We start from the raw sequence: 118977 nt of genomic DNA on the forward strand, positions 1-118977 counted from the left end.
ATTTTTACCACCAACTTTAATATGAAAACAACACCAAACTTAGTGAATAAGGGTTTTACACTAACGTATTCCACAAGTTTTGGTGATTATTCATTCACATGAGGACATCCATGGAAACAGGCATAAATAGGCCAAGAAATACAAGAAAATCATGGGAAGAGAAAGAGGCCCACTTACCAGACAATCTGGGCCTCAACATAGCCCAAAAAGCCCAACAAAGAACCCAAGAAGTGGAGGCCCAAAACCCAGTCCAACTTCATCTCGGACTGCAGGAGCAGGCCAGAGTAAAATGGACGTCCAGGATGCATCCGGACTCCAATTTGGGCCCACGACCTGTCCACGGAAAGCTAACGAAAAGATCTATGTGCTCACCAAATATGGGCTCATTTGGCCCAAGAATTGGCACGGGCGTGCCAGGGGCGCGCCCCTGCTGACACGTTTCGGGCCCGTTTTTCTGTGGCGGTACCATTAATGCATGAGCAGGTCGGTTCCAGGGTGCGCTGCCTGATCTAGTGAACCTAGACACCAGAATCAGGTCGGTTTGGAGCATTCAAAAGGGAATATTCCATGGACATTCCTCCAACCTCCTCCTATAAATAGAGGGGCTCTCCTCCCCACTCATACACACCAGCAAGGAGCAAGAGCACCTCACTAAGAGTGAGAGCCCCACTCAAAGGGCTTAGGCCCTAGTGGCCTAGCCCTAGTAGCTAGTAGAGTGAGAGAGGAAGATGTGAGGAAGAGAGCGAGGAAGAGCCGGACTTGTTGGCATCTCCCCGAGCTTGTACCCGGGAGCCGGTTTGTCGGTGCTTCCCCGAGCTTGTACCTCTACGAGCAAGTACTTGGCTCCTTCACGGGATCTTGGCTAAGTAAGTGTTCGGGTTTCTTTTGGTTATACAAGTCTTTTGATTAGTTAAGCTATATTCTTGGTTGTTTATGGGATCTCCATTCGATCGAATGCTCTAGTTATCATTTGTGGCTAGAGTAGTAATCGATAGTGTAGACATGGTGTCTAGACTATCGGTTACCTGAGATTGCGCCCAACCTCATGGATAGTTGTGGTAGCCTCGGAGGTGACATTTCTGACCAGGCCTTTGTATTCCACCACGTTCGGGTTGGTGTTTTCGTAGAGCTTTTGGTGGCCTTCTCCCGGTTACCCCTTCCTAGTCTTTTTGAGAACCAAAAAGGAACCGCTGCTCCGAAGTAAGCAAGTAGGAGTAAAGTTTACCTATCCTTAGACCCAACAGCCATAAGAATCCATCTCTACCCTTTCCAACTCTACTCCTTGTGTTGTCCTTGGTCAAACTAGCTAGAAGAAAGTACCTCCGTTCCCTGTGGAAAATACGATACCCTAAATACTTCCGGGTGAAAGCTACAACGGTAATTCCATACGCTTACAGATTCTTCCGTATTTGTTAAGAAATACCAACAAGCTTTCTGGCACCATTGCCGAGGAACGGTTGCTATTCTCTTCGAACCTAGTTTGTCCTCGTATCTGTATCCCTTAAAAAGACAAAAACATTTTTTTCTTTTACCTTTCCTATAATGAAGCCAACTTCAATTCAAAATCCTTTTGCTTCAAAAGGGGGAGTTCTCTGAGCCACCATCTTTTTCAAAAGCAAAACGTTCATCCGGCTATGAACTCCACCCTAGATTCAAAGCCATGGTTCGGGCATTACCCTTCTCAGGGCACGATGATGAAAACCCTTGCCAACACCTGCTAGATTTTGAGAAAATGTGTTCATGCCTAAGCATCCCGGGCATGACACAAGAATTTCTTAAGTGGAAGTTGTTTCTCTTCTCTCTCATGGGGGAGGTGAAACAATGGTACACAGATGCCGTAGGAAGTATGAATGGGGGCTGGGAAGAACTTAAAGGCAAGTTTTGTCTGGCATTCTTTCCTGTGTCCCGTATCAACTCTCTACCAAGGGCAATCATTGATTTCAAGCAGAATGAGAAGGGGGCAATAGGTGTAGCCTGGGCTAAGTTTTCAATGTTATTACATGCCAGCCTAGACTTGTCGCTACCCAAGAATGTGCCTTTGCATCTCTTTTGTACGGGTCTTGACATAGCTGACCTATGCCTAGACATGACTGCCGGGGGTAGATTTACACATAAACCTATGATGGAACAAGTAGAATTCCTTCAAAACCTAAAAACATACACACTTCTTCCGTCATAAGAACCATACCCCTCTAGGCAAAAGTTATGTCGAGTGTGGGGGAGTCCTCATTAGTCGACACTAAACATGTACCATCCTTAGGTTTGACTTATGATCCCCCACCCGAACCACGAACACCGAAGGAAGGAATGCTTCATCCTTCAGAGTTCCCAAAGCAAGCTTAGGTGAAATAGAACGAATATCATCACCCTCGCTTGAACCCAAGTCGTGTCCGTCTGGCCATTCAAACGTTGTTCTCGATAGCCATCGAGATTCAACGTTAATCCTACATGAAAGATTTTGTGCCATGGACATACCCAAAGCACCAAACTCTAGAGACTAAGAATTTCATCGATAAGCATGAAAGTTTCTCTTTTGAAACTCCTTACTTTTCATGCTAACTTTTGGAGTCTCCAGAGTTCGTTGTGCTTAGTACCGTCTGCTTCCACGAGGATCGCAACCACCTCTTGATTTTTTTTACAAACTCTTTAAGAGGATGGTTGTCGATGCCTATGTTTCTCATAAATATTTCAAATCTCGTGGTAGCACTATGGTACTAACCTTGTAGCTTGAACATTGATGCTAAAATGTTGGTGGTAAAGTTGGGAACTATACCATCACTGATAGTTGCAAGATGAGTTCCCAAGGTCAAGCTTAAGACCGTAACTTAAGCACTGCCGGGAGATACCCCGGATTATCATAAAAAACTTTGTCGTTTTAAATAAATGCAAGGTCATGTTGTCAAGTCCATATGCACCTTCAGGTATTCTTGTCACTAACCTTTCCAGGTCAAGAACAAGAAGAACAAAGGGTGTACTATACTCGAGAACATGGAGCTACATCAACTATACAACTTGATGATCTTTGGTGATGGGACACACTCAAAGGGAGACCCCCGACATTGCACACTTGACTTTTACACAAAAGTCCAAGTGTGGGGGGAGGGTGGTGAAGAACCTCATGACAAGTTCCATTTATGGCAAAGATCATCCAAAAAAAGGGATGATGTTAGCTCTACCTTGCTCAAAAAAAAGAAAAAAAAAAGAAAAGAAAAAGAAAGCAGAAAATAAAAACAACAAAAGAAAAAAGAAAAAAAAAGAGAGAGAGAAGGAGGATTCTCCTGCTTTAGACCTTTGCCATGACTAAAGCCCAAGGTCAATACACACTAGTTGTGTGTGCGGCCTAGCCTGGGTGATGACCTGAGATGGACCATATACATCGCCACAGCAACTTCAAGGCTTCTATCTACAGATGCTGCTGGTAGGTAAACTAAGGTATGCAAAGGTGAATGAAATGTTCACCAACTTCTTTACTCATATTTGTCTCCATAAGAATCAACCTACTCACACAAAAGTCCATGCTACTTTTGTTTATGTTGTATACCATGGTTTTGATTATACATCCATAGGCCTTTTAAATTGAGCATGGTGCTTAGGTTAAAATGGCCTGCTTTAATCAAATTTAGACATGGAGTTTAATTTTGATTAATGAACTTTGAGTAATTACTTTCATAAACAATGGTAGTAACTTAACATGAAGATAAATCAAGGCTAGATTTACACTACAAACTTTACAATGGCCTTGCTTGAGTATACAAGTCTGGGGAACAAATAAATAATAATGAAAAAAACAATTGTCATACAAAAAAATTCTTTAATAATAATAATAAATTTGGGTTCCCTGGTATTCAAGCCGGCAGAGCCATTCCTTATTTTTGTTCCTTTTTCTTTATCAAAATAAAATAGGTACAAGAACAAGTGTGGTGGAGATCTCTCAAGCAGAACAACCACACACTAGAGATCTCCCCAACACAGAGCACAACACCAGGTCATCATGCAAGAAGGAAAAGACAAATGACTTTCATTAAGCTCCTTCATCTTCAACGGTGGTTTGTGCAACTCTACCCTCACATCTCCAAAAAAAAAGTTTTGATGTTTAAAAGGGCAAAACTTTTGATGCTCCAACTCTGTTCTACCAATTGAAAAAAACAACATGCATACTTTTTATTCCTTGCAACATCCTATAACCTATGAGCAACTATCCATAAGGATTCCATTTTGTTCTAAGTAATTTGGAATATGAAATATAGTGGATAAAATGAAACTTATTCTCTCTTGCACTAGACTTGGGATTTATTTTCAAAATTCAAAATTGCACATAGCATGCTCCTCAATGATAAACAAAGTCCACCAAGCCAACCACTTTGCCTCTTGAATTTACACATAGCCACTTACACTTGTGTTGATTCTTGTTTAAACTTTGAAATCTATGTTGAGAGAAGTTTCATGCTCCCAAGATTGGAATTCACACTTAAACAAAAATACTCTAGAAAGGTTGTGGTTTTCTCTCTGCAAAAAGAAAGTGCTAGAAAGAGTATGGGCAAAATAAAAGATGACATGCCAAAGAAGCATGAGCCTAAAAGAAAGCATGCCAAAGAGCATGTTGCAAAATCCAAAAAAATGAGAGAAAACAAGGGGTGCAAAGACACCCGCTTGAGTGAAAAAAATGGGTGCAAAGACACCCGCCAGTGAGAATAAGCCCATACTCCCCGAAGAACTATCAAAAATAAGAGAGAAAACCATGACCCGAAGGAGTCTAAAAAGAAAATATTCTTTCCAATCTAAGGGTATGGCACTTCCCTCCAAGATCTCCACAGTTTCGACTTGACTCACAAGGTAAGTGCGCATCATCACCATCCATACCTGCAATAATCATATACAAACTTTAGAGGTAGGATGAGCAAGAAGCAAAAAGAATATCAAAGAAATGCCTTGGTGAGGAATATGAAAATATAAATGAGCAATTTTGAGAAGATCATTAGAGGAGCAATGCTACACTTTTATGAAAAATACAAAAACCCAAGTCTTAGAGCATGAGTATAATAGGTTGATTTGAATCCCAAATATTTCATCTTTCAAATACTTAAGATAATTTAGGAAACACTTTGAAATACTCACAAGTGCAGGAAAAAGCTTGGAATGATTTGTATGCAGGTTGAATATCTTGGAGATACAACCACCTTAGTCCTTCATACGTTTCCTCGAGGACAAGCAAAGGGCTAAGTGTGGGGGAGCTTGTTGACGATCCTTATTGCATATTTTTACCACCAACTTTAATATGAAAACAACACCAAACTTAGTGAATAGGGGTTTTACACTAAAGTATTCCACAAGTTTTGGTGATTGTTCATTCACAGCAGGACATACATGGAAACAGGCATAAATGGGCAAAGAAATAAAAGAAAATCATGGGAAGAGAAAGAGGCCCACTTACCAGACAATCTAGGCATCAACATAGCCCAAAAAGCCCAACAAAGAACCCAAGAAGTGGAGGCCCAAAACCCATTCCAACTTCATCTCGGACTATAGGAGCAGGCCCGAGTAAAATGGACGCCCAGCATCCGGACTCTGATTTGGGCCCACGACCTGTCCACATGTCACACCCAATTTTAAGGATAAAATTGAATGCACAAAACTCGTGTGTGCCTAGGAAATAATCACACACACAAGCTGACAAATTATATATAGTATCATCACGGTGTCTCATACATCAGAGTTATAATAAAACTTAGTCTTATACATCACAGCGGAAAATAAAAAGATAAATAAACTCTTGTGGGCTTCATCACAGGGAAGGTCAACTGGTTGACCACAAGCCTAAAAATCCTCCGGGAATTCCTCATACCCGTTGTCATCTGTTACCCATCTGGGATTTTTATCCAAATCAAGAAAATAAACAAGCGTAAGTACATCCAGTACTCAACAAGTTAACATGGGGTTATAAAGCTCAAAGAGGTTGACTCTGGTTTACTACAGTTAGCATTTTTAGTAAGTCAACTTTTATTCTCAGGTATTATTAAATTATGCTTAAGCTCCCTTTTAAACCCATATGAACAATTATCAGAGGCAAGTGTATCATATATCCATCATATACCATCATAAATGATCATCAACAAGTATCCAATTATTCTGTGAGTTTTCCGGGCCGCTCATAACCGTGAGCGCGGCTGTTATAACAGTTTGTAACCCTCTGCAGAGGTGGTGCACATTCACCGCGAGTCGTGATTCCCATATGCCCGGGTTAATTACTCCCATGTCACTGCCAAGGTGAGCGGGCAGGGTACACTATGAAGCCATTTCATAGGTTTCCCTAACAAGTTAGGGCCGCTAGGTTTCCTCGGCAGGCAGATGTAGGAACCCCCTTTCCTATGGCACATATCCATCGCGGCTATACACATAGGAACAGAGGCAGTCCTATATCCAATGTGGCAAGCCCCATTTGTGCCATAAAGGTAACCTCTAACAAGCTAGAAAAGGTCCTATTATTGAGCTAAAGTCAGAGCCATATGACTCTCTCGGTTGCACTGTCAGTCCCAGCTTTTGCCGACAGATAAGTCCTTATGGAGGGCAGAGAGCAACATGATCAAAAGTCATTTGCACCGTCGCCCTATGGAACAGTTGTTATATATCATGTTATACTTTTGGTTCCATAGAATCATTCATCATCATGTATATCAAGTTCAGTTAGAGCACTAGCAACCTACCCATATGCATTTAACCCATAGGAGACAAGGAATAGGATAATCAATCACTAGGATGTCCTTACGGGTATCAAAATTAGACACGTGCAAATGAGTAATTGATTAAAGTGAAATAGGACATCAAGGAAGGCCCATGCTATACTTGCCTTGGTTCACAAACTCTTGTTGGTCCTGCTGGTCATCAAAGTAATCTTGGTCACCGACGTTCTCCTCACCGTCTGAACGCGACCAACACGGCAACATACAACATTCCAAAAGCATTCATGCAAAGCAAACATTCCTATCATTAGAACAGTACACCAACAGTATAGAAACAAGGTAAAATGTTTGTGAAAATAATCTACGTCTCGCTACGATCACGTCAACGCGAAGTTCACGAAAAACGGAGCTAAAATGCGAAAGTTATGATTTAAACAGGATTTCCTATAGCAATATATTTAATTAAATCTAATCATGAAATTAAAAAATTCCAAACTTGACTAACAGTAGTTCCAACATGTAGCTTATGAAATTACGAAGCTAACGCGATTTGAATGGATCAATTCGGAGCTAAAACGACAATTTTATAAGCGAAACAGTTCAAATGGCATTTCTGTAAATACTGAAAACGTATTTTTGACTTAAACCGTGAAGTTTACGCTTTTCAAACGAGATTGCGCATTCGGGGAACTACGCCTTAGACTGCGGGTTAGGACTTAGAAAAGTCCAGGGTCTCTTTTGTAAAACAGCCACGCGAAGGGGTATCGGCTGATCTCGGCCGTTGGATTAGAAACGAGCGGTTCAGATTAGACTTGGGGAGGGAGAGAGAAGAATTCCGGCCGGCCACAGTGACGCCGGCGGTGAGGCGCCATTGCCGGTGGCGTGGAGGTCTCGGTCACACGTGGTTAGGGGCTAGGGTTCACCAAACGGAAATTTGAGCGCACCAGGGGATGCGGGGGAGGAAGGGGGTCTCGGCCATGCCGATACGGTGGCCGGGAGTAGCGGGTATCGCGGTGGCCGCCATGGCTGGCGACCACGGCTCGCGGAGCTCATGGCCAGGGCTCGAGAAGCCAAGAAAAGAGAAAGTAGGGGGTACCGGGAGATAGAGGGAAGCCAGGGGGTTCTCACCGCGGGGAGGGAGGAGGACGGGGAAGCTCAGCGGCGGCGGTCCGTGCGAAGGAGAAGACGGCGAATTCCGGCGACCTTCGGCTGCGGCGGTTGTGGCTTCCTCGGTGCTTGGCGAGCGCGAAAACGAGAGCGGGGAGCAGCAGGGTGTGCGGGGGAAGGCTCGGCTGCTATTTGTAGCGGCCGGGGCACGAGGGGGGGGCGCTCCCACGATGTCGTTCGTGGGCGGCGGTTGCGGCCAGGCCGGGCACGAGCGGTTCCGAGCCACGCGGGGAAGAAGGCGGCGCCGACAAGCGGGGCCCGGGCATCAGCGGCAGAGCATGGGGGAGGCGCGGCGGTTGTGAGAGGAGGGAGACGGCACTGACGGGTGGGGCCGGGGCGTCAGCGCCTGAAGAAGAAAGGAAGGAGGCGCGGCGGCAGTTGCCTGGCCCAAGCGGGCCGGTGGGGCTTGTTGGGCCAAGCGAGGCGCGCGGCTAGGCTGGCGGCTGGCGTGGAGGAAAAGTCCAGTGGGCCGAAGGAGCTGGGCCAACAGGCCAAAATGAGAGAGAGGAGGGAGTGAGAAGGATTTTCCTTTTTCTTTTTATAAATAAATTTTCCAATCTCATTTTCAAGGTAAATTTGAATTCAATTCAAACTTTAGTCAAAGCTAATCATTACAAAAACAAATGCGCAGCAGCATGAATGCATCAACATGTTTCTATTCCTTATATTTGATTTTAATTTCCCAAAAATTATTAATTTCCTATATTTGAATGCACACAATATAACATAAATAAATCAAATTTACTATTTTAAAAGATTGCAAATTTTAGGGTGTTACAATTCTACCCCCTTAAGATGAATCTCGTCCTCGAGATTCGGAAGACGTCGGCTAGGAGATAGAGATACTTTGTCTATATATTCTTCTTTACTTCATCGCGTAGTTCCATCGTCTTGATAAGGATCCCACTTTCCAACGAAAATTCCTTACTTTATTGGTTAGAAGGAAATTCTTCCACCAATCTTCAAAACATGAATGATTCCGGATAAGTTGCTCGAACTTGGAATACAATTCTTAGTCCTTGGTGTCACCCGAACCTTCTTAGCACAACTCTCATTGCTAAGGGCATCGGTCATGACTTTTGCTTCTCCAAGTGATAGCACTTTTCCAAGTCATAATCAATTTTCATTCCAACGATGATATCACCAATTCAAAACCAACTTAGTGAAGATGTCCTATAGATTCTTGTTCCAAACTAACTTAAAAGCTTCTCTAGTAGCTCTACCAAAATCTTAATGATCTTGGATAAACCTTCGTTGAACCTTTAACCAAACCTCATTGAGACTCTGAGTTTCTCTCACATCTTTGGGTACCACCACACTTCCGCTGCGTAAACAAGAACGTAGGACACTTTGGCTTGCAAATTCTTCAACTTGGCTACCCCCCTTAAGAAAAGATAGACTAGGAGACACCAAAGTATAGCTTACATCTACTTCTTTTAGATGAGCTAACTTGTATCAAGATGTTCTGACATCCCAACGATACTCTTGTGTAAGGGCAAGAAACCTTCCACAACTTCCTTGTATAACACTTTTCTAAATTCTACAGTTAACTTGGTCGAAAATAATACACAACAGAAACTACTCCAGATTCTAAACAGTATAGATGCATCGCCTTGTGATTTTCGTATCTCCATAACCAAAATAGCTACCAAGGTGATTCTTTCACTCAGAGAAAAATATTGAAGTCTACTTTTGTCTAGAATTTTCTTATGATTTTTGGTCATCCAAGAATAGAGATATACGTCGAAGAGTGTAGGCTGCTCCAAAAGACAAGATAAAGGAAATAAAAGAATATCATAACCCAACTATTTATTGCACTAATCCTTATACCTTAGGCCTATAAACTAAATGAAATTGTGGGAACACCCAACAAGATCATTGCAATCATTATAAAGATTTGAAACAATCATAAGCATAATGACAACTCAATAAACAATAAAGATGCACAATTCAATCATTGACTCAACTTGCGTTACTATTATTTTTATTGTATTAGGGGTAACAATCTTAAGACTTATCTTCAGATTACACAAGAAGGTGATGAGGAATAGTTCTAAGAGCATATCAAACCAAGGAGTAAAGATGAGAATAAAGTCTTCAAAAATAAGCAGCAAGGTAGAGATGAACAGCAAAGGTAGAGATATAGTAGAGAAGAAAATATCAAGATCTATAGAACAAGGATTCTATAGCAATTTCAAATCCTTAAGATGGTCAATTTCTAACTAGGCTTGCATCCTACAGTCAACACTGCTCTGATACCAATTTGTCACACCCAATTTTAAGGATAAAATTGAATGCACAAAACTCGTGTGTGCCCAGGAAACAATCACACACATAAGCTGACAAATTACATATAGTATCATCACGGTGTCTCATACATCAGAGTTATAATAAAACTTAGTCTTATACATCACAGCGGAAAATAAAAAGATAAATAAACTCTCGTGGGCTTCATCATAGGGAAGGTCAACTGGTTGACCACAAGCCTAAAAATCCTCCGGGAATTCCTCATACCCGTTGTCATCTGTTACCCATCCGGGATTTTTATCCAAATCAAGAAAGTAAACAAGCGTAAGTACATCCCGTACTCAACAAGTTAACATGGGGTTATGAAGCTCAAAGAGGTTGACTCTGGTTTACTGCAGTTAGCATTTTTAGTAAGTCAACTTTTATTCTTAGGTATTATTAAATTATGCTTAAGCTCCCTTTTAAACCCATATGAACAATTATCAGAGGCAAGTGTATCATATATCCATCATATACCATCATAAATGATTATCAACAAGTATCCAATTATTCTGTGAGTTTTCCGGGCCGCTCGTAACCGTGAGCGCGGCTGTTATAATAGTTTGTAACCCTCTGCAGAGGTGGTGCACATTCACCGTGAGTCATGATTCCCATATGCCCGGGTTAATTACTCCCATGTCACTGCCAAGGTGAGCGGGCAGGGTACACTATAAAGCCATTTCATAGGTTTCCCTAACAAGTTAGGGCCGCTAGGTTTCCTCGGCAGGCAGATGTAGGAACCCCCCTTTCCCATGGCACATATCCATCGTGGCTATACACATAGGAAAAGAGGCAGTCCTATATCCAATGTGGCAAGCCTCATTTGCGCCATAAAGGTAACCTCTAACAAGCTAGAAAAGGTCCTATTACTGAGCTAAAGTCAGAGCCATATGACTCTCCCGGTTGCACTGTCAGTCCCAGCTTTTGCCGACAGATAAGTCCTTATGGAGGGCAGAGAGCAACATGATCAAAAGTCATTTGCACCGTCGCCCTATGGAACAGTTGTTATATATCATGTTATACTTTTGGTTCCATAGAATCATTCATCATCATGTATATCAAGTTCAGTTAGAGCACTAGCAACCTACCCATATGCATTTAACCCATAGGAGACAAGGAATAGGATAATCAATCACTAGGATGTCCTTACGGGTATCAAAATTAGACACGTGCAAATGAGTAATTGATTAAAGTGAAATAGGACATCAAGGAAGGCCCATGCTATACTTGCCTTGGTTCACAAACTCTTGCTGGTCCTGCTGGTCGTCAAAGTAATCTTGGTCACCGATGTTCTCCTCACCGTCTGAACGCGACCAACACGGCAACATACAACATTCCAAAAGCATTCATGCAAAGCAAACATTCCTATCATTAGAACAGTACACCAACAGTATATAAACAAGGTAAAATGTTTGTGAAAATAATCTACGTCTCGCTACGATCACATCAACGCGAAGTTCACGAAAAACGGAGCTAAAATGCGAAAGTTATGATTTAAACGGGATTTCCTATAGCAATATATTTAATTAAATCTAATCATGAAATTAAAAAGTTCCAAACTTGACTAACAGTAGTTCCAACATGTAGCTTATGAAATTACGAAGCTAACGCGATTTGAATGGATCAATTCGGAGCTAAAATGACAATTTTATAAGCGAAACAGTTCAAATGGCATTTCTGTAAATACTGAAAACGTATTTTTGACTTAAACCGTGAAGTTTACGCTTTCTAAACGAGATTGCGCATTCGGGGAACTACGCCTTGGACTGCGGGTTAGGACTTAGAAAAGTCCAGGGTCTCTTTTGTAAAATAGCCACGCGAAGGGGTATCGGCTGATCTCGGCCGTTGGATTAGAAACGAGCAGTTCAGATTAGACTTGGGGAGGGAGAGAGAAGAATTCCGGCCGGCCACAGTGACGCCGGTGGTGAGGCGCCATTGCCGGTGGCGTGGAGGTCTCGGTCGCACGTGGTTAGGGGCTAGGGTTCACCAAACAAAAATCCGAGCGCACCGGGGGATGCGGGGGAGGAAGGGGGTCTCGGCCATGCCGATACAGCGGCCGGGAGTAGCGGGTATCGCGGTGGCCGCCATGGCCGGCGACCACGGCTCGCGGAGCTCACGGCCAGGGCTCGAGAAGCCAAGAAAAGAGAAAGTAGGGGTACCGGGAGATAGAGGGAAGCCAGGGGGTTCTCACCGCGGGGAGGGAGGAGGACGGGGGAAGCTCAGCGGCGGCGGTCCGTGCGAAGGAGAAGACGGCGGATTCCGGCGACCTTCGGCTATGGCGGTTGCGGCTTCCTCGGTGCTTGGCGAGCGTGAAAACGAGAGCGGGGAGCAGCAGGGTGCGCGGGGGAAGGCTCGGCTGCTATTTGTAGCGGCCAGGGCGCGAGGGGGAGTGCTCCCATGATGTCGTTCATGGGCGGCGGTTGCGGCCAGGCCGGGCACGAGCGGTTCCGAGCCGCGCGGGGAAGAAGGCGGCGCCGACAAGCGGGGCCCGGGCGTCAGCGGCAGAGCACAGGGGAGGCACAGCGGTTGTGAGAGGAGGGGGACGGCACTGACGGGTGGGGCCGGGGCGTCAGCGCCTAAAGAAGAAAGGAAGGAGGCACGACGGTAGTTGCCTGGCCCAAGCTGGGCTGGCGGGGCTTGCTGGGCCGAGCGAGGCGCGCGGCTGGGCTGGCAGCTGGCATGGAGGAAAAGTCCAGCGGGCCGAAGGAGCTGGGCCAACAGGCCGAAATGAGAGAGAGGAGGGAGTGAGAAGGATTTTCCTTTTTCTTTTTATAAATAAATTTTCCAATCTCATTTTCAAGGTAAATTTGAATTCAATTCAAACTTTAGTCAAAGCTAATCATTACAAAAACAAATGCGCAGCAGCATGAATGCATCAACATGTTTCTATTCACCGTGAGTCATGATTCCCATATGCCCGGGTTAATTACTCCCATGTCACTGCCAAGGTGAGCGGGCAGGGTACACTATGAAGCCATTTCATAGGTTTCCCTAACAAGTTAGGGCCGCTAGGTTTCCTCGGCAGGCAGATGTAGGAACCCCCTTTCCTATGGCACATATCCATCGCGGCTATACACATAGGAACAGAGGCAGTCCTATATCCAATGTGGCAAGCCCCATTTGTGCCATAAAGGTAACCTCTAACAAGCTAGAAAAGGTCCTATTATTGAGCTAAAGTCAGAGCCATATGACTCTCTCGGTTGCACTGTCAGTCCCAGCTTTTGCCGACAGATAAGTCCTTATGGAGGGCAGAGAGCAACATGATCAAAAGTCATTTGCACCGTCGCCCTATGGAACAGTTGTTATATATCATGTTATACTTTTGGTTCCATAGAATCATTCATCATCATGTATATCAAGTTCAGTTAGAGCACTAGCAACCTACCCATATGCATTTAACCCATAGGAGACAAGGAATAGGATAATCAATCACTAGGATGTCCTTACGGGTATCAAAATTAGACACGTGCAAATGAGTAATTGATTAAAGTGAAATAGGACATCAAGGAAGGCCCATGCTATACTTGCCTTGGTTCACAAACTCTTGTTGGTCCTGCTGGTCATCAAAGTAATCTTGGTCACCGACGTTCTCCTCACCGTCTGAACGCGACCAACACGGCAACATACAACATTCCAAAAGCATTCATGCAAAGCAAACATTCCTATCATTAGAACAGTACACCAACAGTATAGAAACAAGGTAAAATGTTTGTGAAAATAATCTACGTCTCGCTACGATCACGTCAACGCGAAGTTCACGAAAAACGGAGCTAAAATGCGAAAGTTATGATTTAAACAGGATTTCCTATAGCAATATATTTAATTAAATCTAATCATGAAATTAAAAAATTCCAAACTTGACTAACAGTAGTTCCAACATGTAGCTTATGAAATTACGAAGCTAACGCGATTTGAATGGATCAATTCGGAGCTAAAACGACAATTTTATAAGCGAAACAGTTCAAATGGCATTTCTGTAAATACTGAAAACGTATTTTTGACTTAAACCGTGAAGTTTACGCTTTTCAAACGAGATTGCGCATTCGGGGAACTACGCCTTAGACTGCGGGTTAGGACTTAGAAAAGTCCAGGGTCTCTTTTGTAAAACAGCCACGCGAAGGGGTATCGGCTGATCTCGGCCGTTGGATTAGAAACGAGCGGTTCAGATTAGACTTGGGGAGGGAGAGAGAAGAATTCCGGCCGGCCACAGTGACGCCGGCGGTGAGGCGCCATTGCCGGTGGCGTGGAGGTCTCGGTCACACGTGGTTAGGGGCTAGGGTTCACCAAACGGAAATTTGAGCGCACCAGGGGATGCGGGGGAGGAAGGGGGTCTCGGCCATGCCGATACGGTGGCCGGGAGTAGCGGGTATCGCGGTGGCCGCCATGGCTGGCGACCACGGCTCGCGGAGCTCATGGCCAGGGCTCGAGAAGCCAAGAAAAGAGAAAGTAGGGGTACCGGGAGATAGAGGGAAGCCAGGGGGTTCTCACCGCGGGGAGGGAGGAGGACGGGGAAGCTCAGCGGCGGCGGTCCGTGCGAAGGAGAAGACGGCGAATTCCGGCGACCTTCGGCTGCGGCGGTTGTGGCTTCCTCGGTGCTTGGCGAGCGCGAAAACGAGAGCGGGGAGCAGCAGGGTGTGCGGGGGAAGGCTCGGCTGCTATTTGTAGCGGCCGGGGCACGAGGGGGGGGCGCTCCCACGATGTCGTTCGTGGGCGGCGGTTGCGGCCAGGCCGGGCGCGAGCGGTTCCGAGCCACGCGGGGAAGAAGGCGGCGCCGACAAGCGGGGCCCGGGCATCAGCGGCAGAGCATGGGGGAGGCGCGGCGGTTGTGAGAGGAGGGAGACGGCACTGACGGGTGGGGCCGGGGCGTCAGCGCCTGAAGAAGAAAGGAAGGAGGCGCGGCGGCAGTTGCCTGGCCCAAGCGGGCCGGTGGGGCTTGTTGGGCCAAGCGAGGCGCGTGGCTAGGCTGGCGGCTGGCGTGGAGGAAAAGTCCAGTGGGCCGAAGGAGCTGGGCCAACAGGCCAAAATGAGAGAGAGGAGGGAGTGAGAAGGATTTTCCTTTTTCTTTTTATAAATAAATTTTCCAATCTCATTTTCAAGGTAAATTTGAATTCAATTCAAACTTTAGTCAAAGCTAATCATTACAAAAACAAATGCGCAGCAGCATGAATGCATCAACATGTTTCTATTCCTTATATTTGATTTTAATTTCCCAAAAATTATTAATTTCCTATATTTGAATGCACACAATATAACATAAATAAATCAAATTTACTATTTTAAAAGATTGCAAATTTTAGGGTGTTACAATTCTACCCCCTTAAGATGAATCTCGTCCTCGAGATTCGGAAGACGTCGGCTAGGAGATAGAGATACTTTGTCTATATATTCTTCTTTACTTCATCGCGTAGTTCCATCGTCTTGATAAGGATCCCACTTTCCAACGAAAATTCCTTACTTTATTGGTTAGAAGGAAATTCTTCCACCAATCTTCAAAACATGAATGATTCCGGATAAGTTGCTCGAACTTGGAATACAATTCTTAGTCCTTGGTGTCACCCGAACCTTCTTAGCACAACTCTCATTGCTAAGGGCATCGGTCATGACTTTTGCTTCTCCAAGTGATAGCACTTTTCCAAGTCATAATCAATTTTCATTCCAACGATGATATCACCAATTCAAAACCAACTTAGTGAAGATGTCCTATAGATTCTTGTTCCAAACTAACTTAAAAGCTTCTCTAGTAGCTCTACCAAAATCTTAATGATCTTGGATAAACCTTCGTTGAACCTTTAACCAAACCTCATTGAGACTCTGAGTTTCTCTCACATCTTTGGGTACCACCACACTTCCGCTGCGTAAACAAGAACGTAGGACACTTTGGCTTGCAAATTCTTCAACTTGGCTACCCCCCTTAAGAAAAGATAGACTAGGAGACACCAAAGTATAGCTTACATCTACTTCTTTTAGATGAGCTAACTTGTATCAAGATGTTCTGACATCCCAACGATACTCTTGTGTAAGGGCAAGAAACCTTCCACAACTTCCTTGTATAACACTTTTCTAAATTCTACAGTTAACTTGGTCGAAAATAATACACAACAGAAACTACTCCAGATTCTAAACAGTATAGATGCATCGCCTTGTGATTTTCGTATCTCCATAACCAAAATAGCTACCAAGGTGATTCTTTCACTCAGAGAAAAATATTGAAGTCTACTTTTGTCTAGAATTTTCTTATGATTTTTGGTCATCCAAGAATAGAGATATACGTCGAAGAGTGTAGGCTGCTCCAAAAGACAAGATAAAGGAAATAAAAGAATATCATAACCCAACTATTTATTGCACTAATCCTTATACCTTAGGCCTATAAACTAAATGAAATTGTGGGAACACCCAACAAGATCATTGCAATCATTATAAAGATTTGAAACAATCATAAGCATAATGACAACTCAATAAACAATAAAGATGCACAATTCAATCATTGACTCAACTTGCGTTACTATTATTTTTATTGTATTAGGGGTAACAATCTTAAGACTTATCTTCAGATTACACAAGAAGGTGATGAGGAATAGTTCTAAGAGCATATCAAACCAAGGAGTAAAGATGAGAATAAAGTCTTCAAAAATAAGCAGCAAGGTAGAGATGAACAGCAAAGGTAGAGATATAGTAGAGAAGAAAATATCAAGATCTATAGAACAAGGATTCTATAGCAATTTCAAATCCTTAAGATGGTCAATTTCTAACTAGGCTTGCATCCTACAGTCAACACTGCTCTGATACCAATTTGTCACACCCAATTTTAAGGATAAAATTGAATGCACAAAACTCGTGTGTGCCCAGGAAACAATCACACACATAAGCTGACAAATTACATATAGTATCATCACGGTGTCTCATACATCAGAGTTATAATAAAACTTAGTCTTATACATCACAGCGGAAAATAAAAAGATAAATAAACTCTCGTGGGCTTCATCATAGGGAAGGTCAACTGGTTGACCACAAGCCTAAAAATCCTCCGGGAATTCCTCATACCCGTTGTCATCTGTTACCCATCCGGGATTTTTATCCAAATCAAGAAAGTAAACAAGCGTAAGTACATCCCGTACTCAACAAGTTAACATGGGGTTATGAAGCTCAAAGAGGTTGACTCTGGTTTACTGCAGTTAGCATTTTTAGTAAGTCAACTTTTATTCTTAGGTATTATTAAATTATGCTTAAGCTCCCTTTTAAACCCATATGAACAATTATCAGAGGCAAGTGTATCATATATCCATCATATACCATCATAAATGATTATCAACAAGTATCCAATTATTCTGTGAGTTTTCCGGGCCGCTCGTAACCGTGAGCGCGGCTGTTATAATAGTTTGTAACCCTCTGCAGAGGTGGTGCACATTCACCGTGAGTCATGATTCCCATATGCCCGGGTTAATTACTCCCATGTCACTGCCAAGGTGAGCGGGCAGGGTACACTATAAAGCCATTTCATAGGTTTCCCTAACAAGTTAGGGCCGCTAGGTTTCCTCGGCAGGCAGATGTAGGAACCCCCCTTTCCCATGGCACATATCCATCGTGGCTATACACATAGGAAAAGAGGCAGTCCTATATCCAATGTGGCAAGCCTCATTTGCGCCATAAAGGTAACCTCTAACAAGCTAGAAAAGGTCCTATTACTGAGCTAAAGTCAGAGCCATATGACTCTCCCGGTTGCACTGTCAGTCCCAGCTTTTGCCGACAGATAAGTCCTTATGGAGGGCAGAGAGCAACATGATCAAAAGTCATTTGCACCGTCGCCCTATGGAACAGTTGTTATATATCATGTTATACTTTTGGTTCCATAGAATCATTCATCATCATGTATATCAAGTTCAGTTAGAGCACTAGCAACCTACCCATATGCATTTAACCCATAGGAGACAAGGAATAGGATAATCAATCACTAGGATGTCCTTACGGGTATCAAAATTAGACACGTGCAAATGAGTAATTGATTAAAGTGAAATAGGACATCAAGGAAGGCCCATGCTATACTTGCCTTGGTTCACAAACTCTTGCTGGTCCTGCTGGTCGTCAAAGTAATCTTGGTCACCGATGTTCTCCTCACCGTCTGAACGCGACCAACACGGCAACATACAACATTCCAAAAGCATTCATGCAAAGCAAACATTCCTATCATTAGAACAGTACACCAACAGTATATAAACAAGGTAAAATGTTTGTGAAAATAATCTACGTCTCGCTACGATCACATCAACGCGAAGTTCACGAAAAACGGAGCTAAAATGCGAAAGTTATGATTTAAACGGGATTTCCTATAGCAATATATTTAATTAAATCTAATCATGAAATTAAAAAGTTCCAAACTTGACTAACAGTAGTTCCAACATGTAGCTTATGAAATTACGAAGCTAACGCGATTTGAATGGATCAATTCGGAGCTAAAATGACAATTTTATAAGCGAAACAGTTCAAATGGCATTTCTGTAAATACTGAAAACGTATTTTTGACTTAAACCGTGAAGTTTACGCTTTCCAAACGAGATTGCGCATTCGGGGAACTACGCCTTGGACTGCGGGTTAGGACTTAGAAAAGTCCAGGGTCTCTTTTGTAAAATAGCCACGCGAAGGGGTATCGGCTGATCTCGGCCGTTGGATTAGAAACGAGCAGTTCAGATTAGACTTGGGGAGGGAGAGAGAAGAATTCCGGCCGGCCACAGTGACGCCGGTGGTGAGGCGCCATTGCCGGTGGCGTGGAGGTCTCGGTCGCACGTGGTTAGGGGCTAGGGTTCACCAAACAAAAATCCGAGCGCACCGGGGGATGCGGGGGAGGAAGGGGGTCTCGGCCATGCCGATACAGCGGCCGGGAGTAGCGGGTATCGCGGTGGCCGCCATGGCCGGCGACCACGGCTCGCGGAGCTCACGGCCAGGGCTCGAGAAGCCAAGAAAAGAGAAAGTAGGGGTACCGGGAGATAGAGGGAAGCCAGGGGGTTCTCACCGCGGGGAGGGAGGAGGACGGGGGAAGCTCAGCGGCGGCGGTCCGTGCGAAGGAGAAGACGGCGGATTCCGGCGACCTTCGGCTATGGCGGTTGCGGCTTCCTCGGTGCTTGGCGAGCGTGAAAACGAGAGCGGGGAGCAGCAGGGTGCGCGGGGGAAGGCTCGGCTGCTATTTGTAGCGGCCAGGGCGCGAGGGGGAGTGCTCCCATGATGTCGTTCATGGGCGGCGGTTGCGGCCAGGCCGGGCACGAGCGGTTCCGAGCCGCGCGGGGAAGAAGGCGGCGCCGACAAGCGGGGCCCGGGCGTCAGCGGCAGAGCACAGGGGAGGCACAGCGGTTGTGAGAGGAGGGGGACGGCACTGACGGGTGGGGCCGGGGCGTCAGCGCCTAAAGAAGAAAGGAAGGAGGCACGACGGTAGTTGCCTGGCCCAAGCTGGGCTGGCGGGGCTTGCTGGGCCGAGCGAGGCGCGCGGCTGGGCTGGCGGCTGGCATGGAGGAAAAGTCCAGCGGGCCGAAGGAGCTGGGCCAACAGGCCGAAATGAGAGAGAGGAGGGAGTGAGAAGGATTTTCCTTTTTCTTTTTATAAATAAATTTTCCAATCTCATTTTCAAGGTAAATTTGAATTCAATTCAAACTTTAGTCAAAGCTAATCATTACAAAAACAAATGCGCAGCAGCATGAATGCATCAACATGTTTCTATTCCTTATATTTGATTTTAATTTCCCAAAAATTATTAATTTCCTATATTTGAATGCACACAATATAACATAAATAAATCAAATTTACTATTTTAAAAGATTGCAAATTTTAGGGTGTTACACCACAGAAAGCTAACGAAAAGATCTACGTGCTTACCAAATATGGGCTCATTTGGCCCAAGAATTGGCACGGGCGCGCCAGGGGGCGTGCCCCTGCTGACACATTTCGGGCCTGTTTTTCTATGGCAGTACCATTAATGCATGAGCAGGTCGGTTCCAGGGTGCGCTGCCTGATCTAGTGAACCTTGACGCCAGAATTAGGTCAGTTTGGAGCATTCAAAAGGGAATATTCCATGGACATTCCTCCAACCTCCTCCTATAAATAGAGGGGCTCTCCTCCCCCTCATACACACCAGCAAGGAGCAAGAGCACCTCACTAAGAGTGAGAGCCCCACTCAAAGGGCTTAGGCCCTAGTGGCCTAGCCCTAGTAGCTAGTACAGTGAGAGAGGAAGATGTGAGGAAGAGAGCGAGGAAGAGCCGGACTTGTCGGCGTCTCCCCGAGCTTGTACCCGGGAGCCGGTTTGTCGGTGCTTCCCCGAGCTTGTACCACTACGAGCAAGTACTTGGCTCCTTCATGGGATCTTGGCTAAGTAAGTGTTCGGGTTTCTTTTGGTTATACAAGTCTTTTGATTAGTTAAGCTATATTCTTGCTTGTTTATGGGATCTCCGTTTGACCGAATGCTCTAGTTATCATATGTGGCTAGTAATCGATAGTGTAGACGTGGTGTCTAGACCATCGGTTACCTGAGGTTCGCCCAACCCCACGGATAGTTGTGGTAGCCCCGGAGGTGACAGCTCTGACTAGGCCTTTGTACTCCACCACATTCGGGTTTGTGTTTTCGTAGAGCTTTTGGCGGCCTTCTCCCGGTTACCCCTTCCCAGTCTTTTCAAGAACCAGAAAGGAACCGCTGCTCTGAAGTAAGCAAGTAGGAGTAAAGTTTACCTATCCTTAGACCCAACAGCCATAAGAATCCATCTCTACCCTTTCCAACTTACTCCTTGTGTTGTCCTTGGTTGAACTAGCTAGAAGAAAGTACCTCCATTCCTTGTGGAAAATACGATACCCTGAATACTTCCGGGTGAAAGCTACAACGGTAATTCCGTACGCTTGCGGATTCTTCCGTATTTGTTAAGAAATACCAACACCGATATGGTTGCGCCTTCACTCGTAGCGTGTGTACGTGCATCTATTTAGTTGCGAATGGGTTTAGGGTTGGTGTGAAGCCGCTTGGCCGTTGGACCAGCTTCACCTCTATCTTAGGTTTAGGAGCAGCTAATCTGTTTGATTGCTGGCAGAGCTAGCAGATTTATTCAAGTTCGTTGGCGCCCATCGGCCTTTTAGACCAGGTGCCCTCAGATTTGGGTAGGTTTGTGTAGGCTTACGGAAGCCACCGGCCTTTTAGACCAGCTTCAGTAGGAATGCGAGCTCTCTCGGTGGTTAATCTAGAACACGCACATATTCTACCATTCGTTCGTATCGACTAAACTCAATCGGCTAATGAACTGTTGCTTTACATGCCTATCTGAATAGCTATTTCAGTTTACTCTTTACATATTACCTGTGCTCTCATGCTAAGGCGTCGACTCCCTAGTTGAATGCTTTCATCCTCGGCTCCTGGAGCCATACATTGGAACTGTCTGGTTACAAGACCGACACGTTCCGCCTTGTGTTACTGACTCGTTTGTCTCCTTGTCAATTATAGGGTCAAATTGACTGGCACGCCAGCAACCTGATCCACCCAAGGCGACCTGAGGTCTAGGGATCTACCAGCCTTGGTGCTCCCCGTGGATCCCGGCGAGGCCTCTGTAGATGTGTTGCATGGTTTTCATGCCGACACGTCTTTTTGGCACACCTGGTGGGACCATAATCGTCGACATGGATAATGATGAGATCTTCAACGTCACCAAGGATGAATTGCCTAAAGAGATGAAAGCTGACGTGGAGAAGGTGATTCGTGAGTACGAGCTAAAGCTATTGCTGTCAAACGGGCGTACTCATGACAAGAAAATCTACTAGAAGACCAAGTTCCCAAGAACTCTTATGGAAGGACAACGAGATCTAGATGCTGCAGATGCACAACGTCAGATGTCTAAAATGATTGGCAGAGCTATGTCGGAGACTCTTAACGATCATAATACGACTTTCATTAATTCGTTAACGAATGCAATGAAAGAAGTCATACATGGAAGGCCAGTCGATCAGAGAGGACCATCATATACTAATCAGCTTATGAGGAAGACAGCATCAGTCCACTCAGCACCTGATGATCAAGCTAGAAGTGTTGAGCAAGGAGGAGGCAGCAGTGTCCACCCCCAAGCTACACCACCTTCAGCGCAGCCCTCCACAGCGCAACAGCCGAACACCGGAGGAATTCTTTTAATGCCTCCATCGACTGCAAGACCTATAGGAACCTTAGTGCCATATTGGGGGTATGATCAGGAGCAAAATATTGTTAATGGTTCACCCAATTTTGGATACCAGGATGGCCAAGGAATTCCAAACAGGACCGATGCATTATATGAAGCTCAGGTGAATCAGTTTTTAGGGCAAATCTCTGATATGATGCAGTGTCAATTCGGCCTTAAGCTGAAGAATGTGGGAACGTACTACAAGAAGCCATATCCAGAATCATTTGATCAAGTATCGCTTCCACATCGTTATAAGATTCCAGATTTCACCAAGTTCACTGGGACAGATTCGATCTCAACTAGAGAGCATATTAGCCGATACACTGTTCAGTTGGGAGATGCTGCTTCAGTTCCAGAATTGAAAGTGCAGTTGTCCCCTTTGTCTCTATCTGGATCTGCATTCTCATGGTTTTCATCACTACCATATGGTTCCATCAGGAGTTGGGAGGAATTGGAAGGAAAGTTTCATCAATACTTTTATTCCAGCTTCATAGAAAAGAACATTGGTGATCTGGTGGACCTGTGACAAAGGAACAATGAGTTAGGGGTACAATACCTTCAAAGGTTCAGAGAAGTTAGAAATCAATGCTATACCCTGGCTTTGACTGAAGATGAGCTGATTTGCATTACAATTCGTTTCTTACAACCGACACTCAAGGAAAAGGTCACTGGGATAGAGTTCCAGAACCTAGGAATGTTGGCTAATTGGATAGCCAGTATTGAATCCCAGAGCAGATATTCAACCCCATGCAGTAGTAGATTTCAGAAGAGTGAGAATGTTGCAATCTATGATGAATATAGCTCATCTAACGAAGAAGAAGAAATAGCTGCAGTTGAATGGACTTGGAAACATGCAGAGTTCCTGCTGTGGTTGAAGGCTAATGGTGATGATGTCAACAATAAATATGCCTTCGATATCACCAAGGCTGACATGATCTTTGATTTACTGCTTGAAAAAGGTCATATCAAATTAACAGCAGGTCATAAGATACCTTCGGCCGAAGAGCTTAAAAGAAGGAGGTACTGCAAGTATCATGATACTAGTACCCATCATACTAATGAGTGCAAGGTTTTTTGAGGTTGCATTCAGAGAGCCATCGAGCAGGGAAAGATCGGTCTAGACAAGAACAAGAAGAAGATGGATATTAAAGACCATCCTTTTCCTCAGAATATGATTTCAGCTATGTTGTTAGCACGAAAAGTCAAGGTGCACACTTCAGAGAAGGCTAAGAAGTCTGAGGCAGTGGATCCAGAATCACAGATGACTGCTGAAGAGTACTAGGAAGTCCAGAGAAGGCGGTATCGGCAAAATAGCTGATTTGATGAAGCTGAAACTTCAAGAGCTGGCGCTATGCGAAGGCGACCGACTTCTCAAATTTTATTGAACAAATGGTAGCGTCAGAAGGAGAAAGATTATCAAAGATGGCTGAAAGATGACAAACTCCAGCAAGATGAAGGGAGAAACAAGAGAAAGCAAGATGAATCACATTGGGGCTATCCTTTCTTCAGATATTGCTAGAATGAAGGATTGAAATTGCCTACCCAGAATGATTGTCCCGAATGTAGTGTTGGCATTTCTTAGCATCGCTACTAAGAATAGGCTTAGGACCCATCCCTAGCAACGGCGCCAGAAATGCCTTGCTAGCATTCTCTAGCAAAGATACTAAGGAACGCCAGCCGATAGGTCTATACAATTACCGACAATGTCCACAAGTGCATGGAACTATCGTTGTAGCATTTCACCCAGAAGTATTCAGGGTATCATTATTTATATTCTGCTAAAGAAGGCGGTGATAACAAACGGTCTGACATGTATATGAACAAAGCAATTATGTATGCATAATATCCAGATGATCATAATAGGGGTAAGCATATAATGATTCAAGATAGTGGACACACATAGGTACACCTACACCTAGTCTAGTCAAGTGCTCCCAACTCTCAAGAATAAAAATAAAAGAATGTCCTAATGAGTAGTAGAGGGTTCTAATATAGTTAGTATGCTATGAGCTAAGTTAACATACATGATCACAAGGTAGTGCTAAGTATGTGTGTATTGGATCGGGAGACTACCGAGTACTAGTCTGCCAGCAACCCCGAATAGCATATTTACAAACTCCTACACCCTAGTCGAACGTGGGGGAATACAAGGGATGGACAGGGCTGTCACCACCTGCCCACCTACCCCTTGACCGTGGACTAGGAATGCAAACACCTGCCACTATATACCCGAGCACCACGCCCGCATATATACTGACCACCCTAGTCCCCCTAGGTCCTCGACCCTATGGATCGACAGGTAAGAGACTAGGGTGTACCCGAAAGCATGATGAACCACCTCCCCACACACAAGTAGCTCTACTCATGACACATATGTGAGTGTAGCACCTAGGTTAGCTTAGCATATGAATGATATGTAAACTATAGACTAATCTACACATCACAAATATACTAAGCAAACCATTCATAACCATATATGAAATATTCATAACGCATGGACTATAGACTAGTTCACATGTCATGAACATATCAACATGACTATACTCTAGTTCATAGCAACAATTATATGAATATAAGTGCAAGGCTAGAAGGTAGAACATGATGAACATAAGAGAGAAGAAATCCATCTTATTCTCACCAAATCCTTCCAAGGAGCCAAGTCGTCCTTGATAGCTTCTCTACTCTCTTCTACTTTCCTAATCTAACCTAAGCTAAAGAAGAGAGAGGTAGAGGGAGAGAGGGAGCTCCTTGAGCTAGAGGGAGGAAGAGTGAAGAGTGGAGTGAGGTGTGAAATGTGTTGAGTGTGTAGTGTGTGAGGGGGTGTGCCTCTCCTTTTATAGCAGCAGTGGCCGGCCTCCTGGTGTCTAGATTCAACGAATGCACCCCCGCACCTCTCCTGTTTGGGTGACTACATAGCAAAATCTGCTTGATGCCTGGCTCCTAGGCGATTAGGCCTCGGCCAGCCTAGAGGTGGCATTTCGAGATAAGAGGCCATTTCACTATTAATCTGATGATAATTACTATGACACATCATAAACATTAGTATATCTTTTTACATATTTAGTAAACTTTTAAAAATTTTAATTTACTAAAATGAGATGTGCAATTTTTTGGAATGAGACACCACTTCCTACGCGTCCATCCAGCTTCCGTACACGAACTCGTGTCTAGGCCGCACGAATAAGGCCAAGAGCTCTAGTACCTCGTGGAACAGCAGGAGCGACACGACAAACCGTGTCTCCTGGTTTCGCCTCCTCTTGGGCTAGATGTCAGAGACGATGCCCGGCCACCATCCGTCACTGTGGTACGCCTCGACAAGATCGTACAGCTCCAACTCGTGCCCCGGCGGCGACAGCGGTGGTCTTGGCCGTACATCGGAGGCTGCCACGACCTCCCGCAGCGGGGGGCCACCACGGCGAACGAGGAGTTCACCTCGACCTCATCCCCCACGACGTAGCGGCGGCTGCGTGGCCAGCTGGCGGAGCCTGTGCTGGCATCCTTCCCCTCCTCCTCCGTAGGCGATCGAATCATGCTTGCAGCTTCCTATATGGTGCAATACCACAAAAAAGGGTTCCATGGGCTACCAGCTGGCCAGGGAGATCGCGAGTCACCAGAACTATTCTAGCCGCACGCTGGCTACCCACGATAGCTAGCTGCCCGCAGCAACCCACAGAAGCAGGCCACCTTCTTAGTTTATCCATGTGTATTTGACCTCCACCATCAAATTTCTTCTCCAAGATGCATGGACTCTCTCCTCTCCCTCTCTCACTAGTTTTGAATCCTCAAGAAATCCATGTGATATGCAGTTTTGCTTGGTTTTTGCTCGGAAACGCTGGTTTCCTCCCTCATACCGCCCTTGGAGTCTCAAAACTTTTCTCACTTGCATTAGAATCAGAGTCATCACTTGCAACGAAGGTTCTCACTGATATTATCACTCAAATCATCACCATTATCTAATGTATTGTTGCCATCAACATCCTCCACCTCAGGATCATAACCAGATGGAGTATCAACCTTCTCGACTTTTTTAGGGTTCATCTAGTCGGTCGATCAAAAGCCAACTTTTGGCATCAGGATTGGTGAGGCCTGTCCTAGAGGCCTTGTTGGTGTATTCTTCCTTAGTTTTGTCAAGCTCAACCTTATGGTATGTAGTCCCTTTAGTATGTACTTCTATGAGAACCGAGGATACCCAGTTCTCGCAAGTTACTATGTACTTGATACTACACGTTGTGGGATGTGTACTTGATACGGCACATTGTGGGATCACAGAATTTAGGGTTTAGGGTTCATCTAGTCGTTCGATCAAAATAGATCAAAGAAGCTCGTGTCACGCTGCCGGCGCGCTTGCGATGAGAGTGAAGCGATCGAGGCGGTGACACTACCGGCAATTCCATAGGTCGCGCCCGTGCGGATGACGTCCTTGAGAGGGAGAATTTAGGGGAAGTGAAGTGGTCGAGGCGGCGACTGAACAACAAATGCTTTCTTCTCAATCTCTTTGAACATAGACATCATGCTGGACTCAAGATGGCAATGGGTACCCACGATCCGAAACCCGATGGGTTTTTACTCCATTAGGGCATGGGCATGGGTCACTATTTAGACCCATGGGTTTGTTAATGGGACAAAACTCATACCCATCGGGTTTGCGGGTACGGGTACGTTCCTGGTGTACCCGTACCCGCAAACCCATGGGCAAATTTTACCCGGCTCCTAATTGTATCTTCGCTATTTTGACCCAAGTATTATCATTCAGCCCAAGCCCAATAACAACACACATATATAAATAGGTTTGGAGCCCTAGAAGACCACCTATTTTTCCCATTCTTTTCTGGTGGTCGCCGTCGCACAACCCGACCGCCCCATCCCCATTCACATGCGCTCGCAAGCGGTGAGTCAGAGTCTCGTACTCGCGTGTGGCGTGCCGTGTCTCCCCTTTCTCTGTCCCCCATTCCAACTCCCAAGCTCCACGCGCAATGAACGGCGCGCCGTGTCTGCGTCTCCCCTTCCCGTCCCAACAAGAAAAGCTTGTAGTCGGCCATGGCGGTAACCACCAGCGGCGCCAACAATGATGGCCGGTGATACTTTTTCCTCATCCTCTGCATCGGCCAAGAAACCTCCTATTTCTCCGACTTCAACCATTGCTGCCGATGGAAACACCTAATTAGTGTGCTGATCTATTGTATTGTAAGCTAAAGTACGTGGTATAGTAAGCTGGTACTTGTGTACCTTTCAAATTCCACCTAATCGGTGTTAGTTTGCTACATAATAGTGTGTTATTGTTGGTTGTTTCCTGCTTTAATCAAGTGTCTTAGTGTTGGCTGCTACATGTTGAAGCCTTTAGTTTCTTGGGTATGGGCAACTCGCGGGTACCCATTACCCACTCAGGCATGGGTATGGGCGTATATTTGTACCCATCTGCGGGTATGGGAGTTTGTTGACGGTCATTATCGACACATATTTACCGTCAATAATTATCCAAAAAAGGAAAGAAATGAATATTTCTGCACACATATACATTACTACTGACGTAATTCCACTTGTACTCGAGAAATTATCATTTTGCAGAAATACATACAGAATACGGGGTGGAGACATCAGAAATACGCTTTTCTGCAAAGCGTATACAAGCCAAGGAGAGGCATTGGGCCAAATTGGAGTCAAACCAGGCCAAGCCCACACCCAAACTGACTTCAGGGCCCACAGGGCAGCCCTAGCTACCAACCGGACCCACCTCACGCGTGTCGGTCACATCAATGCTGAAGACTGGCGGTGTGGGGCGGGCTCCGAATATTCCCTGCGGGATGCTGCTCCACCAGCCCTATATAAGAGAGGGGAGACCCCCCTCAACACACACACACACACCATCCACACAACACCTCTCCACTCCTCACTCACTCTCTCCCTCTCCACCACTCTTCACTTAGCTTAGGAATATAATAGAAATAGAGTAGAGTAGAGAGAAGGAGAGGAAGTAGAGGAGAGCTATCAAGGAGGGCTTGGCTCCTTGGAGGAATAGGTGGGATTTGGTGAGAATCAAAGTTCATCCTTTTCTCCATTTTGTCATGTCTTCATTCTATCAATATAGTTGTTGCTATGAACTAGAGTATAGTCATTTTGATATGTTCTTGATATATGAACTAGAATATAGTTGGTATGTCATGCTCATATCATATTTGACTAATCAACATCATGTTAGCAAATTCATGATATATGAACTAGCAATAGTCTATCTATCATGTTTATGTTCATCATGATACAAAACATAAACTCTACATACTATGTTCATGACTAGAAGTAGTTATGTTTTGGGATGATGGTTCATCATACTTTCGGGTATGCCCAAGTCCTTTACCTGTCGATCCATAGGGTCAGGGACCCAGGGGGATTTGGGTGGTCTCTATATATGTTAGCGAGGTGCTTAGGTATATAGGGGCGGGTGAATGCATTTCATGGCCTAGGTAGTGAGGTAGGCGGCAGGTGGTGACAGCCATGTTCGTCCTTTGCACTCCTCCATGTTCGGTCATGGTGTAGGAGTTCGTAAATGCCTCTGAGGTTGCTGGCAGACCAGTACTCCGTGGTCTCCTGATCCATCCTGACGTGTAACTAAGTCTTACTCATGAACATGTATGACTAACTTGATTCATAGCATACAAGTATATTCGGACTCTACTACTCACTTCTTAGGAACATTCTTTTATTCTTTATTTTCCTTTTATCATTGAGGAGGAGGTAAAAGTGTGTGTGTCCACTATCTACAACTACAACTGTTTATCCCTGTTATGAGTACTTGGATATTCATGCACGAATGGCTGTCTAGTTCATATTCATGCTATAGCTCTTATCACCATGCCTTCCTTTGGGAAAAATATAAATAACGATACCCTAAATACTTCCGGGTGAAATGCTACAACGATAGTTCTGTGCGCTTGCGGATGATATCTGTAACCGTTAAGATCTATTGGTTAGCATTCCTTGGTATTGTTGCTAGGATCCACAAGATTCTAGTGGCAATGCTAGGGAATGCCAACATGGCATTTCTGGCGCCATTGCTGGGGATAGGTTCTATGTCTATTTCTAGTGACGACGTTAAGAAATGCCAACAACTACCGAGACCCCAAGGCCTCAGGCGCAGATGGGAGGATTCTTCTCATCCAAGCCGTCCAACGGGTCCCGCTAATAGTGACCGATCCTATCACAGTAAGGCGGAAACAGTGATGGGAGACGTGGCCACGCCCTCGATAAGACCACGGTCATGTCGCCCATGACGCCACTTTTTCACCACGACACCACCACGTCCCACAGTAACGGGGTTAACCGGCACTATGCTGCCTAACCTGTCCACTGTGCGAACCACCCCCTCCATCAACACAAATCACGGTGCACCACTCCGCTAGTACGAACGTCACCGAGACACCGGGTCAAAGCATGGCTCGGCATGCCTCAACAGTAGACGGAGAGGCACCGACACGACATCCGCTCCACGCCACTACAGCGAGGACACTTTTCACCCCGAGAAGCAAGGAAGACAATGCCCGAGCCTTATTTTTCGTTTTCTTCTTTCTTCTTTCCACAGCACGTCTTATTTAACCCGACCCCTCCCCTTATGCCTATAAAAGGGGAGGGAGGGCACACTATCATGGCATCATACAACAAGGCTAACACTCATGCCCAAATCAAATACACATACACACAACACCACGCACGAGACTTGGGAACACTCCCTCTCTCAACTCTTGTATCCCCTACTACAAGCACTCCGGTGCAGGGCAACACGATCGTCATGAACTGGATGTAAGGACGTTTTGCTCGAACTAGTATAAACCCCGTGTCCGCTCTGCACACCATCGAGCCCCTAGGCGCGCAGATCTCACTCACTCGTCGCTCTGTCTACCCCCGGTTCTCTAGACACCGATAGATGGATACCCAAAAACTTCATCAAGGTGATTCAAACGACTTCTTTGCCCCCCTCTCTGAACAAAGTGGAGCATTTGCATTGTAATCAATATTGATCGAAAGAACTTCTCTCCATAGCATTTTCGTGGTTTCAACAGCTTTATCCACTTGTGCTTAATAGAAAGCACATAGATGTTGGGCTGCTCACTGTCAAGCCTCATTTTCCAAGCTACCACCTCCTCGTACAGATGAGGACTTTTATCCGCAAATCCGCGCAAAAAACCATCCTTCTTTGAGAAATCTGCCTCGTTATCGTCCTCACCAAACTGGAAAGGCAAGGTACTGAAACAAACAGGTTTCCCGTCACCATCCTCAAAGTAGTATTCGTTGACATCCTCAATTTGTGGCTCCACTCCATCATCATCATCGAGTCAATCATTATAGGCCACACTTGATTGAAGCAAGGACAAAAAAAGAAATCTAACAGGAGTAAGTTCACAATTAAGCCTCATTTTATCAAAAGTTGTTACAACAAAGTTTAACACTGATAATTTGCTTTCACAGAGACCAAACAATATGACATTTTGCACAAAAAAAGCAAGAATAAATAGATACTCTTTTATTTAGCACAGAAGTCCAGAACTAACAATAAGGCAAAATGCAGTGGACAATAACTAATGAACTAAGGAAACATGAGCTTACTAATTGAAATAATATACTGAAAACATAAATATGACATGTGGTTCACTACAGGAAACTGGAATTGCCTTGGCGGCCCAGAATTTTCTTGGGGCCAAAATCAAACCGTCAAGGAAAGTGCAGTTTCCTTAGCGGTGCTACTCCACACTCAAGGAAACATATATTCCTTAGAGGTTGAAGTGAACCGCCAAGGAATATAGGTGTTTCCTTGGCGGTTTCTAATAACCTCCAAGGAAATGAGTCATTTTCCTTGAGTGTTATTCTTAACTGCCAAGGAAAAGACCAATTTTCTTGGGTGTTATTATAAACCGTCAAGTAAATTATCATTTCCTTGGCGGTTATTAAATTTTCTTGAAGGCTGGCACCCAAGGAAACACTTATAAGTATTTTGGTGACTCCGATAGAAAAATAATAATAATAATATCTTAAAGATATCTAATTTGGTATGAGATCATAATATGGTTGTACTATCTTGACATAAAATTTTTAGATCATACTAACAAAGTTGCACTATACATTATTCACAAATGGAGAAATCTCTCACATAGTTCACATACTTACATAACTATGTGAGAGACGTATCCATTTATGAACAATGTATAGTTCCACTTTGATTAAATCATTTGATTTTTTATCCAACGATTATACACCAAAGCCATGTTGTAATACAGGTTTGTAAGATTTTATAACAAAGTTTAGATTATTATTATAGTTGTCTTATGGTGATTTGGAGATAGAACTATGAATTATCCCTAGCAAAAAATAATATTTTTTCGTCTAACTCCAAGATATGTGCTTCAATGAAATGTGTGGTCCAAATTATATTTTTATGAATTTTTGGTCTAACTAGAGCTACCGGTAGTTCAATTTGGAATTACTTTTAACAAGCACGTAGAAATTCATTTAAACTATAGAAAATAGTAAATCTATTCAAAAATTTCTAAAAATCGTACACAGCAACATATATATATATAGGTTGTTTCTTGTAAAAAAATTAGAATGTAAAAGTCATGCTTATGTTGATTCACATGGTGCCGTATCTATTTACTACTCGATTAATAGAAAAAATTAAGGAAAAGGACCAAAGAGATGTGATTTTTTCCCCAAATCATAGTACGCATGGTCATGAACCCACTAGCACATTAACTCTATGATCACATTTACACACATCCTACCTTTTTAAGAGTGCATATAAAATATTAATTAGTAGTTCCAAATTTACCTTTACAACCGCACACATAAGCACCTTGCTCTTCTGAGCATAATAACTATATGATTGAGCTGGCTCTTTGCGAGATTGAGGCCATCACATTTGGCTCGCTGTTGATGGACACATCGCCTTCTACCAAAAAATGACACCGTTAAATCTTTGGAACAATAAATCTAAAACATATAATCCTTCGTGTCAAGTAGAACACTCGGTCTGGATATATCGTTTTGTCACAAGGAATGTAATTAACTTAGAAAAACACACATGATTATTATAATTTGGATACCTAAAATAATGAAAATTCGGTTGAGTGTTTTTTTAATCCAATTCAGTTGACTTTTTACTTCTATATATGAAAAAAAAAGATGTCCAATATATTGTAAAAAAACAAAACCCATAAACTCCACGTCCTATGTGTACTACTGTACTCTCAAATTGCTTTCGAGGCCATGAGACATAATAATATATATCTATATCTAATAATAAAGAGGCAAAATTTCCTCCCCTTTTTTTTGGTATGGCCTCTCTCTTACTACTTCTACGCGTTTTCGGTGTAGACTACAGATCCTGCTTTTTTAGTGGAGACTCAAAACAGAGTTCATGTCTACTGCGTTTACTGTGAGAGTCCATGTATCAAATGACACGAAGACAATTTTTAATTCGGGTAGCCAGAAACGAATAGGATACAATATACACACGAAAGACAAATTACAGCTCAAATCCACCGGCCCATTCTATACCCTTCTCTTTTTTGTACCATTATTTTGGTCTGGCCCTCCCTCCCTGACTACATGTGCCGATGGTGATTTGACAATGAATTTGAGACAAACGGATCGATTTCACAACGAAGTCGGAGTCTAGATACAATACAACACATGGAGGAGGAGGAGGAGGAGGCGGGCGGCGGCGGGGTCGCGCGAAGAGTGACGATCGGGAGGGAGGCTCGATCTGGAGTATCGTGAGGGAAGTAGATGGACAGTTCAGTGAGATGGATTTTTTTTTTTTTTTTGCTAGCTAAAGCCCAATTAATTTGGCTCAACATTGAGAGACAACAAAAATCAGCTGTAGACCTAAAGCCTAGACGTATGGGGTCCATATATGAAGAGCACTTGATGGATTAAATACTAACGTAAAATCTCCTCATAAAAAAATAGAAGTATCGAAAACCTAACGAAGGAGGATTGCATAGACTACCTAATTAAGAACTGTTCCAAAAAAGACTAACTAATTAAAAACTAAATATTAGAACAAATATGACGTAAGTTATATGTTTTATTGCAACGGGCAAGATAGAGGAGGCATCAACCAAACTGAAATTATAAGGACCTGTTGCTGGGAGGCTAACGGTGGAGCAATCAATTGATCTACACGTGATCCAACAACTCCTTGCTAGGATGATCTCCACCAAGTGCAGCCATCACTAGAGCCATATCCACATGGGCGTCGTGCCACCCTATCGCGTTGTTGTGCAGTGCTAGCCACGCGTTCTCGTGGCTAGCGCACCACCGTCTTAGATCGCTTGGTCGTGCCTGGTGACACTAGGCGTGCATGCAGTCATGGACACCGTTGCCCAAGCACAGCTTCACCATGTAGCCACGCTCGTGCCAGCGACAATGCGATAAATCATGCTTCCGTTGCAATGCACCGGCATCATTGCTAGTAGTAGTAGTAGTAGTAATAATAATAATAATAATAATAATAATAATAATAATAATAATAATAATAATAATAATAATAATAATAATAATAATAATAATAATAATAATAATAATAATAATAATAATAAATAATAATAATAGTAGTAATAATAGTAGTAGTAACAATAATAGTAACAGTACTAATAACAAAGAGATTTGGGCTTTGGCTAGATCTGGCCTAGCCCATTTGCATCAGATAGCGCTCAGGGTAGTTCTGGGCCACAATATATCCCTTCCTTCCCTTTCCATTATCTTCTAATCTTCTCTTCTTCCTTGTCCAAGCCGCCGCCGCATCCTCGCTATCCAGATCTAGAGGGCTGTTTCGAGAGGGAGAAATCAGGGCTCGATCGCGGGCGATGGAGGCCGGTGACCATGGCCTCAAGAGTGGGGAGCTGGGCACGTCGGAGGGGGTTGACATCCTGAAGAACCCCACGGCGGAGGAGCCCCAGCCAGCCGGGACCGGGAAGAAGGGGAAGGAGGCGAGCGCGCCGGAGGGCGGTGACCTTGGACTCAAGCTGAAGGAAGCGAGCACGTTGGGCGGTGAGATCCTGAAGAAGAGGAAGGAGGCGATGGCGGCGTTGGATCTCTTGTTTCCGACGGCGAAGAAGGCGCAGCCGGCCGGGGTCGGGAAGAAGAGGAAGAAGGTGGTCAAGAAGGAGGTGCCGCAGGATGTCATCGACTCAATTATAGCAAAGCCGTTTAATATTGTCCAGGAGCTCTCCGACAAAGACCTTGCCGACAAACCCCAGGAATTCCGCGAAGCCTATAACAGAGTAAGGTTACTCAATGACAAGGTCCGCAGCTACGAGCAGGCCCTCATCCAGCAGCACAGAGTCATGGGCTACGCGGAGGATGAAATTGAGGTCACCGATGACGAGGACGAGGGGACGGGAGAAAAGGTGGTGAGCGAACAAGGTCACCGGTGACTAGGAGGAGACGGTGGAGAACAAGACAGGAGGCAAAGGGGTTTGATAACAAGAAGTAGCCTGTGGTTGTCCAAGATCCAGCTTGGTTGGAGTAGTATTGTGTCTGTGATCCAGCTACCCTAAGTTGTAGTAGCGTTTGTGTTCTCCAGCTACCCTAAGTTGTAGTAGCGTTTGTGTTCTCCAGATACCCTAAGTTGGAGTAGTACCATGTCTGCGTGATCCTATGAAGTGCTCATTATTATGTTGTCAATCCTTTTGTATCAACTTGTGATTCCTATATCAATGTTAGTTATTATCACATCTTGCTGCTGGTGATTCTATGCTATCAATTAAACTAACAGTGTTGCAATTGTATTCGATTTGATTGGTGCGTTTTATGCTACTGAAGCACCGCTTCACATGTTGCTGATTGGAACTGTAAGTCTTAGTTGAGGTTGCCGATCTAGATGATTTTGCATGTGCCTAACCATAATGAGTACATTTGACATAAACTGTTATTTTTCTGTATGTTTAGTTTCTCATGCTGCTGTCAACTGTAGTATATTGGAATCTGCCCATTCTCAGTTCAGTCCATGTTAATTGCAGTATATTTGAATCTGTTAATTCTCAATTCAGTCTATGTTAATCAATTTGGTTTTAAAGTCTAACATAGCGGCAGACGGGTGAGTTAGCCATTGTTTCATCACCAAACATGCATTTCTAGTGTTTTGTGCATAAATCTTTTATTAATTTTGCTGACTCTGCTATTAAGGATTAATCTGATATTACCTATGAATTTTGATGAAGTAATGAACAAGTTGAAATTTTATTGTCTTGTCTGACAGACCATCAGAATGTTTGGTTCCATTACTACATATTTTGCTGGAAATTTTTTTATATGTGCCTTGTTCTCTTGCAAAACCTTTTGTTTGCATGGTGACATCAGGAATTAAAATGCTGGTCTGCAGATACTGATGGAAAGAATGATGGACCTCTTCTCTATACTGAAATTTGCCAATCCAGTCTTACAGGATTTGCATTCATGTCTGTCTCCGCAGTAAGCCAGCAATAATTGCGCTGGTGTCCTGCTCCACCAGGCATATAGCAGTTCCACAGTTTAGCGCCACCGCCCACTGGCTTCATGGTTCTAGTTGCACTTTGTTCAACTGTTGCGACCAAGCTTCTGTATGAATTCCATCTCGCGGGGGTTCGATTGGAGCTTGTGGATTTGTAGCTTCAATTGTTCAGGTAATTAGGTTGGTTATACGTATATAGCTCTTCTACATGGTAATTATTCTCCCCAGCTCCCTTTGAGCCATTGCCTTTTGCTATTGATGCATTTCAGGAACAGCAGTTGAAGAGAACCGTAGATGCAGTTAAAGAGAGAAGAGAAGGGAACTGATAAAAAGAGGTCCTTATCTGTGAGCCCTTTCGGATGATTTCAGAATAAAGACGTGGGCTAATTTCCTCTTAGCTGTCTGGTGAATTTAGCAAGCTCCAAATCATCATTTAGTACTCAAAAGCAAAAACATAGATGACAGCAATTGCATGGAAGCTTTGTAAAACATGTAGATGTTGACCACAACAAAACGTCAAATTATTTAGGCTGCCACACCAATTTAATCTAACATACCTGCTACAGATTCTTGTATATGCTGAAACCTTGTTCCTGTCCTGAGTAGATCTTGTGCAGCCTGTAGAACTTTCACTTTTGAAAGAACTTCTACTAAAAGGAGGTGCTGTGTAGCAGGGGTACAGATATTCAATAAATCTGGGAGGGAAGCTTCTGATCAAAATGAGCTCCATCCCTGTACCAACGTGAAATTGCAATCAAATTCCTACATTTTGAAGCTACAAATAAATAGACAACAATAGAAAGAAAAGGCACACATAGATGTGCATCATGGTCATTAATCTCTACCCTGCAATCTCCTCATGGTCATTTAGTATCCAATGATTGTTTTATTAACTTATGCATTGTTGTCTCCAGGTTTAGTTCAAGTCTAATTTCTGCACAATAGTAGCATGGTTATTTGTGATGTTTAACTGAAAATTATCTTTTAATTTGCATGAAAATGTGCGAATTTTCTCAGTAGAGACCCCCATGTGAGCGAACTGCAAAGTGGTGCTTACACTAATATCAACACATGTATAGCAATCATGTTAAGTTGCAAGGATACATTTGTAGGACACATACATTTGGAGATTCTAACTACTATAAAAAAGGGCTTTACAACTATGAGAAGTGGTGATGCCAAGATGTACATACAATCAATGTGTTCCTCAACCTATGAACCTTCAGAGTTCAGATGCACACACTCGATCCAAACTTGCTTGATCATACCAGTTTAGTCAAAACTATTGACTCAGCAACGCCAATCAATGAGAGTTGAGGAAGAAAGGAAGTAGCACATGCAAGTTAACCAATTCTTACCACTGGATGGTTTGGGTTTGTCCCAAACTGCAGACACTGCCATTTAACACTCTAGGTGATATTGTTTGAAATCTATGGTGTTGATGAATGTGCAACTTAAAAAATGACGTTTCAGATCCTGGATTTTATATTCTGACTGTTAATTAAGGCTTTAAAGCATTCTCATTCATTTTACTTTGACGGATGAGATTTAGCACAGTTGCAGTCATGCATGTTCTGAGATTCATTCTTAGAGCAGCTCAAGTGCTGTTAAGCATATTGGAGCAGTCTGGTAGTGGTTTTAGGGCTGAAAACCAAACTTTAAAGTTTAAACTTAGTTCGAATACAATTTGGTAAAAGAATCATTTCTGGTAGCCTTGATTCATTTTGCTGAGAGAGAAGCGCAGATCTCCTGGGCCATTGTGTAAGGTCGCTGGACTCGCTATTTTGGCTTTTCTCCTGTCTTGATGCCATACCATGCAAATCTCCTGCTTGTTCGAAAAAAACAAAGAGAGTAAGAGGATGAGGATAATGGGAGACGAGGTTTTCTATTTTCCCCTGTGGGCCCCGCTAAACAACCAGCTTTGGAGGCATCAAGCCATCAACTGAACTCCATGTTACTACTTTTCTCTCCAAAATTGAATACACATTTGGGGTGCTCTTAGGGAAGTTGTTTATTCTTTCTTTTTGACACCAAGAAGGGTACTATTGAACTTCACACAAGAAGAAATGAAATATCAACATGAGCATATGGCCACTAATTCTGTTTTTTTTATTGTTTCTAACACCGTATATACCACTTACTATTCCTGTGTTGTCTGTGTTGACTTGATATGCTTACAGGTGAAATATTTTTGGATGTTGTTGGAAGTCCTTACTATGTCGCCCCTGAGGTTCTGAAGAAACACTATGGCTGTGAGGTGGATGTGTGGAGTGCGGGTGTAATAATTTATATCTTATTGAGCGGGGTTCCTCCATTTTGGGATGGTGAGGATACATCTACCCCTTTGCTGCACTTTTTGCCTTGCCTTGCTTCTGACAGTGCTGCAATGCTTTTGGACATTGGTCTGCCTTTTGCAGAATCTGAACAAGGGATATTTGAACAAGTTCTGAATGGTGATCTTGATTTTTCATCTGATCCCTGGCCCAGTATTTCAGAGAGTGCAAAGGATTTGGTCAGGAAGATGCTAAACTGTGATCCCAGAAAGAGATTGATTGCACATGAAGATCTATGTAAGTACATAGGATTTCTGAGGCACAAATACCACTACCACCTATAGAAAACATTCTGTTGATCATCTAACTGGGTGAAGCATCCCGCTTTACTATAGAACATTCTGTTGTCCATCTAGATTCATTGTCATAAGTCCTCTCAAATGACCCGTCTTCATTTTGGCAGGTCATCCCTGGGTTTGTGTAGATGGAGTGGCTCCTGACAAACCTCTGGATTCTGCTGTTTTAACCAGATTGAAACAGTTTTCTGCAATGAATAAACTAAAGAAGATGGCCCTTAGGGTGAGTACTGGAATGTGTTATTGCTTGGTTTTATAGAGAGCATATTTATTGTGTTAAGTATTGATGTTCTCGTGACTGGGTGTCTGTAGGTCATTGCTGAAAATTTGTCTGAAGATGAAATTGCAGGATATTCAGTAGCTAGCTACAAAATACCTTATTTTGTAGCCAGGCCAACCGACCGCACCCTGATGCCCCATCCGATCGAGCCAGCCAGCCCAAAGCGCGTTACTGCTTTCCTCTTCCGGCTGCATGCATGCGGGATCCAGGCTGCAGGTAATTGCCGTAATTAATGACGCTGGATATTTGGAATAATTATGACGGCTTCACACGGTGCCATGCATGCAAGCGTGTACAGATGTGTTACGTTACGAGAATACACATGCTGGTGTACTGTACGGCTAGTGCCATGCATGCAAGTATTACGAGAATACTAAAAGCAAATACAAACCTATCGTCTTAAAGTAAATGATTTACTAGAAAATATATGCCATTGATTGTGATTTACTATAATCTATGTCTTGCTATCCTTGTGAATTTGACAACTATGTTTACGAGAATCAACCTTGAATGTGAATTACGAGAACATGCACTAATAATATTTAAGACAGTTTCGGCAAAAAATATTTACGAAAATTTGAACTCTAAAAATAATATCTACCACAATTCCATATTATGAATTCTCTATTGACATAACTTGCATTGATATTTACGATAAAAATTGGTACTATGAATATAAGTACTCCATCCATCCCAAATTGTAAGACGTTTGACTTTTTTGACTCCAAATTTGACCACTCGTCTTATTCAAAAAATTTATGCAAACATAGTTAAATTTAAGTCATTCTTGAAGAACTTTTATTAATAAACCAAGCCACGACGAAAGAAGTGATATTTTGCATAAATTTTTGAATAAGACGAGTGGTCAAACTTGGTGTCAAAAAAGTCAAACGTCTTACAATTTGAGATGGATTGAGTATTTACGATAATTTTTTATTATGGTTGACGACAAAAACTAACAAGAATGATCGAAAGTTACATGTTTACGAGAATTCTGTTTACAACAATACTCACAATATTTACTAGAATTTTCACCAATAATATTTACAAGAATTCTACATTATGACCGCCGCGACCGATGATCTCGCCGCTTCACCGCGTTCCTCCCCGTCGCGCTCCCACCGCCGCCGCAGAAGCAGCAGCTCTCCGGCGTGGCCGCCGTGCTCAACGCCGGCGGACGCCTTCTACAGTTCTACTCCGGCGGCAGCGCGCCAAAGCAGCGCCGGCGCAACGCCAGGAAGAAGAATGGTGGTGGCGTTAGCCGCGGTCAGCAAGGACGGGGCCACCGGCGGCGGCGACGACTCCCTCGGCTCCTCCGGGAGGTTCGCACGGGCGCAGGGGAGCATGAACTGGTCGGCGACGTACGACGGCAGAACGAACGACGTGAAGAGCTCGGTGGTGGCCAGAGGCGACAGGTTGACCGCCGATGGATGGAATGGGTTACGAGGGCAGCGGACGGAGCGAGTTCTGCAGCGGTCGCGTACGGCGGCGGATAGAGCATGGGGTGCTGGCGAATCTCAGCGCTGCCATAGGAAGCAGGAGGCCGCTGCCCCATTCGCCGTGGAAAAGGACGTGGGGCCGTGGGGCGCTGCCGTCGAGATCCCGAGGTGGCCATGGAGGGCCGGCGCCCCAGAGGCGGTGAGCGTCGCCGCCGGGGAGCCGTGCGTGCGGGTCGAGCCGCGCCGACGCCGGACCACATCCACGCGAGGCGAGGGCGCACGGGGGAGGACGAGCCGCGGCTGCTACCGATGGAAGGAGGAGCCGCCGCCGCCGGTGCTTGGACTGGAGAGGACTCGACGCTGCCGCCACCGGGAGGAGGCGCTGTGCAGTGCACTTTTGTGGGAGGATCCATGGGAGGAGCCGCCGTGCGTGCACTTTTCTGAGATCCAGATCGAGACGCCTGGAGAGAGAAGAGAGAAACGAGAGTCACGGCGTGATTAACGAGCCAGTTAGATGTGCGAGGCAAACCACAGCCACGCGGAATTAGCGGGATTGAATCAATGCATGGATGCATGCATAGATAGCCCGAAGGGGACCACCAAAGCCATAGCCAGGCGCGTGACCATGGTGCGCTCGGGCTGTCTCCGTCTCCTGTTTTCTTCTAGCATGAGTCCACGTAGGCGGTTAAACGAGACAGATCAGGAGTCCTCACGATATGGAGAAGAACCAAAATAAACCAAGAAGAAATCAGAGAGTTCGAGACCCAAACGAGAAAAGACAGGATCAATATATACCAAATAGAACAAGATCGAGACAGGACCAAAATCGCCACCGCCTCCACTCCCCCGGGGCTCCACAATAGGCGGCTCCCCGCACCGCGCTGGCGCCCTAATGCTCTCGCCGTCCTCTTCCCGCTAGTCCGCGCCGCGGACGAGCGTCCCCTCCACCTGCTCGCTCTCCCGCCGCGAGAAGACGGCGCCCCGCTGCGGCCTCGGTTTCTGCTTGGCCGGCGGCGGCCTTGCGGGGTCCAACATGAGGCGGTCCGTGGCGTCGATGGTGGTGGCGCAGGTGGCGCCGGGGCCCCTGCTGCGGCGCCACGGCTCGGCGGCGCCCCCATGGCTGTCGTCGTCGTCGTCCTTCGCCTCGCCGCCGCCGGCGAGTTCCGGATGCAGGAGGTAGTTGCCGTGGCACCGAATCGCTCTTATTTCGTGTTAGTCATGGGAAAATTGGATGCATAGCATCGAAAGATCTCATCTTTTGCTATGTAACATTAAAAGATCACTCTTGGCTACATATAGCATCAAAAGATCACTTCTTTTGGAAATTTACCACTTTCCGTCAAATTAGCTAACGCCGGCTGCTCACCGTGAAGGACTGTTGTGCTATGGCCAGGCTATCCATCGTCGCTCGCTACTTTGGTTCAGCACATAGGGATGCCATGGCTGAGCTCCGACGACCCCAGCCAGGCCAGACGCGGTCCTCTCCAACTCTTCCTCCTAGCTCCTTCCTACTCGTTACCCTGCTGCGGAGCGGAGAGACTACCACTTCCACCTCCTCACTTCCGAACCCAATCCCATCCTCTCTTCCAATGACGGGACAGCAGCAGGCGGGCTCCCCATCTTCCAGCTCAGCCGGGCTCGCCAGCAGGCAGGACAGGACGATGACGACGAACAGGAAGAGGAGGTGACAGGCGGGGGCGGAGGAGGAGCAGGGTCTTTGTCGTCGTCCGCGCCATGCCAGCAGGATCGACTTCTGGTCCTCTAGCGGCAGCGTCATGGTCTATCCGGTGCTATCCTCGACGAGCCTCCTGTCAAACGACGCTAACGGTCGGGAGCCGTCGCCGCCGCCGCGATGCAACCACGCGTAGTCGTTGATGCAGCCAGACCTCGAGGAGCCACAGGCGGGCATCCCTGGGCGGCAGCATGGCAGCATCACGGTGATGGCCACATAACGCAGCCCTTCACGGTGAGCAGCCGGTGTTTGCTAACTTGATGGAAAATGGTAAATGTCCAAAAGAAGTGATCTTTTGATGCTACATAGCTAAGAATGTATCTTTTGATGGTACATAGCAAAAGATGAGATCTTTCAATGGTATGCACCCAATTTTCCCTTGAGTCATTCGTTGTTCGTTGTGGCCTTCGGAGGTCGTTAAAATGCCCCCTTCGGTCTTCGGACTATGTGAAGTGGGCGTTCTCTACGCGGTGCTTAGCTGTGTGCCTGTGTCGGGTCGGGAATGATGCTTGTGCTGTTCTAGGTGGATTTGCGTCTACCGCTGTGGTTTAGACTGTCTCGGGAGCTCTCTTCTTTCATTTGCAACTAATTAACCCCATGTCCTGGCCACTGTAAATAGAGTCTCTGCCAACTAATCACAGGATGTGCCGGTTTCTGTGTTAGGCAAGGGAACACGGTGTCACATCCTAGTGTCCCATGATATTGCTCTGTTCTGACCTATCTGTACGCTGCCAGCTAATAGTGGTACACTTAAGCTTGTCATTGTACCTTGCAATCTATTCACACTCTGAAATGTTCCCCTTTAGGCATTTTTCAGGGACTTAGGAATTTCATGTTACTTGGTGATTTCTAACTCTGGCAATCGTTTTGACTGACAGGCAGGAGCAGGACTATTCTCATAGCTCAGATGTGGCAGTTCGAGGAAGCAGTGGTTTCAAGCTTCAATTCTATCCCAAATTAAACGTGAGGAATATTACACAAGAATGGGTTCAAGAGACCTTGATGCTGTTCTATCTCAAAACTGCCAACAATGTCACAAATAACATCTATATGGGAAGCACTCTATTGGCTGGAAATGTACAAGATGGTCTCTCTGAAGATCGCAGGGGTTTGAACTACCCTTACTTGCAGAACCTGAGAGATCGTGTATCATCCAAATCAATGAATAGACATGGTGATGATTGAGAACTGGTCAGGCATAGGATGGTAAATCAGCCTGTGCAATCAGTGCCAGCTCCAATAAGTGTTGTTAATGATAGTCCCAAGTGTTTGAGCATGCCTAGAGCCTCTAAGGTGGAGATTCCTTGGCGTGACTATGCACCAGCAGAGGATCCTTTGCTTGATAAACCTAATACAGAGGTAATTTTGGAGCTTGATGATGAAGTTCATGATGGTGATGACAACAAGGAGAAGAAACTTGTGGTAAAAAAGGTGGTTTCACCTTTGCCAACTAAAGCAGCCTTCTCTGAGGAATCTTTAAAAGCACGGAAGGCACTTGCTAGCATCTACGACAAAGTTTTGGTAGTTGACAATATCGAGTCAGCTAGGAGCATTGTTAAACTGCTCACTACAAAGTACAAGAGCTTTATTCATGCATGTCACACAGAGGTAAAAAGGAACCCTGCTTGGTTGCTTGATTTATTTGCTCCTATGGAGTGGTCAGGTTGTCCATCCTTATTCATCTAGGCAAAACCATTTGTTTCACAAAGACACAAAATGTTCCATTTTTTGTAAGTATTAGGTTTAGCTGAGTGATATCTTTTTACTGTGAGTTGTCATCTGTCATGAATTACTTTAGTGTTTGTTCCAATTCCATAGTTGTTACAAGAAACTTCTGATGGTGATAGATTTTAAATCCTGGGGCTCTGTATGCTGAACCATGTGTTTGGTATATGTTCCTCATTAATGTATCAAAACCTGCCAAAGGCAATGCATGAGTTGAAGTCAGATATCATATGTAATGCTGAAGGTTGTAGTCTGTATCAGCTTCCTTAGTTTAGTGAGCTAATATGCTCATTGTCTACTTCTATGATGGCAAGCAATGCTCAAAAGTGAACTCCAGTGTAGTTATTTGAGTATAATGTTTCTGCAGGTAGCAGATATTGATGCCAAAGAAAAGACACCAGTTGGTCATGGAGAAGTAATATGCTTTAGCATCTATTCAGCAAATTCTGATGTACAGGCAGCTGATTTTGGACATGGCAAAACTTGCATTTGGGTTGATGTTCTAGATGGTGGAAGGGGTGTCCTGATGGAGTTTGCTCCTTTCTTTGAAGATCCATCCATCAAGAAGGTGCAATAATTTTTTTTTCTCTACGTATCATTATATTAAGAAGAATAAAGGAGTGGGTTTAGAAACCCATAGAGCCACACACACCCTTTTACATCTAATGGTGTCTCTCACTTTTCACACTTGACCCGAGACCACTGGAGAGGAACTCACACATTAGCTGGCTCTAGAGCAAGGAACTCCACAGGAGATAACTATTCGATAACATCATTTGGATAACATTGGTTGCAATGTTTGCATGTCAGGTGCATGATGAATTGATACTGGAAGGGCCTTCAGAATCTGCTGAGGTGGCCAAGGCTATAGTGGTGGAGTGTATGTCCAAACCTTTCTACGGAACCAACATTTTGAAAGTCGACCTGGCTGTTGATGCCAAGTGTGCAAAGAGCTGGTGTGCTGCCAAATAGTCTGAGCAGATGCTGTCATCCGAGGAATATCTATTTATATATTTATATATATGCACATGTATCATGTTGTCATGTGGGGCCGCTCCTACACAAGGAAACGTCGCGCCCGCGACGTACGCCGGGCCGCAGAACGCGCAGCAGCCGCGCCGTCGCCCGCGGGTCAGGTGGAACTGACTAGTGGCTAGATGGAAATAATAGGTCGGTTCCTTAGATTGAGGAGCAATTAGCTCTGAGTTTGTTAGCCTCAAGGCTTATATATTCTTGTACGCAGACTAGGAAGGAATTAAGCAATATATTATCATCTAATCTCTCTTTCTCTCTTCTCCAAACAAGCTAGGCGAAGAGGGGCAAAACCTCACCCTAAGTCATGGATCGCGACTACGATCTACGTAGTCAAGGTCCTCCTACCCTAGGGCTTGAGGCCCTTGACAACCTGGTATCACGATCCCGGCGTTCCTTGCCTGTTCGTTCCACTTCTCCGCCGCCGCCGCACTCTGCCTCCACGTCGTCCCCCACGCCCCGCTCGGCCACCATGGGCGACAATGCCGTCCTCAAGGCCACCTTGGATACCCTGGCCGCCGCCGTCAAGACGCTGTAGGCCTCGGTCGAGGCCAACTCCTAGGCGATCCAGCACTTGGCCGCCGACCCCAAGCCACCGCCGTCGTCCTCCTCCGCCAGCGGATCGGGCACCAGCGAGCATCATCAGGACTGGCCCCCGCGATTCCAAAAGATGGACTTTCCGCGGTATGACGGCAAGACCGATCCCCTGATCTTCATTAACAGATGTGAGTCATATTTCCATCAACAGCGCATCATCGAGGAGGAGAAGGTGTGGATGGCCTCCTACAACCTCAAGGACGGCGCACAGATGTGGTACATCCAAGTTCAACAAGACGAGGGGATCCCATCCTGGCGCCGCTTCAAGGATCTGCTTCACCTCCGCTACGGGCCACCGCTGCGCTTCAACCCTCTCTACGAGCTGGCCGAGTGCAAGCGCACCAGCACCGTGGTGGAATACCAGGATCGCTTTCAAGCGCTCCTCCCCCGGGCGGGACCGCTCGAACAAGCTCAACGCATGCAACTCTTCACCGGAGGACTTCAGCCGCCTCTCAGCCTCGATGTCGAGGTTCACAATCCGCAAACCCTCGCCGGGGCCATGAGCCTGGCGTGCAAGCTTGAACTCCAGGAGCAGTATGCGGCGGCTCCACCGCGAGCGACGCCCCGAGGTCTTCTTCCTCCGCTAGCGCCTCGCCTCGCGCTGCCGGCGCCGCCAGCGCCCAAAGCGGTCGCCCAGCCCACGGTCACGGTGGAGGGCCGGACGATCAAGCGTCTCACTCAGGCGGAGCAGGAGGAGCGGCGCTGCCTCGGCCTCTGCTACAACTGCGACGAGAAATTCACCCGGGGCCACAACCGCGTCTGCAAGCACCTCTTCCTCCTTGATGGCATGGTGGAAGATGACGACGCGGAGGCCTCCGAGACCGTCGGGGACGACACCACCGAGGAGACGCCCCACTACTCCCTGCATGCCATCGCCGGCGTGGCGTTCAGCGACATGATGCAGGTCCCGGTCACTCTGGGCAACACGACCCTCACCGCCCTCCTCGACTCGGGATCCAACCACAACTTCATCTTCGAGGCCGCCGCACACCGCTCCGGGCTGCCCCTCCAACGCCGACCCCGACTCACGGCTACGGTGGCCAACGACGAACGAGTCGCGTGCCTTGGCGTCATCCGCCAGGCCACGCTCTCCATCGGCTACGACATGTTCTTCGCCGACCTCTTCGTCATGCCGCTCGCGGGCTACGACGTGGTCCTTGGCACCTAGTGGCTCGCCACATTGGGCCCGATCGTGTGGGATTTCAGCGCGCGCACGCTGACCTTCAGGCGCCACGCACACGAGGTGTGCTGGCACGGCCTGGCAGGCCGGTAGCCCCCGGCATCAGCGCGACCACAGTGGGCTCTTTCACCGACGTCGTCGCCGAGCCCCACGGACTGCCCCCACCTCGAGGCCGCGACCACAGCATCACCCTGGTGCCGGGGGCACAACCCGTGGCCGTCCGGCCCTATCGCTATCCGGCGCTGCACAAGGATGAATTGGAGCGCCAATGTGCGGCCATGCTGGACCAAGGGCTCATTTGCCGGAGCTCTTCAACGTTCTCCTCCTCGGTCCTCCTCGTCATGAAGGCTGATAGGTCATGGCGCTTCTGCGTCGACTACCATGCCCTAAACGCCATCACCGTCAAGGACGCCTTCCCCATCCCGGTCGTCGACGAGCTGCTCGATGAGCTCCACGGCGCCAAATTCTTCACCAAGCTCGACCTGCATTCGGGCTAGGTCCGCATGAGGCCGGACGACATCGCCAAGACGGCGTTCCGCACCCACGATGGCCTCTACGAGTTCGTGGTGATGCTGTTCGGGCTGTGCAACGCCCTAGCCACGTTCCAGGCGCTCATGCACGACGTTCTGTGACCCTTCCTCCGACGGTTTGTGCTCGTATTTTTTGATGACATTCTCATCTACAACACTTCCTGGGCGGATCACCTCCGGCACCTCCGCGCGGTCCTCACCATGCTGCGCCAACACCGCCTCTTCGTCAAGTGCTCGAAGTGCGCTTTCGGCGTCGACTCCGTCTCCTACCTCGGCCATGTCAATTCCGAGGCAGGCGTCGCCATGGATCCCGCCAAGGTGCAGGCGGTCCTCGACTGGCCCCAACCCCGCTCGGCGCGCGCGGTGCGGGGGTTCTTGGGCCTCGCAGGGTACTACCGCAAATTCGTCCATGACTACGGCGTCATTGCGGCTCCCCTCACGGCGCTTCTGAAGAAGGAGGGGTTCACGTGGACCGACGAGGCCACCGCGGCGTTCACGGCCCTCAAAGCCGCGGTCACCTCGGCGCCGGTGTTGGCTCTCCCGGACTTCGGCCGACCATTCGTCGTCGAGTGCGACGCGTCGACACATGGCTTTGGGGCGGTCCTCCTCCAAGACAAGCACCCCATCGCCTACTTCAACCGCCCGGTCGCGCTGCGCCACCACTCACTCACCGCCTATGAACGGGAACTCATCGGCCTCGTCCACGCCATCCGCCACTGGCGCCCGTACCTGTGGGGCCATCGATTCACGATGCGAACAGACCACTACAGCTTGAAGTTTCTCCTCGACCAGTGCCTCTCACGATCCCCCAGCATCACTGCATGGGCAAGCTTTTGGGCTTCGACTTCGTCGTCGAGTACAAACCTGGCGTCCTGAACACCGTGGCCGACGCTCTCTCTCGCCGTGACACCGAGGACTGGGCCATCCTTGCCGTCTCCGGCCCGCGCTTTGACTTCATCGACCGCCTACGCCAGGCCCACGCCTCCGACCCCGCCCTCGTCGCCATCAAGGACGAGATCACCGTGGGCACCCGCGCTGCGCCGTGGACCGTCCTCGACGGCTTGGTCGTCTACGACGGCCGCCTCTACATCCCACCGACATCGCCGCTGCTCTAGGAAATCCTCGCCGCGGTGCACGAGGACGACCACGAAGGCGTACAACGCAATCTACATCGTCTTCGCCGGGATTTCCACTTCCCCGACATGCGCCGCATCATCCAGGACAGCATCCAGTCAATGAAACATGCCTCATTTCATTCTGGATCGCGACGCTTCTTGAACGAAGTCCAAATGATCTTTGGGCTTCACCTGAGCTACCTAGTGCTAAGTTTGACAAGTGTGCACCACACCAAAGCCATTAGTCTCACCTAGGTCAAGCTACCCATTCATGCCCCCCTTAATAGTACGGCCAAAGAAAAAACAAAGTCTTAAACTACTCTAAGTGTCTCTCCAACGCCAAACCGCACTTAGAACTAGTCCGTCCTTAATCTTGTCGCCAATCCTTTGAAAACCGAAACGATTTCCATCGATATGGGCATGAAAACCATAGTGCCCAAACAATCACCATTACCATGACCTAACTCAAACTTGTTTCTGCAAAACATATGTTAGTCATAGTAATTTATGTCGTCGTCAATCATCGAAGCCCAACTAGGGGCTTAGATGCTTTCAGCCGCGTTCCTCTTTCTACTCTTTACTTTAAGCATTTATTTTGAGCATTTCAATTCTTGTATTTACATTCCTAGAATTGCCATGCTAGTGTAGGATTGGAACCTATGGTGCAAAACTTTTGTGTGTGTAGAATCATAGACACACTTTTAGGCATAAGGGAGTGAACATGGGCTAAGTGTAGGGTTTAAATTTCCGCAAGAATTTTAGAGAAGCCCAATTCACCCCTTCTCTTAGGCATCTTGATCCTTTCATATTGCTCACACACATGTGCCTTGGACTAATAACCTGTGTACTCTCACATAAACAATATTAGTCCACCTAAATTGTCACTCAATTACCAAAACTAAACAAGAACCTACCACTGCTCAGGCGTGCTTTTGGTGGCGTGATGGGCCTCTCCCGATGGAGCGTGGCGGCATTGGCGTCCGCGTGATCAGGTGTGTGCCGCGGCAGAGGCGGCTAAACTACACATAAACAGGGCATCAAGAATTTCACTGCTCTCATTGAGCTTGATCTGTCAGACAGCAATATAACAGCACTCCTAGCAGAGCTGGTATGTTATGCTAAAAAAAGCAGAGCTGGTATGTTTTTTTTTCCTCATTTTTAGTCTTTTATTTCATGTATCTAGTATCTATTTCCGCACGCTGTTCTATAATATAGATGTTCTGGACAACTCTTCCTGCTCATGAGTTGTATTGTATATATGTTTCTCAATCTAGCTGGATCTTGTATTTATGGATGCTTGTTTCTGCAGGGATTACTTGAAGCTAACTAAGCTAACTTGCAAGTGTTGAAACTGGATGGAAATCCACTAAGAAGGTAAGAATGTAACCTCGAGCTGTGATTTGATGATACCTGTGTTAATAAAGGAACCCGGGATGTAGCAGCGTGGTTCCACCAAAAATTACAGAAACACACATGATAGCCATCATATGATTGTTGGTGCTATGGGATAAATCCTTGGAACAAAACAAAAAACCCGAAATAAAAGGGAAAGATATAGTTGACAGACACATTGATCAACGTTACAATATGCTTAGCCTCCTGTTGCTTTCTTGTGCAGCGTAAGACGAACTCTGTTGGAGCGAGGAACGAAAGCAATTCTCAAGTACCTCAAAGAAAAATTGCCTGCTGAATAATATTTATAGAAGAAATTATTGTTGGAGTCATGCATTAATTTTTTTTTTTTGGCCACTGTATCTTGTATTATTCCTTTTCAATTTTATGGACTGAATTTTGTGGAATAAGGAAATCTGGATCTTGTGTGAGACGGGAGTTTTGTGATCGTTTGTGTTTGCATCCTCCGTTCGATATACTGGATATTATCCACATGTTTTTATTGGAACAACAATATATGAACAATAAGATGCAACAGAAGTGCTTTTTTTTAAACCAAACGGAGGGGAGAGATTCCCCACCACAATATATTAACTATCATTCCACATAAGAGGAATGGGCAGTATCGTTACAAGAGAGGAGGTAATTGCGCCAGCCATTGAGACTGGTTACAAGATTGCCCTTTAGGCGCTTGCGCCATATTACAAAATCATCACAAACTCTCGAGATCACCGAGCGGCTGCTAGACCGCTCATTCCTAAAGATCTCCCCGTTCCTTGCATCCCAAAATCGCCATAGTACCGTCATAAGCACGAAGGGCAACATGTTTGCATCAAGGCCAGCACGCACATTATAGCTCCAGATTTCAGTATCCGAATAGGAGGCAGCAGCAGTCAGTCCGATTCTCTCCCAGAGATCTGCACTGGCCGTGCAGGTGAAGAACACATGATGGCGATCTTCGAGCAAAGCTGAACAGCGCTGACATTATTGTCCGTTATCCACAACATGCTTGGAGTGAAGATTAGCTCTTGTGCTCAACCTATCTTTTTAGTACAACCAGGGTGAAGACTCTTAGTTTGTTCCGTGTATATCAGGCGAGCCAAGAGAGTTGTCTAAAGAAGCGTAGGCATCCCGTGCTGTATAGGGTTTCCAGTTAGCTTCAGAACCCGCTTATCAGTATCATCGTTGAGAGTGAGTTCCTGTAAACAAGAGACAAGGCTGTCCAGCTGAGCGCTAGCAGCAATTGGTGAGCCTAGGATGTAAGCACAATTCAAACCCATTCTGGAAAACATTTTGCACGGACACGTTAGGCCTGGTAGTGTGGGAAAAGTGTGCATCATGGGAGGAGCAAAGAGGACCAGCATGAAGCCAGGGGTCGAACCAGAAGGAGGTGGAGGCGCTATAGTGGTAATGGAACAGTAGGTATTCAGCTCATCGTTAATGATCTTCCAGAGATAGCTATGGACCCAGAGGAAGCACTACTGCAACGGGCTCTTTGCCGAGTGCTTAGGGCACTCGGCAAAGCCCCTATTGCACTCGGCAAAGGCTTTGCCGAGTGCCGCACTCGGTAAAGAGCAGTCGGCAAAGGTTTCTTTGCCGAGTGCCATATATCGGGCACTCGGTAAAGCCTTTGCCGAGTGTCACGTCAGCACTCGGCAAAAAAAAAAATCCGACGTCAACTCTGACGGCCTCTTTGCCGAGTGCCACCTTAGCGGCACTCGGCAAAGAATTTTTTTTTTTTTGAAAATTCTTTGCCAAGTGCCATACTCTTGCACTTGGCAAAGAAATTTTTTCTTTTTTTAAAAAAAAAATCTTTGCCGAGTGCCATGGCTCTAGCACTCGGCAAAGCTAGAAAATTGGGTCTCTGCTTCCCAGCTTTGCCGAGTGCCATGGTCACGGCACTCGGCAAAGCCCTCTTTGCTGAGTGTGGCACTCGGCAAAGAGGATGAAAATGTTTTTTTTTTGTTTTTTGCTTTCCATCAGCACAAACAAAAAAATCACATATATATCAACACACAGCACAGGATATATCACATACATATCCATATTCCATCACATACACATCCATAACCCATCACATACACATCCATATTTTTTTTGTTCTTTGATGAAATTTAAGTTTTGTCGGCTCATATTTTTGGATGTTCAAACGCCGCCGTAGCATTAGCACGGGCATTGGTGATGAAGAAATTGCCTACGTTTGGACATAATGGTTCCGGAACAAAATATCATTGTAATGAAATAATAAGTTATTTGAACCTATTTATACCTGGTAAACTGATGGGGTTCTTAACGAAAAAAAAGAAACGAAAAAAAACTTATGTTGTGCACTTATGTTGGTTCTTTGGTTTCAAATTCAGGATGGGAACAATCTTGGGAGTGTTCTTTGTCTCCAGGCACTTGCAGTAACATGGATGAAATGATCGATTCATGGAAGAAGTTCAGGAAAGTTATGATTCGAAAATTTATTACTTCAATCCATCAGTCAATTCAAACATTTGAGGATGGTTATGAAATTTTATATATGACCATGTATATAATTTGGAAAACTGTATATAATCCGGAAAACTATAGAAAACTGTCGTTGTTTGATTGTTTTCATGTGCACCCTGAAATAAAGCCGTGGTGTTAGCATGGGCACTATATATATATATATATATATATATATATATATATATATATATATATTGTGATGGATATTGTCATGGATGATGCGAATGTATGTGATGGATTATGGACAATGGATTTATATGTGATGTATTATGGATGGTGGATGTGTATGTGATGGGTTATGGATGTGTATGTGATGGAATATGGATGTGTATGTGATATATCATGTGCTGTGTGTTGATATATACTCCCTCCATACCTCAATTAGTTGTCGTTTAGGACATGATTGTGCTTACCAAGGAGTAATTAATTAGAGGGTATTTTTCCCTGTCTATCCCTATTAAATACAGTTGTGGATGCAACCTATATGAGAAACAATCATGGTTCAGACTAGCTAGTGCAGTGAGGCTAACGCCCTGAGGACAAGGGCGCGGGTTCGATCCCTGGCAGCCACATCTTTTTTTGCTGTCACTGGCGATTTTGCATGGCACTGTTTCTGTGCAAGTGGCGTTTGTGCTGGGCCTCGCTGTGAGTGGCAATTTTGCATGGCGCTCGCTGGGTCGGGTGTGGGCGCGTTGCTGCTCATGCGCGCGCGCGTTTTGGCTCGTGCGCGCTCTCGTTTTTTGCGCGGTTTCGAATGTTTAGCAACGCACGCGTTTAGCCTTCCATACAGCTCGTTCTTTGGCGCTTTTTTTGTTGCATAGCACCGTGCGCGCTCTCGTTTTCTCTGGCCGTCTGTCCATCTACCCCTTCCTATTTAACCGGTGCTACATCCTATCCATCTCAACATCTTCTATTTCCATCTGTGCCGTGCTCCACTGTTTCCTTCTCCACTTCTTCTCTTTTCTCTGTACCGCAATGGCTAATCCATTCGATTTGAACGTTCGTTTAGAAGAAGATGATGACGACAATCTTCCATTCGATCTCAATGAGCCAATAATGGAGGATCACACCACATATGGTAATGTACTCAGTTTGTTTGTTCTTTTTTTTATATTCAAATCAACAATGTGTAGTTTTGTTTCTCATTTTCTTTCTTCTTTTTTTTGACAGGGTTTGATTTGAACTTGCCACTAGACGAGTTTGGTGCGGTTGATTTCAATTATGTACAAAACCTGCCCGGTAAGTTTTATGAATGAGTTTGTTTTTTTCCTATAGCTAGAACATGCCGTGGCTAATTATTACTATGAATGTGCTTGTTTTTTTTCCTTTTGCTAGAACAAGATGTTGAGGCTCCCGTTCAAGTAAACCGTCCAAAGCATGACATGCCTGAAGAAGTTAGAAAACAAGTGTACCAAGCATTGTTGGCTAGAAGCAAAAATGGGAAACTAGGCAAGAGAGATACAAGCATTGTTGCCGATCAGTTTGGTGTACACATTCGATCGGTTCAGCGCTTATGGAAGCGAGGTAAAACCCAACTTGCTCAAAACATTCCGGTCGTGGTTGCTAGTCAAAAGAAGGGTAGATGTGGCCGTAAGGCAATCCCTCTTGATTTGGAACAATTGCGCAACATTCCTCTAAAGCAAAGAATGACCATAGAAGATGTGTCTAGTAGACTTGGTATTACCAAATCTAGGATACAAAGGTATTTGAAAAAGGGTTTGCTTAGACGCCACTCTAGTAGCATCAAACCTTACCTCACTGATGCTAACAAAAAGACTAGGTTGAAGTGGTGCATTGACATGATTGAGCAAGGTTTGGTTGGTGATCCAAAGTTTAAGGATTTTTTTGACTTTGTGTTCATTGATGAGAAATGGTTCTACCTTTCTCAAAAATCCGAGAAATACTACTTGCTACCCGAGGAAGATGAACCACATCGCACTTGCAAGAACAAGAATTACATTCCTAGGATCATGTTTTTATGTGTTTGTGCTCGGCCAAGATTTAGAAATGGAGAGTGCATTTTTTATGGGAAAATCGGTTGCTTTCCACTTGTCACTTATGAAAATGCTATTAGAGGAAGTCATAACCGTCTTCGTGGTGAACAAGTTATCAAGCCAATAACTTCAATCACAAGGGATGTCATTAGAGATTTCATGCTAAATCAAGTGTTGCCGGCCATTAGAGCCAAATGGACAAGAGAAGATGTGCACAAGCCAATATTCATACAACAAGATAATGCACCTTCTCATTTAAAAGTGGATGATCCTGTTTTTTGTGAGGCTGCTAAGCAAGATGGGTTTGATATTCGGCTTATTTGTCAACCACCCAATTCTCCTGATTTCAACATTCTAGACTTGGGGTTTTTTCATGCTATACAAGCTATACAATATAAGAAGGATGCAAAAACAATTAAAGATCTTGTTCCAGCCGTGCAGCAGGTAAATTGTTCACTTTTTCACTTGTTACATTGCTTCTTTAACAACTAAATGGAGTACTCATTGATTCATTTTCACTTTTCATGTAGGCATTCGTAGAGTACTCACCACACAAAGCAAATAGGATCTTTGTGACACTACAAACCGTTTTGAAGGAAGCCATGAAGATAAAAGGATGTAACAAGTTCAAAATTCCTCACATTCAAAAACAAAGACTAGAGAGAGAAGATCGGCTCCCATTCCAAATAACTTGTGAAGCTTCCTTGCTAGCCGAAGCACTTGCTAGTCTTCCTACAGCAAATTAGAAGAATGTAGTACCAAATTAGTTTTTTCAATCTGAAGCAAGAATGTAGTAGTAGCAAATTAGATTTTGCAAGCCGAAGCAAGACATGTACCTTACTCTTCATGTTTGCATCTTCCTTCATCTTTGCATCTTTGAACTTCTTCATGTTGTAGATCTCGTCCACCTTCTGTTCAACGTGTTCAGGTACTAGTATTGTGTCTCCATCCATCTCAAGTTTGTCCACATCAGGGATGAACAGCTCGCAATCAAATTTGTCTATGCCATGTAGTATCCAAGTAGTGAGATCGTAGTCATCATGAACAAGACGGCAACGTGCACACCTGCAAGCTTCGCGGCGAGCTTGGAAGCAGGCTTCTCCGAAGACGCCGCCACCGTGGAACATGCCGCAGCGAGCGCACTGCACCTCGACGGCGTCCGGCGCGATGTCGAGGGAGTCCGGCACCACCTCGACGTCGAACGGGGCGATGTCGAGGGAGTCCGGCACCACCTCGACGTCAAACAGGGCGATCTCGAGGGAGTCCGGCACCATCTCGACGTCGTCCGGGTCGATAGTCCAGCGCCATCTCAGAGGCAATCGTCATCTCCGAGTCCGGTGCGACCTCTGCGTCCGGCGTCTCCTCCATGGCGCGAGTGACCTTCATGGCGCCGGACTCCTCCATGGTGCGAGCGACCACCATGGCGCGAGGCTCCTCCATGGCGCGACCGATCTCCTTGGCGCGAGCTTCCTCCATGGCACGAGCTTCCTCCGGGCGGCGAGGGACGCGAGCGCGCTGACGAGATAAAGGGAGGCGAGCGTGCTGTGGGCGAGCGTGTGTGGTCTGCCTTGACGCGAGAGCCGACGGGCGGCGACGCAGCGAACCGAGGCGACGCGCGATTAATTGCGAGTAGTTGGCGAGCGCAACGGGCGGCGATGGGAGGGGCATTCGCGTCCATAAGGCACTGCACGGGCGAGCGACGACAGGCTTTGTGAAAATGGGCTTAGTGCCCAGAACGACAGCTAATACGGGTATGGAGGGAGTATGTGATTTCTTTGTTTGTGCTGATGGAAAGCAAAAAACCAAAAAAAAACATTTTTCCCCTCTTTGCCGAGTGCCACACTCGGTAAAGAGGGCTTTGCCGAGTGCCGTGACCATGGCACTCGGCAAAGCTGGGAAGCAGAGGCCCAATTTCCCAGCTTTGCCGAGTGCCAGAGCCATGGCACTCGGCAAAGATTTTTTTTTAAAAAAAAGTAAAAATTTATTTGCCGAGTGCAATAGTATGGCACTCGGCAAAAAATTTTCAAAAAAAAAAATCTTTGCCGAGTGCCGCTGAGGTGGCACTCGACAAAGAGGCCGTCAGAGTTGACGTTGGATTTTTTTTGCCGAGTGCTAACGTGACACTCGGCAAAGGCTTTACCGAGTGCCCGATATGTGACACTCGGCAAAGAAACCTTTGCCGACGGGTTCTTTGCCGACTGCTCTTTGCCGAAAGCGGCACTCGGCAAAGCCTTTGCCGAGTGCAATAGGGGCTTAAGCACTCTATAAAGAGCCCGTCTGCAGTAGTGCATCAAGTTTCTCAACGTGGATGGCTTCGTGGAGGGTGGCCCAATCTCGCTCGTTACCTATGCCCTGGACCTGGATAAGCCATCCCCTAGCTGGATGGTAGACACGAAGCTGCTTCTAAAAGATCTCTGGAAGGATAAGACATTTATCTCCAAGGATGTGCCACAGATCCCGCCATTGTTCCCTATCCTAAGCACGCTAGAACATGACGTCGTCTACCTTGTCACTCCGGGTGATGTGGAACGAGTGGAAGGCTACCGGTTTAGGGGAGTGAAGTTCCTGCTTTCTGTTGACACGCGCAAAGCCAGGCTCATCTCTGCCACCCAGCAAAAACACCCAAGAGCATTGCTGAGATGGCGCTACCTCCTTGCCGCCAGTGTTTCCCTCTCCCAATGGGGCTCAAAGTATCACCAAGTACGTACATGCAACCTATCGTTATTTTGTGAGAACACCCTTGAAGTAGGTAGAGAGCTGTTTATTTATATTTTGACAAATATCTGTTTCTGCTAGGGAGCTGTGGAAGCAATTGGGATGGGGGCAAGCGGAAAAAGGATGAAATTTGAATGACCTCCGCAAGAAGTTGAAGCCTTTGGATGATCTATCTATCCCTTGATGTCATATGCAATTAGCATCATTACATGGTCTTTCTTAGCAGTATGGTTGAACGTGTTCTGTTTTTAATAACTATATGACCTGGTCAATATTATCGCTACCTATATTGGATATTAGTAGCTGTGTTGAATGGCTAGTGGTATGTAATATGTACCGGTTTGTTGTGTGGCACTTTGGATTCTTGTGCTTGTGGGGATTATCTATGAATCATGTACCAACACCGGTGGCCCTTTTTTATATCCTCCTGTTTCCTGTTTTTATTATTTTTATTACTGCTCATTCATCCTCCCGAAGTTTGATGCATATTCTGTTTTTTGTGTTATCCTTCCGTTCTATTTTGCCCATATATTGATTAAAGGTGATCCTGTATGTTTATTTATAATCTAATGGTAGATTGATTATGAATGTAAATAGTACTTCCTCAGTACCACAAAGAATGCCATTCTCATGTGAAGTCAAATATTTTCAACTTTGAGCAAATATATATAAGAAAATATTGATATAGTGCAGATTGGTATTATTGGCATAACAAACTTATTTGGAGATATATAAATGTAGCTAATATTTTCTATAAATCTTGTAAAATTTAAGAAAATTTTATCAATATGAACTTAAGAGCGACATTCTTTTTAGGACAGAGGGAGTAGCTTAGTACTTGAGTCAGGTGGTGAAAACTGGTTGTCACGGTCTCTATATATCTGGCCACACCATCCCTATGCTGTGGAAGTGTCAGCAGAGTTACAATTGTATGATCTGGAACTGGAATTCCGGAATCTTCGGGTTGTCTATTGACAACTCGGGTACCCTACCCTACATCCATAGTGGATGTCCATGCCTCTAGCCCTCTACACTTTTGAATGGTTGTATGCTGGTCGGGGCTGTCAGATGAAGCTCCAACAACAGCTGACGTTATCTGTGGCCTAGCCTCTTCGCCAGTGATTTCAGTGCGTAGCATTATTTGTGGCCTAACCTCTTCGCCAGTGATATCAGTGCGTACCCACAGTGAGTTCTTTGCAGAAATGAAATATAACGTTTTGCGTTTCCTTGTACAGTTGCAACGTATGATTCACTACTGAGCAGCGCACAAAGCAGATGGAAAAACCAATCTAAAGCAAGCTCTCTCACAAAAGTCGAAAGCAAGCCATATGTGTACACCGGGGCGTAATGTCTTTGAGGATCTGAGCAGTGGCAAGGACGTTGAGAAGAACACCGAAGGAAATCAATTGAACACCGAAGGAAATCAGCCAGTAGGAAATTATAAAACTCGGCTGAGTGTAAATGAGATTTGCTCATCCAAACACATCATGGAAAATTATTGGGCAATTCAAATTCACGGAATTGTTTTTATGACAACACCGTCATTCATAGATCGTCACCGACTACAGCAGCTTGCGGAACTTGGAGAAGGTTTCACCTCAGAATCATCTTTTGACAAAGTTTACTTGAAAATTTTGAGCAGACTTCATGTGAAACACAAACTTTTCGTGTCACCAAAATAGATATACACAATTTTCTGATCCATAGCACAAGTCATGCAGAAGCACCAACTCCTTAAGCACGCTCTTCGGCGATCAACAAACTCACAACAATTGCGTGGGACAAAACGGCAATGCCTGTCCTTTATTTTACAGGTGCACATCTGTCTGCCATAAGCCAATCTCATTACCTCATACATGCTAGATATCAAACTCACCCAAAAAATAATGCATTCCCAGTTAAGACATTTGTACAGAAACAATTTCTTTGGCCTGTGCCCACAAAAATGTAAACAAAAAGATGAGTAAGACGTGAAGGAAGAAGAGAACAAAGTGGATAGTTTCGTATTCAAGCCTGGTTGTATACAGAGTACGATCTAGGCAAGCTCCCACGCTGGATGACCTTGTCATCCTGGGGCTACTCCAGATGCTGATGTGCTGCTGGAATGCAAGACGATTCCTGCTGGTCCAGGAAGTTCTGAGTGTATGCTTTTCTTTTCTTTTTCTCGAACAGCGCAGGAGAACTGCGCGTCATTTCATTAAGGTAGAAGAGTGTATGCTTTTCTTGCTTTAGGAGCCTGGGGCTGGTAGCAGTTAAAGGTGCGCCATAAATCCATGCTCCAATCTCTCTAATCATCCGGATCCATCTCTTCGTCTTGCTCCGAAGATTTATTCGAGTCACTTCTGTCAGATTCCTGCATGTCTGAGCTAGAGCCATCTTCAGGCAACTCATCCTCATAGTCCTCATTTTGAGGTTCATTACCTGGCAGACACCGTTGCAAGGCTGCGTGCCATCCAATCAGGACACTCTTCCTCACCTCCAAATAGGAATCTGCCATTGCTGTCTTTCACCGGTTGAACAGCAGGTGACTTTGGTGTTCTGCAAGAACACTCTGGCAAAGGGTGGGCGAGAAAAGATACAGGTCTTGACAACATAGCTGATGACACAACGCCTTCCACACTTGCACTCCTGTTGAGGTGTTCACGTGCAGCAATTGTCCAATTCCGCGGTGGATGATACCGATGATCATTAACATCTTCAAACAGCACAGCAATAATCTTTCTGTTGATTGAAAAGGAAAGGAAATTATCATCATGCAAAACTACATAGCAAGTGGATAGCTGTCAAAAGGTTATTATACTTGACCCACAATATACTACTGGACAATCCAGTAACTTTGATGATCTTACAATTAGCATAGCTATTGTGTTTGTTCCAAGCTTAACAGTTATCCACTTGCACCCCGAAGGCTACTTTACTACCACTAATGTCAGTTACAATTTTTTCCTTTGCAATTTAGCAAATATAAAATGCATTTTAATGGCTGAAGATAAGAAAAACTGTTCTAAGCTGTACAAAAAAGTATGCAACCATAAAAATATAATAGCTCTGTACCTGTCAGGCCTGTAGGTTATACCGGAAGGTGTTTGGTATAACCGGTGCCCCATGACCAAACTTGAGTAGTCTGGCCAACCACTCCCGTCATTGTGAAACCCGGGGAAGAAGGCATCAGCTTCAACAGAAACAAAATAATCAAGTGCATCCCAGAGCAACCGGTGTGCTTGCCTCCTGAACTCAATCAGTGAAGCATCCGGTTCTGTGTCATTTTCACCAATCCAACCATACCAGCCTTCCTTCTCATGCGCATAGAATGGCCTTGCAGGAGGTGGAGGCAGCGGTCTTGGACGAGGCCCTGCTCTCTTCCATTCTTCAATGAGTTGTTTTTCACTTTTGGGAGGTGGAGGCTGTGGCAAATCTGGGGTTAGAGGATCTTCTGGCCCAACTAAATCAAACAGCTCCCTGTATAATGAAGTGCGAAGGTTAGCAAACATAGCTCGTAGAGGAATAAGCATTCTTTGTCCACCAAAAGTCTCGGAACCAGCCAAGAATATTATTGTAGTTGGTGGGTAACCTAATGCTTGAAGTAGAAGTCCAACCTGGAAACACAGGATTGTTTACATCACAGCATTAGCAATCAAAATGAATCAGTAAGCTGGTATGGTAAATCAGGCATAGTATTAAATTATATCATGCAGCTCAATGTGTGCCACGGGACCAAGGAATAGAAAGAAGAGACGAAGTCTTTCTAGTTAACTTTTCTTTCTTTAAACTTCTTTTCCTTGAGCTTGATTTTCATAATGATTGGATTAGCAAAGAATGATGCTTAAAAGCAAAACATGAAATTTATATTCCGAAGGTAAAGGTCCACATGGTAAAGGAAAATTGTCATCTAGTTTTCTTTTGTTTGGTTGCTTATATTTTGTCAGCCTCAGATTTCTTCTATGTGAATTCTCTTGGCGCAGAGCGTAACATAACACCAGCTTACCTGGTATTAATAAACATGAAAAAGTTGCATCCAGATTTAGTGAGCAAACATACAAGACTGTTATAATCAAGCTTACCTCTTCTGGCATGAGTGGACACAAACCAGCCATCTTCCTGGACACCGAATCAACTGTTAGCTGCTCCTTTACTGTTCCTCGTTTAATCATCTGATTCCTTCTATACTGAATAAGCTCTGTATGAATATCCTAGAGATGATAGAATTAACCAATCAAACGAAAGTCGTATTGGAACACAATAATTGTAAGCATACAAACCCGGAACAGTCCAGCGCAACCATGAAAAGCTAGAGTATCTCTAAGCAGTCCTGGGTGATAGGCCACATAAGGACGGCCAGATGCTCGCAACCTATACAAATCATTCTGGAGTTATGACTTATGAGAACAGAAAGCCACACTATAGGAAAAAATAATCAATAATGAGTAAAGAAACCCTTCAGCTCCTATAACTAGCATACCCTGAAAGGGTAAGATTTCAACTTTACATAGTTTAAAACAACATCCTCAATCCAGAAAAAGCAACCCAAAACTTTCCAGTACATACAAGGAAACATTACAAATAACATTACAAATGATTAAAGTGCTATCTTTCTTCTTAGTGTGTACAAGGGAAGTCAACTTGAATTATGGATTAAGGCTTTGTTCTGGCTTTTCTAGATACATAGCTTTCACGCTATGAATCTAGACATAATAAATATTTAGGTGCATAACAGAAACCATGTATCTAGAAAAGCTAGAACGACTTAAAATTTGAAATGGAGGGAGTACTAGTTTCTTTGCATAAATTGATGAAGCATACGGCATGGAGCATAATTGATAAATCTACAATTGATTAATGAACAAAAAAGAAAGGGTAAGTGGATCAATGGCAAAGGTGGGAAGCCTCACCTTCCTACTATTTGGCTCCCAAGAGCCTGAATTTGAGGGCGCAACCTTAGAGCATAGAAGGCTACTCTGCATCTAAGCTTCTGAAATTCCTCCAAGCTTGCAGGAAGAATTGACTGCAGAAAACCGTATGGAAAGGCTCTAACTTCACACTGACCAAAGAATGAAAAAACAAAACAGAGTAAGCATGGGCATGGAGGATACCTGAAGACAATTACCTCCATTAACAATTATCCCATGAACTTTTGATTTTATAAGTCTGCGTAATACTTCTTTGATGTAGTATTCTGGAGTAGCAGAATTCCTAGGAGATACTGTGGGAAATTTTATCTTTTTCCTAGCCTCTCTGAGATCTTTTGGCAAGCCATGCACAATAACCACATCACTGGAAAGTGCATGTATGAAATGATCTTCATCGTATAGATAAGAAAAGCTTTTGAACTTCGGACTGCAAAGTTGGAACAGAGGAAAGGCTATATTTTAGAGGTCGAGCAGAAAAAAAGGATAAGGAATAGACAACCACCATAATGAATTTCAGAATGAGGAAGGGCACAGCAACCTGATACCTTTTGCACGAGTTGTTGCTTGTATCTCAGGAATAACAAGAGTGGCATTTAATAGCCTGGCAACGGCAATAAGATCACAGATCTAATAAAGGAAACAATGTCATGATCCTATTACAATGATATAACAAGTACAAGGATCCTTTACACATTACACAAGAAAACTTACTGAAGACTGTATCTTCTCAAAGCCACCATATATCTTTGCATAAATAAAACCATTATGCTTACTGGGAGCTGCAGTAAGGTAACCAGACAGATTTATCAAGGTTTAGTTATATTATTATCGTAAAATGGTTTGATGCTGAGTATACAAATCATAGCATTTCAGGTAATCTAACACTTTACAAATGGGATAAGCATGTAGTAATTATATAGTGAAGTGTCGCAATAGATTTATCCACATTATTGTGCAGAAATCACATCAAGAAACATTCTAAGGTCAACAACCTAACACTAATGGTTCCAATGTTGGGAAAATATAGAATATTTAATTATCATTCTGAATGAATCTCAACATAAGACAAAATGTGGAAACTAATGAAGAATGCTAGCATATTCAGTGTCTGGAAAATATAAGTTATACAATGCCAAGTAAGAGAACTAATGAAGAATGCTAGCATATTCAGTGTCTGGAAAATATAAGTTATACAATGCCAAGAGTGCACCTGGGTGCGTTTGTGCCCATTTTAGTCTGAGCGCTGATATTTATACATGTCAAAAACATGTCGGAAAAAAATCAAAGACCGATGGCATGATAGAATATGCAAACTTGAAGAAAAATGATCATCGTGCATACCAAAACAATGCATATCACTACTATATGCATGTATCTTTTGAGACATTTCTTATACACAAATGGTTTGTTCAAAAAGAAATACAAATGCACCTACATTTTTTTAACTCAGTGTCTAAAGTAACCAAACGACTAGTTGAACAAAAGATGTCACAATGAAAATACTAATAAAGTAGGTGCAAGTTTAAGATCAATTTACCAGCATATGATTTGCTAGGTTTCGCAAAAGGATGCAAATGATCAAGTGGGACCAATGGACCCCACAGTCTCCGTGGTCGAGGCCTCTGCCAAAAAACCAAGAAGCATAGAAAAAGATGTTAGACATAATCGATGATTGCAGTGAAAATAGGTGTCCAACATAACCTCAGTAAACACAAATTCCTTCATCATACAACTAAGGAAATTTGAGAATTGATACTGATACTGTGACATGGTCAGGGCATGTGAATTACCGGTCCAAATGGAAGGGCATCGTCCATGTGCATGTTGTACTTTGTAATGCCCCCAGCTGAATAATTAGCAAGAAAAAGGTGCACCAGCAGCGATAGCATCGACAGCACGATGCCAATGGCTGTGGCCAACTTAAACTTGCTTTTGAGCAGCATTTTATTTCATTAGTCTAACCTCCAAATCCTGGTGAAAAGGTAACTGTAAGACATCTCCACGGAGTTATATCAGGGGCCAGCAAATCACAAGTGAAAAAAGGGCACAGTTGCACACATTTTATTTAGCAAAGAAAAGAGCTAGTACAATAAGGCTATATGCTAAACCAACACCCAATTTTATCCAGAACCTATGGGTGTGCAAAATAATAACCACTACAAAGTAGCAGCAAAGGGCTAACCAGAAAGAAAAAGAAAAAAACATAGCAGCAAGACCTACCTCAACCAACCCAATGAGGCAAGCACGGATAAAAATTAGGTGCAGGATGTTTCTAAGTTTTGACCATCCATTCAAAAGGATATCATAAGTTGAGGAAGTATGTAAAACTCCTCTCCTTTCATCTCACTGAACAACTCTTTATGCATGATGGCATATCTGGCCTAGCTGGAAGACACTCCAACGGTTAGAGCCCCTTCTTGCAACTGTAAAGTTTCTGGAAGAATCATCTCATTCGACCATCCTATAGGCAGATAATATATTGACACTTCATTTTTTCCCCTAAACCTTGAAAAGGGTCTTAAGTAAACGTCGAGCTTCCCCAGTCATGCCTGGCCTTGAAAATGCTCTGGACATAGAACTGATAGTGCCTTTAGATGGTTTAAATCCTAGCTCTTTCATATCTTTGAGAAGTATTCTTACCTCAGTTCCATTTCTAAGCTTTGACCATCCATTCAAAAGGATATCATAAGTTGATGACGTAAGTAAAACTCCTCTCCTTTTCATCTCACTGAACAACTCTTTAGATTGATTCATCATTCCAGCTTTAGCAAAGTCACTCATGAGTGAATTATACGTGCTTGCTTTGGGAATAAAGCCTTTACTCACCATCTCACAATACAGCCTCAGTGCTTCAACTTTGTTGCTTTTCTTTGCATATCCTGTCACCAGTATATCATAGGTGAGATTATTGGGCTCAAGGCCCATCTTCTTCATCTCACTGAGAACAGTATCCGCTTCTCCAATTCTTCCAGCGGACTCAAGGCCACCCAGAAGTGTGTTGAATGTAGCTATATTAGGAGAGAGGCTTTGATGAAGCATCTGAGCATACATTGCAAATGCATTATCTAGATGGCTGCTCTTACAATGGCCAAGAATGAGAGCATTGAATGTGATAGTGTCTGGTGCAATTCCTCTCCCCAACATTTCATCCAAAACAACTGTAGCTTTCATTGTCATTCCGTGGCAACACAAAACATGCACGAGTGTATTGTAGACAGTGATGTCAGCATGAAGACCAGCACTCATCATCAATTCATGAATTTCCAAAATCACATCCGGCTTCCTGCCTCCAGAACATGCTTGCAGCACCCTTTGATGAGTCAGAGAGGTTGGAGTGAATCCAGCAGAAGCTATCTCATTTAGCAAAATTTTTGCCTTGGCCACAACCCCGGCCTCAAGAAGGCCCACAACAAGTGTAGTATATGTGATGAGATTAGGCTTTATTGAATTCCACTTCATTTCCTTCAGTAGCTTTAGAGCTTTGGAGGTCTTCCCTTCCCTGCACCGTGCAGCAATCATAGTGTTATATGTTGCTTGATCAGGTTCTAAGCCTGTATTTCTCATCTCTTTCAAAAAGGATTTTGCTTCACTGAACTTGCCTAGCGTGCAAAGGCAATTGATAAACACATTATAGACAGCAGCATCAGGTGACAGGTTTTTCTCCATCAACTCCTGACCAACCTTAAAAGCAGCTGGCATGTTTCCTGTTTTAAAAAGCCCATCCATTAAGGTGGTATGGTTGACATGGTCTAGCAACAGACCACGTTCACCCATATCTTTAAATAATGCTTCAGCTCCCTCTATATTCCCATTCTTTCTCAAACCATTCACCAGTGAGTCAATGACAAAGTTGTTTGCCTCAACACCCTCATGCAACATATCACGGTACACATCAAGAGCTGCTTCTTGCCCCTGGAACTTGAAGAAGCCATCGATAAGCGTTCCATACGTCACAACATTAGGAGCAATGCCACTGTCCTTCATCTTCCTCATATAATCAGCTGCTTTGCCGAGACATCCCCTTTTAACAAGACCATTGATGATCGATGAGAATGTGACAACATTCGGGCGAAGAGATTTCTCCTCCATTTGCAACAACACCTGCTCTGCGCCATCGATATTGCCAGCTCTGCAGTGTGCATCGACCAGTACAGTGTAAGTTACACAGTTGGGAGTAATATTATCCGACTGAGCATGCCAAAGCACATCCTTAGCTTCCTCAATCTTCCCTTCCTTACCTAATCGGTCCATCAGAGCTGTATACATGACCAGATCCATGACCACGCCCCTTGAAACCATCTCTCCCAATAGACCAAGTGACTCATTGCCCCTCCGCGCTTTCGCCAGTGAATCAATAAGCGTACAATAGGTCACATGGTTCGGCGCAACTCCAATCTTGTCCATCTCCCTGAAAAGCGCATATGCCTCTGAGAACTGGCCATCCCTGCAGAGGCCATCGACAAGAGCACTGAGCGTGACCACATCAGGCAGCACACCCGACCTGACCATCCCCTCGTACAAACTGAACGCCTCCTCAATCCCCTTCCTCTTACAATACTCCCCAATGAGCGTCATGTACGTCACCACATTCGGTTCCACCCCATCAGCCTTCATCCTCTCCACTACCTCCAGTGCAGCATCAGCATCGCCGGAGTGGCAGAACCCAGCAACCAGGGTATTATACCCCACCACGTCAAGCGCCACACCTTGTGTTCTCATCCTCTCCATCACCACCAATGCTGCGGCCATGTCCTGTACTTTACCGTGCCCGTCAATGAGAGCATTCCATCCCACCACATCCAAGCCATCAATTCCTCGGCCTCGGAGCAGCATCTCCGCCAATGCCTCGACCTCGCTGACCAGGCCGGTCCTGCAGAGCCCCACGAGCGCCGTGCTCACGGTGACCCCGTCCCAGGGCACGCCGCGCTTGCACATCTCGGCGAGCACGGGCGGCGCGAGCCTCCCGTGGCCCTGCTCGGATAGGCCAGCGAGGAAGATGTTGTAGCTGACGGTGTCAGACGCGACCTGCGCCTGGGCCCCCGAGGAGGAACGGAGCAGGCTCAGCGCGGGGCGGAGCGAGCGGAGGCTGCAGTAGGAGAGGATGATGGAGTTGAGGGTGAGGGTGTCACCTGGGACGGGGCGGAAGCGGACGGCTGCGGCGGCGAGGCCCGAGGAGGCGAGGGCGGGGATGAGGCGGCGGAGGAGACGGGCGGGAGGCGAGGCGGGGAGTGAGGAGACGACGTGGGAGGCGACGGAGAGGCGGCCGGCCCGGAGGAAGGCGAGCGCGAGGGAGCAGAGGAAGGAGGCCTGGAGGGCCGGGGTTAAGCCCTGAGGCGGAGATGCCGCCATGGTGGTGGTGGTGGTCGGCGACGAGGGGAATGGAGTGGAGGAGCGGGGAGGCGGGCGAGGTGCGGAGGAAGACGAGGACAAAGCCCGTTGGGCCTGGGGTGGGAGAAGCTGGTGGGCTTTGTGGATGACCGCTATGATGTGGGGAAGACTTTTGGCCCAGAGAGTTGTGCCAGAGTCACTGTCTGCAAAGGGTACTTGATGATGCGGTAAAAGTTCAGCTTTCCAGCTTGTGATCCCTTCAAATCCTTCGTGCACACCATTGAAGCTAGCCTAGGTGTAACTTCCGAAACTATCGATTGATTATGCTGTTGATTTCAATCCCTTTTCATCCCAGGAGCGTCAAGTCTATGTTGCTGCTTTGTGTGATTTCAATCCCATTTCATCCGGATGAGTGTACTAGCACTCTTGTGAAGTAATAATAATAAAAAAAAAATTGGAACTTTAAAGCCCCTGCCAGTTTTACACAAGGCAATGGGGTGCTTTAACATAGCCTGATATGGTGTACAACGGTGTTGTCATAAAAACAATTCCATGAATTTGAATTGCCTAATAATTTCCTACAGACTGATTTCCTCAGTGATTAACCGTCGGTGTTCTTCTCAACGTCCTTGCCACTGCTCAGATCCTCAAAGATTTTACGCCCTGCTGTACACATAGCTTGCTTCCGACTTTTGTGGAGAGAGAGAGAGAGAGAGAGAGAGAGAGAGAGAGAGCTGGATTTTCCATCTGCTTCATGCGCTGATCAATCATACCTTGCAACTGTACAAAGAAACGCAAAACGATATATTTCATTTCTGCAAACAACAAATAGCTGGAACAATTTAATTTACAACCAACCTCAGTGTGGGTACGCACATCACTGGCGAAGAGGTTAGGCCACAAACAACGTCAGCTGTTGTTGGAGCTTCATCTAACAGCCCCTATGGATTCTGTTGCCGAGGTCATTCAAACTTCATCATTTTCCCACTTGGCCCCATCCCAATTGCTTCCCACCGCTCCCTAGCAGAAACACATACTTGTCAAAACATAAACCGCTCTTTACACATTCAAGGGTGTTCTCACAAATATAGGTTGCAGCACAAAATATAAATGGCTCCAGCTATTAATATCCGATCATAGGTTAGCAATAATATTAACCAGGTCCTAATTAAAACAGAACACATCCAACCATGCTCTCCCAAGCTGCTAAGAAAGACCAGGTAATGATGCTAATTGCACATGACATAAGGAAGAGAGAGATCATCCAAAACTTCAACTTCACATGATTCTGTTGCGGAGGTCATTCAAACTTCATCCTTTTTCGAGTTGCCCTTGCCCCCATCCCAATTGCTTCCGTCGCTCCCTAGCAGAAACAGGTATTTGTTGTCAAAATATAAACAACTCTTTACCTACTTAAGGGTGTTCTCACAAATATACGTTGCAGGACAAAATATAAACGGCTCTTTCATTCAATAATAAAAGTTGGAACAACTTTAGAAGAAACAGGGAGTCGATGACAATTATGGATATCGAAGTTTATCGCTAGCATTTCAACAGTGCAGTATTTTTCTAAAGATTAATTAGGAATACTGACATGACGACATCATGCTGTGGTCATCTCCAAGGCAAAAGCCTTTCGAAACAGGAGCATATCCTAACACTTAAATTTTACTTGGGAAGTTATGCGCCCCACGTGGTACACGAGATAGGATCCTACTGATCCGAATCCAGAATCTATTTAATGGAGACACTTGTTTGTATTCATGTAAGGAACAGTCATCTAATCTTAATGACAGGTGAAAAGTAACTGACACCAAATTCTCCACCAAACAGAAGTCACAGAATTCTTTTTCCTCATGTGGTGTGATTAGGTTGAACACTAAAACCAATCGCGGGAGCAGGCTGCCCGAGAGATGACATTTGTTAAGACAAAACAAAATTGCTGATAAACATGCTGATGAACACATAGGCCTGTCATGTCATTATGTAATACGAAGCATTATGTATGGGCCTAAAAAAGAGTCAGTAAATTTCTAGTTTTCTATACTCTAACTGAATGCAGACAGAAGGAATTCACAACTATACAAAAGCATAAAACCGATCCATGCAATTAGAATTGATATAAAACTAAATGTGCTGTACATAGCGGTAGTAGTATATGTATGTACCCGGTGATACTTTGAGCCCCACTGGGAGTGGGAAACACTAGCGGCGAGGAGGTAGCGCCATCTCACCAGTGCTCTTGGGTGTTTTTGCTGGTTGGCAGAGATGACCCTGGTTTTGCGCGTGTCAACAGAAAGCAGGAGCTTCACTCCCCTAAACCGGCAGCCTTCCACGCGTTCCACATCACCCGGAATGACAAGGTAGACGACATCATGTTCTAGCGTGCTTAGGATAGGGAACAATGGCGTGATCCTTGGCACATCATTGGAGATAAATGTCTTATCTGCCCAGAGATCTTCTAGAAGCAGCTTGGTGTCTGCCATCCAGCTAGGCTGGGATGGGTTATCCAGGTCCAGGGTATAGGTAACGAGCGAGATTGGGCTGCCCTCCACGAAGCCATCCATGGCGAGAAACTTGATGGTGCCGTCAACGTGGGCGGCGTTGCGGAATTCTTGCGGGTTCGACCACCGGGGGTTTTCTTCGCTGACGGAGCAGCCATGGGGCAGCTGAACAAAAGACATGTCCAACAAGTCCGATGAGTCGACCTCGCATTGTCGTCCCGGATCGCAGAGTAGCAATCCGTGGAGAAGATCGACCCAGCAGAAGAGGTTCCTGTTCCTGCTTTGGACAGGGAAGGACATGTGAATCCTCCACGTGTGGAGCACCTCGGCGGGGAGCTGGCCGCGCTTGTAGACCCACGAGCATAACGACGACTGCCAGAGGCAGAGCATGCCCAGCGCAGGAAGCCCGCGGCGGGGGAGGAAGAGCAGCTCGGCGAGGACGAAGGCGCCACCTTCGCGTGTCATGATGACGGTCCCGTATCCGGCGCTGTTGTAAGAGTCAGAGTACTCGTAGTGGATACCGGGGATCGTGGAGAGCGAGGAAGATGAAGATGCGTCGGTGTCGAGGTCCAAGATCAAGTACCATCGGTTGTACGAGTAGGCTGGGCGGTGGGAGCCGGGGGAGAGGACGACCAAGTTCTTGTTGGCGGCGGCGGCGACAGCGCCGTTGCGCAGGCACCACCCGTAATTTGGGATCGGATCGGATGAGAGTGGTCGCCGCATGGTGAGGCAGCTTACCTCCGGGGGTTCGACGACCTCCAGATCTGGCTTCATGGCCAGCAGGTACCTGGCAACTTCTGCTTCGGTGGCTTCACGGCTTGGAGGCGCCGTGCTGGTGGCGCCGACCAAGTCTTTTGCTCTTTCCGCGCCGACCACGCCCTTTGCTCTTTCTCGCGGCAAATAATTTTTATTACGGATTGACACCGTAACCTACCTGTCTCACTGGCACATGAGTCACCACCCACTCCATAAGGATGATAAAAAGTTAATTATTCCCTCTTTCTCTTATATCGAAGGGTTCTATCTCTTGGGGATGGTTGCGGAAGGCAACAGTACGGTCGAGCAGGATGCAAGCAGGGGCCATGGCGCAAAGAAGAGAATTGATGGCAAGCTACGGTCGGGTCGAGGAAGAATTGCAGATCGGGTCGAGGAAGGCTAGCCCTGTTGTAGCGAAGAAGATGGCGGCGGAGAAGGAACAAGGAATTGGGGCGCAGACGCGATCGTGGGATTGGATATTCCGGGATTGGATTGGATTGGACATTTGGACACGGGTCTTGATTCGTTATCCGGCTAACCTCCATGCTTCTACATCCGGAACAAAGGACTTCGCATCCCACCACATCCAAGCCATCAATTCCTCGGCCTCGGAACACCGTCTCCGCCACCGCCGCGGCCTCGCCAGTCCTGCACAGCCCCACGAGCGCCGTGCTCACGGTGACCCGTCGCCTTAGGGCACGCCGTGCTTGTACATCTCGGCGAGCACGGGATGAGCGAGCCTTCCGTGGCCCTGCTCGGAAGATGTTGTATTATAGCTGACGGTGCCAGCCGCGACCCGCGACTGCGGCCTCGAGGAGGAACGGATCAGGCTCAGCGCGGGGCGGAGCGAGCGGAGGCCGCAGTAGGAGAGGATGATGGAGTTGAGGGTGAGGTTATCACCTGGGACGGGCCGGAAGCGGGCGGCGGCGGCGAGGCCCGAGGGGAGGGCGGGGAGCCGGGGATGAGGCGGCGGAACGGGCGGAGGAAGACGAAGACAAAGCCCGTTGGGCCTTGGTGGGAGAAGCTGTTGGGCTTTAGTTGCTCCTAGATGAGCCCAGTGCTAGGAAATGCCAGCCCAGCCCAACATACATTTGGTGTTTATCGCCGACGAACGCGCCGCAAAGTACAAGTCGAGAAAAGCAGCAGCTGCAGCTGCATCCGTTCAACACTTCAGCTTCTCTTATCTGGGAACGGAGAAAAGAAAGAAGAAAGAAAGCCTTCAACTATGGACTCATATCATATGTGATATGTGCCACGTGCCGAGCCATCAACTATGACTGACATTTTACTTCTATGTTTTAGTTAAGGTCTCATGTTTCTTGTATGGGTATGTGATGATAATATTTCATTTTATGTAAGGTATTGGCTTGTATAAATTTTATTGTCTAATACGATCAAATCACGTACGCTAATGTAACATTGGATCTCCTTTATTTGAGCACCGTCTGCATAAGAGCCTATGAAGACAACCAATCATAAATAAACTATATTGCACAAAACTAAATATAGGCTAATACATATGGAACCAATCAGATCCTATATATATGTTGCCACATTAAATTAAGGGGATATATGTCAGGAGATGCCTCAAGAATTATCATAATTTTATTTTTATTTTTGATGAGGTGTGCACTTGTTGAGCTATGATCCAAATTCAAGCTTGGGCCGAAGCGAAGCGGCCCATTAGCGTTAAGAGGGACTACACCATCTATTAGTTCCGTATTGCTAATAGACGAGGGTGTGGGGCTTTTTCTTCCTATATATACGGACCACCTCCCTCGTGGAAAAGATGCATCATAGACTTCTATATGGGAAGACCCCCAGGTTAGGGTATCCCAAGTTGTAAATCTCCGACGTTTGTAACCTTACCCGATATAGTGAAGATTTGCTGGCTTCACTACACCATAACACACAATTGCCTACAGTTATGTGTTGGCAAAGGGGTGGTTTCAACTACACATTATCTGTTGGTAATTGTACAACCTTTTAATGTCATATAATCTGTCGGCAATGATGTTGTATGGCTACAAATCAACTGTCGGCATTGCTCTGGGGACACTAAAACTGTCGGCAAACATTTGTAGACACAATAAGTGTCGGCGTAGCCTAACCGAGCCAACAAGTCAAGTGTCGGCGAAAGTGTGTACGGTGAAACGAAAAAAAAACCGTCAGAATATACTCCCCCTCTCACCTACATCACAAAAAGGAAAAAGGCTCGCGGCCCATACACGCACGACCCGTGAGTGCGCCCGCCGCCGCCGCCTCCCATGGACGCCAAGCCTCGCCGCCTCCCACACCAAGCCTCGCTGCCGCCACCTCCCAAGCCGAGCCTCGCCGCCGCAGCCTACCATGCCAGCGCCTGCCGCCGCCCTCCTGCAAAGCACCGCCGCCCACTGCCGTCCGCCGGAACCCTAACCACGCCAGCCTCTACCGGTCGCCCCCACCAGCCCCTACCACCACATTGGAAGTAATCATCCCCTTCCCCTCATCCCCATCCCTTTCTTGCTAGGGTTTGGGCACACACTGTGCCACCGACGACGCCTCCGCCGGCGGCCGGCCGTCCACCACCTCAATCGACGGATCCGCCCGCCGCCACCAACGCCCGGACTCCTCATCGGCCAACTGACACCCACCACCGCCGGATGCCCCCAAGTGGCCACCACCCCCACACTCGTTTGTTGGAGATCCACATCTGAGCCCCACGAGCCCCATTACGCCACCCGTGCTACAGTCCCTGCCATTCCAGGTTCTGAGCTCGACCTCTGTCCGTGTGAGATCTTGATGGTGACTTTTGTTGAGATCTTGTTCTCCCTTTGATTCGATTCTTTAGGTATGGGAGCAACATACTTGTTTCCTTAGATCTGGGAGCAGCTAGTACTAGTATTTTGATGAATGCAGTATGCATAATACATCTGGATGTTCTAGTTGAGCGGCTCATAGGTGGTTGGGTTTGAAAGAAAGGCAGAGGAGGCCTTGCTCGTGCTACTTTGATCCTTCAGTAAAGCAACCGATAATGTGTAGACGAAGCCCACCATTTACCAACAAATACTTGTAGGAGCCTTTCAATTTGTGCATAGTAACAGATAATGAGTAGGCCTTGTTCGTGCTACTCTTATCCTTGCGTGTTTTCTGTAATTTAGGAGGAAAGATATTTTGCTATTTAGGAGTAACTATTTTAGGAGTAACTATTTTCATGGTATGTCTATGTTTGTTGGTAACTATTTTAGGAGTAACTATTTTCATACCGTGCATACCATGAAAATAGAGAGTTAGGATGGTTGACAGACCAAACAACACTGTCTTGGTCTTTGAGAGAAACAATTATTAGATATTGATTTAAGGTATTATTTCTTTGTTCATAATTTCATGTTGACAGGCTTTGAACACAAGATTTAGGGCTACCATCTTTGAGAGACTTCCCTGTTAATGACGTTGATGCCACAGCGATGGGTTTTCGCCTACTTCGATTGCATGGCTTCCATGTCTCCCCATGTAAGTACAACTGATTTTTTACTATGTCAGACTTGTGTCATCAAGCAAGTCTAGGTGGGACATTAGTCTTGCTTTCTTGGCATTGGGGCGGTTCTAGTGAATGTCGAAGAAGGAATGTGGTATCTACAGTGGCTTAGGCCATCAGTGACAGACCTGTTGTTCATCACATTCAAATCTCTAACAGGTGACAGTGACGGACCAGTGTTGCCTAGGTTGGTGTAAAAAATTGTAAAATATGAATTTTGTGTCATAGGTATAGCAATATATTTTGCTAGAAATTGAGAATTTGGATTTGTTGATTGCCTGGCATAGTCATTTTTCCTACAAGCGGTCAGTCCAGTGCTCTATTTTGCTTTGTCTTTTTGTTCTGTAGACTTCCCACTACTTATATCCTTGCATCCCTAGGACATATTAGTATATTACTCGATCATATTGATCATGTAAGTCATTTTCAATCAAAACTACTGAGGACATAGCATATGAGGGCCATGAACAATGCTAAGAAAGAGTGTGGTGAATTATATATGATGTTGTCAATTAAACTCTTACAAACTGTTTGATGGCTGCCAATACTTAACAATTGATGGATCGATCATAATTAGAGATGAAATAAATGAAGCATGGTCGTTAGGTGGCTACAAATTGCAATGCTTGTGTCTGCTATTGGGAGATGCTGGTCAGATCAGCTGGTCAGAGTCAAATGATTTGGCAATAGCGAACATCGTCAGCTGCATGCAGAGGCACAGGCATAGGCGTGTCCGCGTGTAGTAGGAGTACTAGGATCTAATCACTCTAGCTGCCCTGCCAGTGGTGGGGTAGTGTGAATGTGTTGTGTGATGGTGCTTCTACTAGGTAGCGCTATAGGAGTAGTAGTAGGAGTAGCATCTCTCTCACACACATTGAATTGCTGCATCATCTGATCGAGTCGGGCTCTCTCTGTAGTCTATAGAGTGGACTCTAGTCTCTGGTCTCAAGGTGAGGCATGTGTACTATATAATTTATTCCTTTTCCTACCTTATGTTTTTCCTTTTCTTGTACCACACTACCCGCTGCTACAAGCTAAGCAAGGCTATCTTTTCCTTTCCCAGATTCTTGAAACTCCTAAGGAAGAAATGGTTTCCCTAGAAATTTTCGGGTGAGTTTATTGTCCAAAAGATGCACTAATTATGTCGCTATGTTTTTCACAATCAAAGCAATTTTCATCTTAGTTTTCATTTCAAGTGGAATGTCTAAGTACACTAAGAAATTACTCATGGAGCTCCCGCAGGACATCCAGTCCCCCTAGGACTTCTTCAGGTTCGGTTCGGTTTCCTGGTAGGCTACCACCTGCTAGTGCCCTCTGTTTTCACAATGTGTTTTCCTTTCTCAGCTTTCACTACTACGGAGTACATATTCTACTAGTATGTTTAGCTTGATGCCAATCTTTAGGTGGTACATTATAGCATTATTACAAGGTCCTGGACTTTTCAGATAATGTCAGTTCGAAATTTCAGTTTGTTTTTGGTTTTCTGATTTCGTAGTGGAGCAGTCAAGAAGTACCCCACGAACAGGATGCTCGGCCGACGGCAAGTTACAGATGGCAAGGTAAAATAAAACCGAATCTTTATAGATTTATCTTCACAAAGATATCGCCATGGCTTTCGGATATTCAACTGAATTGTCTTTCTTATATATAGGGCGGTGAGTATGTGTGGCAAACGTACGAGGAAGTGTACCAGAAGGTCATGAGGATTGGATCAGCCATCAGAAGCTTGGGCGTAGAGCCGGTGAGCGAAGAATGTCTTGTTTGATGTCGCTGTCTATGTTGAGATTTCATCTTATTGACGATTAAGTTGTAACACAATGCAGGAGCAAATGCTGTTGAATTCATCATGGACCATGCTGAGATATCCATTGCATTGGTCTAGGAGAGCAAGATCAAATCTGTAAAAAAAACATTTGCCCCCTTTGAATAATATTATTACGCTCTGCACTGTGGTCTCTGCATCATACTGATTAATATGTTTCCAGTAAAAGCTACATGTGCTTGGGATCCAAGTTACAACAGAACTGGGCCTGAACCTACTAAAATCAATGCTGTTTATTTGAAATTAGTTTTGGAGATCAATGCTACACATAACATTATGTTTACATCTGACAACTCGTTAAATTGTATTTTTCAGATACTAGCAGTAGTCCCTAAGTGCATAGCCCATCTTAGAGGTTAGCTTCCGGAACACAAAATTTCTTATTAAGATGACTAGCTGCTGCTTTATATGATCATTTATGACTTGGTGCATCTTCAGCCATTGTTAGTTTCAGAGATTTTACAAGTGAGATGAAAACTGAAGCTGAGAAATTTGGTGTCTTGCTTTTCTTGGGAAGAATTTTCTTCAATGGTTAGTCTAATTTCTTGTTACAGCTCTTGGGTGCCTAAATGACTACTAGTTCATTATGAATACCATGAGTCCATGACAATGTCGGAATGTTCTGAATAGGGAAAACAAGACTACAAACTTCCTAATAAATGTAAGGAAGATATTTGTACGATCATAATGTGTGGATCTCATTAATTGAACGTATAAACATGAAAATACAGATAAAGGAAGGGCTTGGAGGGCGTATACGCCTCATGATAGCAGGAGCAGCACCTTTGCCAGGGCAAATCGAAGAGTTCATGCGGGTAACCAGCTGCAGCATTATAGTAGAAGGATATGGTAAGAGCTTCAGACGCATCTTACCATGTCTCACTTCAGTTTTATGGATAAAAGTGCACACCAATAGTTCATCTACTAAAATTAGTTGGGTTTCTTAAACTACTTAACAGAACTCTAGTAGTCTACTTACATTCTGGTCCTGCAAACCATGTGGTCTGACTTATCATATTGATATGCAGGGCTCACTGAGAGTTGTGCAGGATGCTTCACATCAATCGCCAATGTTTTCTCAATGATTGGTACAGTTGGCCCTCCTGTCACAACAATCGAAGCACGACTGGAGTCTGTCCCTGAAATGGGCTACGATGCACTGTCAGACATGCCGCTTTTGTGCCCAAGTCCTGATCTATTGATCTCTTAGCTTTAGTCATAACCAATTAATACAAGACTTGTACTATGTATATACATGTCTGTAACTGACTAATCTATATCTTGGACCTATATGGCTCTATGTACTATGATCATCACTTACCTGCTATATATATATATATATATATATATATATATATATATATATATATATATATATATATATATATATATATACCTATCAAGTTGGTGTATGTATTATTTATATAAAAATCAAGTGAATTTGTTCAATGTGATGCCTTCTATATGAGTAAAAGTGGATTTGTCAAATTATTTTAATTGTAATTATATCTATGCAGTTTTGCCGACAGTTTTTTTTGACAGGGTATGGTTTGTAAAATACCTTGGAAATGGTTTGGCCAACATATAAACTGTCGGCAAAGGTCTTAACTGTCGGCGTAGGTCTTAACTGTCGGCAAAGGGTTAACTGTCGGCAAAGGTTTCAACTGTCGGCGTAGGTAGACCGTTTGCCTACACATAAAGTGTCGGGAATTCTATTAACTGTCGGCAAAAGTTTCGCCGACGACTTCTAGCGTGACTGTTTCTAAACTGTCGGCAAAACTTTTCGCGGGAGGTTATATGTCGGCAAAGGTGCCCTTTGCCTACAATAAAAAGTGTCGGCAAAAGCATGTTGTGTTATAGTGCTTGTGCCCGTGGTTTTTTTCTTTCCACCTTGGGAGGGTTTTCCACGTTAAAATCTCGTGTCACATGTGTTTGATCTACTATTTTTCGTCGTTTATATTGCCTATCGTTTATAACAACACTAACATATATAGACTTTCAGAAGAAATTAAGGCGTGCATTCGCCTCTTACTTTGATTTGTTTATGAAACCCAGTATAGATATTGAGGCTCATACAAACACACATATACCCATTTTAGTTATATTATATAAAAAAAATCGGATTGCTCGTGTCGACATTTTCTTTGTTTTCTTTTGCGAATGATTTTCTTTGGTCATTGGTCGTGTATGTAAGAGGGAGAACATGTACCAGCAAATTATTAAAATGAAAGGTATAGTGTGCTGGTCCTATATTATATTATATTATATTATATTATATTATATTATATTATATTATATTATATTATATTATATTATATTATATTATATTATATTATATTATATTATGCAAGTGTACACGCATGCTCACGCGGTCATAACTTTGCGGAGCTAGCTAATAGTGGGGATGGAGGAAATAAGTAAAATGTGCAACTCGTGCTTTGGCACCCGATCCATGCATCGCGTATCTGCCGTCGGTGGATGGCCGAATAATAATCCCACCACCACCAGCAGATTGATGGACACAACACGACAAATTAATATTCAGCCTGTTCGCTTGTTGGTTTCAGTCAGAGCTTATCAGTCAGCCAATAGTATTTTTCTCTCATAATAAACCAGCACTAACCGGGCTTATCAGGCCAGAAACCAACCAGCGAACAAGCCGATTTACTTCATCCGTTCCAAACAACAATATATATAAGTCATTTCAAAGTTTCTAGGCATATATTTTTTTATCATTGCTATTGCTAAATGAATCTATTTACTTAGGAAAGCCATATAATAATTTATAATTTGAAACAGAGGAAGTATGTACATCCATGCGTAATTTGATAAGCTTAGTGAAAACTTGTGAAATGCATGCACGAAGAAACCGCCGATTAATAAACATGGTATTCCCTCTGTTCTAAACTATAAGTCATTCTCGTTTCCTAAGAAATCAACTTTTTTTAAACTTTGATCAATTATATATAAATGAATATTAATATTTATAATATATAATTAGTACCATTAGATAGATCGTTAAATATAATTTCATAATAAACTTATTTGGAGATATAAATGCTGCACGTATTTTGTACAAATCTAGTCAAAGTTAAGAAAGTTTGTCCTGCACGTATCTCATAGCGACTTTCTTTTTGGTACGAATGGAGTAGATGATATAGTTGCAACACAGTACACTATTCATTTCCTGTTGATTTCTCTTTTTAATTTTTTTGTGCAAAAGAATAGTTCAAGCCATAGATACTCGCATGCATGCGCTGTCCTTCATTCTTCCGTACGTATATTTTGTTAGAATTTTAACGTGATTAATCTTGGGGTAGTACGAATACGACACCACGAACCTGAGTCCTGAGGGGTGGTACAACTGCAGCTTTTTCATTTATCCTTTTGTTCTATTCTAGAGAAAAATAGCCAATACAGTTAATTCTCTTTATTCGTACCAATAGAGTCGGTAGCAGCTATCCAAAACGACGACGAGCTCGATTGAGCTTAGGCTCTATATCCAATAGCAAACGAAAGCCGGCCGGCCGTCCAAGTCTCTGCCCGCCGTCTCCACATGGCAAAAATTGTTGACAATTACCAAAAGCAAGCAAGAAGCATGCATGCCAGCACATCATACGCCGACCATGTTGCATTCTACTCCAATTAACCCTCTCGATATCTCCATTACAAAGTTGATGAAATAAGCAACAGACACAGTGTACAACAAAATTTATACATACATACTCCGCCTTGTTCGCACCCAAATTCAGCTGAATTCAGGTTCGCTGCTTTCCTCAAAACCGACTAGCCTGATTTTGGAACTTCCTAAAAATACAAATTATGTTACCACTGAGTTCCTTCTATCAAGAGGATCAAATCAAGATACACATATAAAACACCTAATTTAAAGTCCGGATAAGAGAATTACTCATCTACGAGAAGCAGCCTGTTCGTTTCGGTTTATACGATCGTGGATTATAAGCTGCAACAGTATTTTTCTCTCACATCAAACCAGCCAGCCGTACTTCTGGCTTATAATCCACGATCGTTTCAGCCGAAACGAACAGACTTAAGATCCACACCCATGAACAAAAATAGAGTTGTATTTTGCGATTGATTCGTAAGGGTTTTTTTTAGCCCTAATAGGAAAAGTCCAAGCTTATGACATTCTACAATTATTTTTTATTACAATCTTGTGTGTAACTTATATGTTTTCTAACTAATAAATACTTCAAAAGTTATTATTTTTTTACTGATCAACTAAATCTTATCATAAATGCCATGTTTTCAAAAATAAAATGAATTAACTAGTGTGTAGGTTGCATGGACGCATATTAAATGGTCAATGGATCCTTACCCCCACTCTTTTGTCTAGGTATCTATTTTAATCCAGGTGCGTTGGAGTATTTCATCTAATTCATTTTAACTTATGTCCAAACAACAGACATGCACAACACCTTATTTTTTGGGAGGGGAGGGGGGGATATGCACAATACATATATATAGAGAGAGAGACGGACTGTTCTGTACCGGGCCGCGGAATAAGTTATTCTGTGGCCACTTTGAGTTACGATAATTCCTATACTAATTTACGAGATTATGGTAACTCTCTCATAAGTGATTTACTATAACATTATGATAAGTATCATCTTGAATTATAGTAATCCATGTATCGTAAATGTGTATTGTCATTATCGTAAATTGATACAAACATTATCGTAAAACAAGGTGGCTATAGAATAAGTTATTCTGTGGCCAGCTACAGAATAGCCTTACCGTTATAGTTATATATATATATATATATATATATATATATATATATATATATATATATATATATATATATATATATATAGAACTACTGTTCTGTAGCTGGCCATAGAATAACTTATTCTGTAGCCACTTTGAGTTACGATAATTACTATGTTAATTTACAAGATTATAATAACTCCTTACTAAGTGATTGACTATAACGTTACGGTAAATATTTCCATGTGTTATAGTAACCCAACTATCGTAAATATGTATTGACATTATGGTAAATTAATATATAAAATTATGGTAAATAGAGGTGGCTACAGAATAACTTATTTTGTAGCCGGCTGCTGAATAGTCTCTCCCTATATATATATATATATATATATATATATATATATATATATATATATATATATATATATATATATATATATATATATATATATATATACACACGTAGCACCCGGGTTTTTTTAAAAAATGGGAGCGCACGGCGCATGCATTGAATTAATAGATAGAAATAGAATGGATGATTGTGAAAGCAATGAATGAATTATAGAGAGGGAAGGGCGGCGTAAAATCATGAGTGCAGGGCCTCTCCGTCCAATCCAGAAACACGGAAAGAGAGGCGGCAACGGCAAAAGTCGATCGAATCGGGCCACGTGTGGCGCGCCTGGCCGCAGTTGCTCTGGGTCCCCTGAAATTTGGATGGAATGTGAGAAATAAAAAAAAAACGGCGCCGGCGCCCTCCGGGCCGTGCGGTCCAGCCAAAAAAAATGCACGCACTGCAGCAGGCAGGTCGGTACGGACGACCAAGCCAGAGGCGCGCCGTTGTTTGTTTCGTTGACCTTCTCGCTCCGACCGAGTCTCCGTCCGTCCATCTAGATGGATTAGATGATGAGTCGCATGCGGTCCATGGTGGCCACCAGGTGCCAGCCATGCCGGCAGAGGCAGTGCAGGCCACCCTCCGCTCCAGAACCTATCACGGCCACCTTGCCTCACACAATATAAATAGCATAAAAATCTATTAGTTCAACCGTGGAAACATATGCACCTAGGATGGCATATGTACTGCAAGAAACACTTTTTTGTGAACAAAAACCGAGAGAAAAAACTAAGCAACGAAGGCATAGAGACCCTACCCTTGCCATTATTCTGCCACTCAAGTGTACATAATAACTCTTGTAGATACAAGTTTCTATACTCGCCACCGCCACGATGGCCAGTCTCAAGAGGCATCACGAAATTAGTTGATCACACACTTGAGACTATGGAACCCCACCATCGGGCACCGAACGTCCTGAACCTATGTGGATCACGCTTTCCACCACCCACTGCCGAACCTATATGGATCACATGTGGTCGTCGTCTCCTCCGTCGCCTCAACATCCTTGCTCTAGGCGTTCACGACCAAGGCATTGTCATCCCTACTGACGAGATCCTAACATATGGGTATGTTAAACCTCGGGTCCAATGGTTCCCGAACGATGAAGACCCCCCGACCGACCCCTCCAGAATCGCCCGGGGGCTCAGGGGCTATACCCATCGGGTACGCTCGCGCGCACCCTCTGAGAAGAAACCCGGCCGAGCCTAACTCCACCACGACTTCTGCATGGGGCTCGAGGGCTTGCCCAAGCCCTGAGGCTCCGAATCTACACCAACACTCCGGCCTGGCCCTTGGCTCCTGACCGGCTAACGACGCTAGTCAAGGCCCAGGCGCAAGAAGACACGCCTCGAGATACCGAGGCTCAGGGGCTCCCCAACGCTGCCCCTTTGGGCACGACATTGTCGGCCACTTTCCCAACAAGGTCATGCACGGGGCGTGACACAAAAAGACAAAGCTTCCCCGTGGCCTCCAGGGTCTCAGAGGCCCCTGGGCCCGCGTGTCAGCCCCTGGAGCTGACCTCCTTCACCGCCAAGAAGACTCCAGAAGGTCCACCTGGGGGAGCCCGGTCCAAGCCGAAACAGCCGGACACGCAGAGTGTCAGAACAGAATAGCTAGACGATGCTCAAGGCTTCTTCGGCTCCACGACACTGCCACAGTCCACGGCGCGTCGCTGCAAGGCCCTCCTAGACTCCGGCGCATGTAGACTGTAGACTAGTTCCCCCAAACCACCATGTACCCGATCTATCTCGTTATATAAGGGATAAGATCGGACCTAGGGAGACAATCATCAGAAGACAGATCATTCCACTCCATTCTATCATTTGGCCTCTGCTCAACACTAAGAGCAAGGCAACCTAGAGAGGGGCACCGAGAGCTCCTCCACCGTATCCCATCGTCTTCCTCCTTTCCCATGAGGGGAAGACTCCACTGGCGGCGAGGCAACCTTAGGATTAGCACCGAGCTAACCCTCTACTAAATATCTCTACAACCCTGTTGTAACCCCCTAATTTTGGGTGCTTTTGAGTATAAGGATCATCAGCTGCTGGACGTAGGGCATCGATTGCCCGAACCAGGATAAACCATTGCGTCCTCTCTATGATTCTTGTGTTCTTGAGTCCACCTGAGCCACCGGAGACATGTACTCTGACACTGACTCGAACAACAATGCTTGCCGTGGTTCCTACCCCGCGACAGCTGGAGCGTTAGGTAGGGGGCAAGACATAAGATTTAGACAGGTTCGGCCGTCATTATGACGTAATACCTACATCCTGTGTTCTGATGTATTGCATTAAGATGTATTGATCGTGTCCACTAGGGTACCCCTGTCTCTCCTTATATACTCTGGAGGGGTAGGGTTATAAGAAAAGTAGCCTATTTGGTACTATACAATATCTTGCGGTGCACGTCGAACAGCGCCATGCACTCCTTGATCTTGTGGGCTGGACCACCTCTGATGGTGCGGCCTATGTCTTGTCTTGTGGATACCGGGGGCCATACCCCCACACCTAAACTAAGTGGGTAGTTTGTATTCATCAAAACAGTACCAAATTTTTTGTGAAGGTAGATATTATCATGTAAAGCATACACAAAAAGTTTCATGATTAAAGGATTAATATTTTAACATATAAAAATCAAGGAAGGTGCATATATTAATTAAAGGAGGTAATTTTTAAGCATGCAAAAACTATTGATTTTCATCATTTCATATTTTTCCTAGATAGAGCACATCATGAAGAGGCTACACAAAACTTTTCATAATTTTATCATATTCCTATAATTTATTATCAATTAAACAAGAATTAGCATGGTTAATTATTTTCAGAAATTCGCCGCGGCGACTGGCCAGTTGACCGGCGATTTCTCGCCGGAGGTGAAGGTACCAACGTGACCTACACGAGCTGGCGTACCTACCTAGAGTATCAGTTGACCTCCACGAGCACCATGGCCAGCACAACGGCGGCCATGGTGGCTCGGCGGGTCTCCAGAGTGGCGGAGACGACCGGCGGTGCAGTTAGCAGCGATGGGAAAACCACCAATGACTTCCCCATGCTTACACGAATGCGACGACAGAGCTAAATGATCGAAACAGCACCGGCAGCAGGCTCGCCCGCAGCCATGGCGGCTCGGCGGCGGTTTGCACGGTGGCGCGGTTGCGGTCTCGTCGCTACGGTGCGGTAGAGGTAAAATAGAGAGCGTGAGCATGACCATGACCAGCAGCTCATCCACGATCATGTCTACGCGATCGGTTGAGGCGGGGATGGCACGAACACGGCTTCCGACGTTGAGGGCGGACGCGACGGCGTGATCCGACGGCGAGGGTCACGTTCCGACGCAACCTGTGGATACAAGAGAAAACCGGCGTGCCGATGAGCATCGCGGCATCAAAGTGAAGCTAAAACAACAAATGGCGCGGCGAGAGGAGCTCTGGAGGAAGCTGGCCATGGTGGAGCTATCCATGGCGGCCATGGTGGCGCTGCCGCGATGGAAACGGCTCACGCGGCCAACTCTAACGGTGTGGGCCGATGCGAGAGGGTTGGGGAGAGGCGCAAGGATGGGACGGAGCTACATACGGGAGGAATTGGACGGAGGGCGAGCGAGGTCGACGAATTTGCCAGCGCACTGGAGGAGCATGGCGGCGGAGCTAAGAAGGAAAGAGAAGGATGGCCGGCGGCTAGGGCTTAAAACGGCGAAGGGAGCGGCTGGGAAGCGCCTAGACGTAGCCAGCTGCTGCTCGCGCGTTGCCACCGCGAGCAGGTGCGCGTCCACGCGCTGGGAAGCGGTCACGGAGGCGGTGGCGTGGCGGCGAGCTGGCAGGCTGACTGCTCCTCGGCGTGCACTGTTCATTATCTGAAACCCCCATCTTACTCCCTCTCGTTCTCATGATTTTGCAGAACAACTCGATAAGCGGCCTTCAGCAAAAATGTTCATCTACATGAGATCTTCATCTTTGCTTAAAGGGCCGACATAAAAAGATCAATAGATTTTGAATTCCAATCTAGGGTTTCAGTTTCAGGTTTTGAAATGCAGATTTGGTTAGCAGCTTTTGGGATTTAACTAAGGAACAATCATCTATCAAACATTTTAACCAACTATACATTATCATAGGGCAAGCATAGCATCGAGCAATGGAACAAGGTTTGGACAAATTTTATTTATGAAAATTCATTTAATAATTCACCAAAGTTTGAACTTTAAAACTGAATTTCAGGGACATGCTTAAATGGCTAAGTTTAAAAATCAGTCTTAAATCCATGTTTTGGGCTCCAAATTAAACATGTTTGACTTGAAAACTCTAACAAAGTTTTATTACATATTATAGAGCACACTTTTAACTCCAAAGTTTATTTTATCAAAATTTTAATTGTTTAAGAAAATTCACATATATAAAATCATAAAGTTTCTTATTTGATATTAATGATAGCATTTCATGCAACATATAAAACATAGCATATGCAACACGTGAAACATCACATGTGCAACATAGCAAAGCTATAAACAAAACATCACTTATGCAACATATATGAAACACTACAAAGCAACACATGAAACATCACATGTGCAAGTGTGCAACATGGACATGCTCTTATTGAAACATAAAATGCATTAATGAAACATTACTTGATGATTATGCTTTATGATGCTCATGATTAAGTTTTAACTGCTTTTTAACATCTAGGATGTCACAGCTCAGCACCGAGAGCAAGGCAACCCAGAGAGGGACACCGAGAGCTCGTCCACCGCATCCCGTCGTCTTCCTCTTCTCCGACGAGGGGAAGACTCCACCGGCGGCAAGGCAACCTTAGGATTAGCACCGAGCTAACCCCTACCAAATCTCTCTACAACCCTGTTATAACCTCTCGATTTTGGGTGCTTTTAAGTATAAGGATCATCAGCTGCTGGACGTAGGTCATCGATTGGCCCTAACCAGGATAAACCGTTGCGTACTCTCTGTGATTCTTGTATTCTTGAGTCCACCCGAGCCACCGGAGACACGTACTCTAACACCGACTCGAATGCTTGTCGCGGTTCCAACACCGCGACAGCTGCCTCAAGCCACAGTTCGCCTTCTTCAAATTGGCCTCGAGCCTGACTACCATATATTGAACACCATCTATAAATCGGGCTCAAGCTGCCACCGCCAAGAGCCCCTCGTGCCATCACTGTGCGTGGGAGAGAGAAGAGGTGAGAAAATGTGAGGATTCAGATGAATGTCTAGGATAGGAGAAAATAATAAGGTTCTACCTATATGAGGCTAGTCACAACATATGGTTTATATAATCAACATAAGTTTATACACATACGAGAAAGGATGAAGTTTGTGAACCCTTAGGGTACGGTGTGAATGGTTCGGAGCTCAGCCTGGCTCGCACCTGCCAGCCAGGTTTCAATTCCCAACGCCAGGCTCAGAGCATGCGAGTCATGTGTGTTTGGTTGCTCGCTTCCTTTAGACCCCGTTTAGTTCCACTTTATTTTGCAAAATTTTCAAGATTTTCCGTCATATTGAATCTTTGACGCATGCATGAAGCATTAAATATAAATAAAAAATAAAATTAATTACACAGTTTAGACGAAATTCACGAGACGAATCTTTTAAGCCTAATTAGACTATGATTGGACCCTAATTACCAAATAACAACGAAAGTGTTATAATACCATTTCGCCAAAAAATTTGCAAACTAAACGAGGCCTAGCCAAACTGCATAGTCAGACGATTGATTGATTCAGCCTTTTACTACGCACTCAGAGACAGAAAACGACACAAGCGTTCGTGCTGCACCCCGTCGGCCAAGCTCGCCAGAAACCGATGAAGCGATTTTCGCTTTTGTGGAGCCATGCATGTTGAAAGCTGTCGTTTGCACCAACACGTAACGTAGCTAGGTACTGTTCATTGCAAACAAACGACCAATTAACTGAACGTTGCGAACAGGCTTGCCCATATACTACATGTAACCAATCACACCCTTAGAGTTGCAAACAGCTGTGCCGCCATGTCCTACGGTGGTTCCATCTTCTAAACTACAGTCCTCGTCACATCAGATGTTTGACACTAATTTACAGTATTAAATAGACTAATTACAAAACTAATTACACATATTAAGACTAATTTACGAGACAGATCTATTAAGACTAATTAGTCCATGATTTGACAATGTGGTGCTGCAGTGAACATGCGCTAATGATAATTAATTAGGCCTAATAGATTCGTCTCACAAATTATTCTACATCTATGTAATTAGTTTTATAATTAGCTCATGTTTAGTCCTCCTAACGAGCATGCAAACGTCTGATGTGACAGGGATTAGACTTTAACCACGAGATCCAAACACCCCTAAGTTAACTCTGGTACTAAAATATAGAGTGCACTACGTATATGTTTTTTAAAATTAATGGTCAAAGAACTTATACGACATATTATAAAGAAAAAGATGCATATTAGTCCTATATAAAAAGACCAGTGACATATTTTATGCTGGAGGGAACAAAACAGTATATGTTGAAACTGAAACTTCTGGATCGTATCGCGCGCAACGATTTCAGAAAAATTGTGTGCAGGCAATCGATATGATAGGACTGGACGGCGCGGCACTCAGATCACGCTCGGCCGCCGGAACCGGAACGCAGGGAATGGCCGGCGGACGGCGGTGGACTACTGAGTGTACGTACGTGGACCGCCGGCCGCCGGTCAATATAGGCCGGAATAGGAGCAGCACCACCCACCGTACGTAGTCCACGTCGCCTCCTCCCTCGTCCCTCCTGATCGAAACAGGAAAACACTGTTTTCCTAGACCTGGCTACACGCCTACGTACACCAGAATTTATTTTTTTTTGTTTATGTGCTGGATGATAGCGGCTCCGCAACAAACCAACAAACAAAACTGGTCACGTTCGCTTCGCTGAAATGATTTGTTGTGAGAGAAAAATACCGTTTTCACTAAAAAGTATGGATTATAAAAGAAGCAAAGCAGAGCCAATATATATAAAACATTTCGAGAAAAGGACAAATATGAAGATCGCATGCATCCGTCTAGGTCTACGTATGTCCAAATAGAACGTGTACACTCAAATCTTTATATTTTTTCCCTGCTACGTAAATACGTAGAGAGCCAATATAGTATTATTACACCCGTGAGTTTTATTGTCCATAATCAGATTTCATACATTTATCTAGGTATGCATGGTGTGTGCACGAGCTAGCTAAGATTTGAGCATCTTCAGTAGTTTCTCCAAATAATCACTTGGTAAATTAATGTTTTCCAAATTGCTAAAAATGTTAGAAGCATATTCGTTGACTCTCTTCGACTCCTAAAAGATAGAAAGGTAATTTTGCTTCAAAAATCTCAGCCGATTCTTAAACCACAATAACCACTTGCATCAAGCTAATGCTAATTTATTCTAGGCTTCGTTCACACCGCTAGACCGCACCACGTCATTGTTCTCCACTCGTGGGAGCTTAGCTAGGTAATTGTGAATTTGTATCTCTCGTGCCAATTGCATTATATTATTAATTTGTTATCTAGTGCTCATCACTGCATGCTCCAAGTGGACTCTGGTTTTTGTTTTTTTTTTAAAAAAATGAATGATTCCAACTTTAATCTATCACTTCATTCCACTTGAGCCTCTTCTGGAACACGAGCTGCTTTTTTCTAACTAGTCTTATGTTTTTCTCTGAAATTTATGCATGATTCTTTTGAAATAATACTCCATCTGCATTCCAAAGGTGCTTCGTGGTGGGTGGGGAGAATACCGCTGCCAAGACAACGTGAATAAATCACACTACTACTAGTACAAGTTAGATAATAATTAGGACAGCTAGCTAACAACGGAATCGCTTTAGGCAAATTAAAGCCAAGACTTTGGGTAATTAGCTAGTAATTGATCAAGCACGAGTTGTGGAAAAACGTTGCTTCCTTCGTTCCATATGGGTGACAGCCAGCTGCGTGCTGAATACTTGCTTAATTGGAGGCATGGAGGTAGCTAGCAAAACAAAGTGCGGCAAGCATCTGGAAAATGTATATAGCTATGGACGATGACGGTTAGTTATTGTCACCGAATCCGAATATAATCGTCGCGAGCACGACAAGGCGATTACTATATATATAATCATCATTTAATTAGTGATGAGCGAGATGATGAGTTGCGCTAAACCTTGCATATATGCATTGCACACCCCTTACATATATTAGTAAAAGTTTAGAATTTGTTCCGATGACATGTACGTAACAATGCAAATTAATTGGGGCCCTGAAAATGGCTGCCTGCCAAGAAGTTGACTTTGTATCTCGACATGTACGAAAAGTAGAGCCAATTAGCATGCACGCACGCTAGACAACTTGTTAGGAGCGGTCTTAGACGTCCGATTTTGGATGCTTAGAGCTCGGATCCTTTGCTATGGTTGGGAGGTTGTTTTTGATCGACTTGCTCATTTTCCGTGAGGGAAAATGTGGATATTTTCTGAGATGTCCAAATCAACAACAAAAAAAGGGGGGGGAGGGGGGGTTATGTAGAGTGCGTTGTTGGTACGTGTTGGATTATGTATGCATTATAGAAACTGTAAGATGTGCAGGGCTGTTGTTTGTTTTTACTTTTTTGAGCTGTAAATTACAAACATAGGTGAAACAAACTGGGTCTGAACCTAGCTAACACCAATTCAGTGTAGACGCTTACACACTTTCTTTAGGACACGTGTAACTGTACGGTAATTGACCACGTACACCAGCAGGCGCGCGGCAATCCTTTATACTCCTATATAGCCTCGCCTTTTTGACTGTGTATTAAGGCTAGCTTTTGCACACGGTGCCCTTTACCTTTCGGTTTTGTATATGAATCGAACATTAGCTTTATCGTTAATTAATAAATACGCTAGTACTACCATCAGATCAGACTAATTAATTAACAGCAGCAGCAGCAGCTACTCGATCGTCGGCCGGTGTAGTAGTAATAGTAAAGAAGAAATTGTCAGCATGCAGTCAGTCTGAAACAGGGCGGAGACGATGCAGCATTTCGGCCATATCATCATGTTGATTCTGTTGACGACTTTGATAGCGACGAGCGAGGGTGATGATTTGATTCTGACCGGTCATGCATGCATGCATGGGCCAATTAATGTTTTGCTTCCAGTGAGGGAGCTAGCTGGCTAGCTGTCCATGCACGGAACGGAACGGACCGGGTCGGATCGGATCGGAGCCCAGCCGCGTCCGTGGCTCCGTCGCTACTCGGTCGGTCAAACCCCCACCCCACACGGACGAGACGACCGCCGCACCAGCCGTCGGCGTCGCCTAGCCTAGCTAGCTCCTCCTTCCCTATCCATGATCTCCGACCTCCCCTTCCCTCCAGCTGGAGCTGCATGCCTATATAAACCCCAGCGCCATGCACCACCTCTCCTCATCCCATCGACCACCAAGCAACACCAGCAACTACTACTAGCAGCAGCAAGCGACCTCCCTCATCGAGCGATCACCGTCTTTGCATATACATACACCAACATCTTTGCGGCAAGCATAGGTATAAAATGGACGCCGTAGCGGCGGCAACGGGTGGCGCCATGGCGATGGCGGCGGCGGCGGTGCTGCTGCTCTGCGCCTTCATCTACGCGGCGTGGCTAGCGCCGGCCGCGGCAAGGCGCCGGCTCCGCGGGGCGGGCTTCGACGGGCCCCGCCCATCCTTCCCCTTCGGGAACCTCCCCGAGATCACGGCCTCGCTGCAGGCCTCCGCCGCCGCCAAGAAGCCGTCCTCCTCCTCCTCCGCCGTCTCCAGCGACATCCACGGCGCCGTGTTCCCCTACTTCGTCCGCTGGCGCGAGTCGTTCGGCAAGGTGTTCGTGTACTGGCTGGGCACGGAGCCGTTCCTGTACGTGGCGGACCCGGAGTTCCTCAAGGCCGCCACCGCCGGCGCGCTGGGCAAGCGATGGGGGAAGCCCGACGTGTTCCGCCGCGACCGCATGCCCATGTTCGGCCGCGGGCTCGTCATGGCCGAGGGCGACGAGTGGGCGCGCCACCGACACATCATCGCGCCGGCCTTCTCCGCCACAAACCTCAACGTACGTATAGTCGTTGATGTTGCCCTGCTTGTGTTGTGCACCACTTTGCATTGTCTTCTTCTGCTAGCAGCTGCTTTGAGATCCGTGCTCCATCTCCATGCATGCACTGGTGATGCACCGATGCTGATGCTGATGGTGACGGTATGCAGGACATGATCGGGCTGATGCAGGAGACCACTGCCAAGATGTTGGCCGAGTGGACCGACGCGGTGGCACCGTCTGCCGGCGGGGCCGTCGTGGACGTGGAGCGGAGCGTGGTCCGCAACGCCGCCGAGATCATCGCCAAGGCGAGCTTCGGGGTGGCGGACGACGAGGCCGGCGCGCGGGTGTTCCGGAAGCTGCAGGCCATGCAGGCGATGCTGTTCCAGTCCAACCGCCTCGTCGGTGTGCCGCTGGCGCGCCTGCTGCACGTGCGAAAGACCTACGACGCGTGGCGCCTGGGCCGGGAGATCGACGCGCTGCTCATGGAAATCATCGACGCGCGCCGCCGGCGCCGAGCAGCCGGCAGCGGCGACAAAGGCGGCAAGGACCTGCTGTCGCTGCTGCTGGCTGGCACGGAGGCCACGGCGGGTGCCGAGCGGCGGCTGACGACGCGGGAGCTGGTGGACGAGTGCAAGACCTTCTTCTTCGGCGGGCACGAGACCACGGCGCTGGCGCTGTCGTGGACGCTGCTCATGCTCGCCGCGCACCCGGACTGGCAGGACGCGCTGCGGGAGGAGGTGGCGCGCGAGGTCGGCGACCACCAGAACCTCGACGCCGCCGCGCTTGGCCGCCTCACCAAGATGGGGTGGGTCATGAGCGAGGTGCTGCGCCTCTACCCGCCGTCGCCCAACGTGCAGCGGCAGGCGCTGGAGGACGTGGCGGCGGAGGGCAAGTCGTCCGTCGTCATCCCGCGCGGCACCAACATGTGGGTGGACGTGGTGGCCATGCACCACGACGTGGAGCTGTGGGGCGCCGACGCCCACGAGTTCCGGCCGGAGCGGTTCGGCCGGGACCCCGTGCAGGGCGGGTGCCGCCACCGCATGGGGTTCCTCCCCTTCGGCTTCGGCGGCCGCATCTGCGTCGGCCGCAACCTCACCGCCATGGAGTACCGCGTCGTGCTGGCCATGCTGCTGCGCCGGTTCCGGGTGTCGGTGGCGCCCGAGTACCGCCACGCGCCCAAGATCATGCTCTCGCTCAGGCCCTCCAACGGCATCCAGCTCCACCTCACGCCGCTGGTGGAGGTGGTGGACCACGCTGCTGCTGCTGCCGCCGCCGCCGATACGTCATCATCGGCCTAGCTAATACCTAGCTTAGCTGATCATCACAATATCTAGCATGCCTACTTTATTAGCTAATAGCTGCAGGAGTACAAGTTGTGCTCCACTTAATTACTATAGATAAATAGATATATAGATATCATGAAACGAATTAATTACATATTATATATATATAGGCAGGTTGTTTTTAGCATAATATATATAGGCAGGTTACACTAGTGCTCGAGTGATTTATATAATAGGCACGTGAGGAGCATGAGCATCACTACACGTACGCGTATGCAGCTGCTAGCTAGTTAGCTCCTAAATAAAATGGATGCTTGTTTTGTATCCCTACTAGTTGCATATATACACACTCGCAGTACGTACGTACAAAGTGGTTCCCGCTAATATGTACGTATGTACTTTCATAAACAATATATTACTTTGATCCTTTTGTTTATAAATATATGATGCCATTGCCTTTTTTTTCCATCGAAATGTTGACCGATGATATCATTTATTCAATTAATTAGCTAATTAAAAATGAAAGAGAGTGGCTTTCTCCAAAACAAGAGGGTGAAAACGGTACCATATCATTAGGCAGGCATATTAAGCCAGCTCTTGATCTTAGTGTAAGCCTTTGCGTTCCTCTGCTCAGCTGGCGTGCGGCTGTACGTACGTGCTGGCTGACTTCCATTCATCAGTTGAATGCATGAAATTGATATCGATGCCAGCCAGCCCCAGCAGCTACTGGTTCAATAAGAAACTTCTTATTGAGTTGATCAAATCTCCGTCCTCTCTATAAACATGCGTGCATGCACATCTTTTGTTTGGTCCAACCCCAACACCCCAGGCAAAGTAAAGTTGACTGACGCTGCTGCTGGTCTACGTACGTACGTGCTGGGTTCGGAGGGCGCGATCAAAATGCTTACCGTACGGGCAGTCAATGTAAAAACATGGAGCCTGCCGTGGTGGTTTTCTTCGGCTGGTCGCCGTCGTGCTTCAAAACCTCATCATGCTTCTTCTTCGCTCTGTGCTGCCGTGGAAAAATTTGCAAAAATGACACTCGAAAGATTGACTACTTGATTATGATGACACTCGGGTGGATGATAAATAGGTCCATCTATATCTATGAATGTGGGTCTAGTGTCAAATCTGCAAACGACCGATATTTCGAGTCATATTTTCGTGCGACCAGCTAATATGTACCCATATATATGCTACATACCCTCTGTTTTAAAATAAAAAGTTTCTTTAAACTTTTCATACAGATTAAGGATGCTGAAAAAAACGAGAAAGTAAAATCTACCCCAACCCTAAGGGCATGTGAGTATTTTGGTGCATGCACATCCAACGGTTCATAGTGGGAGAGCATATATATACCTTTATATAAGAGCAAAAAAAAATACATTTTCAACAAAAGACAGCTATTCTCATCTCCTTCCCTTTTCTATTCCACGGTATCTAGTATATCTTCTGAAAAAAAACCAGCTGTTATTAAGTGCAGGTAGCAATGGATGGGAGAAGCGATGAGGACACAAGAGACAATTTTTTTAAAAAACAAAAATCCTCCACTACAAAAAAAAAAGATAAACAAGGGAGAAGCGATGAGGACACAAGAGACAATTTTTTTTTAAAAAAAAACTCCACTATAAAAAAATAAACAAGGGCCCATCCGGGTTCGAACCGGAGACCTATTGATCTGCAGTCAATTGCTCTACCACTGAGCTATGGACCCGATGATGCCTTGGTGTCGATTGATGTCTTTTCTCAGTCCTTGCATTGACAGACCCACGATGTGCATCAGGCCGGACAGTACGTACTGACGTAAAACGGCGACAGTCAACGCCGTCGTCCTCGTGCAGGAATGTATCACTCTCCTTCTTCTTCTTCTTCTTCTTCTTTCTTATCCCAAGTTAGAACTGACTGGGATTGAGATAGATAACGTTGACCACCAAAGCTGACATCCTGCATTTCCCGGCAATGCAACGCAACCCAACCCGTACGTCTCGTCTCGTCTGTCTGTCTGTCCCCCCCTTCGTAGTTCGTTCCAAACTTTGAAATTCTCCGATTCGATTCGGTTCAACCTTTGGTTAGTTTGGCCTAATGATGACTAATGAGTGAACAAACGCGTTGGCCGGCCGCTCACTAGTACTCCGTAGCTAGCTTTTTCTCCCGGCCGGTTTCCTTTTCTTACCTCTTTGCTTTGCCCTTTGGCTCGTGCACGACAGGAGACCTCCTCCTTCAGTTTCAGTCCGAGTCCATTTTTGAATTTTGATTTCATTTCATTTGACTAACCATGCACAGCATTTGCCCACCAAACCTAGCCTCTTCTTTGGTCGTTGCTTCTCCCACATACACACACACACGCACGCACGCACGCACGTCAAGATCAAATCCAATCCCATGTTCCCAATCCCACTCACTCGCCTTTTTTTGGAGTCTAAAGTTCGGACCGTCCGTCCGACCCCAAGATGTCAACTGATACGTACTCATGCAATTCTCATAAACAATACCAAGCACGTTCTAAAGTTTGACTAAATCTATATAAAAATGCAATAATTTATTATACTAAATATCGTTAAATTAACCATGCAATATACTTTTCACAGATCACAGTATATCTAACTATATAGACTCATAAATGCTAACAATATTTTCTATAAACTTCATTTTATCAAACTTAACAAAGTTTGACCCAATATAAACCCAGAGTTGCATAATCCTTTTTCGGAGACAAGGCCATACATGGACTACAATGACCCATCCATCCGCCTCCAAGAATTCCAAGCCTCTCTTCTTCCAAAAGTAGCATATACCACATATATTAACATAACACCATCTTTAGGTGGCAAAGCATCTCCCATTATCTCATACAACAACATCCCAAGTACAATATCACATCACAACAATACCATATATGATATGCTCGGAGTTCTGAGTTTCCTAAACCACAGCAAAGCCTACAACAAAGTTGTTAGTACATGCATGCTGTGTGTCCGAGGAGGAGGATTCCATTTGTTCCGAGGAGGAGCCTTATCCACCCACCCAACCAGATGCAACGACCGCTACCCTACTACTCGCGGATCGAGTTGATATCGATGTTGGGAGTTCTCGAGTCCATCTGCCGCATCATGCCCGATGCCCACCCGCCGCTCATCGCAGGAGGAGGGCCCATGCTGCTGTGCTCTGCAAGTGCCATCGCAGGGGCCACCTCTTCGTCGCCGGCGTTCGCCTCCTCAGGCTCCATGTCCGCCTCGGCATTCGCCTTGTTCTTCTTCGAACCTCCGTACATGAAGCTCCCCACTATCACCTGCAACAATGCAAAACCAGTGCGTAAGAAACAACCCAACCACCACAACAGGTGGTCCATGAACGGTGGCCATGGTCCCTTTTCTTTATGCAGATGACACAACAACCAAACCATATGACAGCAAAATTATAATACCGACAGTATATTCATATACAGTATACTACTTCACAAAAGGTCAGATGATCTCTTCTATCACACTCACCTGAACTGTTCCAGCTGCTGTCAGGACTCCACCTACACTCCCACCAATAACCCTGTGGTCAGGACCACACAAAGCTATGCAAAGCCCTCCACTTCGGGTACGTGTGCCACCATCGTCAAGCACCAAGTACGACCCAGAAAGGCACAAGATCTCAAATCGACCCTGCCAAATCAACAATAAAGCATAAGGGTACAAAACTAAATGAGAACAATATAATTGAAGTATACATGAATAGTTCCATAAAAAAAGCATCATGCAAAGTATGGCCTGTACTGCAACCTAAAACAAGGATAACAACCACCTTGGACTGAAAGCAGACGTTCTCAGCATACTCAACTAATTAAGAGAAAATATGCAAACACATGCCTCCTTTTATGATTTATTTTTCCCCTTTTGATAGCAATACTTCAGCTGTAACATGCAAGCAATCCAACTATCTAGGCAAATCCTACCAGGAAACCTTTTGCTTAATTTGCACAGTGGGCAAACATTTATATTCAAATATGCAACAAGAATCTCACTCAAAAAAAAATGCAACAAGAGAAGAACAAAACACATGCATGCAGTAGTTTTTAGGCAAATGATAACCAACCGCGACATACCTCATATGTGACCACACCCCCAGAGTCTGAATCCTGGTGAAGGGTTGCTGTAGAAACAGCTCCAGTCGCTGAGATGATGCACACTGCCCTTGGGCCTTGTTGTGAGAAGGCCATTATTCTGGCAGCAACGTCCTGCACAGACAGGAAAGCTATAGTCAATCTATAATCGGCACCCCCATGGTTGGCATTTACCAGAGTTAACAATTGCCACTATAGCAACCGCCAACCAGATAGCAGCATAAATACAACAAGAAGAACAAAGCCTTTTAGTGATTTAGTCCCAAGGTTATTCTCTAGTACTAGATAGCAACATATATCAATAAGAAAAAGACTATTCTCAAGTAGATAACCCACAAAGTTGAACTGCGATTTAACCAAGGTGAGCTGGGACCAAGACCTTGTAGGCACAAAAGTTTTCACTTTTAAAAGAAAACCATAGGTGCATTGGATTTCAAGGATAGAGGATTTTATTAGATATATGACATTAGGTGTATGATTGCCATGATAATACAGCCGAAGGCATGAAGTGTCATTGTAAGTGTCACATCAAGCAGCTTCTGAGGGCAGAATGCTAATGATGCATCATCAGCAAGTCCTATTATATAGAGACATTAGCTTGCATGATGTAACAATGATGCTAAATCAGCTGCAACCATCCCACATTACAACCTCCTTCAATATCAATGGTAAATTCCTCATTTTACAGCTAACAAAATGACAAGAGGGTACCACAAAAGCTAAAAGGCAAGTTTTATAGAACGGCGATTAGACTGGCTATGTTGTATGGAGCAGAATATTGGCCTACAAAGATTCAACATGTTCAACAACTGAGTGTTGCAGAAATGCGTATGTTGCAATGGATTTGTGGTCACACAAGAATGGACCGATTTCGGAATGATGATATACGTGATCGCCTAGGGGTAGCACCAATTGAAGAAAAGCCTGTCCAACATCGGTTGAGGTGGTTTGGCCATGTCCAAAGGAGACCTTCAGAGGCACCAGTGCATTGTGGAGTCCTAAGCCAAGCTAATAATGTGAGGAGAGGTAGAGGAAGACCGAAATTGACATGGGGGAGGCAATAAAAAGAGATTTGAAAGCTTGGGATATACCTAGAGATCTATGTTTCAATAGGAGTGCTTGGAAAGCAGCTATTGAAGTGCCTGAACCGTGACTAGGGGCTCTTGGTGGGTTTCAACTCTAGCCTACCCCAACTTGCTTGGGACTGAAAGGCGATGTTGTTGTTATTGTTGTTGTTGTTGTGACAGCTAACAAAATGGCTGTAACCTAATGTATAGCGGTAATATAGAAGCTGCTAAATGCCACCAGTGAGTTGAAAACAACAAATACAATTGACCACCAAAGAAGAGTTCGCTACACTACCTCCAGATTCATCTGGCATTGTCTATTCAGATACCACATCTAACAGATGCCCTTTTATTACAGCAGGAAATTAGTTGGGTATGCACACTGGGTATTTGGGTAAACCAGATACAGTTTGAAGGTAATTGGCAGCATCAGACACAAACCATCACCACCCATCACTCATGCCACTACGCAAACAAGAAGTCCCACTCCCACATAGCAATCATGCATAAATCAACAATGGGTGCAAGCAACCCTTTTGGAAACTAATCATCAGTTAGTGTTCATTGAAACTTACCTCTCCTGGTTGAATAATAATCACATGAGGAGTAAAACCAGTTCCAACAGAGCCAAGAAACCACTTTCCTAAACAAGACAATAGAATTTCATCAGACGACAAATACACAAAATCAGCAGTTCATGCATACAAAAAAAAAGGAACGCAAAAGAACAAAAAAGCTAGTTAGGAAAAGGGTCCACTTCTTTCTTTTTCTTTTGGGAAGAGACAAGGTAGTAAAAGAGGTCAACTGCTTGCTTAACATAACAGAGCCAGCAGACAATATAAAATATGTTGTCAATTCAAGACCGTTGAATTCATGATCTCAATTTAGAAAAACGACAAAAAAAAGGTGCCTAAACGACATGTCAGGACCTACTCAAATTCAGAGTAAAATCCCGAATAGGTCGTGCAACAGATACGTAAACACAACAGAACACGAGGGGATTGTATTTGCCATGATGACAGTTATATATTCCAGAGGGCAATAGGTGAATAACAGCCTAGCAATCATGGGGAAGACAGGCAGTGGATGTAACGTAAGAAACAAACCAAAAGCACAGGTGCGACAGAACACATTAATCAGAGTTGATCCAGTTGCTAGATAGAACATATAAAGCAAGCTAAGTCCAGTATTCATCTTAATAGAATAATATACAATGTGTCTGGATTCATCATTCAAGGAAGGTCCAACATAACACAACAGCCAGAGCATACACATACCCAAGAAGCAATGCGATCATGCGAAAAGTTATCCGTTACAGAGATTGAAACGTACCATTAATTGCCTAGCACATTTCACTCAGTTTCACAAATAAAGTACATATAAGCCATATGAATTGATTAATATAATGCATACGGTATGTAAGTGAAATTACAAGGCCATGGAAGCTCACCAAGCGAAGCCAACTGTTGCATCTTTCCAGAGCCAGGTGGCCGCCCCCTGCCACGTTTCTCTGATGGCGCGCCTGAACCTGAACCCCCTGATCCCCCCGACCCAAATCCAGAACCTGGAGTGCAAACCATGGTTCCCATCCCCGGGATGGACGAGTGAGGCGTCGATGACGAAGAGGGTGATAACCCGAGAGTCACCGACCCATCAGGCTTATACTTCCTTGGCCTACCCCGCTTCTTCTTCACCTGCTCATCCTGGCCAGGCCCACTCCCCTGATCCCCCTTAACATCGGCGCTCACGGCCGCACCCATGCCAATGTCCATACCACCGCCGCCGGAGCTGGAGCCACCACCAGCGCTGTGCTGCGCCACATGATGTGAGGCCTCGATATGGTGGTACCCCGGCCCAATGTGGGGACCCCCAACATGCGGGGTCCGGAATGCGTACCCCGCAGAGACAGCGTCAAGATGCTGCCTGTACCCGCTGGGAGGCGGGCCGTGGAGCCCCGCCGAGTGGCCGGGGACACCAGGCGCCCCGATGCCCCGGTGCTGCGCGTAGAACGACGAGAAGTTGGGCCCCGACGCCACCGTGGACTCCCTCCCGTCCATTCATAGGAATGGGCAGCGCCGCCACCCACCGATACGCAGGTGGGGGGCAAGCCTAGTTGCAAGGAACGGCACAAAGGTGGCGACTTTGTCTCACTGTTCGAGATCAGATGCTCCCGAAAGGTATTGGAGCGAGCAAATGGACGCGAGAATCTCAACTCTGAGGATCTTGCCCTCCCCCCAGGAACTCTCGCGCAAAACCGCAGTTGCTTGTGGTGGCGGGACGAGGCGAGATCAGATCGAGGAACGAGAGATCTCAAGAAAGCGGTGGGATTTCCGGAGACGGAAGGAATGGGACGCGAGGCATGGATGAGGGAAAAAACACAATCTTTGCGACAAATGGCCGGAGCGAGAAACGGAGGGCTTTCGGTGGAGACCGACCCTCTGAGACGAAGGGTGGCGGCGCCGGAGGGTTGGGTGGCTCGCGCTGGGATCTGCTCGGCGGCGGGTGGGAAGGGGCCGATCCGATCGGGAATGGCGATGCGGAAATGGGGCGCTAAAACCCTAGAGATGGGGGCTGACGGAAGGAGCGAGGGATCAGACTCAGAGGAGGGGAGGGGACGGAGAGTGCGGGAGGAGGGAGAAGGATTTTCTGTGAGAGGCAGAAAGAATGGCACATCGCTACTCACTGTGACTTTGATCATGTGACTTCAGTGTGGTGGTGAATCACACCAATCGTGGAAGTGTTAAGTTATGGTTCAAATAACATGGGCTGATCATGTGACTTCAGCGTGGTGGTGAATCACACCAATCGTGGAAGTGTTGAGTTATGGTTCAAATAACATGGGTTAGGAGGCGGCCAAAGCAAATTGCCTTAATATATTAGAATAAGGTGATTTTATCGCTCTAACCGTTAGTTTGGAAAACTCAAATTTTCTTAGAATCTTTTTTCCAGGATGAGCAAATCATGGGATGTCATTTGAATAAGACATTTAGTTATCTGTGGGAGGTTTTCCCTCCCTGGGTTTGGCTCCCCTTCCTTCCAAATTAGGCTAAAAATTGTCATCGAGATTGTAAGGTAATCTTAGATTTTCGCTCTACCTCTACTAGACATTTAAGGTTAATTTCGCCTATCACAATGTTTTCAAACTTCTTTTACTTTAACTAGCAATGTCTATAAAAGTATGAGGGTCTTATATTAAATAAAAGATAATATGTTTTAGGAATATTTTGCACCTTCATATAAGAGTCTACATCTTATAAACCTGCGGCACTATGATCAAGAAAGGCTAAGGATCGCCAATTTTTATCTAATCACCGCTTCCTCCTTAATATATAGGTGTCTGTTCACCTTCCTGAGTAACCGGTTGCTAATTCCATAATAACACCGTCCAAAAAGTTGTTATCGCATATGGCAGCGCAACTCACACCTCCTCTTCCCCGCCTCTACATCTAAATTCACAATGCTCGCCACTTCTTTGATCTGCTATGAGTCTACGAATAGACTAAAAATTAGATGCACTGGGATAGAAAATTTTGCCACGATATCCTCTAACTGCCACTTCTCAAATTGCAATCGTCTTGGGACCGAAATTTTCACGATGCCATGGCCTATATAACTATCCATGGAGGAGGACTATGGCTATGAAATTCCAATGAACTCCCCCTCCTACTCTGATTCAAAGGTTCTCATTTACTCATTTTTTCTATTCTGCCATGTCTTCCTTCTTATGGTTTCATTCTTCTGTTATCTTTGTCATGTCGACTGTTGTAGGTGATGAAGATCTAGGAGCAGGTAAAAGTGCAATCAAGCCTTAATTGTGGGTTTTGATGATAATGACCACGTGATTAGAGAACTAATGAAATTTATCGAGCTGACAAGCAGAGAATTTATATATGAGGATGCTACACGAAACGGAGGAGCCCCCAATTATAAATATAGATGGCATCAAACTCAAAACAGGTTTAAGATTCTTTTATATCCTGAATTTAAGTATTGGAAAAGTTGTACTATAAAGGGAGACACAATGATTAAGTTAATATGTGCTACTAAGTGCTCAAACAACCACAAGCATCCTCGGATTCACAGCCAAGATAGTCTATACTTCACTATTATCCTTGCTGTCTTACGTGGTGTGGCACTGTCGCACTTGAAAAGAGGCACTAACGCACTTGAGTCGTGGCACAAGGAAGTTAGCGCCCATGTGAAAGCTAGTTTGGTTTTGGTTAATTGATAAAACCCTAAGTGCTAACCTAGTTTATCAAAGTGATTATGAGATAGGTAGCACTACTCCAAGTGATGAAGCAATGGCGAAGATCATGACGATGGTGATGGCATGGTGATGATCAAATGCTTGAACTTGGAAAGAAGAAAGAGAAAAACAAAAGGCTCAAGGCAAAGGTATAAATAGTAGGAGCCATTTTGTTTCGGTGATCAAGACACTTAGCGAGTGTGATCATATTTAGGTTAGATAGCCGTACTATTAAGAGGGGTGAAACTCGTATTAAAACGCGGTTATCAAAGTGCCACTAGATGCTCTAACTCATTGCATATGCATTTAGGATCTAGTGGAGTGCTAACACCCTTGAAAATGTTTGTGAAAATATGCTAACACATGTGCACAAGGTGATACACTTGGTGGTTGGTACATTTGAGCAAGTGTTAGAAACTTCACCGGCGGAGTGTTCGCCAGTGCAGACAGTCCGACGGTGCCACTGGCGCCCTATATAGAAAAGACAGGGGTTCACGGAGTGACTGGACGCTGGTGGAGCAGTGACCGGACGCTGGGTTCAGAGTCCGGTCAGTAGCGGCAGTGAGCACGCATCTCGGTCTTGTGACCGGACGATGGCATGAAGAGTGACCGGACGCTAGCTGGGTGCGTCCGGTCAGTGCTGACATATGCTGACATGAGGCGCACAGAGGAAACGTTGAGTGACCGGACGCCGGGTGAGTCCGATCGGGCGTGGATTTCCATGAATGGATGCTTACTAGAAACGACCAGACGCTGGGGTCCAGCGTCCGGTCACTTTGCAGCAGCGTGTTCGGTCATCACTTGATCGTTGAGATCAGGCGATCGGCGTTTGAAGCCGATGACACATGGCAAGCATCGGGCGACCAGACACTGGGGTCCTGCGTCCGGTCGAACTGACCAGAGCGTCTGGTCACCCTGAGTTGTGCCCAGCGAAGGAGTACAACAACTCTATTTCATGGGGGCTTCTATTTAAGCCCCATGGCCGGGTCAAGCTCACTCTCTTAGCCATTTGCATTGACATAGCAACCTTGTGAGCTTAGTCAAAGCCCTCCCACATATCTCCATCATTGTTTCATCATCATTGTGAGATCGGGAGAGAATCTAAGTGTATTGCTTGAGTGATTGCATCTAGAGGCACTTGGTATTCGTGTTTCGCTGCGGGATTCACTTGTTACTCTTGGTGGTTGCCGCCACCTAGATGGCTTGGAGCAGCGAGGATCATTGAGCAGAGGTTGGTGATTGTCTCTGGCTCCGATCGTGGTGACTGTGAGGGGTCTTGTGCCTTCCCCGGTGGAGAGCCGAAAGGTAACTCTAGTGGATTGTTCGTATCATTGAGTTACCTCACTTGTGGGTAGGTTCTTACGGTGTTAAATTGTGTGGACGAGGTTCGTGCAACACCTTTAGCCGCCGAACCACCAAGTGTTGGTCGACACAACGGGGACTAGAGTGCCGGCAAGCACATGAACCTCGAGAGAAAAATTGGTTGTCTCTTACCCTTTGGTATTCTCCCGGTGTTTGATTTAGTATTCATCTTGTGATTGGTTCACTCCTCTACACGGCGGTATAATCACCCTACTCACTTATTTATATTCTTACAAACTAGTTATGGCAAGCTCTTTAGTGTAATTAGAATTAAGAGCTTGCTTTGTTATTTTAAGTTCATCTAGTGGAGCTCTTTAGAGTAGCAAGATTGAGAGCTCTTAGTGAGTAGTAACATTGCAAGTTGTGTGCCTAGTAATCATTGCAACTAGAATTGTTGGATAGGTGGCTTGCAACCTTTGTAGAGCTAGAGCAAGTTTGCATTTCGCTATTTGTCATACTAATCAAATTGCTCTAATTGATTTATAGATTTTTAAATAGGCTATTCACCCCCCTCTAGCCATATTAGGACCTTTCACCATGCTGACTTTCCCAGATGGCTCGAGACGTATTAAATGGTCTCGCCCGACCCCTTAGGTGCGGGACCGTCTCACCCGACCCCTTGGTGCGGGCTTCGTCTCACCCGACCCCAAGGTCGCGACATCCGTCTCGCCCGACCCCAAGATCATGGGATCTGTCTTGCTCGACCCCAAAGTTGCGGGCTTCGTCTCACCCGACCTCTTGGCCATGGGCTCTGTCTCGCCCGACCTCTAGACCACAGGCTCTGTCTTGCCTGACCTCAAGGCCGTGGGCTTTATCTCACCCGACCCCTTGGGTGCGGTGACCATTGAGGGCTAGGGGTATATATACATTTTCCTTTCCTCCCCAATGGCTATCTACGATTTAAGTGACCGTTGGGGGCTGGGAGTATATATATACTGAAGGACACGTGGACGCCTAAGAGGGGGGTGAATTAGGCAACTTAAAAATTATAACTCTAAACTATGGCCTCTTCTTCTAACCGTAGCAAAACCTATGCAAAAGATAAACTATCTAAATGTGCAACTACGGTTTTGCTAGTGTGTTGCTATCTCTACCACAAATGTAGTAAAGTAATCAATGTAAATGCGGAAGCTAAAGAGCAAGGTAGAGATATGCAAACTCCCGTCGACGACTCCGGTATTTTTACTGAGGTATTAAGAAGCGCGCAAGCTTTCCCCTAGTCCTTGTTGGAGCCCCTCACAAGGAATCCCTTGCAAGGGCCAAGCTCCCGGTCGGGTAACTCCGTGGATAGCCTCGGGCCTTCCCCACGCACAAGTGGGTCTCCAATGTGCCTTTCGACAAGCCTCTCCCGGATGCTCCCCGCCGTCTTCACTATCAAGCTTTCGGCCGAAACGCCACGGGCCTTGTTCCCTTCGGTACACGGTGGCGGCCGCACCACAAACGCGGTTAGTGCGATCTTGTAAGACTTCAAGCCCCTCCGATGTACAACTCTTGTGCTCGCAAGCACGGGGTGGCAAGAGGTATGCAAACCTCACTAAACACTAGGAATACACCTAGAGCAAGCGCATAAGCGGTGGTCTAATCAACCTAAGCACTTCGCAAAGCACCTACGCTAATCACCTGATGAAACACTAAGCACTTAGCAAGTGGAGATCACTAAAATGGTGTATCAACACCCTTGGTATGTTTCCTCAGCTCCACCCTACTCAAATGGCCGGTTGGGGGTTGTATTTATAAGCCCCACTGAGAAAGTAGCCGTTGGGGTCGAACTCCGGTAATTCTGCTACTGACCGGACGCTGAATCATCCTGACCGGACGCATCCGGTCGTTCCAACCGTTGAGACGGCAAAACACTGATCGGACGCTGGCAGCGTCCGGTTGCCTGCCACCGGACGCGTCCGGTCGTAGATATGCCGCTCTGGAACCTTACTGTACTCGATCGGACGCTACGTTCCTACGTCCGGTCAGTTGCCGCTAGCGTCCGGTCCTCGTGTCCGGTCGCCTATCTGCCGAGTCTCCACCCAGCGTCCGGTCGCTTGTCCAGCATCCGGTCTAGCGACTGGTCACCATAGTGAGCTCATTTCTTCGTGATCTTGCGTATGGCTTGGTTCCAATCTTCATGCTTAGACTTTGCTTAATGTCTTGGGTCTTCATTTGTGCTTCTAAGGTCTTGCTTTAAGGTGTTGATCATCGAATCATCACGTCGTCTTTGTCCAAGTCACGTCTTGCACCCTATTGGACTACAAAACAAACACTTGCAAATTTATTAGTCCAATTTGGTTGTGTTGGTCATCAAACATCAAAATCCAAAGTAAATGGGCCAAGGGTCCATTTTCCTTACAATCTCCCCCTTTTTGGTGATTGATGACAACACGACCAAAGCAAGCAAATAATAAAAAATTTTAATTTAAAAACTATCTACTTGCTAGGATGTAATGCAAGGGGCAAGGTTTTATGATGCTAAGAGATACTACATGAAAGATTATGATACCAATTGAAGACCTATCTTGCCCTTGCAAATATCCCCATGTGGCATTATGGATTAAAGTCTTGCTTCTTATAAATTCTCCTCATTACTTAGACTAATCCATAATCCACTAATCCACTATCCTCTCTTTCTTGGACCATTACCATTTGTAGACATTAACTTAATGCTTGCCTTTGGTCCTCCAAATTCTCCCCCTTTGGCATCAAACACCGAAAAGGAAGACATTAGTAGCACAAGGGAGGGTCAAACTTTGTGATCCTTTGTATGTAGAATTGGTTAGATCACAAAATTTGACTCTCACATTATATAGACTAAGCTCCCCCTAAGTAAATGCATACATATGATAGAAGGCAAAGCATATGCATAATTGGCAAATTATCGCACAAAGGAGTTTAATCTATATAATGCATGGAGAAAGCATATAAATATCAAAATGAAGTCAATATGATGATACTAAATGAAGAATGATGCTTATCTCCAGGGACTCCATTTTCCTTGCAATGAGACTACTACACACATGATAAACTTGAAAAGGTGTTAGTCTCAAAGCATCCATCTTGTAGATGATCCTCCTCCTAAATTTGTGCATGCAAGCGTGGAATACTTGTAGTACTCATGCACATTGATTTTAGAATCAAAAATACCATTTGAAGATGATATTTGAGAGAAAATTATCTATAATTTGTACTTTGGCACATATTAGTTAAAAAATTGTAAGACGAGCTATGTGCCGTGCTTCTAATAAATTTTAAACCATGTAGGTTTGCTCCAAGGGTTAAGAATGAAACCGAGCAATCCTACCATAAGATATACCTATTGTATGCATGACAAATGATTTAAATATGTAAATGCAAACATAGGCATTAGAAGTAACTAGATGCTTAAAAGGATACCAATTGAAAATCAATTGAAAATAATACTTTTTGTAGAAAATACTAATTGAAAGCAATAACATCTAGTTACCTAACATGGGAAGGAGAATTTGGGTCCATAGTATACACTAACCCACTTGGCAATGATTTTGTCCAACATGATGCACCCCATGAAATGCACCCATACTTTGCCAAGTCTCCAAATTCCCCGTAGTCCGATGGACTTCTCACTTCCCTTTCGGGATCCAAACCTTCTTGGTGCTCTTCATGTTTGAAATGATTTCCTTTGGCACCCAAAAGCGTTTGACTCCATTGTTGGCTTGCTTATTCACCTTGATGGCCACCACCTTATCATTTTTCTTCTTCTTCAAGAGATAAGGTGTGGAGGCCTTCTTGTCCACCTTGTTGGTGTAGGTGTTGGAGAGCTTGCTTGTTTGCTTTTGCTCCTTCTTCTTTACTCTTCCCCCATTCTTCACCTTGCACTCATAGGACTTGTGGCCTTCCTTATGGCATACGTAGCAAACCATGGTTTGTCCTTCATCAAGCTTCTTCACTCCCTTGACAGTGTTATCTTGATGAAGTTGGGTTTGCTTCGCCTTGCCTTTCACTTGAGTTAAGTCCTTTGTGAGGCGAGCTACTTCTTGCTTGAGTTGCTCATTCTCTTTTGCAACCTCTTGTGTGCATGTATCTACAACAACTTTCTCAACACAAGCTTGGTTGCATAAAGGTGAGTCTAAACATAAGTCATCACAAGAAGTAGAGACATCCGTTTTAGACATGTTAACCATGGATTTTTTCTTTTTAGATGCCTTGGTGAGGGTTGAATTAATGGCTTCAAGATTAGCAACTTTATTAGTTAGCTCATCACAATGTTTGCACATGATTTCCATTTTAGCAAGCAAACTTTTATAAGCATCTTGTGAGCTAGCTAACTTTTCTTTTAATTTTTCATTTTTCTTTGCAAGTTGCTCATCATTGATTGTGCATTCATTTGATGTTGCACTAGCCTTAAGTTGCTTAATTTTAGTAGATAGTTTAACATTGAGATTAGCAAAGTTCTCATATTGTTCAAGCAAAGTTTTGTATGCTTCTTATGAACTATCTAGCTTTTCTTTTAAACTTTTGAGCTTATTTTGTTGACTAGTGCAAACTTTAGCATATTTAAGATTTTGTTGCACAATCTCATGATAAGAAGGCATATCATCATCACTATCACTCTCACTAGAGGAAGAGCTTTCGTTACCTCGTGCCATAAGGCACATACATGAAGAGCTAGATGATGAGTGATTGCGCCCTCGCCTCTTGTGATGGTCTTCTTCACTTGAAGAATCATCCCATGATCTTATTGATGTGAGGGCTTTGTTCTTGCACGCCTTCTTCTTTGTCTTGGGTGTGGGCTTGTTTGGACAAACTTCCACAAAGTGCCCCACCTCACCACATCCATAGCATCCTCTCTTTCTTTGCTCGTTTCTTTGATTGGTGAAAACGAGGTCTTGAATTTGGATGGGCATACCCTTGACATTAAGCTTTTGGATCATCTTCTCCACCTTGTTGATAAGTTTGATTGATTCTTCATCAAGGTCGGAGGTGGAGGAGGAAGATTGATCATCACTTGATTCTTCTTCTTCATCATCATCATCCTCATCTTCATCTTCACTTGAGGAACTTGAGCTTGAGCTTGTCTCAACTTTCTTGCCCTTCATCTTCTTTTTCTCGCTACATGCGAGAGCTTTGCCTTTGCTCGATGAAGAGGTTTCTTCTTGACCCATCTTTCGTGACATTTCAAATGCCACTATCTTGCCAATGACAATGCCCAGGGTCATGGTGCTCAAGTCCTCCATATTGTGAAGGATGGTGATGATGCTTGAATATTTCTTTTGAGGTAGCACAGAGATGATCTTCCTCATGATGTTCGCATCATCTAGCTTTAATAATCCTATTGAATAAAGCTCATTGATAATTAGATTCAAACGTGAATACATATCACGAACAAGCTCATCATCATTCATTGTAAAGGAATCATAATTTTGCTTAGCTAGACAATGTTTTTGCTCACGGACATTACTTGTGCCGTCATGGAGCTCTTGGAGTTTTAACCAAATTTCATGTGTCGTATTTAAAGTAAATACTTGGTTGAAAACCTCCATGCTAAGAGATTCGAACAAGCAATTTTTCGCTCTAGCATTGAAATGCAATTCTTTTTCATCACTCTTTGTGGGGTTTTCGGGATTCTTAATGGGTTTTATCCCGTCACGAATAACTCTCCATACACCTAAATCAACCGCCTCAAGATGGCAAGCCATTCTAGCCTTATAATAGAGAAAGTTAGTGCCGTCAAATTGTGGAGGCCTAGCGGTATCCATCCCAACCACTCTAAGTAGCGTCGGTTTAACGGCGGTTAAGCCAAATGTCCAAATATAAGCCAACCGGCTCTAATACCACTTGAAGAACACGTGGACGCCTAAGAGGGGGGTGAATTAGGCAACTTAAAAATTCTAACTCTAAACTATGGCCTCTTCTTCTAACCTTAGCAAAACCTATGCAAACAGTGGCCAGCAACGCGGCGCTAACGGTGCAGCCAGCTCATAGCGGCCAGAAGCAGGCCCGGGCAGCGGTGGCTAGGACCAGTGCGACGGTGTGCACGTGTGTCGAGCAAACTAGCATAGCGCGCCGAGCCGAGGCATGGTGATCGCATCCAGACACTGAAGCCAGTCGGGAACGTGCCTTGCATGCTTTTTAAAGCACCCCAAAAATCCAACTCAATGCTTCAATTTCTAAACCACCTATTTTAGACTCGAGATGGCATGTTAAGCTACTAAAACAAGCCCTAAGATCATACCACTACTTAACCCAATTCTTCTACAAAAATTACCAAACTTAGCTTCGTCAAAGCGTTTTCCGACTTAAGAAATTTGACTAAGTCTTGCTCGGTTTTGCGTCAAATTCGATTTCCAAGCTATTCACTATGCTAGCTAGTGAATTCCTTTCGCGACCTCAAGTATTTCATCGTCACCTATGAAGTTTGTACTACAAACTTTATTAAAATTCTATATATACGTTCTATAGCATTTTCACTTAATAAAAATTCGTTTACAACCCTAAGTGACATAACGTGACATTGAATGTAACTTTCGTTTCGCGTTTCCAATGAACATTTTGGGTCACATAATTTGATTTACACACTAAATTACATACACGATCACATAAACATGATGCTCATGCAGTGTTTTAGCAAAAGACTATACAGTGTAACACCGAGGGTGTTACAATCATAAAGTTGTTAAGATTATGTTGGAAGCTTATTCACCTAGAAATGAGACCGTAGTCACTCTAATTAGAGACAAGAAGAAGTTTGAGTACTTCACACCAAGTGATGTACTTGGGAGGATCTTGACCTTTGACATGCAAAGAGAAGAAGCAAATGAGAGAAAGAAACTTAGAGAATTGCAACCAAAGTTAGAGGGCATCAAAATCAAAGATGTAGCTCTCAAAGCCAACAAATCAAACAAGCAAGGCTCTACAAGCAAGTCCAAGATCAACCAACAAGCTTCAACTAGCAAGCCCAAAGCAAGCAAGCAAGTTCAAGAAAGAGTACATACCACATCATTTTCAAGTGAAAGTGAAAATGATGATGATCAATATGATAAAGTTGATGATGTTGCTCTCTTTATGAAGAGGTATCACAAGAGACTAAAGAAGCAAGGCTACAAGGTAGTGAAGAGAAGCTTCCCAAACAAGAAAAAGAGGACATGCTATAATTGTGGAAGCACCGATCACTTTATTGCCAAGTGTCCATATGAGATCAAGGACAATAAATACAAGAATGACAAAAAAGAGAGAAGGTCGATCGTAGAAAGAGCAAGAAGTACATGAAAGAGACTCACATTGGGCATGAATGGGACTCAACTAAAGATAGCACAAGTGAAGAGGATGAGAAGGTTGCAATTATTGCTATTCACAAGTCATCCCCTACACCAAGGCTCTTCAATGACATATCCGATGATGACTACTACTCCCCTCATATTTGTCTTATGGCAAAGGGTGAGAAGGTAAAATCTAAATCAAAGGCCAAATCTCCTCCACCTCCTAATGATATCTCTAGTAGTGATATTAGTGATAGCTCTAGTGACGATGAATCTAGTGATAAAGAAATAAACATAATAACTAAAAATTTGGATAGAAAGACCAAATTATTTATCACTAAGCTAATGGAGGATCTAGAGAGTGTCCAAGCCAAGCTAGAATATAGAGAAGAGACTCTTATCCAACAAAAGGATCTTTACATTGCTAGCAAAGAAGCTCTTGCATTAGAGAGAAGTGAGATGAAATCCTTGCGTAAGGCTTTGGCCAAAGAGCAAGAGGACCATGTTATCACAAAGAAAGCAAATAAAGCTCTCAAGAAAAAGTATTGTGACCTAGATGAAAAGCACAAAGAACTTGAGATGTAATATAGCATTCTATGAGATAGCAACTCATATCTCACTAAGGCAAAGGAAACCTCTACTCTCTCCACTAGTCAAGGTTGTGGAAAACATTTTAATCTTGATTTGAATGCCTATTCCACTAACCTTGCTGACATGGAAGCTATGAGAAAGGAGATTGCTAGGCTCAATGAAGTCATTGGAAAAGGGTGGATAAGTGTGACCCAATCCAATGACAAGAAGGTTGATGAATCAAAAGGGCCACAATTCAAGCAAAGAAGGCATCCCTCCATCAAGCATGGGCTTGGACACATAAAAGGAGCCAAGACAAATGGAAGAAGGATAGTGAATAGCTATGAGTGTGTGTAGTTTGAGCGGAAGGGTAAAATTGGTATAGATCGGCCTGCACAGATCATGACAGTGCAGCGTCCCCGAGCAGTAGTGTCGCACAGCGGTAGTGCTACAGTAAAGGGTGGCAGTGCCGCGCCCCGCAAAAATGGGAAGGCTACCAATTCTGTTCCTGATCAAAGTAAGCCCAAGAAGAAGGTGTACCAAGAGAAATAGGTTTTTCAAAAGCCTAAGGAACCAGTGCGGGCCACCAAGAATAAGTATGCCTATCAACAAAAGACTTATGCACCTCGACAAAGCTTGATATCATGCTTTGTTTTGACGAACAACAGCAGTGGGAAATTGGTTGCAAAATATGTTGGAAAGGAAACTAACATATATAGGAATACTTCTATTTGGATTCCTAAGATTCTTGTGACTAACATGCAAGGCCCCAAGTCAAATTGGGGACATAAATCTAGCAACTAAACTTGTTTTGTAGGCATACTCCTCCGGTGGATCAAGTTGGGTACTTGATAGTGGATGTACAAATCATATGACCGGAGAAAGGAGTATGTTCTCATCATATTCCCCGATGACACACTCAAATGAAAGTATTGTCTTTGGAGACAATTCAAAGGGGATGTGATTGGTCTCGGTAAAGTTGCTATAACCCTTGAGCATTCAATTACAAATGTATTACATGTTGATTTGTTGAGTTACAATTTGTTGTCCATTTCTCAATTGTGTGAGATAGGCTACAATTGTCTCTTTTCGGATAAGGGTGTGGAAGTCTTTAGAAGGGAGGATTCCTCTATTGTATTTACGGGTCAATTAAAGAACAAGCTTTACTTAGTTGATTTCAACAAAAGTAAAGCTAAGCTTGATACTTGTTTAGTGGCAAAATCTAGCATGGGTTGGCTTTGGCATCGCCGACTAGCCCATGTTGGGATGAGAAACTTGGCCAAACTTCTAAAAGATGAGCACATTCTTGGACTAACAAATGTTCACTTTGAGAAAGATAGGATTTGTAACGCTTGTCAAGCCAAAAAGCAAGTTCGAGCACCTCACCCACCAAAGAGCATCATGACCACCAAGCAACCATTGGAGCTAATACATATGGATCTCTTTGGATCGGTCACCTACCTAAGTATCGGGGGGTAACAAATATGGTCTTTTATTGTTGATGACTATTCCCATTTCACTTAGGTATTTTTCTTGCATGACAAGTGCCAAGTTCAAAAGAAGGTGAAGATATTTGTTAGAAGAGCTCAAAAAGAGTTCGGTCTTCCTATCAAGAAAGTGACAAGCGACAATAGGACCAAATTCAAGAATACTTTAGTTGAGGAGTTTCTTGATGAAGAGGGCGTCAAGCATGAGTTTTCAACTCCATACACCCCTCAACAAAATGGTGTAGTAGAGAGAAAGAACCATACACTTATTGATATGGCAAGGATAATGCTAGATGAGTACAAGACGCTAGACATCTTTTGGTGTGACGATGTCAACACCGCTTGCCATGCCATCAACCGCCTCTACCTACACAAGAAGTTGAAGAAAACATCATATGAGATTCTAACCGGTAAAAAGCCTAAGGTGTCTTACTTTAGAGTATTTGGATGCAAGTGTTTCATACTTAACAAGAAACCCAAAATCTCTAAGTTTGCACCTAAAGTTGATGAAGGTTTTTTTTCTTAGTTATGGATCAAATAAGCATGCCTACCGTGTCTTCAACAAAACCTCCAGGAGAGTTGAGATTACGGTAGACATGACATGTGATGAATCTAATGGCTCTCAAGTGGAGCAAGTTGATTTAAGTGTTGTAGGAAAGGAGGATCCACCATGTGAAGCAATCAAGCAATTGGCTATTGGTGATATTAGACTACAAGAAGAAGAAGTCACTGAAGTGGAGGTTCCTCAAGTTGCTGCTGCACCTATTTCTGCTGACGTACCTGATGCTACACTACAGCAAGCATCTGCTGCAACTCTAGAGCGTGGTAGTGCCTCACTTGAGGGCGGCAGTGCTGCACCCACATAGTTAGCAGCAGCTGATTTGACTCTAGCTCGAGGACAAAACCTACAACCCATATTTGAGCAAGATGATGATGAAGATCTAGAAGATGAACAAGAGGCAATTGAGCATCCAAGGCTAAGGCAAACAATTCAACAGGATCATCCCATTAACAACATCCTTGGGAGTCTTCGAAAGGGGGTAACAACTCGTTCACATTTAGCAAACTTTTACTAAATTTACTCGTTTGTTTCCTCTTTGGAGCCTCTTAAAGTAGAACAAGCACTTGGAGACCTAGATTGGGTGATGGCCATGCAAGAAGAGCTAAACAACTTTTAAAACAAACCAAGTGTAGACTTTGGTGGAATGAGCCAATACCAATGTCATTGGCACCAAGTGGGTCTTCCGCAACAAGCAAGATGAGAATGGAGTTGTGACAAGAAACAAGGCAAGGTTGGTTGCTCAAGGTTTCACTCAAGTAGAGGGCTTGGACTTTGAAGAAACATATGCACCGATGGCAAGACTTGAAGCAATTCGAATGCTTCTAGCCTATGCCACTCATCACAACTTCAAGCTATATCAAATGGATGTAAAGAGTGCATTTCCCAATGGCCCTATTCAAGAACTTTTCTGTGTTGAGCAACCACTGGGCTTTGAAGATCACAAGTTTCCCAACCATGTCTATAAACTCCAAAAGATGCTCTATGGGCTTAAGCAAGCACCAAGAGCATGGTATGAATGCCTTAAGGAATTCTTGCTTAAACAAGGCTTTGAAATAGGCAAAGCCGATCCTACCCTTTTCACTCACAAAGTTGGCAAAGATATATTTGTGTGCCAAATATATGTTGATGACATAATATTTGGTAGTAATAATCATTCTTTTTATGAGGAATTTAGTAGGATCATGACCAAGAGATTTGAGATATCCATGATGGGTGAATTGAAGTTCTTCCTTGGATTTCAAATCAAGCAAGTGAAGGATGGAACTTTTATTAGCCAAACAAAGTACACCCATGATATGCTCAAGAAGTTTGACATGGTGAATGCCAAGCCTATCAAAACTCACATACCAACCAATGGACATCTAGATCTCAATGATGAAGGGAAAGCCATAGATACTGAGGTATATCGCTTCATGATTGGCTCTCTACTTTATTTGTGTGCATCTAGGCCCGATATTATGCTTAGTGTGTGCATGTGTGCTAGATTTCAAGCTAACCCAAAAGAGTGTCACTTAGTGGCCATTAAGAGAATCTTGAGATATTTAGTACACACTCCTAACCTTAGCTTGTGGCATCCTAAGGACTCTAGGTTTGATCTACTTGGGCATTCGGATTCTGATTACACCGGTTGCAAAGTAGATCAAAAAAGCACTTCAGGGACATGTCAATTCCTTGGACGATCCCTAGTGTCTTGGAGTTCTAAAAAGCAAAATTGTATAGCCCTTTCCACTGCCAAGGCCGAGTATGGTGTGGCCGGTGCATGTTGTGCCCAACTACATTAGATGAGGCAAACTCTTTGTGATTTTAGATGTTATTTTACTAAAATCCCATTATTATGTGACAATGAGAGTGCCATTAAGCTTGCAAACAATCCTGTAAGCCACTCTAGAACCAAGCACATAGACATCTATCATCATTTCTTGAGAGGCCACAAAACCAAAGGAGATATCAAAATTTGCCATGTGAGCACCGAAAAGCAACTAGCTGATATCTTCACAAAGCCCCTCGACGAGTCAAGGTTTTGTGCTTTGCATAGTGAGCTAAATATATTTGATTCTCGTAACATGGCTTGAATTTTAGCATGCCTCTGTTTGATAAACTAGTATCTAGGCAAAAGAGTTGAAAATTTTCATATTGTGCATGAAAATGATTTATAAAAGGCAACTTATGTATCATGATCAAGGTCTGTATTGATTGTTTGTTTCTGGTCATGGTATATAGGTGATATGTGTCCATATATTATACAGAGAGTCATATAGATTATAGCTAACTCCCACTATTTTGGGGAGTATGACAGTGCCGCTCTGCGACAGTGCTGGGCTAGGCATGCGGCAGTGCCACACTTTGAATCTTAATTGAGATTCGGCCCAAATGGTTTTACTGTGGGGCCCATTTATTCTTTCTCTTATCCTCAGGTCCACAGTAACTTCTTTCCCTCTCTCTTTTCCTCGACGCCGACACCCGCGCCTCTCACTCCTCTCATGCCCGCATCGTCGCCATCGCTTGGTCACGTGTTGCTAGTGTCTAGCTATGTCGCGGCAGCTACAAGCCCTCCCTCAACGTCACTGACGGCTGCTACTACCCCTGGCCTGAGCAGTTTCTTCCCTCTCCTCTCCTATCCTCATTTGAGAAGATGGAGCACGGAGATAATGACCGAAGGGGGAAAAGAAAGATGAATGAGCAAAGAGTCAATGATCTACCTCGCCGTGGTCAAGGGAGGTTAACAGCAGCAGGCAGTAGTACAGCTCCAAGGGGACTTGGTGATAGGCGGAGGCATGAGCAATACATTGAAGATGAGGAGAGGATGGAGATGATAGGTCATACCACTAATGTCATTCCTGACACCCCACAACATCTCTCTGAGTTTGATGGCATATACATGAGAGATTTTAAGGGTGAGATCATCATGAGACCTCCAGATGACTCCCACTAGCATGTAGTTGTCAACTATTCCAAGAGTTGGAAGCTGGTGGAAGAGGCAAGGGGGATCAATCCCTATGCAGTGCACGAGGATTTGGGCATTGATTACAGATTCTGGAATGAGTTTCATTCCAACTTTTATGCCATTGCCATTCTTACATCCAAGAAAACCAAGATCATTAAGATGCAGTACATTGATTAGGATGAGATGTAGGAGAAGGAGCCTGAGTTTGACAAGGTAATCAAAATTTGTGACAGGTTCTAGCTTTCAGAAATTATGGGTTTCCAGTATAACTAGAATGAGGAGGTCCTTGCATAGTTTTATGCCACATACTTTTATGACCAGACCTCTGATGAGATTCACTGGATGACTGATGGTCGGCACTACCGAGTCGACTTTGTCACTTTTAGCTGGATTCTTGGCTTTGGGGAGGAGCATAGAGGTTACACTTAGATTCATGATGAGCCTCGAGCTGAGATCCATGACATCAGTTACATGTGGAGAGATAGAAGGATTGCAGATGGCAAGAGGAGTGGTCTACATATCTTCTATTACATCCTCAACAACCTCATCAGGAACACCATCAACCCAAAGGATGGAGCAGCCTCAAATATTAATGGCTATGTGAGAAATGTGTTGGCTAGATTTGCTCTAGGTGGGGACAGGTTCAATGTCCCTAGATTCATATGGACTGAGTTGAGATTTGTAGTGGAGGATGGGAGGAGGGGGATGCTTTATGCCCCTTACCTCATGTTCATGATTGAGAGGGTCACTGGATTTTATTTTCCGAAGGATGGGATGCACACCATCTACAAAATTGAGAAGACCTAGCCAGCTGTAGCTACTCAGGGAGCGGGGAGCTCTCATGCTCATGTAGACATCCCTAAATCTTCCTGCTCTAGGTCTCATAGAGGAGGCAAGATGAAGAAGTTTGGAAAGTGGTTGAAGGCAATCTTCAGCAAGTGCACCTATGCAACTGACAGAGCGTATGAGACATAGCTTGAGTAGCGTCAGCAGCATGGACAGGACCTTCCACCACTTCCTCATATTCCACCTCCTCTATAGTATGACCTTTCGAGTCTCTCCAACATGGATTCAGATGAGGAGGAGGAGTAGGGATGAGCAGTAGATTGGGATGAGACCCTAGAGAGATACCGTCAAAGGCAGGAGCTGAGGCGTTCCACTCGCTACACCGCCACTACTCACCGTCAGGGCCGTGCACGTATTGACTCCGATGACAATGATGGTGATGGTGGTGCCAGGATTGCTGCAGGAGGGGCTAGGGCAACAGGAGGTGATGATATTGATTGGACAAACATCCAGAGAGATGACGAGTAGATGTTGATCTTTCTTCTTTTCTTCTTTTTTGGTGCTTTATGCCAAAGGGGCAGAAAATTAGAGGGGTCAACAACTTTTCCGACACCATGGAGGTTGCTGCGTTTATATCCGTTTAGAATAGTCTTCGTTAAGTGAGAGTTTGAGAGTCCATTAGAAACTCTATTTATGTAATAATGCTACTTAAGTACTTTATATATGTGTGGGATATGGATATATATTAATCTATGCTGTCGCTTGTGATACATTTGTGCTAGAATGTATATCTTTATATGTATCACATGTTGTGTGGTATCTGTTCTGATCTGTGCTGTTACAGCAAGTGCGGAAGTGTCGCACCCAGCTACAATAGCAAACCATGTTGTATATAAACTATCATTTGCATCACGTTTTACATACCTAACACAGTATGCAGCACCCCACAGGAGCATGGATGTAGAGGGAGTCCCATCACTTTCACTAAAATGTGAATCTTGGCTTCTTATGCCAATTTGAGAATTCAATTCTCTATTCACAAACTTAGGGGGAGGCTCTACATCCATGGCTCAAAAAGTCTCAGTATTTATTTTATATCTTTTGTAAGCTCTAATTAGGTTGTCATCAATCACTAAAAAGGGGAAGATTAAAAGTGCAATCAAGCCTTAATTGTGGGTTTTGGTGATAATAACCACGCAATTAGAGAACTAATGAAATTTATCGAGATGACAAGCAGGGAATTTATATTCAAGGATGCTACACGAAATGGAGGAGCCCCCAATTATAAATATAGATGGCTTCAAACTCAAAAGAGGTTTAAGATTCTTTTATATCTTGAATTTGAGTATAGAAAAAGCCGTACTATAAAGGGGGACATAATGCTTAAGCTAATATGTGCTACCAAGTGCTTAAATAACCACAAGCATCCTTAGATTCATAGCCAAGACAGTCTACACTTCACTATTACCCTTGTTGTCTTACATGGTGCAGCACTATCGTACTTGAAGAGAGGCACTGACGCACTTCAGTCATGGCACAAGGAAGTTAGAGCCCACGCTGACTTTTCTGGATGGCTCGAGACGTATTAAACGGTCTCGCCTGACCCCTTAGGTGCGGGATCTGTCTCACCTAATCCCAAGGTCGCAGGATCCGTCTCGCCCGACCCCAAGGTCGCGGGATCCGTCTCACCCGACCCCTTGGTGCGGGCTCCGTCTCGCCTGACCCTAAGGTCACGAGATCCATCTCGCCTTACCCCAAAGTCACGTGATCCGTCTCACCCGACCTCTAGACCATAGGCTCCGTCTTGCTTGACCTCAAGGCCACAGGCTTCATCTCGCTCGACCCCTTAGGTGCGGTGACCGTTGAGGGTTGGGGGTATATATACCTTTTCCTTTTCTCCCCAACGGCTAGCTACGATTTAAGTGATCGTTAGGGGCTGGGGGTATATATATACCTTTCCTCTTCCTTCCCAATGGTCACCTGCCTCTTCTTCCTCACTTGAGCATGTCTAAAGCAGAGCAGGAGCTCTCTCTCTCTCCCTCCATTGTTGACCTCAAGCTCTCAAGCAAATCCATTGATTTCCTCATCAATCCTTGAGGAAAAAGGTCCCCAAACTCGATTAGAGAGCAGCTCCATTGATTTCACAACTCTAAAGAGCACTTGGTTCACGTTTTGGCTGGTGGTTGTATTTGTTACTCTTGGAGCTTGGCTCCTAGCTAGCTAGAGCGTCGCCCGTGGAGCTTGCCAACTTGTGTGGCAGCCCCGGGAGGTTTGTAACCATCTCTTGAAGCTAGTAAACTCACCCCTCATCTTAAGAGTTAAGTCTATTGACTTGAGAACGAGGAAGGGCTGGAAAGCTCTAAGCCTTAGTGGCTAACCTTAGCAACGTAGAGGTAGGCAAGCCTTGGTGGCGAGCCCAACCACGAGATAAATCATTATGTCACTTGTGCTTGATTTGCATTACTTGCATGACATATTGTGGTTGAGGTGATTTCTAGGCTTTTTAGTCGATCTACTTGTGTGTGATGTTTCTACCACATCTAGCTCTTGATCTGTGATTGTCATACCTGCAGTAAGCTAGGAAATTTCTCCGATCTAAGTTTTCGTTCATGGATTTTGAACTGTGATTCAAAGTTGTCTACAGGTACGGCAGTGTCGCTGTTTTGGTCCGGCAGTGCCATAGGGTGAATTTGATAAAAGTTTGAGTATTTGTTTTGATAGG

General features: G+C 44.9%; 7 protein-coding genes, 1 non-coding gene and 1 pseudogene across 16 annotated transcripts; 4 read left to right on the top strand and 5 right to left on the bottom strand.

The window, feature by feature from the left end:
- The first annotated feature begins 35900 nt into the window (after window positions 1–35900).
- On the top strand, window positions 35901–50488 carry LOC136478429 (calcium-dependent protein kinase 17-like). Of its 8 annotated transcripts, none has more exons than XM_066476885.1 (12): window positions 35901–35953; window positions 36051–36159; window positions 37962–38105; window positions 38199–38351; window positions 38518–38633; window positions 38723–38906; window positions 42740–43469; window positions 43954–44154; window positions 44397–44466; window positions 48965–49176; window positions 49350–49414; window positions 49659–50488. In XM_066476885.1, the coding sequence occupies exons 7-10, from the start codon at window positions 43065–43067 to the stop codon at window positions 48982–48984; spliced, it is 696 nt and encodes a 231-aa protein (XP_066332982.1). In that variant the 5' UTR covers window positions 35901–35953; window positions 36051–36159; window positions 37962–38105; window positions 38199–38351; window positions 38518–38633; window positions 38723–38906; window positions 42740–43064; the 3' UTR covers window positions 48985–49176; window positions 49350–49414; window positions 49659–50488. The 8 variants fall into 8 exon arrangements, with proteins under 8 accessions (XP_066332982.1, XP_066332978.1, XP_066332979.1 ...); XM_066476881.1 differs by having other exon boundaries at window positions 35905–35953; window positions 44397–44542; XM_066476882.1 differs by lacking the exon at window positions 35901–35953 and having other exon boundaries at window positions 36034–36159; window positions 44397–44542.
- On the top strand, window positions 44526–46752 carry LOC136478427 (uncharacterized). 2 transcript variants are annotated; one of them, XM_066476877.1, is made up of 2 exons: window positions 44526–44756; window positions 44892–46752. In XM_066476877.1, the coding sequence occupies exon 2, from the start codon at window positions 45289–45291 to the stop codon at window positions 46381–46383; it is 1095 nt and encodes a 364-aa protein (XP_066332974.1). In that variant the 5' UTR covers window positions 44526–44756; window positions 44892–45288; the 3' UTR covers window positions 46384–46752. The 2 variants fall into 2 exon arrangements, with proteins under 2 accessions (XP_066332974.1, XP_066332973.1); XM_066476876.1 differs by having other exon boundaries at window positions 44896–46752.
- A 2412-nt stretch (window positions 50489–52900) lies between the features above and the next one.
- Window positions 52901–54411, top strand: LOC136470760 (uncharacterized). Its single transcript, XM_066468495.1, has 3 exons — window positions 52901–53003; window positions 53096–53164; window positions 53261–54411. Exons 1-3 carry the CDS (start codon window positions 52901–52903, stop codon window positions 54409–54411), a joined length of 1323 nt encoding a protein of 440 aa, XP_066324592.1.
- A 3995-nt stretch (window positions 54412–58406) lies between these two features.
- On the bottom strand, window positions 58407–63899 carry LOC136478434 (protein EMBRYO SAC DEVELOPMENT ARREST 30-like; annotated as a pseudogene).
- A 137-nt stretch (window positions 63900–64036) lies between these two features.
- LOC136478433 (pentatricopeptide repeat-containing protein At5g14770, mitochondrial-like) lies at window positions 64037–66995 on the bottom strand. The gene has a single exon (XM_066476892.1). The coding sequence runs from the start codon at window positions 66888–66890 to the stop codon at window positions 64041–64043; it is 2850 nt and encodes a 949-aa protein (XP_066332989.1). The 5' UTR covers window positions 66891–66995; the 3' UTR covers window positions 64037–64040.
- Window positions 66996–67327: 332 nt separating this feature from the next.
- On the bottom strand, window positions 67328–71385 carry LOC136475254 (uncharacterized). Its single transcript, XM_066472804.1, has 4 exons — window positions 70381–71385; window positions 69038–70268; window positions 67728–68232; window positions 67328–67649 (listed from the first exon to the last, which is right to left on the bottom strand). Exons 1-3 carry the CDS (start codon window positions 70455–70457, stop codon window positions 68170–68172), a joined length of 1371 nt encoding a protein of 456 aa, XP_066328901.1. The 5' UTR covers window positions 70458–71385; the 3' UTR covers window positions 67328–67649; window positions 67728–68169.
- An 18613-nt stretch (window positions 71386–89998) lies between these two features.
- LOC136475255 (cytokinin hydroxylase-like) lies at window positions 89999–92358 on the top strand. The gene is made up of 2 exons (XM_066472806.1): window positions 89999–90632; window positions 90782–92358. The coding sequence occupies exons 1-2, from the start codon at window positions 90105–90107 to the stop codon at window positions 91910–91912; spliced, it is 1659 nt and encodes a 552-aa protein (XP_066328903.1). The 5' UTR covers window positions 89999–90104; the 3' UTR covers window positions 91913–92358.
- Window positions 92359–93539: 1181 nt separating this feature from the next.
- Window positions 93540–93611, bottom strand: TRNAC-GCA (transfer RNA cysteine (anticodon GCA)). The gene has a single exon. It is a non-coding gene; the product is annotated as a tRNA-Cys (tRNA).
- Window positions 93612–94682: 1071 nt separating this feature from the next.
- Window positions 94683–99725, bottom strand: LOC136475256 (AT-hook motif nuclear-localized protein 9-like). The gene is made up of 5 exons (XM_066472807.1): window positions 98526–99725; window positions 97651–97718; window positions 95991–96122; window positions 95389–95550; window positions 94683–95186 (listed from the first exon to the last, which is right to left on the bottom strand). Exons 1-5 carry the CDS (start codon window positions 99130–99132, stop codon window positions 94950–94952), a joined length of 1206 nt encoding a protein of 401 aa, XP_066328904.1. The 5' UTR covers window positions 99133–99725; the 3' UTR covers window positions 94683–94949.
- Window positions 99726–118977: the final 19252 nt, after the last annotated feature.

Source organism: Miscanthus floridulus, chromosome 8 (assembly GCF_019320115.1).
Source record: "Miscanthus floridulus cultivar M001 chromosome 8, ASM1932011v1, whole genome shotgun sequence".
Lineage (NCBI taxonomy): Eukaryota > Viridiplantae > Streptophyta > Magnoliopsida > Poales > Poaceae > Miscanthus > Miscanthus floridulus.

Coding starts and splice junctions, on each gene's coding strand:
- LOC136475256 (XM_066472807.1), bottom strand. CDS start 99,132: ATGGACGGGAGGGAGTCCACGGTGGCGTCGGGGCCCAACTTCTCGTCG. Junction 97,719..98,525: donor GCAACAGTTGGCTTCGCTTG/GTGAGCTTCCAT, acceptor TGTCTTGTTTAG/GAAAGTGGTTTCTTGGCTCT. Junction 95,551..95,990: donor GGGGTGTGGTCACATATGAG/GTATGTCGCGGT, acceptor TTGATTTGGCAG/GGTCGATTTGAGATCTTGTG.
- LOC136470760 (XM_066468495.1), top strand. CDS start 52,901: ATGGCTAATCCATTCGATTTGAACGTTCGTTTAGAAGAAGATGATGAC. Junction 53,004..53,095: donor GGAGGATCACACCACATATG/GTAATGTACTCA, acceptor TTTTTTTGACAG/GGTTTGATTTGAACTTGCCA. Junction 53,165..53,260: donor TTATGTACAAAACCTGCCCG/GTAAGTTTTATG, acceptor TCCTTTTGCTAG/AACAAGATGTTGAGGCTCCC.
- LOC136478429 (XM_066476881.1), top strand. CDS start 43,065: ATGGTAAATCAGCCTGTGCAATCAGTGCCAGCTCCAATAAGTGTTGTT. Junction 44,155..44,396: donor AAGATCCATCCATCAAGAAG/GTGCAATAATTT, acceptor TTTGCATGTCAG/GTGCATGATGAATTGATACT. Junction 44,543..48,964: donor GCCAAGTGTGCAAAGAGCTG/GTGTGCTGCCAA, acceptor ACCACTGCTCAG/GCGTGCTTTTGGTGGCGTGA.
- LOC136478433 (XM_066476892.1), bottom strand. CDS start 66,890: ATGGCGGCATCTCCGCCTCAGGGCTTAACCCCGGCCCTCCAGGCCTCC.
- LOC136475255 (XM_066472806.1), top strand. CDS start 90,105: ATGGACGCCGTAGCGGCGGCAACGGGTGGCGCCATGGCGATGGCGGCG. Junction 90,633..90,781: donor TCTCCGCCACAAACCTCAAC/GTACGTATAGTC, acceptor GACGGTATGCAG/GACATGATCGGGCTGATGCA.
- LOC136475254 (XM_066472804.1), bottom strand. CDS start 70,457: ATGGCCCCTGCTTGCATCCTGCTCGACCGTACTGTTGCCTTCCGCAAC. Junction 70,269..70,380: donor GAGATAGAACCCTTCGATAT/AAGAGAAAGAGG, acceptor AAATTATTTGCC/GCGAGAAAGAGCAAAGGGCG. Junction 68,233..69,037: donor GGGGCTCAAAGTATCACCGG/GTACATACATAT, acceptor TGTTTCTGCTAG/GGAGCGACGGAAGCAATTGG.
- LOC136478427 (XM_066476877.1), top strand. CDS start 45,289: ATGGACTTTCCGCGGTATGACGGCAAGACCGATCCCCTGATCTTCATT.